Source organism: Acomys minous (genome assembly GCF_964271855.1).
Source record: "Acomys minous genome assembly, chromosome: 18".
NCBI classification, from domain to species: domain Eukaryota; kingdom Metazoa; phylum Chordata; class Mammalia; order Rodentia; family Muridae; genus Acomys; species Acomys minous.
In genome coordinates, this window is record NC_140501.1 from 57,694,998 (window position 1) to 57,838,010 (window position 143,013).

The 143,013-nt window shown below is 44.7% G+C and overlaps 3 protein-coding genes and 1 pseudogene across 6 annotated transcripts; 3 read left to right on the top strand and 1 right to left on the bottom strand.

Moving 5' to 3' along the window:
• Positions 1 to 1,996: 1,996 nt before the first annotated feature.
• Positions 1,997 to 3,135, top strand: LOC311589170 (glyceraldehyde-3-phosphate dehydrogenase-like; annotated as a pseudogene). The gene has a single exon. The product of its transcript is annotated as a glyceraldehyde-3-phosphate dehydrogenase-like (transcript).
• An 11,470-nt stretch (positions 3,136 to 14,605) lies between these two features.
• Positions 14,606 to 78,655, top strand: KPNA3 (karyopherin subunit alpha 3). 2 transcript variants are annotated; one of them, XM_084767467.1, is made up of 17 exons: positions 14,606 to 14,977; positions 46,498 to 46,542; positions 58,131 to 58,220; positions 58,383 to 58,412; positions 58,501 to 58,553; positions 58,678 to 58,773; positions 62,434 to 62,519; positions 64,757 to 64,843; positions 65,196 to 65,365; positions 66,503 to 66,547; positions 70,254 to 70,385; positions 71,385 to 71,513; positions 73,401 to 73,505; positions 73,602 to 73,673; positions 73,832 to 73,994; positions 75,715 to 75,809; positions 76,225 to 78,655. In XM_084767467.1, exons 1-17 carry the CDS (start codon positions 14,909 to 14,911, stop codon positions 76,321 to 76,323), a joined length of 1,566 nt encoding a protein of 521 aa, XP_084623593.1. In that variant the 5' UTR covers positions 14,606 to 14,908; the 3' UTR covers positions 76,324 to 78,655. The 2 variants fall into 2 exon arrangements, with proteins under 2 accessions (XP_084623593.1, XP_084623594.1); XM_084767468.1 differs by lacking the exon at positions 14,606 to 14,977 and adding an exon at positions 24,133 to 24,285.
• A 5,541-nt stretch (positions 78,656 to 84,196) lies between these two features.
• On the top strand, positions 84,197 to 109,232 carry EBPL (EBP like). Its single transcript, XM_084767472.1, has 4 exons — positions 84,197 to 84,427; positions 100,871 to 100,940; positions 106,170 to 106,308; positions 108,621 to 109,232. The coding sequence occupies exons 1-4, from the start codon at positions 84,257 to 84,259 to the stop codon at positions 108,859 to 108,861; spliced, it is 621 nt and encodes a 206-aa protein (XP_084623598.1). The 5' UTR covers positions 84,197 to 84,256; the 3' UTR covers positions 108,862 to 109,232.
• Positions 109,233 to 132,032: 22,800 nt separating this feature from the next.
• On the bottom strand, positions 132,033 to 134,231 carry ARL11 (ARF like GTPase 11). 2 transcript variants are annotated; one of them, XM_084767431.1, is made up of 2 exons: positions 134,093 to 134,231; positions 132,033 to 133,433 (listed from the first exon to the last, which is right to left on the bottom strand). In XM_084767431.1, the coding sequence occupies exon 2, from the start codon at positions 133,335 to 133,337 to the stop codon at positions 132,807 to 132,809; it is 531 nt and encodes a 176-aa protein (XP_084623557.1). In that variant the 5' UTR covers positions 133,338 to 133,433; positions 134,093 to 134,231; the 3' UTR covers positions 132,033 to 132,806. The 2 variants fall into 2 exon arrangements, with proteins under 2 accessions (XP_084623557.1, XP_084623556.1); XM_084767430.1 differs by having other exon boundaries at positions 132,033 to 133,438.
• Positions 134,232 to 143,013: the final 8,782 nt, after the last annotated feature.

Here is a 143,013-nt window from a genome sequence, read left to right on the forward strand (position 1 = left end):
AATCCCAGCACTCGGGAGGCAGAGGCAGGCGGATCGCTGTGAGTTCGAGGCCAGCCTGGTCTACAAAGTGAGTCCAGGATGGCCAAAGCTACACACAGAAACCCTGTCTCGAAAAAAAAAAAAAAAAAAAAAAAAAGAAAGATCAAATTATGAACTTTGTAGGTAAAAGGATAGAACAAGAAAATATTACATTGAGTAAGGTAACCCAGACCCAGAAAGACAACATTGCGTGTTTTTCCTCATCTGAGGCTCCTGGCGCCACACCCTCAGATGTGAGTACTTATCCTGGAGTAACTGCAGAGACCAGGAAAGTAACAAGTGGGGTTGGGCCCCTACGGAGAAGACAATAGCAAGATACAAGTTACCTGATCAGGGGTGTGGGACAAAAAGGGGGGGGGCTTTAATTAAGGATGGGGAGGGGCTAAATACAGGAAGGAAGAGGGTAAAAACAACATTAAAGATATCTGGAAAAGTCATAAGAAACTGTACTATTAACTATCTCTTAAAAGACTAAAATATAAGTAAATCTATGTATAAATTACAAACGTACATAGTTTAAATGAACTGTTCTCACCTGGGCTGACCACGCTCCCTCCAAGAGCCACAGAGCAGCTATCAGAAACCCTAGCATCAGGCATGAGAAGCCTTCTTTTGAGTTGTTGGTCAGAGTTATTCCACCCCCCCCCCCCAAATTACAAGCTATTGGTATTGCCTTTGGTTAAACCAGAGGCAGGAGGTAAGTCCCTGTTGTTGAAGACAGCATGCTCTTCAGATGCAGGACCCAGAGGCCCTTGATCTGGAGCTGGCGTGAAGTCTCTTCCCCCAAGGACTAGCTTCTACGGTACCAGAAGATGCCCCAAAAGCTTCCAAATGAGAGAAGTAACCAACAGCGCTACCCAGCTATGGCGCCTCTGAGCCACAGCAATGACCAGCATGGCTGGTACCCCCTAAGGGTGAGGTAGTGGCACGCATACATTAGAGGTAACCAATTGCTCTCTAACTGAACTTAAGGCCTTCTCAGCAAGAGGGGAAACCATGCCCAGTACTGGAAACCTAGCCAATCAGCTGGGGCTAGTGAGGTCATGGATCTTGGAGGAGAACCTACAACCACCACTTTATTGAGCCAACACAATCCCTAACAACATCCCATAAACATTTGTCCTTATACCCACAGCTAAGTGCAGTCCTCATCCCTCATCAGGGAAATGTCTCTTTGCAACAGAAACCACTATAGAAAAGCACAACTAACCAAAACGCAGAGTTGCAGAGCCCAGTCCCAGTGGATACATCTGCAAAACACTCAGCACGTAAGGCTCGGGGGACACGTGGCAAGAGGGGACAGAAAGATTGAAAGAGCCAGAAGGTGAAGGAGAATTCTAGTAATGTCAGAAGCCATGTGCACACATCCTTATCACATGAGCCAATCAAGGACAACAGACATGCTAATACGGATGCGTGGAAAGGCCACGAGGCTTCGACCCTTCACAAAGAACTAAGGAAGAGCAACCAGTTGGTTGTCCAATTCCCAGTGGTCAGCCCTGCAAACATGCATACATGTAACATCTATACAGACTGAGCGAGCAGGTTGTATTTCGTATTTAGAAATAGATAAGTCTGTACACATACATATGTGTATGTAACAACAATTAATGGAAAAAGAGGCTGTGAATTGGAAAGAGAGAAAAGAGGAGTATATGGGACAGTTTGGAAAGGAAGGGGGAAATGATGTAATTATATTATAATTTCAAAAAGTAAAGGAAATAATTAAAAAATAATGTTTTTTGTTTTTGTTTTTTGAGACAGGGCTTTTCTTGTAGCTCTGGATGTCCTGGAACTCCCTCTGTAGACCAGACTGCCCTCGAACTCACAGAATAAGCCTGCCTCTGCCTCCCAAGTGCTGGGATTAAAGGGGTGCGTCACCACGCTGGCAAAGTAAAGGTTAATTTAAGAAAAGAAATTAGAAGGTTAAATTAAAGTTTATTGGTTCGCTCTGTACCAGAGACAACCATATCTTCTTGTGCAGTGCCAGCCTCGTCCCTTGACACGATGGTGAAGGTTGGAGTAAGCGGATTTGGCAGTATTGGGTGCCTGGTTGCCAGGGCTTGCTTCACATCTGGAGATTGTTGCCATCAATGACCCCTTTGTTGACCTCAACTACATGGTCTACATGTTCCAGTATGATTCAACCCATGGCAAGTTGTGTGGCACGGTCAAGGCTGAGAACGGGAAGCTTGTCATCAACGGGAAGGCCATCACCATCTTCCAGGAGTGAGATCCTGCCAACATCCAATGGGCTGATGCTGGTGCCGAGTATGTTGTGGAGTCAACTGGTGTCTTCACCACCATGGAGAAGGCTGGGGTCCACCTGAAGGGTGGGGTCAAAAGGGTCATCATCTCTGCCCCTTCTGCCGATGGTCCCATGTTTGTGATGGGTGTGAACCACGAGAAGTGTGACAACTCACTCAGGACTGTCAGCAACACTTCCTGCACCACCAACTGCTGAGCACCCCCTGGCCAAGGTCATCCATGACAACTTTGACATCGTGGAAGGACTCATGACCCCAGCCCATGCCATCACTGCTACCCAGAAGACCGTGGATGGCTCCTCTGGAAAACTGTGGTGTGATGGCCGTGGGGCTGCCTCCAACATCATCCCTGCATCCACTGGTGCTGCCAAGGCTGTGGGCAGGGTCATCCCAGAGCTGAACAGGAAGCTCACCCGAGTGGCCTTCTGTGTTCCCACGCCCAATGTGTCCATCTTGGATCTGACATGCAGACTAGAGAAAGCCACCAAGTATGAGAGCATCAAAAAGGTGGTGAAACAGGCATCTGAGGGCCCACGAAAGGGCATCCTGGGCTACACTGAGGACCAGGCTGTCTCCTGTGACTTTAACAGTGATTCCCACGCTTCTGCCTTTGATGCTGGGGCTGGCATTGCTCTCAATGACAACTTTGTAAATCTCGTTTCCTGGTATGACCATGAACATGGCTACAGCAACAAGGTGGTGGACCTCAGAGCCTACATGGCCTCCAAGGAGTGAGAAGCCCTGGACCACCCTAGCAAGGACACGAGAACAAGAGAGAAGCTCCTGGCTGCTGAGGAGTCCTTGTCCCAACTCCACCCCTGACACTGAGCGTCTCACCTCACAGTTTCCATTCTAGATGCCAAAATAGTGGAAGGGGCTCTCTTGATACCATCAATAAAGTTCACTGCACCTAAAAAAGTAAAATAAAATAAAACAAAATAAAATAAAGCCTGCCAAAGAACCAGATAGATTACTTCAATGCAAAATTACTCTTTTTACTGCCCACAGCATGTTCTTCTGGTGTGTTTGACTTTCAGGGTCCCCAGGAACTTTCTCTATGGAGAGCGGGAAGATGCCAGAGAAAGAGAGCCTCAAGCTCACTGTGTCCAGAAGGCTGCTAGTGTGTGTAACTGTGAACAGGGCTCTAGGACCTGGTGTTTCTATCCGGCGATGCTGCCTGGACAGCTCCAAGCGGCCAGTGTGTGGACTCTCTTCCCATCGTTTCCACGGTCCAGTCCAAGTTACAGAGAGTGCAGCCCAGCAAGCAGAGCAGAGTGCTGTACACACCTCCCAATCTGCTTCCTTTACTAATGCGTTATTACAACTCACGTGCTGGGCATTCTGAATTTTGAAAAAAAAAATTAATTTCATTTTCTGTGTGTGAATGTTTTGTCTGAAAATACCCACACATACCATGTGTATGCCTGGTGCCCATAGAGGTCAGAAGAGGGCACAGAACATAATTGATGTAAACTTTACATTAGATTACTCTATTGTAGATTACTCTACAAATTACTCTGTTATCTGAGATAACACACATAAAGCCATGTGCAACCACGGCTTCATAAAAAAGGCTCAAAATAGAAAAAAAAACCCAATACTGAAACTGACATTTAAAACTGTCACTCCCCCCTCCCGCCCCCACCACAAACACTTGAGAGGCAATGTTCCAAGCCCCTCCCGTTCCTAACCCTTACCCGGCCTTCTTTGACGGAGCTTCTGAATTCCTCCTGGCTCTCTCCTTATGACTCAGGTTCTTGTTTTGAACCTGAGTGACTGCACTGTCCACAAACCTAAGATGACCTAATGTGGGGCTTTCCTGATATCTACCCTCTCGTCCTCTGCCCACAGCCTCTGGTCACATGCCCATAATAGCCCTTCAGACACTGAGGCACACATATTCGTTTATCAGATCCCAGGGCCAGGTCCCCAAGTGTCTGCTGCTGCAGTTTGGGTCCCACTTGATGGGCGCGTAACCAGAGCTTGGCATCTTACGCGTCTTCGTTCAGATGGACATGGGCATGTGTCTGCTGCTGAGCGCAGGAGTTGCCGATCTATTTTGGCTTCCCAAGACAGCCAAGGACAGAAACCGAGTTTCCCTGCAGAGCCTAGGATGAGCTTAGTTACCACGAGGCCAGGAAAGTATGCCGTTTCTGGTGGAGTCTCAGCTTATTCTCATTCCTTGTGGCCTCTGATGGGGTTGTTTGGTTTGCTTTGATTGCAGGGTCATTGAAGCCAGGCCGCCTGTGTACAAGTACTCAGCTACAATGTAGTAGGGGTGTGTGTGTGTGTGTGCGCACGTGCGTGTGTATATGTGTGTGTCTGTGTGTATATGTGTCTGCGTGTGTGTGTGTGTGTGTGTGTATGTGTCTCTGTGTGTGCGTGTGTATGTATGTGTGTGTATCTGTGTTATATGTGTCTCTGTGTACTTGTGTATGTGTGTGCCTGTGTCTGTGTGTGTGTATGTGTGTCTCTGTGTGCTTGTGTGTGTGTCTGTGTGTATATGTGTCTCTGTGTGCTTATGTGTGTGTATGTGTCTCTGTGTGTGCGTGTGTGCACACATGCGTGTGTATGTATGTATGTGTCTGTGTGTATATGTGTCTCTGTGTGCTTGTGTGTGTGTGTGTGAGCATGTGTATGTATGTGTGTCTGTGTGTATATGTGTCTCTGTGTGCTTGTGTATGTGCGTGTGTGTGTGAGTGTGTGTGTGTGTGTGTGTTTGCAGATGTGTGTGCATGCACATGTGGAAGCCAAATGTTGACATAAGGTATCTTTCTAAATTATTCTTCACTTTATTTATTTGCTTATGGGTTTTTCGAGGCAGGGTTTCTCTGTGTAATAGCCCTGGCTGTCCTGGAACGTAGACTAGGCTGGCCTCAAACTCACAGAGATCCACCTGCCTCTGCCTTCTGAGTGCTGGAATATAAAGGCATGTGCCACCATGCCCGGCTCTCTCCACTTTATTTTTGAGACATGTTGTTTTAATTGCAAATCGCTGATGGCTCTATTTTTACCAATAAAGACTCAGGAGCCAGATGCTGGGGTGAAAAGCTGCTAGCTCGGAGAGCTAGAGAAAGCACCCAGCTGACCTTCCTACTCAGCTCACATCCCGATGGAGAAGGTTCCTGAAGGCTCACTAGCTCAGCCCAGGAAGAAAAGGCAAAAAAACCCAATGTCAAATGTTTGCTAGCTCAAAGCCCCAAAAGCCAAAGGCCAAGGAGCTGAGGAGATTAAGAACCAGAGAGCAAAAAGAGCTAAAAAGCTCAAGCTAAAATCCCAAACATCCAAGAGCTAAAATCCCTTCCACTTCTACATGCTGTCTTAAACACCCCGCCACTCAAAGTCCCTCCTACTCTTTAATCCCCGTCAGCTGGCAATCTTCTTGTGGCCAGGAGGCACAACTCTAAGGATGAGAACCAACTGGTTGGAGATGGTGTGCTGGTTAGTTTTGTTTGTTTGTTTGTTTTTGTCAACTTGACACAAGTTATAGTCATCTGGGAAGAAGGAATCTCAGCTGAGAAATCACCTTCATCAATCGGACTATAGGCAAGTCTTTCTCCCTGTTTCTGATTTTCTTTCTGTGCTGGTTAGTTTTATGTCAATTTGACATAAGCTGGAGTTTTCTGAAAATGTCTCCATAAGATCCATCTGTAGGGCATTTTCTTAATTAGCGAGTGATGGGGGAGGGCCCAGCCCATTGTGAATGGTGTCATCCCTTCGCTGGGGGTCCCAAACTCTAAAGAAAGCAGACTGAACAAGCCACAAGGAGCAAGCCAGTAAGCAGCACCCCTCCATGGCCTCTGCATCAGCTCCTGCCCCCAGGTTCCTGCCCTGCTTGAGTTCCTGTCCTGACTTTCTTTAATGATGGACAATATATGGAAGTGTAAACTGAATAAACCCTTTCCTCCCTTTGAATAAACCAAAGCTTGCTTTGGTCATGGTGTTTCATCACAGCAATCATAACCCTAACTAAGGGGCTGTGTGTGTGTGTGTGTACACGTCTTGGCCCAGTCTTTGTTTCTATAAGAACACCCTTGACGTTCGGTATGGTGGCACACAGCTTTAATGTCCGCACCAGGAAGGCATTTCTTCAGTTAAGGTATCTTCTTCTAAGGTGACTGTAGGTTGTGGCACACCAACTAGCCTGGTATGTGCCCACTTGCTGCTCTCTTGACCTTTCCTTTCTACCACAAGGATTTTGTGTCCTGGGTTTGGGGAGGAAATCCTCCTGTAGTCATCTCGAATACGAAAACGCACAGACACAGAAGCAGAACCTTGACTCGGGGAATGGCAGGCCACCCAAGTGTGACTTTAGTGGTTCTGTGAACTTTGTATCATGAGCTTTAGGCCGCTCAGCACTCGCTGTTTGTTCCAGGCGGGGCTGTCATGTGGGTTAATAAGAAGGCTGCCCTTCTTTTGGTACTGACTCTTGGCATTTTTTGTTTGTTTGTTTTTGTTTTTTGTTTTTCAAGACAGGGTTTCTCTGTGTAGCCTTGGCTGTCTTAGACTTGCTTTGTAGACCAGGCTGGCCTCAAACTCACAGCAATCCACCTGCCTCTGCCTCCGGAGTGCTGGGATCAAAGGCGTGCGCCACCATGCCCAGCCTGGCTCCTGGCATTCTTAAGTAGAGTGTGCCCTGCTTCTGAAGCTGCTCACTGAGCGCTTGGTCCACACCGCTCTCACCTCGCCCTCTCAGCTCTGGATGCTGCTCTGAAGGGACGGATAGGATAACTTATATGGATTTTATTTCTGAGCTACATGGGGTGGGGCAGGGCAGTAGCATGATGTTTTGCCTCAGTGCTCTGAAAAAATCAAACCTAGACAGCTGACAGATTTCTTTTACTGTTGAGCACAGACATTTGCCAAGCATGTTCCAGAATTAAATGTCAGGAATGATTTGGGAATCAAGAATCTTCCGGGTCAATTAATGGGCTTAAGCTTGGAATCTAAGCTTCTCCGAGACAACTCATTTTTCTCTGATAGAAGAAACAAAAATATGTAGATATTCTATTACCATTCAATTAGTGAACCCATTAGCTGTTTTTTTTCCCCCATTAGTTTTTTTAAAAAGCAGTCTTGCACCACAGCATAGCCTGGCCCCAAGCTCATGACCCTTCTGCCTCCTCCATCACCAGGGTGCTAGGATTGCAGGCGTGTACCACCACGCCCAATCTGTATATTAAATGTAAGTGTGTGTGTGTGTGTGTGTGTGTGTGTGTGTGTGTGTGTGTGTGTATGATGTTGGGGGGTGGTCTGATGTATTTTGATGCTAATTACTGTTTACTGTCTCTGTAACCAACCTTTTGTTTAATAAAAAGCCATCCCACCTAGCAGGGCAGAGGAGATAGGTGGGGCTAGGAGAGAGAGGAATTCTGAAAGGAAGAAAGACTATCACGAGAGAGGAGAAGGAGAGAGACCTGAAGTGAGGCAAGGAAGGCCGCCATGGGTTAGGTGGAGGAGAAGCACATGGCCAGCGGCGTGGATAAAAAAATCCTGCCCAGATAAAAAAACATTAACAAGTATTTGGGATTATGGATGGAAGGTAACTTGATAAAAATTATTAGAAAAGGATGGCATGGGATTGAGGCAGGGATCCCATGCCTGTTGCACTAGATGCAGGCATGGGATTAGAGGATTGATATCTCTCTGCCCTGCCCCAAGTTAACTAAGGCTATTTTAAAATATAACAAATGTCTGTGTCTTGATTGATCGATAGCTGGGCCTACAGATAATACGTGTAATTTAAAAACAATACCAGGGTGCTAGGATTGCAGGCGTGTACCACCACGCCCAATCTGTATATTAAATGTAAGTGTGTGTGTGTGTGTGTGTGTGTGTGTGTGTGTGTGTGTGTGTGTGTATGATGTTGGGGGGTGGTCTGATGTATTTTGATGCTAATTACTGTTTACTGTCTCTGTAACCAACCTTTTGTTTAATAAAAAGCCATCCCACCTAGCAGGGCAGAGGAGATAGGTGGGGCTAGGAGAGAGAGGAATTCTGAAAGGAAGAAAGACTATCACGAGAGAGGAGAAGGAGAGAGACCTGAAGTGAGGCAAGGAAGGCCGCCATGGGTTAGGTGGAGGAGAAGCACATGGCCAGCGGCGTGGATAAAAAAATCCTGCCCAGATAAAAAAACATTAACAAGTATTTGGGATTATGGATGGAAGGTAACTTGATAAAAATTATTAGAAAAGGATGGCATGGGATTGAGGCAGGGATCCCATGCCTGTTGCACTAGATGCAGGCATGGGATTAGAGGATTGATATCTCTCTGCCCTGCCCCAAGTTAACTAAGGCTATTTTAAAATATAACAAATGTCTGTGTCTTGATTGATCGATAGCTGGGCCTACAGATAATACGTGTAATTTAAAAACAATACCAGGGTGCTAGGATTGCAGGCGTGTACCACCATGCCCAATCTGTATATTAAATGTAAGTGTGTATGTGTGTGTGTGTGTGTGTGTGTGTGTGTGTGTGTCTGTCTGTCTGTCTGTCTGTCTGTCCAGCAGTGTTTGCTGAACATTGGGAGTATGAAGATAAAGTTCATGTCTAATTTGAATCTCAACAGTTTTATACAGAATATCTTTTATTTATTCTTTAACAAGTTGGTAGATACAACAATGTATCTTTATCATAGCAACCTCCATTTCTCCCCTCTTAGTCCCTGCAAGCACCCCAACACCTCATCCTGATTTGTGTCTTCTCTTTCTCTTTAAAAAAGAAACAACAACAACAACAACAACAACCCATTTAATCCAATTTTTGCCTCCCTTTGGAGTGTTGGCTTGATCTTGTACAGGCAGCCATAGCTATAGTGCGATCACGGCGTGATGGTCATGCCATGTCCGGAAGGTAGCATCTCACCGCGTCTGCAGCCTCTAGTTGTTACGTATTTCTGCCCCTTTATCTTCAGTGTCCCATTGAGGTAGGAACACTCACACAGTCATTAACTCTTAGCCCTTGGACCAGTTATGAGTCTTTGCATGACTTGCTAATCACGGAAGAGAGAAGCTTCTTTGGCCAAGGCTGAGGATGCCACTAATCTACGTGTATAAGTATAAATACTAGAAGGCAGATTGACACATGTCCATTTAGCAAGACAACAGTAGCATGTTTCCCATTTGGGCCTTTGACCAGATTTATAGTACCAGGCAGAATGCTTTCCTGTAGAGCAGGCCTCAAATCCAGTTCTGGTTGGTTAGCTGCCCCCACTATAACAGCCATGCTGCTCTTGCTCCGATGGGCACATCTTGCTTGGCAGGTTGGGGCTGTAGCATGCAGGGTTCACCACTGGGTAAGATTTCTTTCCTCCCATTTACTCACCTTTTGGCACTGTGAAAGCTAGCAGTGGAATGCAAATGCTCAGGTCAGTCCCAGCTTGATTTTTTTTCTTTTATCTAGTCCTATAAACAGTGTGCTGTGCCTTCAGAAACAGGGTCTAATCATTTAGTTCTGGAGGCAACCATGAACAATAGCAATAGCCTACGTTGTTCTAGAGGCCCCTGGAAGAGTTTGAATTTCTGGCTTTTATTCATTAACAATTTATTAAAGCAATTAAAAATGAGTTGGGGGCTGGGCAGTGGTGGCACACACCTTTAATCCTAGCACTCGGGAGGCAGAGGCAGGTGCATTACTGTACCAGCCTGGTCTACAGAGCGAGTCCAGGACAGCCAAGGCTACACAGAGAAACCCTGTCTCAAAAAACAAAACAAAACAAAAATACTTCTATTTTATAGTTTGATTGAAATTTTGAAAAAGTGTCCATTGTTGAAAAATCTAAGAAAATATGAAGGCGGGGGGACTGAAAAAATAAAGTTCTTTCTGTCCCTATGCCTGCGTTTTTTTCTAGGGCAAGCATAGAACTTCTGTGATAGTATTCAACAGCTCTGCTGCCCAATACAGGGGACAAAACAATACAGAGGCTAGTGAGCTCTTGAGATGAAACTGGTATATTTGAGGAGAAATTTAACTTCTGTTAACTTAAACATACTTAGCCATAGCTGGTAGTAGCTGCCATGGTAGACTACCCATAAAACACCACCGCTGCCTGGTTTACAAGTGATCTGACTGTGAAGAGCTCATGTGAGGCTCATGTGACCAAAGAGAGAAGCTAGGGAGGATGGCCTGGAGAAAAAAAGTAACATTTAAACCCCACAGCTTAAAAGGGGAGAGGCCTCAAATTCAGATGTTGCATTGGCAAAACTTCTTCAGAAAAACCTTCATTGTGGGGGATCCTTTGTTTTATTTCTTCAAATAGTATGAAGGAAAGGAATAGATTTATAGTGAAACTAGTAAAGCAGTCCTTTTTTTTTTTTTTTTAATTTTCATGCTCAAATAAGCTGAGAAAACAAATGCACTGTAAGGAAGTGTCACCAGGAACAGTTTCCGGACAAGAGTGAGGCAGGAGAGCAGGGGACAGTCGTTAGAGCGAGAGGCACCAGGCCTTGGAGGTGGTTGTTTTCCAGTGCTGAAGGACTCAAACCTGGTAACTTTAAGGATGTTGAGAGACATGGGGACAGGGTACCTAACGTGTGGATGCTGAAGCCACCAAGGATAATGACAAAGAGTGAAAAGGAGCAAGTTAAACCCGAGGAAGAAGGGATCCCGCTTTTGAATCTGCTTTTCCATGACATTTCTTGGGTTCTCTCTGGTGGCAACCCTCCCTATGGGCAAAGGGATTCTGTGGCTCTAGAGAAATCTTTGGATTACCAGGGGCCTAGGTTTCCTTGCTCAAGTAGTCAACCCTCTTTGTAGCTCCTGGGCTTCCTGCCTGGGCTCATCTTCCTGAGGACACAGCACAGCGATGCTATGCCCTATGCCTCAGCAGTGCTCAGACCTTGAGGTGGTATGTTAGTTAGTTTGTTTGTTTTTCATCTTGAGAAATACTCAGGAAAACCTTCTTTTGGCTCATGTTTTCAGGGGCCAGTGCCGGCCCGAAAGGCTGGACGCTGTTAGGATATGTGACAGGGCAAAGCATCTTAGGATAGAAAGGGAGCGAGGGATGGAGGAGGAGGAAGAGGAGGTGGAGAGATGCCAAGGATATAGTATGTTACTTTGGCATAACCCATTTCCTCTAAGTGGGCTACACCTTCCGGTACCATCACCTAAACGGTCTATTAAAAATTCAAATTCCTCAATATATTGATTCACTCATGAAGTCAGAGCCACTATAATCCAATCACTTGTCAAGTTCTCCACCTACGACCACTTGCCTTCACCAGGCCAGGGGTGGGGTATCTCACATCCAATCCATAGCAGGGCACGGGGACTGTAGTGAGAGCGTTGGGAGTGAGTGGACAGGACTACGCCATCGTGGATGGGGCTTACACACACACCCTTAAAGCCTGTTCCATTGTAGGATGCATCCAGGATGTGGAAGAAAGGAGAACTCTTCTGGGCCTTATGACCGAAGAACTTAAAGGGAGGGAAAAAAAAATAGTTGGTTCATGATTTCAGAGAGTTTGGTCCTCAGTCACTTGGCACCATGAGCTTGGCGAAAAGAAAACATCCTGGTATCCACAGAGGGTGTGATGAGAAAGAGCTGGGTGGGCCTTTCTTCTTCCTCTTTCCTTCCTGGGACTTGCAGCCAGTGAGATGCTGCCTTCAGTTCAAGGTGGTGTCTTCCTTCTCAGTTAATTCTCTCCGGATAAACCCTCACAAGCACACCCAGAGGTGTGCCTTACCAACGTCCTAGGTGATTCTAAGTCCAGGCTAGCTGACCAGATAAAATGCTCACAGAAAACACTATTCTCTGGCTGCTAACCGGGCAAGCATCCAGGTCTACTGCATTGGCATTCTGAAGCAGAATTTTGGTGTTTTGTTCTTTTTTTTTTTTTTTTTTTTTTTTTCCTGAGACAGGGTTTCTCTGTATAGCCTTGGCTGTCCTGGAACTAACTTTGTAGATCAGGCTGGCCTTGAACTCACAGAGATCCTCCTGCCTCTGCCTCCTTGAGTGCTGGGATTACAAGTGTGTGCCACCACCCCTGGCATCTGAAACAGATTTTTAGAAGCCAGTTAATTTAAATTTAAACTCAGATTTCTAGGTAATTATAAGGAAATACATTTGTCAGTTTCTGGAGTTACATTTTTGTTCAAGTTGGTTAGCTTGTTTCATAGCTTTTAAGCACTCGAACAGGACTTTGATTGCCTTTCTTGCTCGGAGACTCACAAAGGTTAGGACCCCGAGGAATTGTCATGTTAGAAAGGTCTGAGCTGGTGGTGGTAGTGGTGGTGGTAGTGGCCGGTGGTGGGGGTGGGGGTGGTCGTGGTGGCACTTGGGAGGCAGGGGCAAGTGGATCTCTGTGAGTTCAAGGCCAACCTGGCTACACATAGAGACCTTGTATCTGAAAGGAAAAAAAAAAAAAAGGAAAGAAGAAAAGGGAAAAAAACAGGTCATTTTTAGTGAGCCTTGAGCCTCTTTCTCAACGCCTACCATACTTACCTCTTATTACCTGTTTTATCACCTGTCTCTTCTGGCAAAGATGTGGGGTGGAGGCAGTAACCACGCTGTTCTGTTTACCTGCAGATTCTATCATTAGTGCAATGCCTGACACTTAGAAAGCACGGGCTGAACACGTCTTGTGCGATCCTAGGTAAAGAGAGGTGGCAGAGAGCGACAAGCGGTCTCACAAAGGAACACCCCCCAAATGATGAAGGAAGCCGAGCAACAGTGCACATTTTTTTTCTAGTCAGACAATCAAAGGTAGCAAACCGAAAGTTCTAGCACTGAAGACTGAGCCATTATCTTTATGTTAAGTGATAGGCTAGGGTTTTTTTGTTGTTGTTGTTGGCTTGCTTGTTTGTTTGTTTTCATCTCCTTCAAAAGAGTGGTCAGACCATGGTCAAAGGTGACACACTGAGGGCCTGAAGTCCAATGAAAAAATGTGAATTAATTTAAGAAATAGAAAGAAAAAAGGAAAAGGGCAATTGAAGGGGGTGAGGAGTGCAATTAAAATAGTTTTTAAAAAGTAAAAAAAAATAAAATAGAGAAAAGGGAATGCGGCTGTATGTTTTCTATAAGAAAGCACTTCTGGCATTGGTAGACATATTCCAATAGGCCAAAGATGGTCTGAGCCTTTACGTGGGCCTTTATTTACCAGCTGGAAACTCAGGAAACAAGTGTGGGAACAGCTTGGCCATCAAAGGCCTTTCAGCTCCTGCCGTAGGTCTTTAGGTTCTTTTTTTTTTTTTTTTTGAGATCGTCTTAACTGAATTCTTTATGGTATATCTCTACCAATCTCTGACGTAGCTCATTTCGATCATATGTAGTATAACACTGCACATGAACTCATGTCTACTGAAGATCTGGAGGAAGTGTGTCTCGGCTGGTGTAGACTTTGAGATCTTCTATGCTCAAGCTACACCCAGTGTGGCACACAGTGTCCTGCTGCTGAGTTCAAGATGTAGAACTCTCAACTCCTCTAGCCTTGACGATGATAATGGACTAAACCCCTGAGCTGCAAGCCAGCCCCAGTGAACAGCTTTCCCTCCTAAGAGTTGCTTTCACGGAGTCTCCTCACAGCCATAGAAACCCTAAGTTAATTCTGAACTGCAATATTCTCACATATAAACAAAGTACACCTGCTGCAAAAACAAACCCCAACCAACCCAACATAAACAGCAATAACTACAAAAGACAGTTACTGTTCCAACATGACGCTAAAGGGTTTGATTGTGTGTTAAGGTGGACTAAGAGGCGTGGGATCACAGAAAAGTAGGGCTGCCACAGTGAAGGTTACCCAAGGATGCTTGGGAGAAATCAGGAAATGCTAGAATGTTATTTTTTTTTTTTTCCGCCGAGAACCTACTAAGTACTGTTTTGATCTGACAGATTCTTGAGACCAACAAAGTCTTTGCTCTCATTGAGCTTAATAGTGGTGCAGGAGGCATAAATACACACATCACACTCCATGTATCTGTGGAGTGGAAACAAACCTGCTATTTATAAAACCGAAGCAGAGCAAGAGAACAGGGTTTGAGGGTGGCTGCTATTTGAGGAGACCCTAAAGAAACCAAAAGCGCAAAGCGTGGCCATTCTTTTTCTAATTTTCCAAGCTGAAAGGAGCAAGGTGCTCCCTCAGGAGCTCCGCCTCCCGCTCCCGATAGGCCGCAAGGTGCCATCTCCGAGAAGCCCCGCCCATCGCTCCGCCCAGAGGCGGGGCTTCAAGCCCGCGCTCACCGAGCGCCGCGCCGAAAGCAAAGCGCGCGCACAGTCCTCCCGGCATGCTTCTCGTCCTCTCACGGCGTGGCTCACACCCGCGCCCGGCATGCTGGGAACTGTAGTTTCCGCCCTCCGCCCCGCTTTAAAGGTGGCGGTAAAAGCTGCTAGGTCGCGGGCACCATTTCTAGCACATGACTAGCGGCGGTGGGGAGGCTCTACGGAGGGGTGAGGGCAGGGTCACCGCGACAGCCGGCAAGCCAGCGCCTCCGCCTCCCACGGCGCGCGCCGCTCCCCAGCGCCGCCCCCGCGCCGCGGCCACCTCGCGCTCCAGGCGTCACGGAGCGCGCGCTCCTCCCCCTCCGTCCCCTCCCGCTCGACTCGCCGCCGCCGCCGCCGCCGCCGCCGCCGCAGGAGCAGCCGCCGCCGGAGCCGCGCGCAGTCATGGCCGAGAACCCCGGCTTGGAGAACCACCGCATCAAGAGCTTCAAGAACAAGGGCCGAGATGTGGAGGCGAGTGTTCACCGCGGCTGGCCGCGCCGGGCGGCTAGGAGGGGAGGGGCGGGGGCCCGCGGCCGCTGGATCTCGCCGGCTGGCGGTCAGTCGGAGTTGGCCGCCGCCTCCGGGCGCCTGCGGCCCGGGCTGCAGCCGCCCCGTGAGCGGGTTAGCGCGGGCACCGGGGACCGCTGGGGCGCTCGGCCCCGCCGCGCGGGCGCGGCCTGGTGTCGGAAGGGAAGGGAAGGGATGTGGAGCCGAGGCGGGGTCCGTGGGCCGCGAGGGAGGACGCACGGACCGGGATGCTGCCGCCCCGCGTGCTGGCCGCACTGCCGGGGCCCGGCCGCCGCTCGTGTCCGCAGCCGGTGCAGCCTCCCGCGCTGCCGCACATGGAGCCTCGGTCCCAGCGCATACCGTGTGCGAACCGGGCCCAGGCGGGCGGTGGCAGCCCTCGGAGGGGGGTGGGGACCAGCCGGGTAACTGACTTGTTTGAGGGTGGTGGATGGGGGAGGGTAGGATGCGCCAAGACCATTTTCTTATATTCCAGTGGTGTCCTTTGGACCAGTCTTGCCGAGCTGTTGCAGCTCGTACGTACCCCTCTGAGTGTTGGCATTTGGAGCGAGGTGGACAATAGTTTACCATCCATTGTGCTGAAGCTTTGGGAAGGAGGTGGTGCAGACCTCCTGATTTTTTTTATTTTATCATTTTATATATATATATTTTAAAGCTCATCTTAGAGTGCAAGTGTGAATAATAAGGAAAATAATTTATTTGACCCGTTTTGCAGAAATAAATTGGATACCTAGATTCCTACGTCCTTATGTATTCCACATGCCACCAAGCTGGTACATTTTCCAAGTGGTTGCAAAACTGTAAACACTCATTGTGGTCACTCAGTTAGCTGCTACTCAGCATGTTGCCATTGTCTCATTAAGGTGACATTAGCAGTTACTATTTGCAAACTCTGCTTGTTGGGGGAGCGCTAGAGGTCTCTCTGCTCCTGCTAAAACCAATGAAGTGTTACAGCATAAACTTCACTGGGACTCCACCCCTGGATTTGATGGGGCAAATAGTAATAAGCCCAGACCCTCCTCTCTATTCTAATAGTGGGTGATATGATTTGTGTCCTATCATTTTTGATAAGAGGCTAGGAAACATAAGATTTGCTTTGGTAGGAGAAGCAGATGAAGCCGGGCCGTTTCTCAGAGCTGCAAAGTTAAGTAGGAATTGGGAAAAACCTGGGGGAATATCTGTGGAATTCCCATTCGACTGAGACTGACTTCAGGGTCTCTATCTCTGACCGGATCACGTTTAAGTTTTCTTTTTGAGAACTACTTCCAAACAAAAGTGAAACCTAGCAACTACAACAGCCATCAGTCTCTTGTTTTGTTTGTTTGTTTGGTTGGTTTTGGTTTTTCAAGACAGGATTTCTCTTGTGTAGCCTTGACTGTCCTGAACTTGCCTTGTAGTCCACAGGCTTGCCTTGAACTCAGAGATCTGCCTGCCTCTCCCTCCCTGAGCGATAGGATCACAGGCAGAGATCTGCCTGCCTCTGCCCCCATGAGCTGGGATTACAGGCATGCACCACCACGCCCAGCTCAGACTCTAGTTTTTTTTTTTTAAATCATTTTTTTCCGTGTGTGTGTGTGTGTGTGTGTGTGTGTGTGTGTGTGTTCCACCAGTAATCTCTTGCTTTTTGTTTTGTTTTCTTTTTGAGACAGGTTGGTTAAGCACACAGACTAACCCTGGAGCCTCAGGCTCCCAAGTGCTGGGATTACAGACATGAGCCACCACACCCAGTCCCACCAGTCATTTTTACTTGAGGCTGTCTTTTATTATTGTAAGCAAAACTTGAATAGTTTGGATACTCTATTGCTTGTACATTCCTTCGTCTTCTTAGTGTTGGGGTAAATGTGTGCCATGATTCACCTGAGCATTGTGTCCTTCCTGTTTGTTTAATGATTCCTATAGTTGCCAACCCATTCTGTGGAGTTTTGTTCACAACATTGCATTTCCTTGGGTATGGCACTATACCTAGGACGTGAAATAGGCATGCAAATGGTAGTTCTTTGTGGCAGACACTATACTATACCAAGAGCTTGGCACCTCATTTAATCCTCTTGAGTTAGGTGTGCAGTGTCCCTGCTAGAGGAAAAAAAAAAGTACTTTGACACAGAATCTCACATTATGTAATGTGCTGGTCATATACGAGCATTCATTGCTAAACGACTGACTATTCAGTGCCTAGAATGCTTGGCCTTGCTCATTCAGAAAGCCTAAGATTCAATCTGTGCCTTGAGCTTACTACACAGTCTGTAAGAAAACGCTACACTGGTCAGGGAAGTTGGCTTCCACACAGCAATGAAATCTGATTGATTCCTTGTGGATTAATGGGAATGAACTGCTCCAGAAAAGCCAGTAATCCCAGCACTTGGGTTGGGGAAGCGGAAGGTTAGAAGTTCAAGGTCGTCATGGGCTGCATGACACCCAACTCAAAAAGTAATCAGCTGAGTGAAGTGTGGGAGGGGGGCAGAAGGGGGGAGGGGCCGGAGAAGGGGGAGGGGCAGAAGGGGAAGGGGAAGGGAAGAGGCATTTGGAATTTGAGGAGAACTAATTGAAAAGTTCCTAGAAGTGCAATAGGACTGTTTTTACCGAGGGGCTGCGGGTGCTGGGTTGGTGCCATAAATTTAGCTGAAGGGTAACCTGGGATGAGGTCTAGTCTAGGGTCCTTACAGTGGGTTTAGACAGAACTAAGAGGAGATGCCATATCAGATTTAGTTTTTCCCATTAAAAGCTGTGCTGTATTTGAGTCATACTACACTTCCGTTCTGTAACTAGGAAGTTGTGCTTATTAGTGTGTTTGACATTGTTTCTTTCCTACAAATAGGGTAGACAAAAGATAAGCAATTTTCAGTCATGCAGTCAGCTGATAAACCAGGGAAATAAGGAAGCATTCTGTGAGGGCTGGTGAGTGAGTAGGAAGAGTCACAGTGAGACACATCTTGGAGACATTCTGTCAAGAGTGACTTCATAAGAGGGCTTTGGAGAGACAAAATGATCTTACAGGAAATATGTATCAAACTTGACATGGGCAGGTAAAAATTAGTGAATAGTCACAGGTGCAAAGGAGACCGGTCACATTAGGGCGAGAGCCAGAGGCTTCCAGATGACTTCTGTCGGCCTGCCTTGTGTCAGTGTCCCTCGGAAGGCTTTTGCTTAGGAGGGAGATCTCATAAATGGATTCAGACAGAGAGTGAGCTGGTGTCATGGTGCGAGCAGTGGGAAAGGGGAAAGACAGCAGCACGCAGGGTTAGTCCGCTGGACATGCTGTCTGTAAGAAGGGGGTTTCCAAAAGCTGAGACTGGACGGAACAGTTACAACTTGAAATTGGGACTTGATCTTTCTCATCTCTTTTTCTTTTCTTCTTAGACTTCCTCTTCCTCATCCTTTTTTTTGTGTAAAGGTTACAGAAGATAACGTGAGCCTGAGTGCACAGGTGGAGGTAGGTTAGGGGCTAAATTATCATTGATAGTGATTTGAAGGTAAGGGAATCGGATTTTTATAGCTAACTTAGAAAGACAGTTGAAGAGGAAACAGGTCTGAATTTGTGTCTCAGTACTAGACAGATCCTTAAACGCCCCCCTCCCCCCAAGACAGGGTTTCTCTGTGTGATAGACCTGGCTGTCCTGGACTCACTTTGTAGACCAGGCTAGCTTTGAACTCAAAGAGATCCCCCTGCCTCTGCCTGCTGAGTGCTGGGATTAAAGGCGTGCATCACTACACCTGGCTGATTCTTAACCTTTTTAAAAAAGAAAGTTGTTTTCTCTTTTCAGATATAGAAGGGTATACAAAACAAAAATATTCTGCTTAATGAATGATTCTAAAACAGACATTCAGGCAACCCAAACCCAAGTGACCTTGTCTTGTTTATGTGGGTATATATAACCTCAAGAATATGACACTTGTTTTTGTTTTTTCAAGACAGGGCTTCTCTGTGCAGCTTGGCTGTCCTGGAACTAACTGTGTAGACCAGACTGGCCTTGAACTCACTGAGATCTGCTGGGATTGAAGGTGTGCGCTGCCACCATCTGGCTGACTTTTTGTTTACTCATCTATTTTTGTGCATGTGCCACACATAGTATACTTGTGGAAGTCAGAGCACAGTTTGCAGGAGTTGGTTCCTTCCTCCACAGGTAGGGATCAAACTTAGGTTGCCAGGCTTGTGGCAAGTGCCATTACCCACTGAGCTATCTGGATGACCTGGACATGACATTTTTGTCATTTGTGAATAATATGAAACTAAGAAACTGGTGGTTTACCTGGGCATGGTGGTGGATGCCTTTAATCCCAGCACTCAGGAGGCAGAGGCAGGTGGATCGCTGTGAGTTCCAGGACAGCCTGGTCTACAAAGTAAGTCCAGGACAGCCAGGGCCACACAGAGAAACCCTGTCTCAAAAAAACCAAGAAAAGAAAAAAAGCAACGGGTGGTTTGTATGAGACTGGCCTGTGTACCAAGGAAGGCCTTAGAGGTGAGGCCTTACTGGGGTGTGTCAACTGTGTCGCTGAGGTGCAGCGCCCACACCAGACCTTACTGCATTTTCTTTTCTTTTTCTGCAACTTGCGAATTAGATGCAAGCTCTCGCTGCTGTTTCAGGGCCATGCTTGCCTGCCTGCCTGCCTTTGTGCTCTGGGCCGCCATGGTCATGGTCTAACGTCCTGAAATGTAAGGAAGCCCCCAATTAAAAGCTTCCTACTGTAAATTGCTTTGATCATGATCTCATCACAGCAACAGACAACAACTAAGACAGAAACCTTAATACTTAATGAGTTTTATGGTGTTAAATACTTTATATGGATTATTTATTGGCCATGGCCATCCTTTGAAAGTAGGCACTGTTGCAGTTCCTACCTGCTGTGGAGGAAACAGAGGCCTACAGCTCTGCGGTAGCTGTCGGCACAGCGTGGTGAGGGATGAGCCCGGGCGTGTGTCCGAGCACCGGCACTCTACACTAGAGGTCTTGCTCCCTCCGCTCCCTCCGCTGAGGGAAGCTGTGACTTGATGTGAATGAAGCATGGCCGAAGGTTAGTGAGCCAGGGAAGTAGCAAAGAAATGTCCACTACATCACAAAAGTCCTACTTTGGTGCTTTAAAACTTTACTGATAAATTATGTGCAATCTATCATTGAATTTATTTGCCTTTTTTCACTCCTGTAAAGTTTCATTCTTATTAACAGAGAGTTAATTTTACCCCACCCAGCCCCAAAGGTAGCCTATATTCTTGGGTTAACAAACACTGTAACATTTATCCTTTAGGTTTAGTACCAAGAATAAAACAGATTTTTCATTTACAATTCAGTTAGTATTTCCACCACTGTTCTTTCTCTGTAGACATCCTATTGGTAAGTGGGTCTCCGTGACTTCTGCACGCAGTTCTGTTGTATACACACCACTGGCTGGCTTGTCAGTTGGACTCACTCTTGTCAACTCTTCTCAGACTCCTTCAGATACCTCTGTAATCAGTAAGAGTATGCTTCTAATTAAAGCAGACTCTTTAGAAGAACCCCAAAAGGTCTTTGTGACCGACCTGTGTTGTGTACGTCACTTGCTGTTTTCAGGACTTGCCTAAGTGAGTTTCTTTTCTCTTGTTTGGGTAGAGTTGTATGACGTTCAACAACCCACATGTGTATAGCTGTAAAGTATTGACTACCGAGGCGCCACTGGTCGTTTACTGATCGGTTGGGAAAATTTGATGCATACTTTTTGAGAAACGGACTAGATAATGTATTTTTTAAAACTGTGCGTTTAGGGATGAAAGATAAAACATTGTAAGATTTTTTTTTAAAATGTGAGCTTTTAAAAAAGATATAAAAATTTCAAAAAGGTGTGTCTGTGTATGTGCATGCATGTGTGTGTGTGTCTATGTGCAAATAAGTGCGTCAGATGCTTGCTCTGAGAATCCAGAAGAGGGCATTGGATCCCCTGGAGTTAAGAGTTGCAGGTCGTTGTGAACTGCCTCACATGGGTGCTAGAAACTGAATTCTCATCCTCTGCAAAAACAATGCTCTTAACCAGGAGCTAGCTTTCCAGGCTCTTACTGTAAAAAATATTTTTTTGATCAAACCCAATCTGTTTTGCTTTAGTGTACTTTTGTAAGGTGAACAAATTCATGTTTGAATGTGCACTAGAAGAAAGATTAAAAAAAATAAATCATACTAGTCCATGTTTATTTTTACTAGCACATCAACATTGAGCTTTTCTAAATAATAGCAATTGAACACAGTGTTTTTGGCATTCGCCCATTCTTTTTTTAGCTCTGTTCAACAATATTCAGTGCCTTGAAGGTGCTTATTGCTTCAACCTTCCTGATACTTTTTCACTTACTAAATTTGTAGAATGTGATTTTATTTTTTTCAGGAGTCTCTATGTCTTATGTCACGCATTAATGCTCTTGAATTTCCTGATGGAGGCGTGTGCTTCTCCCGGTGCCTCACACTTGAGTCCCTTTGGCTTTGCCAACTCCCCCCTGTCCACTGAGTGTGGGTATATGCTGTGCAGTTCCCTTTAGCTTTAGCACCACTTCTGAGGTGGGGAAGGGGATGGCGAGGCGGGAGGGAGATCTGCTTAGTTACCTGCTGCAGGGGTTCACTCGGACACCCCAGCAGCTTCTCAGCAGCTTCTCGTGCTCGGTGAGTGGTAAAGCCACGCTGTGCTGTTGGTTTCCCACCGCCCTAGCTGTGACTACAGTTGAAGCCTTCTTGGACTCCTTCCTCACCTTCACCTTCAGTCAGATGCCAGTCAGTGTAGTCTCAACCTCCGCAGCGCAGCGGCTGGATTCTAGCCTCGCCTATTTATTCAAACTCTGCTTCCCTGGACCTGAGGGTTATATTGCCTGTCCCCTGGCCGTATAAAAATTAACCTCAAAGTCGTGCCTTCCTTCAGCGCGTTGGGATCTGTCAGCAAGCGGATGCTTTTTTCTCCCTCCTACCCCTCCCCTCTCACCCCCTTAAGCTCTACAAACTGAACGTCTTATATGCTTATCCATAATCTGGCATCCTGCCCTCCTTCTGGCCAGGGCCGGTTCTATTCTCAGGGCGAGCTTGCTGACTGAACTATCCTTCCCTGCCGCCTGCTGATTGACTAATTCCTACCTCTCAAAAAGACTGTAGATCAAGGCGCTTTTCTTTGCTCCTGAGAGGATCTCTGTAGTTGTAGTAGTGCTCAGTTGTGCTTTGTCTGTCTCCCCAGCTTGATTGTGAGGTTTGAGGGCACCAGCTCTAGGTCTTCAGTGTCTGCTCCACAGCATGGCTGAAGTAAAGCACTAAAGCAGTCTAACGAGCACGCCATGCCAGACACCAGCGGCAGCCATTCCCCAGGTGTGTGTACACATGTGCGGTTTTGTTTTTTTGTTTGGTTTTGTTTTTCGAGACAGTTTTTCTGTGTGTATCTTGGACTCTCTTTGTAGACCAGGCTGGCTTCGAACTCACAGCTGTCAGCCTGCCTCTGCCTCCCGAGTGCTGGGATTAAAGGCGTGCGCCACCACACCCAGATATAATTTTTTAAAATTAATTTTATGCATGTGAGTGTTTTTCTTGCGTGTATGTCTGTGTACCAAGTGCATGCCTGCCGCCTGTGGCAGACAGAGAGGGTGGTGGATCCCCTGAAACTGGAGTTACAGACTTGTGGACGATCATGTGGGTGCTGGGAATAAAAGCCAGGGCTTCTGTTCTTAACAGCTGAGCAGTCTCAATTGCCCTGCAAAGTGTGAGTGAGTGTGCGTGCGTGCAAGCGGGTCTTGAGTTTTATTGTTTGTTGTAAATGTACAAAGACTGGCATGATCTTTTACCTTTCTTGAATAATAACTAACAAAGCTTGTGTTTAGCATGTTGATGGAACCAGCCGCTGCAGGAACATATTCGGCCTATATTTCCTGGTGATTTGAGGAGAGAAGCAAGAGTCAGAACCCTAGTGAAGCTCCCACAGGGGATGTGAGAGCTGCTAGGAACCATCTTGCCTTCAGACAAGCAACAAGGGAAAAGGCATAGTACATTTTTGAATGGAGACTGTTAATCCTATACTGCCCTTCCCTTCTACTTTGAAAATAAAATCCATAGTTTATTATGACAGGTAAAGTGTTAGGAGATTGAGGCATGTGTTTAGTGGACTAAAATACACAAGCTGTTTGATATTGGCTTATTTTCACTTTGTATAATGCTTTCAAGGTTCACCATATTGTAGCATGTAGAAAATTTCCCTTCCTTTACTATTCCATTGTATGTTTGTACTGCATTGTGTCTGTTGCAGTGATTCTCAACCTGTGGGTCGTGACTCCTTTTTGGGAGAGTGGTTGAATGACCCTTTCACAGAGGTAGCCCAAGACCATCAGAAGACACAGATATTTATTTACATTATAATTCATAACAGTAACAGTTATGAACTGGCAATGAAATAATTTTATGGTTGGGGATCAGCACACCATGAGGAACTGTGTTATTAGGGAGGCTGAGAGCCACTGGTCTGTTCATTCTCTCAGTGGGTTACTTACTACACTTTGGGTGTTGCCTGTCTACCATTTTATGTATTTTGGCCTTTTTTGTTTTAGGTAGGGTCCTCATGAATCTGCCCAGGTTTACTTTGAACTTGTTATGTAGCCAAGAGTGACCCTGAACTCCTGAGAGTCCTTTATGTACCACTGTGTCCAGTGCTGGGGACCTAACCCAGGGCTTCTAGCATGCTGGGCAAGCACCCCACCAACTGAGCCACAGTCTCAGCCTTACAGTTTCTCTCTCTCTCTCTCTATCCCCCCCCCCCCCCAGTCCCTCTTCTGAGACAAAGATTTGCTGTGTCACCCAGGGTGGCCTAGAACTTTCAGTGACATTCTTGCCTCCTTGTAGTGCTAGTATTAGGAGTAGGTGCACCCTGGTGTTTCCCAGCATTTGTAATTGTTACAAATTTTTTGAAAAAAACAAAAACAAAAAAACAGGTCAGTGTTCTTACATTGCGTTGCACCATGGCGGATGGTCATTTTGTGGTTCAGAACAACAAGTATCAGCAGTCTCATATGGCTGAGCCTAAGAGACGGTCCAGCACAGTCTGTCTCTCCTCATGGTATAGTTTAATTTGTTCCTCATGTTCTGCTCCATCCTTAGGCTCTTCTGTAAACTGAACACTAAACACACAGGGCTGGTCAGCTTCAGATTAAGTTTGCTTGTGACAAGACTTAGAAGTTGGCCTTCAAACTCCCCATGTAGCTAAGGCTGGCCTTGAACTTCTGATCCTACCACCCGTTTCCTGAGTGTAGGATCACAGCTGTTTACCACCATTCCCAGGTCAGTATTTTTTAATCAAAAAAGTTAATGGATGCTATGTGTTTTAGAATATATGCTGATGATATTAGTTGATCAGAGGGTCACAAATAAGAAAGTTACTGGTATTTGCTGAAATAAATTTTAGTTATTTTGGTGAGTTAAGCCACACTGGACAACACTTTAGGGAGAAAAAAGTAACATGAACTTTTGTTATCAAGTAAAGGAGTTGCACAGTGTATTTCTAGAAAGCCTGGCTTTAGAGTCAGTGGTACCATTCCTAAATAAACAAGGAATGGCGGTCACATCCTGGGGGGTAGGAACATTGTAAGGCGGATGGAACTATCCTTTCTATGGTTTTGCCATGGCTTCACCATGTCAGTTATGATACAGAATTAATTATTCTAAAAGAAAGATTAAAGGGATGAAAAGTGATTTCCTCCCTCTCCCCTAATCTAGGGAGTTTCAGTCAGACTGGTGCTGAGCAGGCTTTCAGTGTGCAGCTTGCCAGGCTCTAAGAGTGACCTTTGCCAAGTGCTGTCGGAGCAGAGGAGGGACTGACGACTGTCAGGCTTTCTGAGTTATAGAATTCTTTATCTGCCAGTTTTTCTTTTCTTTAGAACGCCATTTTTAAAAATGTCTTATACTGTCCTCTTTCGTTATAGTTTCATTTTCTTGGTTCTTAAGAATACCCATTATGCATATGGATATTACGGTTTCCTTTTCTAAGTAATGCCTTCAGTTAGAATTTGGGTTTTTATTCTGGGGCCTGTGAAGTTTTTTGTCTGCTAATCTTCTGATATTGTCAGCATGCTTTTCTGTAGTAGCCTTCCCTTCTTTTATTTGATTCACAGATCCTAGTGGTTAGAAAACAGATTTAATAAGATTTAATGCTTCCCTGTGTTCTGGGCAGAGGTTTAGTCATAAAGTTTATAAATATGAGGGACTGGAGAGGTGGCCAGGGTGAGGAGCACGGGCTGCCCTTCAGAGGACCTAGGCATGAGTCCCTGCACGCATGTGGCTGCCAAGTCTTGGTAACTTCAGTTGTAAGGAATCTAGTGCCCTCTTCTGGTCTTTGCAAGCATAAGGTAAAAATGAATTAAAAACAACAACAACAACAACAAAAACCTATGAAATATTTTTCTCTGATGCAGGGAGTTTTAGCCGGAAGATTCTTCCCTAGACTTATGCCTAGTAATTGAGTGTTGTGTGCTGAGTTGTCTAATACCTGTGAACAATTTGCACTGTGCAACTGAGTATAGACAGAGGAGATGCTTGGCCATACCTGAGGAAATAGAGTAGGTGCAGGAAGCTTGTACTTGGAACAGTTCTGGAAGTACAGCCTTCCAGCCCTAGCTTTTGCAAACAGCTGCAACAGTGGCATTACATTTATTACACCTTTTTGGTAACGATCCTTTGGAAGCTACTTCCTGTCGTTGGGTATCTCTCTCTCTCTCTCCCCCACCCCCACCCCCCACCCCCCCACCCCTCCACCCAGGGCCTGGCGCTGGCTAGGCACGTGCTCTACCACTGAGCTAAATCCCCAACCTTGGGTATCTCTTGGTAGGTTGTTTTGTGTTGTCTTTTGAGAAGGGTTTTAGGTAGCGTTGACTGAGCTTAAATTTGTGATCTTCTTGCCTTCATCTCTACATGCTGGGATTATAGGTGTTTACCCCCATAGCCAGCTTTCTTGATGGGATTCTTCAGTCTGGGTGCTCCTGTCTCTTGCATGTAGTTAATGTTCCTCACCTTTTTCTGGCTAACACAAAATAGACCAATCAAGTTCTGTTCCTCATGCTTACATCTTTTTAAGAGAACTGAAACGCTATATTTGGGGTAGAGCATGCTTTTGTGTGTGTTTGTTAGCACATCATATTTTGAAAATACTGCAGTACAAATGCGTCGTGTACTCCTGATGTAGTAAACAAGGCTAGGCAGCAGTAGGGCACATGGAAAGACAATTTTCAGGAGTCTGTCCTCTCTTTTTACCATATAGGTTCCTGGCTCTGATTTTGTGTTACAATGCTTGGTGGCAATTGTTTTTTGTTGTTGTTGTTGTTGTTTTTTTTTTTTTTAACCCACGAAGCCACCTGACTGGCCCTAGGTATTTACATTTTGAGTGGGCCCTCCCTTGGAGGTCTTGCTGAGGAAGCTGTCCTTTAGGTCCCGCCGGCTCCATCCCTGTCTTAGCAGAGAAGTCTTCCGAGTGTCTTAGCTCTGCGGCTTGCTGTCTATCTTACCAGTGTGTTCTCTGCCTCCATTCCTTCCTAAGTTGACTCAGGTCTGTTTGTGGTGTTTGTAACATTCTTCTTAGGTGGTCATCTGTCTTGGTTTGTGTGGAATTGGAGGACATGGGACTGAATGTTAACGTTTCAGTTGAAACACTGGAGTGTAAAGATGGGGTCTGGGATGTAAATGTTCCTATAGGAAGATTAAGTACGCAGGTGAGAATAATGTGTGCTGAGGCGCTTCCTGTAGTTCTTCCACTTAGCACTTAGCTATTTGGATTCTGAGCTGAGTTTGAGGGACAAAACATTCAAGATAACGATTACCAGTAATTGTGGAACACTTAACTAAGCAAAACACTCCATTTATAAGAATACTTTTAATTGCCATAAGTGTTCTGTTACACGGATAAGGAGAATAAGTTAGGTAAACTGCGTAAGAACATGAAACTAGGTAGGGGCAAGACCAGCATTAGTCTCCTTAAGGAATCCTCCTAGTTGGCCTCAGGGTTCTTGCTTGAAGACCAACATTATTAGTACAGGGACTGTGGAAAGCAAAGAAATACTTTAATGGAAGGAAGTGTGTTCTCAGTACAGTGGGCCCTTAGGGAAAGCAACTATCTAAGCTGGCCTGGGGGAGTCAGGGAACGCTGCATGAACATGGTTGTGCTTAAGTGCAAGATGGTAAACACAGGTGTGTCTGGTGGTGGTAAGTGTTGGGTGGGCCGGGAAGAGGCAACGTGCTCTATTTAGGGAACTAAATAAAGGAGTATTTCTTAAATGTGCAGTGGTTAGAAGGTTAAGTAGGATAGGTAGGGCCTAGGTTGTGGAAATCCTCTTCCTGGGTGGTAAGTTTGTGCACACAGAAGTGTTCTTCGGTTGCAGCAGTTCTTTGGTGTGTTGGTGTTGGTGAGAGAACAGGGCAAGTTGGGAGTAATACAGTTAGCAATACCTGCAACAGCCTTGGCATTGGGACGTAAAAGCAGAAAAAGTTATTAGGACTATTTACTTGGTGTATTTTACATTGTAGAACAAGGTTGACAGGCTTATTCTGTAAATAGCCATAGTCTTTGAAACCTGAATAATTTACATTTTGGAGAGCTATATTTCATCTGCCGTGGCTACTCAACTCTGCTTTGAGCACAGAAGGAACAGTTAGATAGTTGGTAAGTAGATGGGTCGTTGCTGTGTTCTGATAAAGCTGTGCTTATAGAATCAGGTGGCTACCAGATTTGGCTTATAGGCGCTGTGATAAGTAGTTAAGCTTCAGAAGTAGTTAAAGCAGTGAGAGAGGGTGATGTGGGGACCAGGGGATTGCCTAGCACAGCGGGTCTCCACCTGTGCGTGGCAGCCACTTGGAGAGTTGCTTATCAGATATTTACATCATGATTCGCAACAGTAGCAGCATTACAGTTAGGAAGCAGCAATGAAATCATTTTATGGGAGAGTCACCACACACAAGGAGTTGTATTAAAGGCTTGCAGCTTTAGGAAGATTGAGAACCACTGTCTTAGCAGTTAAAGGCCTTGTTACCAAGCCGGACAGCCCAAGTTCAGTTACCAGGAACCTCTATGTAAATAAATGAATGAAATTTTTAAAGAAAGAGATAATGTTGATGGGGTCTTTAGCAGTAGTGAAGCAAAGGGGGCCAGGAAAGGAAAGAGCCCCTAGCATATACCATTTTAAAGACTTAGGGGAAATGTAGCCACCTGAAGATTGGGGCTGTTGGAAGCTTAGCTGCAGCTCAGAGATAACAGAACATTAGGGCCAAAGAGTTCCGGGAAGGGAGTAGGTAGTTGGAAGGCCACTGTCTGATGAGCGTTACAAGTATAAGCCAGTTGTTGGGCACTTAGGGACCAGTGAGAGAGGGAGAACTGGGAGAGTGGTGGCTGTGCGCTGTGGCTGTGTGCTGTGCGCTGTGGCTGTGGCTGTGCGCTGTGGCTGTGTGCTATGGCTGTGTGCCCCGGAGCTGAACTAGTTTAGTTTGACCTTGCTTTGAATACTTGGTGGTGAAGGGAAGAAGAGCCACGCCACAGAGAGAGAGTTAGGATTTCCTTCTCGTTTGTCTAGTGTGGTGGGATTTACTGCAGCCTGAGGAAGTAAACACAAAAAGAAGCAAGGGCCTGACTAGAAAAGGAATGAAAGAGCATGTGCTCAGGAGGAAGTGTGCGAGGTGCTTGAAGGGGCGCCGGGTGGAAGGCACCTGGACATGACCACCGCAGGGAGGTGACGACTACTCAGTCACCTTGGCAAAGGTGTTTCTGGAGCAGGGCTTGTAAACTTTTCCCATCCTATGTGTATGGTGTATAATATAGGTATAGAAATAAACATTTACTAATAATCGTAAAGAAATTTATTTTAAATAAGTTCTTTGGTATAATGTAACAAATACCATATGTTGAAGACAAGGCAATTTTGCATATTAATGAAATAGATCATCAAAACTGAGAATGACACTTCACATAAATAATGTAGCATAGAATGGCAGAAGTATGTTTGAAGCTATTCACAAACTGTTGGAAACTATCCTAATCCTAAGCCCCAAATCATTTGAAGGCTTTTTAGGGAACTCAGACCAGCAGTTCACTCAGCAATTTTTAATTTTAAAAAAGTTTATTTATTTTGTGTGTGTCTATGTAGGCCAGAGAACAGCTTCCAGAAGTCAGTCCTATCTTTCCGTCATGTGGGTCCTGGGATTTGACTCGGTGGTCAGGCGTGACAGTAAATGCCCTTACCTAGTGACCTGTCTCACTGGCTCCTCAAATAGCAATTTAATTTTTTTTTCTTTTGGAAATCTGGTGGTTTTGTTTGTTTGTTTGTTTTTGTTTTTTGTTTTGTTTTTTTGTTTTTTGTTGTTTTTTTTTTTGAGCAGCCTTTCTCTATGTAGCCTTGGCTGTCCTAGGCTCACTTTGTAGACCAGGCTGGTTGGCTTGTGTTTTGTTTTTTGAGACAAGTTTTCTTCTCTGTGTACCGTGGGCTGTCCTGTAGACCAGGCTGGCCTTGAACTCAGAGATCTGCCTGCTTCTGCCTCCTAGGTGCTAGGATTAAAGTTATGCACCACCACTGTCTGGCTTGGATTTAATTTTGAATTAAAAAAATTTTTTATGAGTATGAATGTTTTGCCTGCATGTATGTGCAGCATGTGTGTGCCTGTGGAGGTGAGGAGGAGGCTTTGGATCCTGTGACTGGAGTCAGGGTTGTGAGTTGCCATGTGGGTGTTGAATCCTCTACCAGAGCAGCAAGTGCTCTTAACCACTGAGCCGTCTCTTCAGCCCCCTTTATGTTTCTCTAGAACAGCAGAAAACCTTACAGATTGTAACATAATAGTCTAGAATCTGAGTCAGGTGTTTCAGACATTAAATATTAGTTTTTCATGGAGTGCACTGCAAAGTGTGCAGGTGTTCAGAACTAAGGATGGAGTAGAATCATGGTTTGACATGGCTGAGCAAGCCTAGAAATACCTTGGACTTACTGAAACATTTTTGTTAATTTTTATTGTTGGACATTTGAAAGACTTTTATTATTGCTATATTTCTTGTTACCCCGGGGAAATTCAGCTAAAAGACCTCATAGAGGGTCTCAACCCACAATTTCAGAAGCTGGGTTACACAGTAGAGAATGTTCTAAGAGTTGATGTTTCAGGAAAAGATGTTTTGGGGAATGCAACATAGGACCTTTCCAGGAATAAGGGGGTTAAGTTTAGCTGAAGAAAATACAGACTTTGTTTTTTGACTTAGGATATTTCAGTTTTCTAATTTATAGTTTTTCAACTTTCCCATGATTTGAAAATATACTTCAATTTTAAAGTTAATCTTCCTGAGCTGATGATATGTTCCTGCCCTGCCATATTGCCCTGGGCTAGCTGCACTTAATGCCCTTGAACTGAGCTACTGTCATACGTGATGGCTTTGCCAGATAACTGTTCTAGTTTGAAGAACATTTGTACTATTGTGTTATTTTGCTGTGTTGTTAGTTGTGTCAGTTATATTTTATTTCACTTACATAGTTAGAAGTGTTAACCAAATTCCAAGTGTTACTTCATATTTAGTTGAAAAAATTTTTTTAAAAGAACTAGCAGGAACGTTGGTGGTTTAATGGTTCCAACCTTTTTTCTTTTGTCACAGAGGTGAAACTTAGGCCTTTGCGATGTGGTTGTCACCCACTCACCCAGTTGGCAGCTTTGTCCTTAGTTGCCAAAAAGCAGAAGTTGGTTTTGTTTTTAGAAACTTAAAGTAAAGAGATTAACAAGTTGAGCTTCTATGTACACTTAAAAACAATTATGGCTTATAACTATCTTATTTCTAACCCCAGTTCATACACCTTTCCCTGGTGATTTTGAAACACAAACTGTTATGTATTACATATATAATTTGTCTGTGTGTGTTCCCACATTAGTGGAGATCAAAGGTCAACTTTTGGAAGTCACCTTGTAGGATCTAGGGACTGAAATCATCAGACTTGAAGGCACATGTTTTCTACCTGCTGAGCAGTCTTGTGCCTAGACTACCTAAAACATGCAGTGCAACAATACAACATTAAATCAGTTAAAAAGGGACAGGTTTGAATAGGTCATTCCCCAAAGAAGGTATGAAAATGACCAACAAGCACAAGAAAAGATGGTGAACATTATTACTAATTAGCAAATAAAAAAGCAGTGAGGTGAACTGTACAGTAGGATGCTTACAGTTAATAAGCCTTAGGAAGATGCAGAAATTGGAACCTTCATATACTTATAGTAGGATTGTTAATGACTTTGGAAACGCTTCTCCAGGGTGCTGATCAGCGTGCTGACCCAAGATCTTATTGCTGTGTATGTCTAAAAGACAGGAAAGCATACATAGACGTGCATAAGTAGTAGCAGTGTCTGTCAACCTTTTCAGAGGTGTCCCCTGCCTGAAGAATGAGTGTTTGCCTGTGCGTGGGACAGTGCACGTGGAACAGTAGGTGAATGCCATGGATAGCAGTCTAGGGCTGGGGATTGCAGCTGCACAAGCACAAACACCTGAGTTTGGGTACCCAAAACTCATGTAAAAAGCCAGGGTTATGGAGTTGCAGAGACAGGCAGACCCTGATTGGCCCAGCCAACGTGGTAAAAGATCGTTTGAGTGAGAGACCTCGTCTCATAAAACAAATGCAGAGGTCAGTAAGTTGACTCAGTGGATACAGGCACTTTGCATGCAAGTGCTGTATCCTGGAAGCCATGTTCAGCTGGATGGAGAGAATCCGCCACAGAGTTGTCCTCTGACCTCCACGTATATTCTGTAGTGTATGTGTCCCTCATACTCACGTGCACACACAGTAATAACAAATGCTAAAAAATACTAAATTTATTATCTTTTATTGTACTTTAAAAGGCTGAATTTTGTTATGAATTACACATGAATGAAAGCTGTTATTATGAAAAGGAAAAAGATAGTTGGCCTAGTTGTGCATATCTGAGGTCTCAACACTGGAGGGAATCAGGAAGGTGGGGATTTCAAGATCAGCCTGGGCAGCACGGATGTACTGGCTAGTTTTATGTCAGCTTGATACAAGCTTCAGTCATCAGTGGAGAGAGCATCAAATGAGAAACCGTCTCCATAAGATCAGGCTGCAGGCAAGCCTGTAAGGCATTTTCTTAATGAATGATTGATGGGGGGCAGTCCACTGTGGGTGGTGCCACTCCTGGGCTGTGGTCCTGGGTTCTAGAAGAAAGCAGGCTGAGCACGCTAGGGAAACAAGCTAGGAAGCAGCACCCCTCCATAGCCTCTATCAGCTCCTGCCACTGGGTTCGCATCCTGTTTAGTTCCTGCCTTGACTTCCTTCAATGTCAACAATGGACTGCAGTGCAGAAGTGTAAGACGAAGAAACCTTTTCCTCCCCGGCCTGCCTTTTGGTCTTGGTGTTGCAGCAGTAGTAACCCTAACTAAGACAGCACGTAGTTAAGACGGTTCAGTTTATGAAGGCAAAGTAGTGTTTGGAGTTCTGACTCCAAGTGATTATTATTTCCCAAAGGTACCATCCCTCATATAATAAGACCTCGATAAAATATATTTATTTAAAATATTTTAATGCACTGGAGGATTAAAAAGCTTGCTTAACTTTGAGTGGGTCCTAGTCTTAAAAAACAAACTGCTATTTGAAATTATAAGTTGGTGGGGGTTTGTCTAGGGGTTCCTTCTAACCCTGCTGTTTAGGAGAGAGTACCCATATTACTGGATTGAACTATAAAACTAGCGTTCTAGAGACAGAAAAGTAGAAATCCTGGAAAAGAAGAACAAGTGTCAATCTGCAGTACTGTGTGAGCACTGGTGCTGGGTCAGTGGGCGTGTACACAGCATGAATGCCAGAGCCTTTAGGGGTGGAATATTCCAAAATATTAAGTTGCAGATGGTAGTCTCTAATTAGGAAACCTAACATAAAAAGCCAGTATAGGAATTTAGTGACTACTTTAGATTACCTTAAAGAAGACAAACACTGATACAATAGAACATTTAAAAAAAGCACAGCACAATGTCTCTTTAGACTGATTTTTCATAAAAACAGGTTATTAAACTGTGAGAAACATGTAAGACAAGCACTTATTAGTCAGTGCTGGGGCTTGAACTCAGGGCCTTATCATGCAAGGCAAACCACTAACACCTGAGCTCTGTCTCCAGCCTAAGTCGGTGTTTTTGCTTATGTTCTCTTTTTTTGTCTCTTGTGGCATGGTCTCACTGTATAGCCATGGCTGGCTTGGAACTCATTATGTAGACTAGGCTAGTCTCGAACTTGTAGAGATTCACCTGCCTGTGCCTCCTAAATGCTAGGATTAAAGGCGTGCACCACCATCCAAGGCCTCCAGCATTTTCAGTATTAAGATGCAAGAAGTCTGAAGCTAAGACGTATGTGTTGTGGGGATGCTAAGCTAGTGTAAACAAACCTAGCATCCTGTCAGTTGGATGAAGCATAGTATGTTACAGTTACGTAAAATATGTTACTGGTCTGTAACTTTATTTTACTAGTTTGTGTCAAGTTGACATAAAAACTAGCCAGGACACATTGTGGTACCAACTTCAGACTAACTGCCTTGGTGGTAGATGTTAGGGATTTTTTGTTTCCCTTGTATGTTACAGAGTGATCACAAGCTGTTGCTGTATTATTGTGTGTTGCATGATTATATATTCCGAATGTTTTTTTTTAAATTTAAGTTCTATATCATTTGCCTTTTGGTCTGATTACTACTAGAGGCTAAATGTTTAAATTTTTGCATAGTCTCATTAGCATAAGCGAAGAATATAGAGTATACCAAGCTCATAATTCAAAATTAGGAAACACAAGAAATTAAACCTAAGTAATGTGCAGATACTGAAACTGAAATAGACCAGACAGGTTTGCTAAGAATTAAAAATAAAACCAGTAAGATTAAAAGCTTAATGAGCAGAAGAAATGGGCTCTAAAACTGGGTTTCCAAGAGTCAGACTGGAGAACAGACAGGAGACAATAGACATTGATAACAACCTACTTTGTAAAAGTAACAGATGCTCTTAATTAATGTTTAATGCTTCTCAGAAATACCTTTTAGATAGTTTAATATTCCACTTGTGTTACAGATAGGGCAAAATAGATGGGAGGAGAGAAAAGTGATGAGTTCAATTTGGAATATCGTGGGATTTGTGGCCATTTCTGGGTACTTTAGTTAGCTCAGGGGAGAACTATGGGCCTAAATTACTTAAGATTTTGGGTTGGTGGAGTACTCCAAAGTGTGTTAACATAAACAGCAGTTTAGTTAAAGGAAGCTGCACTTGAAGAGATGATTCAGGTCTGTATTACAGAAGATCTGAAATCTGTCCATGTTTACAAATATGTAGAACCCAAAAGTAGATTATTGGTTTATAACATGGGGACTGTTAAAGGACACAAGTTTTATGTAGTGATGGGAATATGCTAAAATTGATTGTGGTGGCAGTCCAACTTAGGAAAATACTAACAGGCACTAAATTTAGGTATTTTAGTGGATGAATTATATGGTGTGTGAATTATATTTCAGAGGAATATTTTGACATTGATTAAACTCTGGAGACAATACTGTCATTTATTAGGAAATTAGCTAGATGTTTCCTAGTAAATGTGTTCTGTTTATAAGCTACCTGGAAATTTTATATATAACTGTGCAACTCGGAAGTCATCAGGAAACCGCCGGATTGTCCGTGGTTATTGGGACGTAGATGTTATTAAAGTATGTATGGTATAACCTGGAATGGATTTTTTAAAAGATTTATTTATTGTGTATACAGTGCTCCGGCTGCATGTACACCTGCCTGCCAGAAGAGGGCACCAAATCACATTATAGATGGTTGTGAGCCACCCTGTGGTTGCTGGGAATTGAACTTTGGAAATGCAGACAGTGCTCTTAACCTCTGAGCCAGCTCTCTAGCCCCATGGAATGGATTTTTAGGGCCTGTGAGCTTTCGATGCCACATAGGAAAGAGCAGTCAGGATGGATGGAGGAGGAAGACCAAAGGGAAGAAAGTCAGATGCGGTTATTATGAAAGTTAAGGAAATAAAACTAATGAGTGAGAGATTTGAACTCAGTTGTTGAAATGTGAATCCCAAGTAAGGATTATAACCTTCAGTCACAAGGTTGCTGATGATCTTGTCAAGAATCCCGTCAGTGGAATTTTGGAAACAGTGAAATGAAGGTAGGGTAGGCATGGTTTTGTAAAGAATTTGACTAAGGAGAACAGTAATCAGAAAATTGGAGAAATACTGTGTTTTAAATGAAAGAAACCTGGGTGTGCTTAGGATGATGGGGGCTGAGGATGACAAAGGAGAAGGGGTAATTGATAAGTGAGGGACAAGAGCGGGTATTGACTTGGAGCACAGGTAATCACCCATGTTTTCTGTTTGGTAGAGGGAAAGAAAATGGGCGTATGGGGAGGAGATCTGGGGTGCCTGATGGAATGTTAGTTGAAGTAGTTGCTACTATATGGCAATTTCTGTTTTCTCAAAAGGAGGCCTTGAGGCTGAAAAGAGGGTTAAGAGCACTTGCTGCCCCTGCAGAGTACCATAGTTTAGTCCCCGGCACCCACATCGGGTGGCGCATAACTGCCTGTCACTTTAGTTCTGGGGCTGTCTGATGCCTTTGGACTCTCCAGGTACCTGCCCTCTTTATGAACATCTCTCCCCCCTCCCACACACCCCACATCTACACACAATTAAAAACAAATCTTAAGAGCCATAAGAGGCCTGGTCTTCTGCTATGGAGGAGGAGGGGGAGGGGGAGGAGATGGGAATGGCAGTTTGAGAAGAGTAGCTTTTGTGCACAAGCAAATCAAGAAAGTCTGCAAAGATTTCCCAGCAGTGAGCTTTAGCAGTTTACCTGAGGCTAAAGACCTAGAATGTAATACTGAATGGAAATTAAGTAATTTCTTTTTTTAAGTTGAGGTGCTTAGCCCAGCTTTTGGAGTGAGAGTAGAAGCAATCTAGGGCTAACTTTTTGCTGTAGCAACAAGATAAAGTAGAGAAGCAGAGGTACTGATGTGTGGAAATTGTAAAAGAGGCAGACAGGACGCACCAGAAGGACTGGGAGGAACTCAGGGTGATAAAGGTAGTCTTCACCCTTGTAGGCCAATTTGCCACATGCTAATTAGCAGGAAATTGTCCAACACCTTAAATTTTATTTAGAGAAGTTCCATGCTGCTTCTAAGGATAGGGGCTCAGGCCAAAGTAAACAGTGTTCAGCAGTGTTTAGTAGAAAATTACCCATTTCATGTCAACTATTGCACACATCACAGTTTGTGAATGAAATGCAAAATAAACAAAATCCGTCATTGGAATGACACATCTTTAAGTGGTTTTTTGTTGTTGTATTTTTAAACAGCATCTCACCGTGGCCTCAAACTTGTAGCAGTTCTCCTGCTGGGGATTACAGTCGGTTGCTTGGGCTTTGAGACAAAGTCTCTAGTTCAGTCTGGCTTTGAGCTTATGATGTTCCTGCCTCAGCCTCCCAGGTGCCAGTAGGTTCCAAGTTTACATTGTCATGCCCTGCTGTAGCTGGTTCTTTTTATCCAGGTGGAGGTGGGTTGACACAGGATCTCTTTATGTAGCCCTGGCTGGCCTTGAACTCACAGATATCTTCCTGCCTCTGCCTCCCCGGGTGCTGGGTTAAAAGCATTGCACCACCATGCCCAGCCTGTAGCTGTTTTTTTGTTTTGTTTGTTTGTTTGTTTGTTTTAAGGAAAAATGTTGCCACAGAATTTTGAGTCATAGTGAAAAAACTTCAAGAGGAAGAGTTGGATGTCTGCATCTGGCTTGCCTCTTGAGCATGCTGTTTGAATAGTTGTTGAAGACTCCAGTAATATAATCAGGACTTTGATTGGAAAAGAAAACTAAGCTGAGCCTCTTGACAAGTCTTTAGTGAATGTAGGGGCCAGTGTCAGAAATGAGAACGAACACAAGATGTCGGTAGATAGTGCCAGAGCGTGTGGAGGTAGAAGAGCCACGGCCGTCACAAGGGCAGTGAGGTGTGGCTACAATGGCTGGAGTTAGTATTTATTGGAAGCTTTCAGTGTGTCATGGGTACTGCTCCTGTTAGCAACCTTTGCTATGACCTGATAGGTCTCAGGAGCCTTATGAGGAACATCCATAGAGAAACAGAGGGGAAGGGGAAGGGGGAGGGGGAAGAAGAAGAGATGGAGGAGGGGAAAGAAAGAAAGACAGACCCCTGTAGCTTTCCCCCAAAAAGAAAGCTTGTACACGTGGGGCATAATGGTTGCAGACCCGGGCTGACATGAGAGCAGATGTGTCACCCTAGGGCAGTGCACTAATGTGTTTGTCTACTACATGCACACTCAGCCTGTTGAATAATTCATTTGTTTTTTGAAGTGGAAAACTGTTCAGTGTGATTTGATGCTGTGTAATTTGGTGATGGCTGTGTCATATATTTTTTTGTGTTAAAGCAGCAGATAAGTGTGTGATTCCTTAATTAGCAATATCAGCATCTTTACTTGATCGGTTTTGTTTTGCTTTTTAAATTTTTATTATTTTTAAATTTCATGGACTTTATGATAAAAAACCTTTCAAGTAAAAACATTGCACATGGAAATTAACCAGACCAAAGACTATACAACTAAATGAACAGTTATAATAAACATTTGCAATGGAATCTGTGGAGCTTGGCCTTAAATTTTATACTTTCAGTATTGAATATATACTTATCTACTTGGTTTGACTTGTTTTGGGTACTGAGATCTTTTAAAAAACATAACGTTTTTACACTGCTCCAGACTTGGTGCTTGAGAAATACTCCGGATTGGAGCTGTTTTAATAAGCCATAGGATTCTGGGCTAGGCTAAAGCTTGAAATGTCCTAACCCAAGCCAGGTGTAGCATAGGAGGATGACACTGGAGAGGCGTTATCAGTGGGGTTCTGTCCTTGTTGCTTGTGGAGCACTGCACTCTGGGTGCCTGTTACCATTACTTTGTATTTTGATAGCTGTAACTTGTTGGTGTTACTGGGCAAACACATCAGTGGGTCATAATTCTTTGTTCATTTGTTTTTGGGGACCTTTTGGGGACTGAGTGTTGAGCCCAGAGCAGTTGCATGTGTTAAGTGAGTGCTCTAACACTGAGCTTTTCCAACCTAGCCCAGAGCACAGTGCTTAACACAAAATGCATGGTGGTGTGTTAGTAGTGCTGTTTTTTCCCTTTATGTGATGTTCATATACCAAAAAAGGCAGCATAGACGATAATCTTTGAGGCGCACACCTTTAATCCCAGTACAGGGAGCAGAGGCAGGCAGATCTCTGCACTTGAGGACAGCCTGGTCTACAGAGCGAGTTCCAGGACAGCCAGAGCTACACAGAGAATCCCTGTCCTAAAAACCTAAATAAATAGAATAAGTTGAATAGATTTCCATGAACCCAACACCTGATTTCAAGACTAGAGGCATTAAGCTGAAAGCCAGCTGTATTTTCCTCTGTGATCCTTTAGCTACTCCCAGAAGTAAGTACCCATAACAAATTTGTCTAAGTCATTACTTTGCTTTTCTAGATTTATCATATATGCTTAGACACAGAAATTATATATAGTATTGATTAGTTTTGCTTTTTTCATAAAACAAATGTTAAGAAAAGCTTCATTAGTTCTTAATATTGAAAAATAACTGGTAATTCATTAATTTTGTTTTTATGTTTTGCTATTACATACAAGTGATACCCTCAAACTGTTCATAGATGTCTTGTGGCATATATATGCAAGAATTTAAGTAGAGAGGACTGTCTTTTAGGGTGATTTTTAATCACTAAAAATCTTTACCAACTTTTACCATCGTTCCTGAAAGTGGTTTTACTGACAGATGTATCAGTTACACCACATTTCCTGAACACTTGGAGATGTTACTCTTACTTGTTGAGCTATAATACACACTGTAATTGTTTATGGAACTTTAGTTCACATGCTGTTCAATGTGCTGCTCAGCAGCTTTTGATGTGTCCAGGAGTCATGAAGCTGTCACAACAGATGTGAAAATCGGTGTTTGCAGAACAAATCTTAACATCCTTTAGCTCTCAGCTGCTATTTCCTGTCCTTCTGCCCACTCCCCTATATGTAAGGATAGTAATCTTTCTGCCTGTGGCTTGCCAGCGCTGCATACTTACAGAGATGGGATTGTAGTGTTTGGCTCAAAGTTCTTGGATGTTACTAGTATGTATTTCTTTTCTTTCTGTTGCTACATAGTTAATGAATACAGTACAATGTATTTGTTGATCAGTTTCGGTTTCTCCAAGTCCTTCTCCTACCTGCTTTTTTCTCTTTGTACTAGACAGCAAACCCAGGGCCTTGCACATGGTAACCAAGTGCTCTACTACTGAGCTGCACTGCTGGGTCTCCCTTTAAAAAATTAGTCATCCTATAGGCAGCATCTGAGGTGAATGTATATTTATTTCTCTGATATATTTACTCGTCATTGTCTTGCTTTTTTGGAGAAATGACTATTTAGCATATCTGCCATACTTTAATGGTGTCACTTACCTTTTTATTACTAAGTGTCAGCTGTAAAGATCCATTGTCTCTTCTAGTTACAAGTCCCTTATTAGATTTATATGATAAACAAACCTCTCAATATAGGGGTGTGAGATGTAACTCTTCTGTGAGGTCTATGTCAGATGCTGTTCCATGATGCTAGCAATCGCCTGGACCCTTGAGTTCACTCAGTTGTGATGGCGTTGGAGCTCTGTTCCTTGTTACAATTCTGCATTTGAAGAGACCATGTTCTTTTAGGAGGCTAATGTCTCATTGCCCTGTGGCTTTCGTTGCTCTTCAGAAGTAGCTTTGTCATGACTATGCCACGGGACATGAGTGCCTGCTTGGTGGCAGTCCTTAGAGGGCATCGACATTGGCACAAGATAACAGAGCACTTGTTTCCTACCTGTGACTCCTGGAGAGGACAGTTTGTGTCCTTACATAGCCTGCTAAGCCAACTTGATCTGGAAATTATTTTGCCTCTCACCTCCCTTTCCTCAAGTAAAATTAAAGCACCCTCATTGCTTGGGGAACAGTTGATAGTCAAGGATAAGTATACTGTAACTGTTCATGTTTACTTATTACCGTACAGTTTTTATTCTATACAACTCATGGATTATAGTATCAGTATGGTTTTTAATTAGCTTTCAGGTGTGTGACCCCTGCTGTGATTTGTATTTTTCTGAACTGGTTTGTTTTCAGTAGATTTTTATGTTGAGTTTGTCAGAGGCTTCTGATGCAACGGAACCACCTGGGAGCCTATGCTGTGTTTTTACTTTAAACTGATACTCTTTTTTTTTAAAACCAGTTTTTGTTGAGGGCAAATATTTTTTAAAAGGTAAAATTGTTAATAAACTAGACAATAAAATGTAAGATAAAATTTATAGAGCCCATTTATAAGCAAATAAATTAACAGCTTTTTGGATATAATTTGTTTTACTCAGACTCCTTTTAGGGTCCTTTCTGCTGATGCACTGCAGCCCCATGTGCACTTGTTTTTGTCTTTGCACTTGGGTTTGTTGACTTCTTCTTTTTTAAATGCTTGTCTTTCTGGTTTGTTTTTGTTTTGTTTGAGACAAGGTTCCTCTGTGTAGTCCTGGCTGTCCTGGAATTCACTCTGTAGACCAGGCTGGCCTCAAACTCACAGGGATCTGCCTGCCACTGTCTTCCAAGTGCTGACATTACAGCCCTGTGCCTCACAGCTGGTGTGTCAGATGCAGAGGTCACTAGACTGTTAACCACATCAATTCCCAAGCTTTTGGGGTGGAAAACGGATTATGCATCTCTCCCTTTGCAGAGGTAGCCCTGCATGCTTAGCACCCTCGGTTCCTCAGCGCTTACTGTGAGCACAGGGACCATGTGCTCTCTACAGGTCTAGGGATTGAACACAGGTGCCAAATGCTTTACCTGTCAAGCCATCTTGTGCCCTTTTTTAAAATTTATTTTAAAGTTCACAAAATCTGTATTAAACCACATCAAATCTACTGTAAAATTAATAACTAAGTTGCTGTTTTTGTGGTTTGTTACTGTTTTTAGCAATTTGCTTCTTCTGTTTTTTCCAAGTTATCAATTATTTCTGATAATTTCTTACACCCTGATATTTTAAATCGCATTTCTCTACTTTAAATATTGGCTGTGGTCACTTTATATTTTATAGCTTAATTCTGGCATTTCATACACAAAAGGGATGAGTGCACACTCTTGTGCTCTTCCATCCATTCTGAGTGTGACCCTGCTTACTGTGCTTCATGTCCCAGCGCCCAGGGACATGACTGATGTTTGGAGTCGGCTTTTTTTGTAGTAAGTGTGCGGTCAGCCTGCCTTTGAAACAGTCTTGTGGGGCCATTTTGAAGTTCTAACTAAACAAGTCTTAGTGTTTAGCTGGGATGGGACTCCTGTTCCCAGCATGCAGTGGGTGGTTATTGTCTTAGCTTCCTTGTTACTTGGTCTTATATTGCTGCTGTGTAGGAGTTCAGCATATTACAGTTTTCTTGTTTCTGTTGTTTGTTTTTAGACACAATGTAGTTATGGAAAAGTAGCCCTCTCAGAACTTTTACCAGCAGTTACTGCTTTTTATTAGTATTATTTTTTTGTTTTTCGAGTCAGGATTTCTCTGTGTAGCCTTGGCTGTCTTGGACTTGCTTTGTAGACCAGGCTGGCCTTGCACTCACAGCGATCCGCCTACCTCTGCTTCCCGAGTGCTGGGATTAAAGGTGTGCGCCACCATGTCCGGCACTGCTTATTATTATTAAGAAGATGATTTTACTTAAAATACAGGGTTTCTTCAAACTCACTGCAGTAGCGGTGCCTCACTTCCCTTTTTCAACAGACACAAACCTCAACCCTGACAGTAACCCTTCAGACGCTCGGCTGCCTGGTGTGCACTCAGGTTTCACTTGGTGAAATTTTTTAAGTTAGGAGAGTTTCCGAATACGGTGATTGCAGTGGGCTGATGGGAGGTCGGAAAACAGCTGGGAGGAGATGCGCTAGGGTCATTGGCTTCACTGAGAAGTTAGAGAGCCAGGGAGGCCGGTACTGTGCCTCAGATGAAGCTGTAGGCCCTCGGGTGAGGCCAGGCGGGTGGAGGGCTGGGAGTGGTGCTGTAGGTCCAGAGCATGGGAAGTGTGCTCGTAGGCAGACAGGGTCTCTCTGGGTAGCCTTGGCTGTCCTGGACTCACTCTGTAGACCAGGCTGGCCTGGAACTCACAGCGATCCGCCTGCCTCTGCCTCCCGAGTGCTGGGATTAAAGGCGTGTCCCTGTGTGCCTGCAGGAACTGTTCCAAGCCCTTTACTGCTGCCTGAACCCATGGGCAGTAATACGCTTTGTTTATAACTTACTTCCCCCATATAGACGTACTGATTTGAGCTTAACTTAACAAAATAGGACAATAAGAGATTAACAATAGCTGGAAAACAGTTATAACAGTATATTGTAATAACTTTCATGTGACTTATCTCTCTCCCAACATACCTTATATCGTACATCCTGAGATGATGGTTTGTGGTGGTTCACTGCCTACACGGTGAGACTAGATGAGGTAAGATGGCGTCAGTGAAGGCTGTTGGGCATTTTGACAGAGCTTTTAAATAAGTGTTACCTGAACACAGCAGTTAATGTGACATCTAACATGGTGTTAAGTAATGACCAGACAGATGGTGACAAAGGGATGACTTGTGTGATGGCCGAGATGGTGGCATTTTATCATGCTGCTCAGGATGGTACAGAAGGGTTTATTTTTATGGTTTTGTGTAATGTATGCTTTTGTGTAAACGTGTGCTTATTGGCAAGTAAGTAGGGGCCAAAGGAGGACGTAACATGTGCTGCTCTACCACTGGCTGTGTACTTACTTGAGTAGACTCTCTCACCCGACCTGAAACTGGTCATTTCAGCTAGGCTGGCTATTAAGTTACTGGGGCCAGCCCATCTCCACGTCCTAACGCTGGAGCATAGCCAGCCTGTGTGTGCGCATGCACGCGCGTGTGCGCATGCATTGGGAGTGAGATCTGGGGTTTTAATTTCAGGTCCTCATACTTGTGCAGCCAACACCCTTACCCACTGACCCATCATCCCAGCCCCACTGACCCATCATCCCAGCCCCACTGACGCATCATCCCAGCCCCACTTGATAGTATTAGACTGCAGTTGACAGTGAGTAGCTAAAGATTTGCAAAGTAAAACTCCTGGAATGGAAGAACTACTCTATTTTGAATATTATTTAAATCTTTTGCTAAGAGTTTTCACATCTATACCCATAGGGAATAATTGGCTGGCAATATTCTTGATACTACCTTGTCTAATTTATTTATTTTTTGGAAAGATGTTATAGGTCGTGTCCGTCTCCCCCGCCCCCCACTCCTCTCCCCTCCCAAGGAGGGAGAAAATTTAAATTACAGATTGAATTTCATTATTAGTTATAGTAGTGTTAATTTTCTCTGTTGGTTAAGACAGTTTTTCAGAAGCTTACTCAGTTTGTCTAAATTAACAAGTTTATGTGCGTCTCTAATTATTCTTTATTCTTGTGATGTAGCTGGCTGTAGTCTTTCTGTCTTTTTGATTTCCAGTATGAGTAGTTTGCATCCTTCTTTGTTTGCACTTTTGGTGTTTATTTTTTTCCTTGTATTTTCAGTTAATTCTGTTTTGTTTCATAGAGAGAACTTTGTTTCATTGTTCTGCCTTCCCCCCCCCCCAGCTTTCTCAATTTTTATTCTTTTTTTCCTGTAATTGTTTTTCATTTATGCACGGGTGTTTTGTCTGTGTGTACAGCACCAACAGATGCCAGAGGGGCAGTGGAAACCCAAGACTGCAGTTGCAGACAGTTGTAAGCCCCAGTGTGGGTGCTGGGAATCACAAGTGCTGCTACCCACTGGGCACCTGCCCTGCCCTGCCAGCTCCGCCTCCTGTTCGTGGTCCCCCTCCCCACCAGAGTCTAGCAGCTCTTGTGTAAGGGGGAAATAGCAAATATTTTAAAGCTCATCTTTATCTTTATATCTGAAGTAGTCATTTGTAGTCTATAACTAAATCATTTTTAAAGTTTTTCCTGGCTTATTTGGAAAGTTAAGTAGTAGCAAACTGACTTTAAAAGCCACACGAGATTGCTGAAGACATTTCATACTCAAACCTTTGCGTACTGCTAGTTGGCTCATCGTAGATTTATGATGAAGTTAACTTTCAGTCTACAGTGACACAACGAACATTTCTATTCCAAAAGGGAGGAATAGAGACAGCATGGAAGTACCAAAAGACTGAGTCCTGATGGTGGAAACCACGCCCAGCAGCTTCTTCATGTTTGGCATCTTGAGACTTTCATGTCACGTGGGCTTCACTCGGCTTTGGGTGGCCCCACTCTACAGCTCTGCTCCCTGCAGTACACGTGGCGCCTCTCTTGGACCAGCTTCCCTTTGTAGACATCCTGTATCCCTGGAGTTGCCATTGTAATTCAGGATTTACCTTGGCTTTATATAGTGGCCTCACAGGTTCTCCCTGCAGTGAATCTGACCTTGGTACACGTTGCCTGCCTTCTTCTGAAATGTTGGCGTAAGTCTTCATGAACTTTGAGCCCCTTGTATTATTTTTTTTTTATGCCTGCATGCAAAATAGGGATTTTTCCAAGTCCCCCTTGGACCATAGCTGTAGTAGCCACATATCTTCACAGTTTAATTCAGGGGGTATATTTCTTTTGGTAGCAGAGAACTCTTACAGATGTATTCTTGTTTCTCAGGCACTCTGTTTTCAAATGAAAGTTTTTCCAACAGGTTTCAGTTTTACAACATGGAGCATTTGATGGATGGGATCTTGCCATTAAGGCTCCGTGGGTGTGGAGGCGTCTTCAGAAACCAGAAGAGGGCTTCTTGGAGCTAGAGTTACAGGTGGCTGTGAACTGCCCAGTGTGTGTACTAGGAACCAAATTCTCATCTGTGAAGACCAGCAAATGCCCTTGACCCATGAGTCAATTCTCAAAACTGAGAAAAAATATTTTTATTGTGTCAGTATACTGAGCAGTTTGATCTTTAATGCCCTAATCTTTTTAACATGTATAGCATTATTGTCATATCTCTGTCACTTTGTTTAACATCCCTTTCCTCTCCAAACTGCACATTTCCCCATTATTTCTGCTATATTTTCTGCTTGTAGTTCTTGTTATAGACCAGGCTAAAGGCAGTGAGCACCATTCATGAAATAGCCTGAATACTAGGATGTCTTGGAAATTGTTTCTCTAAACAACAACAACAACAACATTTTCCCCAGAATGTAACATGAGTAGCCAGCCCTTTGGCCCGGTTCCTGTAGACGCTTTGTTCCCTATGGAACTTCACGACTACAGTGCTTATTGTCCGCATTTCTGCTGGCATTCTGATGTCTAATTTCCTGGGCTCTTTACAGAATGGCTGATAGCTCTCCTAGCACCTACTTTGGGTTCTGTTACATCCCTTCTGGAGACCAGTTCCAACCGTCGTCCGTCTACACCACATGGGTCGTTGCAGTAGCTAGGATCAAGTACCTCAAAGAAGTAACCTAAGTGGACAGGATTTATTTTGATTCATGGGTTGAGGGGATGCAGTCCATCGTGCTAGGGAAGGCATGGCAGCAGAACATGTGGCAGCTGCTCATACATGAGAACGATGTAATCAGAAAGTAAGTTGATTGTTACTTTAAAATATAAGTAGTTAAGAGGCAGAAGTCGCTGGTTATACGTCTCATCTGACTGACTATACTTTACTGGAAGAGTGAGGTGGCCTGTGGATGAGGATGTAGACCTTGTTGATTCTGTGTGCAAACTCTTCTTTGAGAATTTAATGGTGCCTTGTTGCTTAGGATTCAGTTATTACAGGCGATTGTTCTGCTTTGTTTGTTATTTGTCAGGAGACAAGATAGGAGGAAGTGAGATAATTTAGATTTCCTACATAAAATACACAAAAGAGAGGATATAACTAGACAGACAGACAGACAGACAGACAGACAGACACGCATGCCCAGCACCAAAACAAAAACCTAGTGCAAAAGCTAAAAATACTGTCAGCTTTTTAGCTGCTTATAGTTCATTATTGAAAAAGGACTGGTCAGGAGATGCTGTGGCGTGTGCTGTGATCTTACCATGTGGAGGGAGCTGAAGGAGGAGTTTGGATTCCAGACCAGCTTGGGCTGTGTAGTGATACCTTGTCTCAAAGGCAAACAGTAAATAAATAGATGACTCAGTTTTAAATTTTAAATTTAAGACTATATTAGGAGGCTGGAGAGATGGCTCAGTAGTTAAAAGCTTGGATCCGGGGTCAATCCCTAGCATCCACGTGGTGCTCACATCTTTCTGTAACTGTAGGGCTAGGCTGTCCAGTGCCGCCTTCTGACTTTATGGTAACTGAATACATGTTGTACACAGACATATATTCAGGCAAGTGTACATAGAAAATAAAAAAATAAAACCTCAAGACTTTGCTTAAAGAAAAGATTAAGTTGGTTTTAAAAAGAGACACCAGTTTGCATATTAGCAGTATTAATATTTTGATACTAAAGTAATTTTTCTTTTTCTTTTTAGACAATGCGAAGACACAGAAATGAAGTGACAGTTGAACTCCGGAAGGTAAGGGCAGTTTGCATTTAAAGAAAACCACTTAGGATGCTGTGCTGGCTAGGGATGTGGCACCTCGCTCCTGTGACCGCAGCCCTTGGGGGTGGAGGCAGGAAGACTGAGGTCATGGTCATCTAAAGTCACCAGCTGAGAAGTGACAATGCTATTAACTGTTATGTTGTAATATGTTTGTGAATGTTCATGAATAATGCTTTATAAGTTGAGAATCAAATTAAAACTTGTTACTGGTATTTCTCACCTTGGCATCTGGTGGTGGTAGTTGATCAGGCAGGTAATTTAAAAGTGAGAAAAGTTAAGGTCTTACTTTAAGAAACCACTAAAATGCCTCACTTGGCTAATCACATTCAATATTTATTTCAATTAGTTGTTTGACTTCTTAAAATACTTCTTTTAAAATATATTCCACGTTGTGGGCCAGTGAGGTAGTTCAGAAAGTAATGGTACTTACCACAAAGTTTGACCCCTGAGTTTGATCCTCAGAAAACCCCTATGTGGAAAGAGAGAACCACGTCTCAGGTTGTCCTTCTCCCCGACGCGTGTACACATAATACCCTCTGCACACACAAATAGCACACACGTCGAGCTGGGCATGGCAGGTCACACCATGTATTTGGAAGGTTGAGACAGAATTGCCATAAGTTCAAGGCTAACCTGAGATTGTAGGGCACCTGTCTCAGAAAACTCCTGAGCAGGATAAAACAACTGTCTTACTCAGTGTTGAATCGCTGTGAAGAGACACTAAGACTGCGACAACTCTTATTTAAAAAAAAAAAAAAAAGGGCATTTAATTGGGGCTGAGATCAGAGATCATCCTGGGGACATGTGTGTATACAAGTAGATACGATGCTGGGAAGCCGAGAGTTCTACTTCTGGATCTGGAGGCAGCAGGAAGAAGAGCAAGCCAGTGGGCCTCCAAGCCCACCCAGTGACACACTTCCTCCAACAGGGCCACAGGGCCTAATCCTCTCAACCAGTTGCCGCTCCCTAAGCATTCAAATATATGAGCCTGCGGAGGACATTCTTCTTTAGACCACCACGACCTTGCCCAGAACTTTCTCCATAGTAGCAAGGTATACAGAAACATCCTAAGATTGTATCAGTTAGCTTGGGCAAAGCATGTTACAAAATCTAGTGCCCATTCCTGATTAAATGGCCAAAGACATTAGGAGTGAGAGGAATTACCACATTTTGATGAAGAACAACCACAGATTTCATACTTAACAGTGAGAAACTGAAAGCTTTCCCCTAGGATTTGGAGGCAGGTCAAGAGGATCTGTTTTCACTGTCGTTCATTTCTGTACTGTTGGAAGTTCCAGCAATGCTGGAAGAGAAGGCAAAGAGTGCTAGAAGATGTCGACAGTCTGTAGATGACTTTGATAACCATAATATTCAATTCATAAAAGTCAAGATCATAGCATCCTAACAGCATGCAGAAGCAGAATGAAAAGCAGTACCAGTTACAGGTACCCAACGGGAAAAACACCTTGAAAAATGGGAAATAACAAGATGGCCTAGTGGGTAAAGGCATTTGTTGGCAGGTCTGATAGGTCTAATATGTAATCTATTAAATTTTAGCAAGAATTTTTGAAGACAAAGAAAAGCTTATTTTAAATGTACGCTACAATAGCTAACACAGTACTGACAGAAAAGGAAAAGGAAAGTGAAGTTGGTTTGCTCGGTGTAGAACCTAAGCGTATACAGTGAGTAGTGACCTTATGCATCAGGACAAGCACTCACATTCATGGAACCAGAGGTAAAACTGAGAGGTAGATGCAGACTCAGAAGCAGGTCCCTAACAGATTGCTTGCTTGTGTATGTTTTTAATTGTTTTTGTGAATTGAACCTATGCAGAACATGTTAAGCCTCTACTACCAAGCTGTAGCCTTAGTCCCCAGCTGATTTTGGTAATAGTGCAAAACCATTTCATTGGAAGAAGAGGCACCAAGCAATTGAACATCCATACAGTACCTCAGAAGCTAGAGAGATGGCTCAGTGGTTAGGGGCACCAGCTGCTCTTCTAGAAGATGGCGAACAGCCATCTGCAACTGCAGTCCCAGGGAACCTGCTGCCCTCCTCTGGGCTGTGTGGGAACCAAGCACATGACGCAGACGTAGCATTCGAGCAAAACATCAAGAGCAACAACAGAAGGTGTATCTGAACCCCCAAATCACATTATATGCAAGAATATAGACTCAGATAATATATTTAAAAATGAAACACAAAAGCATTAACTTGTACGAAAAAACCGTGAAGGAAATTTTCAGAGTCTAGGGCTGGACATAGCCTTAAGAATGAGCTACAAAAGCAAACTATAAAGAGACAAGCTGTGGGTGAGTATCTCTGGCATTCCTATCCACACCTTCTCCCAACCCAACAGATTAGCCTCTTCCCCCATCCAGTACCCCAGCCTAGACTGGCCACCCATCTGTGCTTGAAAAGACTTCTAGGCTTCCACTGGAACACACACTACCTGCCGCTACCCATAGGTCCCTTCTGTACCACACCCAGCCACTTTACCCAGCCAGCACTCCTATTTCCTTTTCCAGGATCCAGGTGAATCTCCCTGACCGCCACATACAGTGCCCAGGTCTAGCCTGGCCTCACCTGCCTGTGCCACACTGAACTCTGGGAGGACCCTTCTTCCAGGACGCTGCCTCCCTGTTCCTCAGCCCATAGCCTGCTTCTCCGCCCACACTCCAGGAAGCACGTCCTGTACACTAGCCAGGCCCCTCATTCTGTCTAACTTCATTCTACCCAGGCCCAGCCTGCCTACACATCCTCTCTTCCGCCCCAGCCCTTTCTGTTTATATTAGACTCAGAATGAACACAAAAGCCCACATGCCCATTGTAAAACTACCAGTATAATGCGGCAGATCAAGCCACTATCTTCTCTCTAAGACTTACCAGTCCCATACAAATGTCTGCCAATGGGAATTATTACCTAGATGAACCCAGAACAAAGATTTTAAAGAACAATCATAAACTTTATTAAAAAATTCAAGTAGTTAGTGAAGATTTGAAGCTCAGTGAAATTAAGGAAAAACAACTTAATGCCTGAGTGATGCCCAGGGAAACACAAATACAAGCCGGATGGGAGTGGCAGAGGCAGTCCGAGACTGGAGGAGGGACGCTAGAGAAAGAAGTAGGAATGCAGAGACAGCAGTGGAATTGACACTTAACAGCTCAACCAGGAAACTCAAGGAAAACCTTAAAAATAGAACGAGTCGCACGCCTTTAATCCCAGCACTCGGGAGGCAGAGGCAGGTGGATCGCTGTGAGTTCGAGGCCAGCCTGGTCTACAAAGCGAGTCCAGGATGGCCAGCGCTACACAGAGAAACCCTGTCTCGAAAAACCAAAAAAAAAAAAAAAAAAAAAATAGAACGAGTCAAGCAGAAGAAAGAACATCAGAACCTGTAAAAGATAGGATATCAGGAGTGGAAGATAAAATCAAATAAGCAATGAATTTGGAAAAAAAAATTTTAAAGAAAAAAGGAAATATTAGGACATACAGGAAATGTGGGAAACCAAGAAAAAAGTCTGAGTCACAGTTGTAGATGCGGGAGAAGCAGCAATTCAAAGCTTATGACGTGGAGCAGCACTTCAGCAAAGTCACAGAGGAGAACTTGTCCAAACTAAGGAAAGACCACCATACAGACACAAGGAGCACACAGAACCCCAACTAGACAAAATCAGCAGTAAAGATCACTATGGCATATTATATTTAAAACACTTAAGTATTCAGAACAAAGAAAGTATATTGATTCTCAAATGTATTCCTAAAGCCTGTGCTGTCCATCCCAGACTAGCAGAGCCAGCACAGCGACCTGCCATAGTGGAAGGAAAAAGAGGTTTTTTTTTCTTTCATCATATAAACAGCTGAAAAAGATTTGAAAATACAGGAAGCAATTATTTAGGGGTGAAGAGAGGAATGAACATACCAGAGACACTGGAAAGACACGAAACCATATTATTAAAGCACAAAGTGCTACTGAGGACAGAAGCAACACCAAATTTATCAACAACACAGTGAGCACAATTAATATACATACTGTAGTGATAACTTTACATGTCAGTGGCCTTAATTCTCCCATTAAAAGTAACAGGCTGACTGAATGGATAAAGAAACAAAATCCCATCTGTCTGTTGTACACATCTTAGCTGTAAAGGTAGGCATCACCTTAGACTAAAAGGATGCACAAAAGTACCAGTCAGACGGGACCATTTAACAGGCAGATGTCCGTATCCCAATATTTAATAAAATAGACTTGAAATTAAAACTAATCAGAAGAGATGAAGAATACTTCATTCTAATCAAACGTTTAACCAAGAAGACATTACTAACTTTAATATATATGCACCAAACAAACTCTGGTGCATTTAATTTAATTTAATTTTTTTAAAAAGCTACTACTGGATTTACCGGCACAATTTAACAATATCAATTCATTAATAGTAGATGATTTTAGTACCCTACTTTCTCCCATAGACAGGTCATCTGGACAAAAGGAAACAGAAACATCAGAATTAATTGCCATCATACAATAAACGGACTTAATAGGTATTTACAGAAAAAGTCACACAAACAAGAATATCCATTTACTCAGCAGTACATAGATGGTTTTATAGAATAGACCACATCCTGGAACATGAACCATTTTTTTTTTAATAAATCAAGAAGATTGAAAGCACTTCCTAAATCCTATCTGACCACAGTACAGTAAAACTTTAAATACATAGCAAACAAATCTCTAGTAAATGCACAACCTTGTGGAGATTAAACTACTCATTGTTGAATGATGAATGAATGAAAGAAGAAATGAAGAAAGAGATAAATTTTTTGGAGCTAAACAAAAACGTAAATAAACATGAAGTCTCTCAGGGACACATTGAAAGCAATCCTATAAAGACAGTGGTTTTGATCTCAGCCGTTGTGATGGGTGTAAGATGGAATCTCAGAGTCGTTTTGATTTGCATTTCTCTGATGACTAAGGATGTTGAGCATTTCTTCTAAGTGTTACTCAGCCATTCGATATTCCTCTGTTGAGAATTTTCTGTTTAGTTCTGAGCCCCATTTCAGGTTATTTGATTTGGTGGTTTTTAATTTCTTGAGCTCTTTATATATATATATATATATATATATATATATTACAGAAGCGTCTCAGCCTCATGAAGTCCCATTTATTAATTGTTGTTCAAGAGCCTGGGGCTGTTGGAATTCTGTTCAGGAAGTTGTCTCCTATGCCAATGAGTTCCAGACTCTTCCCCACTTTTTCTTCTAACAGATTTAGTGTCTGTGGTTTCAAATGACAGCATATGCTGGTGGGGATGTGGAAAAAAGGGGAACACTGCTTCATTGCTGGTAGGAGTGCAAACTTGTACAACCACTGTGGAAATCAATCTGGTGCTTTCTCAGAAAACTGGGAATAGGGCTTCCTCAAGACCCAGCTATTCCACTCCTTGGAATATACCCAAAAGATGCTCCACCACACAACAAGGACATATGCTCAACCATGTACATAGCAGGCTTATTTGTAAATAGCCAGAACCTGGAAACAACCTAGATGTCCCTCAGTCAAAGAATGGATAAAGAAACTGTTGTGCGTTTACACTATGGAATACTACTCAGCTATTAAAAACAAGGAAATCCTGAAATTTGCAGGCAAATGGATGGAACTAGAAATGACCATACTGAGTGAGTTAACCTGGACCCAGAAAGAGTGAGTGGCATATACTCACTTATAATTGGACACTAGGCCAACAGAGATGTCCGCTGAAAGTCTTCACTTAGCTGGAGATTGGGATAGATACTGGGACTTCCTATTGGGACTCTAGGTGAGAGAGGTAAGGAAGAATGGGGAAATAGAAGGATCCAGAGGGTCCTAGAAACCTACAAGAAGACCATTAAGGCTGGTGGATCTAGACTCAGCCAGGTCAGCTCAAACTACTGTACCAACCAAGGACAGTGCATGCAGTAAACCTAGAAGCCCTATCCAGATCTAGCCAATGGACAGCACATCTCCACAATTGTGTGGAGAGCAGGGACTGACTCAGACATGAACTCTGATGTCCCCTATTAGACCACTTCCCCATAGTGGAGAGACCTGGTGAACTCAGAAGAAGGGTAAGAAGCAGGCTACCAGGAAGAGACCTGACAGGCTGTGATCTTGCAGTGGGGGAGGAGGTCCCCTTCCGTCACAGGCCTAGGGAAGGAGAATAGGATGAAGGAGGGAGGGAGGGGGAACGGGAAGATACAAGTGAGGGGATAACAGATGAGATGTAATCTGAATAACTTAAATAAATTAAAAAAAAAAAACAGTAGTTCTAAGTTCCTACAATAAGAAGTTATTGCCCAGTGTGGTGCCTCACCTGTAATCTCAGCACTAGGGGGAGCAGAGGCAGGTGGATCTCTGCATTTGAGGCCAGTGTGCTCTATAAAGCAAGTCCACGACAGCCAAGGCAAAAAGGAGAAGAAAGATTCAGAAAAAGCATAAATTAATAAATGGCTTAATGATGCAAGTTGTAAATGTGGAAAAACAAGAACAAGCCAAATCTAAAACCAGTCTAAAAATTAGAGCAGTAATTAAGATGTGTAATACAAAGAAAACAAAACAAAGAATCAACAAATCTTAAGAGCTGATTCTTTGAAAAAATAGTAAGATTGACAAACCCTTGGCTTGCGATGGAGCCCATGCCCAACACTGTCAAGGTGGCCAGAAACCTGAAACTAGACAGGCTGTGAGCAGGGGAATACCACACACCACTGCTCTACTAAAGGAGCAGAACAATAAAATGGCTCCTAACGACATTGTGCTGAACCTTTAGTTTAGTGTCTGCCTCAGCCATGATTAGAGAAGCTTGCTCTTGCAGTAGTTGGGAGCCAATTCAGAGATGCACAGCTGGACAGTGTATAGAGTGAGAGATTTGGAGCACTCTGTCCTAAATGGGGCACCTCCATCCAGGGCTCATGGGAGACAAGGCCTTGTAGATACAGCAGGACTGAGACAGAGTGAGCTCAGAGATTGTGGCAGCAAGCACAGGGCCTGCATAGGTGAGAACCAGATGGGGGCCCAGTGGACAGAAACCCCCACCCTAACCCAGAAGCCAGCTCCAGCTGTTAACTAACTTTCTCCAGTGGCGTTCCCTAGGGAGCACAAGCCACACTTAAAGGCAGTCCCCGTGCTCAGCAGTAGATGGCCAACACAAAACAAACTCAGTGGGATTTTTTGGTGGTATTTTGTCTCCTAATGCTTTGCCTAGCCTTCCCCCTACCCCTTAGAGATCTTTTGCTTATATACTGTGTTTTCCTATTTTGTGTTTTAATGGACTATCTGTGCGAGTATGTATGACTCTGCTTCTGTGTTTTCCTTTTCTTTCTTTTCTTTCCTTTTTCTTTATTCCTTTCTCTCTTTCGTGTGTGTGTGTGTGTGTGTGTGTGTGTGTGTGTGTGTGTGTGTGTGTTGAGACAGTCTCTATATGCCTGGGTATCCTAGAACTTATTGGATAGATCAGACTGGCCTGGAACTTGGAGATCTGCCTGCCTTAGTCTCCAGAGTGCCTAGTTAGTACCTCTTGGTTACTGATACCCTGAAAGGATCACATGATCCCTTGGAGAAATGTTCATTCAAGGGTTGTGAAGGTGGAAGTACAGATAAGCTTGAAAACTTAATTTGAGTGTTATACAAGGCCATTTTCTTTAATGTCAGTACAATTAACCTAGACATTAATAAGTTACACTTGGTCGTATATTTTTATAATCCTACTCTTAGAGAACAGGAAGATCACCACAAATTTGAGCCCAGTCTCACTGAGTTCTTGGCTAGTTGGGGCTATGTAGTGAGACTGTCTGAAAGACATCAGCAACAACAAAAAAAGAAAAAGAAAAAAATGCCAGTGAAGAAGAAAGAAAAATGTGATAATTGGTGAAAGTTTTCTTTTAAACCCCCTAAATTACTCGAGTATCAACAAGATCCCAGCCCACATCAGATCCTGTAGAATGCTGTTAGTGGTGCTATATTTTAAAACCTTAAGGCAAGTTAAATTAAATACTAGAATTCTACAATTTTAATTCTCAAATTCAAAATTCTGTAAATTTAAATTCAACATAGATTTAACAAAATGAGTGTTTCAGTTGAAATTAAGTCCTTCAAAACAGTAGTCATTTTATTCCTTGTCTGACCTGAGAGTGGCTGCTTGCATATGGGTTTACTCTATCTGGGGTTAGTAACTAATGATCTGGGGTCATCTGTAGTGTCTGGGTGTTGGCTGCGACCTTGCCTGTTCTCCTCATAGCCTCGTCCTTCTCTCCTCTGCTCTGTGCTCACGTGGTTTCAGAAGGAACAGCCTGAGAGGACAGTGTTTTCGAGCTTTCTTGTTCAATGTTCCATTGCCAAGGCAGTGCACAGCTCTGCCTCTGGTTAGTGCAGGCTGTACCACTGCACACACGGAATTGGGAAGGGAGATGTTGTGACTAAACCACTAACCACTCACACTTAAGTGAAATGGGCAGTGTGAACCATTTCTGGTTCAGGAACATAGGAAAAACCCTGTGAATTCTAAAACCAAATTAATCAGCTAAGAATGTCTATAATTTCTCCCATCTTCTTTTGCAAGGCAAAAGTAGTATTCTGATAGGTGAGCACCAGAATACATTCAAAGAAGCCAGTAAGTCCAGTTTCTTACGTGATTTTAGATTAAGAAAAGAGGACACACTCCTCAGTTCCTTTTATGAAACAAGAAATATATTACCCGAGCCCCAAATGAGATAGTTCCAGAAAAGATGCTTGTCAGCCAGTTCTACACGGGGAAAGAGAGGAAGCAAAATTCTAAATGAAATCTTAATAAACTGAGTCCAATAATGCACACTTTAGAACGGTTTTAGGATGCTCGCTCAAGAACTAAAAGGGTAGTTTAACATTGAAAATCACCACATTTGCAAAGGAAAGTTGATACAAAAGGAACATAATTAATGACACTAAATAGTCATTCATGATTGAAAAGAAATATAATAACTTAGGAAGAGAAAGCTGCTTTCTGCCCAGTGTGCTGTTGTGTACCTTTATCCTGGCCCTGGGAAGGCAGAGGCGGGCTATCTCTGTGAGGCTGGTAGGGATAGCAACTCCTAGGCCAGTCAGGGCCACCTAGTAGTGACACACTGTCGCCCAAAATTCAAACAAACAAACAAACAAAACCATATCAGGAATATTCTTCCCAGGTAAGGGTACACCTACCAAAGCAGACATGTGGTTGTATATGATGACCAAGTGCTGCCTCAAGGTTGGGAAGTGTATGTCTGTACCTCGAAGAGTAGGAGTGATGGAGTGAGGTGCCTGAAAGGCTTTGGAAGCTTAACTTCTCAGGTGCTAAGAAGCTGGAGTAAACCAGGATGAAAATAGGAGGCATCAGGGTAAGACTAGTTCGGGGAGAGGGTGTGTCTCAAGGTTTCTAAACACATGATCAAAGCAACTTGGGGCAAGAAGGCTTATTTCATCTTCCAGCTTGTCGTCAGCCACCCAGGGAAGTGGGCAGGGGCTGAAGCAGAAACCGCGAGGAGTAGCGCTTACTTACTGGTTGCTCAGCACCGGCCTAGGGGCAGCATTGCTAGCCGCGACCTGGGCCTTCTCAAGACTTGCCTCTAGACAGATCTTCAGCAGGAGGTATTTTCTTAACTGAGAGTCCCTCTAGCTTCTGTCAGTGAGCCAGGGTGACAGTTGTGCTGAAAGTTGATTTGTTTAAACTTTTAATGGGAGTAAGTTGTTAACTTTTGGGAAACAATTTCAAATTTGTAGTTTGAAAGTTAAAGTTGCAAGAATAGTACAGAAGCTATTTTACACCTCTGTGGCGCCTAGCTTCACTGGATTGTTAGCATTTTTCCATATTTCCTTTTTAATTTATATATTATACACACATACTTTTTTTTAAAACCAGCAACAGGTAACAGTAGGATTTCTTATTGCCTTTAGTATATCAGCTCATATTTCATAAGAAAGAGACTTTTTATCCAACTGTACATTTATCAAGTTAATGTAGGATTATATCATCTCATTAGTAGTCAACTCAGAATTTGTTAATTGTAAGTGAAGGAGCCCATCCAAGATAGACCTGCATTTGTTGTGGAGCTGTTCTCCAGGCTTTCTCATCTTTAGTGACTGCGTCTTTGAGGCATACAGCCCTCCACCCCTGTGTTAAGTGAGGGTTTGTTTGACTTTTCACAAGTAATTTTACTTCGTTTAATCAGGAGTAATGCCTGAGGGGTGTAGTTCTTTCTCTGCATCAGGTCAGCGAGCACGGTTACTTTGTCCTTTACTGCTGGTAGTACATTTTGGCACTTGGCCAGGAATGCCATCTGAGGGCTGAGGCTGAGACTTAGTGGTGGAGTGCTTGCCTAGCGTGTGCAGAGCCCAGGGTCACACCAAATAAGACAAAACAAAAACCGAAGAGTGCTACCTACCCTGTTCTTTTCACTGTGTGTCAGTACATAAGTATGTATTGTGTGTGGAGCCATTAGAGGCCTATAAATACCTGTGGCTTTGCCATTGTGAGATAGTGTGTGCTATTTGTTAGTTACTACGGAAGAATGATGGTATAAAAGTGGGAACAAGCTAATGACTGTATAGACATCGTGGTGTCTAAAATGTGCTGGCTTGTACACAGAACAAAAGATGATGTCATCCAGTGGGTATGTCATTTTCATTTTCTCTTTGACCTAATTTTGCCAACTTCTTTAATAATATTGTAATCAAATACATCCATAAATATTGGGCCCTAGAAGTATATTCAAATTTTAAGTTGAGAAGTTACTTGCTGTTAAATAATACTTGAAGTGGCATAGTTACTATTCTGCACAATTTAGGTGCCATAGAATGAAGGATTGGAAAAATCCTTGTTTGTAAAATTAAGGTTGCAAGAGTTTAATCTGGGCTGGCAAGATGGTCGGGCAGTAAATGTACTTGTAGCTACTGATGCCACAAGCCCAGCCACCTGGAACCATTAAGTGAAGAAGAAAGAACCAAATCCCCAACGTTTTTCTCTGACCTCTTCCATATCTGAACTGTGGCTCATACCTTCAACAATAATAACTGATGCTAGTAGCTGTTGTACTGTAACAGTGATAGTAGTAGTGGTGGTGCTGGGAGTTGTAGTTGTGGTGGTGGTGGTGGTGGTAAAAGTAGTTGTAGTAGTAATAGTTGTAGTAGTAATAGTTGTAGTAGTTGTAGTCGCAGATAAGTAAAAGTTGAGTCTGAAGTTGCACTAATTTACATGACATTTAATAAATTCCTATTCCTTGTACCCCAGCTTGTGCTTAGGCATTAATATTTATTCTTAAGCTCTTCTTGTTGTCCTCTTAGTAAATTGCTTCAGCAGCCGTTAGCAGTAGGTAGATGGAAGCTACTTGATGCATGCATAGTCTGTAGCGCAGGCAAGCCCTCACAGTGTTGGTCAGGCATTGGTGCTTAATGAGCTGGGCATGGGATGACCACTAGCACTGGAGTTAAACCAGCTCGTTGTTCATTCTGACACAAAGACAGCTTCATTAACAGCAGCCCTCACGAGCTCTTGAGCGTTTATTGCTTCCCTTTCAGAACAAAAGAGACGAGCACTTACTGAAGAAGAGAAATGTTCCCCAAGAAGAAAGCTTAGAAGATTCAGACGTTGATGCTGATTTTAAAGCAGTAAGTTACTATGTTTTCATAATGTGCCTGTAAATATTTCTGTTATAACCAGGAGAACACCACTTTAAACTTAAGAAAAAATTGATAATGATAATTATAAAGTTAGACTAGTAAGTGGCTTTGATACTACTCTCTTCTGAACTATCTTTCTTTCTTTTTAAGCAAAATGTAACACTAGAAGCCATATTGCAGGTATGTTATTGCTTTAATACTATTCATTCTGGAATGTTTTGAAATAGTTTTTATTTTAATTGCCTAAAATGCATACTTACTGTTGCAGAACGCCACAAGTGATAACCCCGTAGTCCAGTTGAGTGCTGTCCAGGCGGCAAGGTGAGAGCTGGGCTGTACGTCCCTCAGGCGCTGGAGCTGACTCTACAGGGGGGTAGTGTAGAGTATTTATGTTCATGGGTTGGGAGCCATAGCAATTAATTTTTTTTTCTTTCCTTTTTTACAGGAAACTATTATCCAGTGACAGAAATCCACCAATTGATGATCTAATAAAATCTGGAATTTTACCAATTCTAGTTAAATGTCTAGAAAGAGATGATAAGTAAGTTTGAACTTGCCTACTTATTTTTTCAGTTAACTTAAAATTTTATATTGATATTTTAGCAAAGAGTTCAGTAGCATTTTATATTTGCTAAGCTTGGGTTTGTTTTGCTTTTGAGGTGCTATAGATCAAACTCAGGCCTTAAGGAGCTAAAGCAGGAGTTCTGCCACTGAGCTATATTCCTAGCCTCGTGCTTTTTAAATTGTCATACATTCCCGTGTAAGTTTCTTACTCTGCGCTGGTATTTAAACGTCACAAATAGTAGTTGAGTCAGTGTTTGCCTGTGGTCTATATATAGAGGAGCCTCATGACTAGTCAGCACGGATGGTTTCCAGAGCCAGGTGACTCCTCCTTTCCCGGGAATAGTCCAGCGAGTCCCTGCTCCTCTGAGGAGTCTGTAGTGCGCTCCAGCCTTGGTTAGTAGGAGAAGGGTAACCTTGGCATCTTGGTGAGCTTCTGTCCCCGTTTCCATTTGTGTATAGACGTTTCTCAGGGCTGTGCATTAAACTCCACCAGTTTGAAGTAACTTTGTTTGAAACTGAAAACTCTTTAAAATGAGTACTATTTTTGCATCTAGAACATAAAGACCAAAACAAGATATTTTGCTAAATGTGTAAGACATTTTTAGTTGATTAAGTAAAAATACTGGTATCTAAGTGTTGCCGCCAAGGGCTTTTTATACTTAAGATCATCTTATACTTCCACAGTAGCTGCAGTCCTCCCTCTGCCTCTAGGCTATAACTGTGTCTGTTAATGCATTCAGGAGAACCTCAGCAAACACTGAAATGCATTGATGGTGCATTAAGGAATGAAAACAAAGCCACTTCTTTTACATTACTTTGACCTAGGGTAATCCCAAAGTTGAATTTTCCATTACTCTGCCCAGGCCTTCCATCTCTACACTGTGGTTACCACCTGTCTGTAATCTGCCTGTTGTGTGTGTCTGATTTGTGCCTGTTGCCTGTTTGGTCTATATGTGTCTGAGTCCACATCCATTGTGTCTGTCCCTGACAAAGTGCTTTCCTCTGTATTGATTAAACAGTGCAGAGCATAGGCATTGGGAAGCAGTGAGGGATTCTCTACAGAAGTCTTTAGCACGTTTGCAAAGGCGGAAGTCACTTTACTGCTCCCAGCTGACCCAGGCAGACAGCGCTGCAAACACATTACCAAGCTGTAGCCACAAGTTGTTTCCAGCATTTATGGTGGATATTTGTTGTATAAGTTTCCTTCCTTCCTGTTAGATATTTTCAGCAAATGATCACCGTAACACGTATGTACGTGCGTTCAGTTCTGGGTCAGGAGCATGGAAGAATATATAACCTAAAACTGAAACTGTGCATTAGATTAGGTTGTAAAAGCTGATTGTATGGAACATCCAAGGCATAGTAAGGCTGGTTACGTTCTCTTAGAGGTAAGTTATATTTAAACAGCCTGAGTACGTATTAGGACAGCAGGCCAAGCACATAGCCCTAAGTGATCTCAAGGGACATTATAAATTTTGTTGTGAGGTCTGGAAAAATCTTAGTCTTTTTGGGACCAAGAGATACTTTCATGAAATGTATCTCTATATACTTAACACCTTAAAAACTGTCATATATTCTCCACAGCAGGGCTTATTTGAGTGAAGATTTTTATTCCAGCTACTTAAAAGATTAAATCCCATCCTACATGTGCCAGTAAGGCTCCTTTTTCTTCCTCCTTCCCAGCTCTGGTCCTCCCACTCCTGCCTCTTCTTTCCAGTCTTTGGCATGGATTTATTTGTGTGGTTGTGTCTGTGAAACAAAAATATAGGAAAAATAGGAACAAGGAATAATTTCAGAACCATCACCCAAGGTGTGGCATAAATAGAAAGTTGCTAGTGCTTTAGATAATGGTTTTGTGATTTCCCATGGAAAGCTGTGTTACAGTGCACAAGCTCATGCTAGACTTCAGAGCCACAGACCCTGGTGTTGACCAGAACCTAACTGATCTTTTTTTAGCACCCAACTGAGTTTTGAGCCTCAAGCATTCCATCTTAAAAACTAGGCAGTTACGAGAAAAAGTACATAATTTACACAAAGTATTCTGTGTTGTTATTCTGCACTCATGGCCCCCATCACTAACAGCTTACTAACACTTCCCACTTCCGGTCTGTCGTATCATTTGTCACTTCTTACCTCCTCATCCTGTTAACATCACCTAACCCCCAGTCAGCCTTTAATACCATCTCATCCCCTGCCTTCTACAGAACTGATCATGTCAGCTCCTTTCCTTCAACTCCATTTCTGTGTGCTCTTTCTGACATATAATGTGTATTTTCCATCTGCACTGCTGCTATAGCTTACCTTTTTCTTCTTCTTCTTCTTCTTCTTCTTCTTCTTCTTCTTCTTCTTCTTCTTCTTCTTCTTCTTCTTCTTCTTCTTCTTCTTCTTCTTCTTCTTCTTCTTCTTCTTCTTCTTCTTCTTCTTCTTCTTCAGTGTTTACATACAGATTTTTCTTATTCCCTAGTCCTGGCTTGTTTTAGTTTTTTCTGGTGATATGTCTTCCCATTCCAGTATTATTTCTGACATTACACTCATCCATTCATCCATCTATCTATCTATCCATCCATCCATCTATCCATCCATCCATCTATCTATCTACCTATCCTAGATCTCCTGTTCCAGCCTGTAACCCTTTTGCCTATTTTATATGCCGTTGCCTCGGACTCCAGCCCCTCCCCTCTACTGGATCCTTACCCAGGGCAGCAGGTAGTCCAGCACTGGACCACATCTCCAGCCATTGTTTTTGCTTTTGAGATGTGGCCTTACTCATTGACCTGGGCAGGCCCCTGGGCCTCTGTGGCCCACGCAGCCCTTCACTTCCTTTGTAACTAAACTTTTAGGCCTGCACCTGGCTTTATTCCCTTTTTATTTTTTCTATTATATTTTTTTTCTTCTGTCTGTCTTTTGTCTCACCCCACAACCCCTCTTTTTTCTGGAGACAGGGTCCTCACTGTATAGCCCTGGCTGGCCTGGAACTCACTATGTAGATCATGGTAGCCTTCAGCTCACAAAGATCCACCTGCTTCTCTCTGCCTCCCAAATGCTGGGGTTAAAGGTGTGTGTTACCATGCCTGGCTTTCCTTCCCTTCTCAGTAGAAGAAATTCTAAGTTCTGAAGCATAGAATTTGAGATAGACTGTGCTCCCACGCTCCAGCATTCATGCCTGGCTTCGTTGTTCTGCCCCTTTAGCTTTAGCTTGCTTCGTCTGCTTCTTACCATTCGTACATGTTAGCATCCCACCTGTGATAGCCTTTTACTGTAGGCTGTCAGTGCCTGCAGTTTAAAATCCAGTTAAGGAAAGTGGATTCACTTTGTACTTTCTTTGTTAGATTTCATGACTGTCTCAAATTTTAATGCTTTATTTTTGGAATTGCGCAGGCTTGAAATAGCTAGTTTGTAATGTAACCCAGATGGCGTAGTGTACTCAGGTGGGTCCCAGTTTTAAGACTACTCTGGAGGCTGCAGCTGAGACTAAAGTGAGGCTGTAGTGACTGGCTTGGCAAACCATTCAGGGGGTGAAGTAGATGCATGCAGCCGCTGATGGAAATAGCAAGGTGGAATGGAAGGGCCAGGCACGGTGGTTGAGACTTAGTGGTAGTTACATGTCTATAACGAGTTCTGTTTGTTTGTTCAACAGTCCTTCGTTACAGTTTGAAGCTGCTTGGGCACTGACTAATATAGCATCAGGAACTTCTGCACAGACGCAAGCTGTTGTGCAGTCTAGTAAGTCAAATCTTTTTTTTTTTTATGATTACAAAGGGTTTTAATGATTACTGAAAACTAAGTTTTATCTTACAATATTTTAAAGTTACAGTATAAATTTTTATGTTACTTTAATGTTTTTTAAAAATCTTTTTTGAATTATTAAACTGTTACAAAATAATTGTAATTTTGGTACCAAAAAGGAAATAGACTTTTATCTTACAGAATAGAGACCCTCTGATAGTAATAGGACTTGAAATGCCTTGGATTTAATACCTAATTATGCTGAGTAGCTCAGGCCTCTCACAGTATAGCATATGCTTGCTGGGGGTGGGGCCTGGTGGGGAGGGCCTTGCGTAACCAGGTCTGGTCTCTGAGGTTTCTGTGAACTTCAGCCTGACCTTAAACTCAGGACACTCCTGCTTTAGCTTCCTTGGTGCTAGATTTGAGGTGTGTGTTACACTTGGCTCACAGTCAGTGGTCACTTTTTTTTTTTTTTAACTTTGAGACAGGCCCTCACTATGTAGCCTTTGCTGACCTGAAACTTGTTCTATAGACCTGATTGGCCTTAAACTCAGAGAGATCAGTCGGCCTCTGCCTCCTGAGTGCTGGGGCTACAGATGTGCATCCCACACCTTGTTTATTTCAAGATAAGTTACTATGATTTGGTGGCTGAAGTTAGCACAGCTCTTAGAAACCTTTCCAATTTGATACAAGTTGTAGCAGTGAACAAGTTTTTAACAGAAACTAAAAGGTAAGGTTAACTGCAGCATTTTATTTTCGTTATTTCCATTGTAAACTGAACTTCTCAGTGGTAGAAATAAAAAATGCTTTGAGTATTAGTTTTGTTTTGTTTTTTAAGATACACTTGAGTTTACCACGTGTCCCCAGTTCTACTTCTAGATGAAACGGGAGAGAAAACGCACATATGGTGGCTGGGCATAGATGCTCCCAGCAGCCTCAGCGCTCACAGTGGCTGGGCACAGATGCTCCCAGCAGCCTCAGAAGCTCACTACTAATGGAAAATAATAGGATCTATAAAATAAAGCATTGAGAGGCATCATAGGTGCACTTAAAAGTCATGAAGTGAAAGAAGCCACACATTAAAAAACAAAAACAAACCTGCAGTATGAGTTCCTTGCTCTGAAATGTCCAGAATAGACAAGCCTGTAAGCAGATGGCCTGGGTTTGGGGTACTGAGTAGCAGGAGAGTAGACTGATAGTGGTTGCTAGAGACAGGAGAGCTCTTTGACGGGCGATGGGTGTGTAAAGCGTGATTGGAGTCGTGACTGTAGTTCTGCAAAAGCCAAAGCGTAGTGTGCTGACTACTTACCAAGCAGGCTGTGAACGTATGAATTGTTGTGATAAAAAGGTCAGGCACAGTATCTAGGTAGTGTACAGGTAAGGCCACATACCCTAGAGCTGGCACAAAGTACAAGTGGAAGAGAACGTGGCCGTGAGCTGCGGTTGGGTATGATGTATAAGGTGTGCTCTGTAAGAAGTGTGGGGCTGCGGAGATGGCGCCTGCTCCTCCAGGGGACCTAGCTCTGTTCCCAGCACCACATGGTAGCTCACAGCCACCTCACTCCAGTTCTCGGAGCTCAGACGACACTTATGCATAGACATACATGTAGGCAAAACACATGTTACATATAAAAAAAGTAGAATACAAAATATGATTACTTTAAATTATTTAGTGAGTCTTATGATTAATTGGGTTTGGTTAATCCTATATTAGGCATTGGAATTACATTGACATTATGTATTACGTTTTAAGGATACATGTTTGGCCAAGTGGTGGCGGTGTACGCCTTGAATCCCAGCACTTGGGAGGTGGAGGCAGGTGGTCTCTGTGAGTTCAAGGCCAGCCTGGTCTACAAAGTGAGTCCAGGACAACCAAGGCTATACAGAGAAAGCCCTGTCCCCCCTTCCCCCCCCCCAAAAAACAAACAAACAAAAGAAAGGAGTAAAAAAAGATACATATTTGGGATAGGATCTTTAAAAAAAAAATTATAGGGAAGATTTTGTACTGCCTTTTGTTTTTGTTTTTTGTTAGGTTAATAACATTTAATAGCATGTTTTTGGTATTGCTCAAGTACTAACAAGTTAAAAGTGCTGAAATTAACTATTTTTATGTATCCATTGCAGTGAACTGTGTTTGTGTAACTGTAGTGTATATCTGACTCTTGAATATTTTATTGACTTACTTGGGTTGAAGTCTGTGAATACATTTGCTAACCCCATTTTCCTTCATTCAGATGCAGTACCACTTTTTCTGCGACTCCTCCATTCCCCACACCAGAATGTGTGTGAACAAGCAGTGTGGGCTTTGGGAAACATCATAGGTAAGCTGAATTTAAGTTTGAAAGGCTTTAGTTGAGAATCTTAAATTAACTTTTCCCCCACATTGGCATAGCCATTACATACTATGTTTCCTCTGAATTTCATGTGAGTTGACTGTATTGATAAACTCTTCTAAGGTGGTACCTTACTGTGAAGAGTAGAAAGGGCTATATAATTGTGTCAGCAGTGGTTAAATGTGTTTCCCAAACCAAATTCGAGGGAAGCAGCACTTGACGTCTGACTAATGGCGAGGAAACATAGAGCACCGGTGTCCCGACATGCGCCATTGCACACATTTCAGACTTTCTCATCCTGAATGTAATTTTTTTTTAAATACAATTTTCATTTCTGTAGGTGATGGTCCTCAATGTAGAGATTATGTCATATCACTGGGAGTTGTCAAACCTCTTCTGTCCTTCATCAATCCCTCCATCCCCATCACCTTCCTTCGGAACGTCACATGGGTCATTGTCAATCTCTGCAGGAATAAAGACCCCCCGCCGCCTATGGAGACAGTTCAGGAGGTAAACTCAGAATTGTAAAGGCGAGATGGTTCGTTTCCCTGCGCGTGCTTAGGTGTTCCGTGCACAGGGAATGTAGTGAGCATATGCTGATTTTGTTAAACGTATGAAGGTCCTTCTGTTTTTAAGTATAACACACCATATGTCAAGGTTGAGTGTTGTTCAGTAGCAAAAAGAATGTCAGTCCAGGCTGGAGAGATGGCTCAAGAGGTTAAGAGCACTGGCTGCTCTTCCGAAGGTCCCGAGTTCTATTCTCAGCACCCACAGGGTGGCTCACAACCACCTGTAATGAGATCTAGTGCCTTCTTGTAGTGGGCAGAATACTGTATAAATAATAAATCTAAAAAAAAGTCAGTCCATTCTAATGCTCATTTTTTAATGACTGTTTTCATGAAGAGAAAACAAATCCAAATAAGAAAGGGAAAAAAAACAATTTTGCTGTACTGCTTTACGGATTTAATGCTAAGAAATATGAAATAATTTGAGTGAATTTGCATTCTACTGATATCTTACAAAATTGATATCTTTAGAAATGTAGTATACTTTAAATTGTAAGAGATTCTATAAAACTTGACTCACTTGACCGTATAGAGTGAGTGACTGTGTCTGTGTAGTCTGTGTCCTTATCCAGTGTCTGACCTTTGTTCTGACCCTGGTACTTCGTGTGAGTCCCATGGTTTGTAAAAGATCTAACAGACCCAGGGTCAACAAACAAAACTTAGACCTTGCAGTAGTTGTAATTTTCTTGACTAAAGCTGTTGATTTATGCAGTCGGCTTATTGAATACAAATTTAGCCGATGATAACTGTGGAAAGTAATTTCTCTGAGCTGTCAGTAATGTATGCCTGTGTGCTAACATCTCCAGGCTGTTCACCTGACATGTGTGTCATAAATTATGTTTCTGCAAGTAATTGACTTTCTGTTGGGAACGTTAGTCTCTGTCATATTTATTTGGATTTTTTAGTTAGACATTTGAAATATGCTTTTTTTGTTTTATTAGATTGAATTTTTAAATTTTTATTCTAATAGATACTTTAAAACTTTCACATTGTGTTTTAATTACTGCTTTTTTTGTGTCACCGTTTGTTTTTGCAAAGATGTCCATCAACTCTAGTGTTACTATTTATCTTCTTTCCTCAGATTTTGCCAGCGTTATGTGTCCTCATATACCATACAGACATAAATGTGAGTAAAGTGGTTCCATGTGGGGTTTGCCCCTTGATGGGGTCAGGAACATTTTTTTTTAAATGAGTGCTGGAGTAGTTTTTCTCTGTTTCTCTTTGTCTGTCTCTGTTCCCGTCCCCCGCAACCCTCCCCGTCCTCCCTCCCTCCCTTCCTCGCCCGCCCCTGGTTTTGGAGAATGAAAATAAGTTTAAATTGGATTGATGTAATTTTTGTTTTTAATCTTTCCGTCAGAAGACATGCTGGTTTCTTGACCTGTGGAGTGATTAAGGGCACCAGTCCTTTTCTGTGATTTTAGTTTCCAAAGTTTCAGTCACCTGTATTCAACTGCACTCTTAAAGTGTTAAATGAAAAATGTCAAAATAAAATAATAGTTTAAATAATTTTATAGTATATGGCTATAATACTCTATTTAATTTATCATTAATTATTGTTTATCTCTCAATCTGCCTAATTTGTATGTTGAGCTATCACAGATAGACATGTATAAGAAAACATTATAGCTGGTGGTAGTGTGCATTTCCTTTATTCTCCACACTCAGAGCCAGAGCCAGGCAGATCTCTGAGTTTGAGGCCAGGTTGGTCTATAGAATGAGTTGTAGGACAGCCATGGTTACACAGAAAAACCCTGTCTTACACCCCCACCCCCGAAATAGAAAACATACATACATACATATGTGTGCGTATATTTTAAACACACACATATATATGCGTGCATGCTGTCTCAGACATCATGTGGGGTCTTAGAACTTGTCCCCACAAGTTTCAGGGGCTGCTATAGTGTTTTTAAAAGTACTAGTATTTAGAGAATGCTAAAATTGTGTAAGCCACTATGGTCATATAATCAATAATTTCTATGACAGAATTGAAGCCAGACCCATGGCCTGTAGGTATACATGATCTTACAAACACAATATGGTGTGAAAGTATAATAGAGAAATAACAAAAATGCTGACTGTGGAAGCACATATAGCCAAAGATACACACAGAAACCATGCCTCAACAACCAAACAATCACCAAGGAAGTGACATCTGAAGTGAACACTGTAAGAGCCAAGTGTGGTGTTATGGCCTATAATCCTAGCACTTGGGAGTCAGGAGAAAGCAAACCCCACAAAACAGTGAAAACTGTAGCTTTATAAGTAGAAGGAAGTTGCAGCAGAAATGGTCATTTGATGTCTTTGGTTTAAATGTATGGAGGAGTTTTACATACTTGCTATATGTCAACTCTCTTAGTTTATAAATAGTCCTATGAGACAGTATTTCTGTCTGGAGTCACAGAGTTGCCTCGCGTAGTTTTCTTGCCAGGCCGAGCATCATTTGAGGAGCACCATGAAAGGTGCTGGGAAACCTTGAAAACGTGGAGGTTTTAGAGAGCGCAAGTAGGCAGCAGCTCAGCAGCTCGATGTGGAGTTCATCTGCAGTCTTGGGGCCTTTGTTAAAAAACTTGGGGTTTTGCCTGGTAATGAGTGAGGCCTATAGAAGGCGTTTGGCTGGGTAAGTGATACATGTATGTGTGTGACATACGAGAACTGGCGTGTGTGACAGACAGCTGGGAAGATGTCTGACTAATGGGGAAGTTTTATGTAGGCGGAGCTACTTTCTCAAGTAGATAAAAGTGTGGACAGTAGTAATAGGAATAGCCAGTGAAAGGAAAGTACTTGAATTTAGAACTTGTTCTGTGACAGTATTTTCCAGCATAGATTCAGGATTTGTAGACTTTGAGGGAGTGTTGAAAATGTGGACGTTGTATACGGTTTCACAGGCGAGGCCTTATTTTAGAAGAGTGCTAACATTCAGCCCTGAGGAATTTCTTATTTGAGCTTTGGAAGCAAGGGAGGCAGAACCAGCTTTAAGGAAGCATCACAGGTTTCAGACCACAGGCCTGCCAGCTGCGTCCCTCTCGGTCACACCCCCGGCTGTCCTCCTTCACTGCACAGGCACCTGCTGCGCCCCCAGCCCCTGCCTGCCACCCCTTCCCTTGCAGCTGCAAGATGAGTCTATGGTTGTGCCTAGTGCCTGCCTGTGTGCCTGCCCCACCAACCGGCTCACATGACAGGAAGTTTACCCACCCCTCTGGCAACCTATAAGAATCAGAAATTCCCTTTGTTTAAGGCTCTTTGTGCTGGGGACCCCCCCCTCCCCCTGCCATACTTTGTGTCTTTGACTCTCCTTAGACTCCTTTGGGAATTAAAGGGGGGCTCTCTCTCTCTGTTGAAGGTCCCATCATGCTGCCTGTGCTCTGTCTCTTCACGGCCCAACCCCCCACCCCCACCCCATTTGTGGTTCTGAGACAGTGCATTCAACCTACATTCAAAAATTCACAACAAAGAATTTTTAATTTTAACCCTATAAGCATGTTACATAATAATTATATGCTGTATTCTGGTATCCACTTGTATACTTTGATCTTTTGAAATAGCTTTGCTTTGCTCCTTACTCATGTGTGCTGGTCAAAGAACTTTTTGCTTCATCTCTATTTTTGCATCTGTAGCTTAAGTCATTTGCACATGTGAGTGCATTTTCTGCCATTATGACCATTTTTCTTCAACTCTGCTTTTTTTTTTTTTAGTAAATAGCTTAAGTATTTTATTTGTTTGTAGCTAAGCTTGTTAACACTATAATGAAAATAACAATAATGTTGCAGTTTTTAGTTGGATTTAGGTTCAAGGAATTCATTAATAAATGTGAACACTCCCAGAAAATGTCCGCAAGCCAGCTGATCTCAACAACTGTCTGAATATCATCATACTTTGGAAAGTATTGACAAACATTTGAGTTGGAAAATCAAGGATTTTCTAAAATAAAGCCATAATTAATAAAAAATATTCTATGTTCAAACTAAAACAGTTTTAGTAAAACTTTCCTTTCCAAAATAATAGTAAACAAGGCATTTTGTAACATGCCCATTCAGAACACACCACACATCCTAGCCCATTCTAACACAGACACTACCCCCTTTAAAAAATCATACCCACAGGGCCGATTGCTGCTGTTTTCTAGCTGAATCGGAAATCAGTCACTTTTCTCCCCCTACAACCCTAATAAGAGGTCTCTCTGTGAAAACAGGTGTTTGGGTGTGGTGATCCAGGGTCTGGGAGGGAGCACTCTGCTATGTGCAGGTTCCTTCACTGAACATACTTTAAAACAGTAAGATGAACACGTCATTATTTATAGGGGTCTTCTGGACTTGAAGCAGCATAATGTTTTGGCCTCATACTGTACATGTACTATAGCGCAGTTACTTTGGTAGCTAAGTTTTGGACCTGGGGAGAATTTTCTGCTTGTTTAACAATTTTTATTCATTACTATTATTACATCTAAGTGTTATGCATATGTCTGGGCCCGGTACCTGTGCGGGGCCAGAGGATGACTTGATCTAGTTGACAGTCTCCTTCCACCTGTGTGTGGCTTTCAGGGATTGAACTCAGCCCCCCAGGCTAGCCTGTAAGCTCTTTGCTTGTGAAGCTGTGTTGCTAGCCCATTATTTTTATTTTTTATCTATCTGGTACATAAAGTCAGAACCAGGAGAAGAAGCACCCCAGGCCTGTGCCTCGTGCTTCTGAAGGGTGGTGACTCAGACAGGCACTGACAGAGAGGCAGGGTTTCTGTCTGTCAGGGTTAGGGCGCCTTGCCCCTAAGTCAGAACAGAAACGGTCTGTCTGCTGCAACTCCTGCAGGGTCTCGTCCCTGTTTTTACTTCCTGCAGATTCTTGTAGACACTGTCTGGGCTCTGTCGTACTTGACGGACGGAGGCAATGAGCAGATACAGATGGTGATCGATTCAGGCGTGGTTCCATTCCTTGTGCCCCTTCTGAGCCACCAGGAAGTGAAGGTGCAAGTAAGTGTTTTCATTTTTTTTCTCATTCTTTTTATGACCAACTTTCTACAATCAACCTTCAGTTAAATTCCACAGCACGCACCTCAGTATTGCCATAGCTCATCTCCTGAATGCACATTTATATATTTGCTTAATTCTTTAGTGTTTCGGTTATATGAGCCATAAAACTGCTGCTCTCCACAGATTGCTTCTCTTCTAGTATCTTGTTAGGAGACAACATGGTGCATGTCTGGTGCCTGCGTTCTCCTCCTCCTCCTGCTGTGCTCCTGGGTCCCTCCCCCATCCTTCTGTTGGATGTGGAGGCTCTTCCTCCGTCCCCTTGTGTTACAGGTCCTTGCTCTGGCCACTCCAGCCTGCCCCCTCCCTGTGTCTGGGATGGCCCGCGTCGCCCGTGCACCCCTTGGCCCTGCTCTGACTAGGGTGGCCATTGTAGTTCGCCTCCTCATGCTTCTCCAGTTTTTTCTACATACAAATAAACGCTGGCCCAGGATGACATTAAGTATATTAAAGGATAAACACATGCATGCTGATTCAGGATGCTAGTAAGGTCTGTGGTACCAGGCTCGTAATGAATAAGAATAACTGTTCTAAAGAGAGGGGGTTACGATTTTTAGTTTTCACTATGTAAAAAACTGATTTCTAGTAAATTTACACTTACGTTTTCTCTAGCAATCCATAATTTTCCACAAGAAATTAGTGCTTAAAAGCCGTTGCTTGGAGCCAAGTGTGGTGTTACACACCTTTAATTCCAGCACTTGGGAGGCAGAGGCCACTGGCTCTCTGAGTTCAAGGCCAGCCAGGTCTACAAAGTGAGGCCAGGGCTACAGAGAAACCCTGTCTTTTGGGTGAGGGGGGTCATTTCTTGGTTTGCTTATGGATGTGTTATAAGGATGAAATAAATGTTAGTCATTTGTTTCTCACATTCTCTCCAAGTTATTAAAACTACAAAAACAACAATTTCATTATAAACATTCATGAAACATGTTATTCTGTCTCTAGACTGCCGCACTCAGAGCAGTAGGGAACATAGTGACTGGCACTGATGAGCAGACCCAGGTGGTTCTCAACTGTGATGTCCTGTCCCACTTCCCAAACCTCTTGTCTCACCCGAAAGAGAAAATAAATAAGGTAAAGAAGGCATTCACTGTTTCTCCTTGGTCTGTGACTGATTACTTGTTGCTAGCCATTACTTGTTTTCTCATCCAGAGTCAAGACACTCAAGATGAAAATGGTTTTAAGTATGAATCTTTTATAATTGCTTTAACTTCTGTTTCCTTTAGTCCTACTCTCATTACAGAATAAAGAATATGCTCGGGACTGTTTTAATAGGTTGAGCAGTTTCAGTAATGATTAAATTAGTAGCCAACATGCAAAAAATACATATAAACTCTCCCAACTGGTATTTGAAAAATAAACAGGTAATTTAATCCCCTACAAACTTAGAATAGACTAGGGTGCCAATATCTCCTTTCAGAGATCATAAAAATTTATTCTTTTGAAACTTAAATATATTTACACATTTACTATTAATTGGATAGTAAATAATTAAATATTTAAGTAGTTTTATGGCTTGTTTCATTTCACATCGAATGTTTTTAAAGTTCATTCATGTAATAGAATATATTACGGCTGTGTGTGTGTGTGAGAGAGAGGGAGAGGAGGGCCAGAGGCATTGTCAGCGCCTTCCTCAGTTGCTCTCTACATTGAAGTTTTACAAATTACTTTACTGTCTTTACTTCTGTGTCTTTCTCTATGTACGGGTGGGTAGTTGTGTGCATGTGAGTGCAGATGCCAGTGGAGACCAGAGGCAGCAGCCCCGCCTGGGCTGGAGGCGCAGGTGCTTGGGAGCCACCCAGTGGGTACTAGGAAAGGAGCCGCCCAGTGGGTACTAGGAGAGGGGCCGCCCTTTTTCTTTACCATGAACCTGAGCAATACAGATCTCATCAGTGCTTCGGGCACAGATAGCGTGCCACCGAGCCTCGCTTGTATGTGGAAGGTGGGGATGTCCTCAGATCTCCTGCCTGTGTGGCAGACCACATTTTTCTCGTTTGCCTGTTGAATGACCCTGGGGTCGTTTTCACCTTAAGGCTATTGTGAATAATGCTACAGAAAACACTGGCATGTCAGTAATCATTTAAAGTCCTGGATTTAATTTCCTTTCTCATGTAGCTAGACGTTGCTGAGTCCTGGTGAGCTGTGTGGTAGCTTTTTGAGGAACCTTTAAACTATTCTTCCTAATGGTTGTACTTGACAGTGTGTTTCACCTTCTCCAGCTGAGTGCTATAGATGCTGTCACCATGTGTCTCACCTGTGTGTTGAGCACCTGAACCCAGGTGCCCGTGCTCATGTGCGAGGCACCTTACCCACTGAGCCTTCTCCCCACCGCATACTTTAAAATAAACTAAGCCTCTTACAGTAGAAGTAGTTTTGACAAATATTGGGACGTTCCATTCTTCAGGCCTGCCTTTCAAAAGGAGCTACTCTAACTCTATGGGTAAAGACTTGGGTCTTTTATTTGCTGCTGTGCCCCCACTTAGAATAATGCCTAGCTTATAGCTTACTTACTACTTACAGACTACTAAATAAATACTAGATTAATAAATAATAATAGACAAGTATTATGAATGCTTGCTCCCTTGCTCTTAAATGGGAAGTCTCTGCTGACTAAATAGCAGGTAACAATGCTTGCCGTATAAACCTGACAAGCCGAGTCGGATCTCTGCACCCACGGTGGAAGGAGAGAAACAACTCCCAAGAGTTAGAAGTCCTCTGACCTGCACGTGCGCACCGCGGAGTGCACGTGCACATCCCTTTCCTTGTATACAAACGCCAGACTCACAGAAAATGGTAGTAAGTGATAAAATGGGAGGTCTTACACAGCAGTCACTTCTGAAATACGGCCACTTTAACATTGCTCAGGAGATTTTGTTATTAAGTGTTTAAAATATTAAAGAGAAAAGTAAAAACATTAAAGGTAGTTTCTCCAATAAACGTGGCCCCTGTTTTGTTCTACAGGAAGCAGTTTGGTTCCTTTCCAATATAACAGCAGGCAATCAGCAGCAAGTCCAAGCTGTCATAGATGCCGGGCTGATCCCTATGATTATTCATCAGCTCGCTAAGGTCAGTCATATTATGAATTCAGTATTATCTTAATTTATTACAACTCAGGCTATTTTGATAAAGAATTTATCTTGTGAATTTATTTTTACTCTTCAGGGAGACTTCGGAACACAAAAGGAAGCTGCCTGGGCAATTAGCAACTTAACGATAAGTGGCAGAAAAGATCAAGTGAGTTTGAAAAAATTTAGCTTGCCACCATTACTGATTTCACCAAGGGCACTTCTTTCTTACTTTAGGAAGTTACTGAATGTTCTCACCTCTGCACTGCTGTCTTCAGAGGGAAGAGAGTCACGTACATAAACACACTTGTCGTCCGTGTTGTGTAGGTTGAGTACCTCGTGCAGCAGAACGTGATACCCCCATTCTGTAACCTGCTGTCGGTGAAAGATTCTCAAGTGGTGCAGGTGGTGCTCGACGGCCTAAAAAACATCCTGATAATGGCTGGTGAGGAAGCAAGCACAATAGCCGAGATAATAGAGGAGTGTGGAGGTAAGCAGCTGCGCATGCAGCGCTGGAGCTCTTCTGAGCTCAGCGTATTAGGAACTTTGTAAAGCACATTGTTATTCTGCAGTCTTGCCACAGAACCATGCTGAGGGTGGTAGGACAGACATTGGTAAATACTGTCATTTCTGAATGAATGAATGAATGAATGAATGAGTGAATGAATGAAAGAAACATGTATTTAAAAGTTCTGTTTTTAAAAGGTTCGGTGTGTACTAAAGTTTCCAGGCATTAAGAAGTTTCTTTACTACAGTTTAATGCTTTGTTTGCATTTTTTGTTAACTATATGGATAGTTTATCCAGCTCATGCTTTAGTGAAAATAAATGCAATAGCCATCACAGATCAGTAAAACAAACAGGTATGCGGGAGTTTTGTCCAAATTTGTATAAATAGTATTGGTAGATGCAAAGCTAACATGGAGATTATCTTACTATTAATTGTGTTAAGATTAAAATTAACTCCATCATCAAGTTCACAACCTTACCTAGAAATTCTTTCTTTTTAGTACTTAAAACTGTATTTGTTTCTATTGGAATAAAAAATTGTAATATAATCTTATAAAGCAATTTGTATTTATTACTGTTAATGCCTATTTTCCCATTTTTCTGATTTGTATATTATGTTTTAAAAATCAACTATTTCAATATGTTTTTTAAAAAGATATCTCCAGATTGAATATTAAGATTTTAAATTTGCAAACTTGTGCATCTAGTACATGAAGTACATGGTACACTGGAAATATAAAAGATATTCCTAGGGCTGGACAGATGGCTCTGAGGTTAAGAGCACTGACTACTCTTCCAGAGGTCCCGAGTTCAATTCACAGCAACCACATGGTGGCTCACAATCATCTATAATGTGATCTGGTGCCCTCTCCTGGCCTACAGGTGTACATGCAAGCAGAACTGTGTACATAATAAATAAATAAATAAATATATATATATATATATATATATATATATGTGTGTGTGTATATATATATATTTTTTTAAAAATATTCTGAATAGAGCCCAAGTGTGACACCTATGTGTAGCACTTAATAGAGCAAGAAGATTGCAAATTTGAGTCCAGACTTGACTGCCCAAGCCTTGTTTCATAACACTAGAACAGAGACCAGTGATTAGTGTTCTGAAAAGTTCCTTTTTCTGTTTCCTATACCTGTAGAACATAATCTGTTCACTTTTTTAAAATCAGTGGGGTTTTTGTGTGTGTATGTGTGTGTGTGTGTGTGTGTGTGTGTGTGTGTAAAGCTTCTATCAATTACTAAGTTATGAAAACTCAAGTTTCACAATCATGTGAAATATTCAGAAAACAGTGGGAGATAGAAGATACTGTGTAAGATGGCATGATAAAATGAAACATTCTGGGAGGTTTTCAGATCTTGTACTAGCACTAACTTGCCATTAGGCCAAAATCTACCACGTCTGTCAGATGGAGTGTTTGGTGATTGGTTGGGGTTTTGTTGTTGTTATTGTTGTTGTTTCATTCGTTTGTGTTTGCTGTTGCCTCAGAGATCAATCTCAAATATTTTTAAAGAGAAAGGAACTAATAATATACTGCTGGTTGGGTTTTTACCTGTTTTCTTTTTTCTTTTTTCTTTTCTTTGGACTGCCATCTTTGGGTGGAGACAGCATCTTCTGAGGAGTTTTTCTATAATTAGACTGTACAGATTCTTATCACTTTAATTATTTTGATATTCTTTGTCAGGTCTGGAGAAAATTGAAGTTTTGCAGCAACATGAGAATGAAGATATATATAAATTAGCATTTGAAATCATAGATCAGTATTTCTCTGGTGATGATGTAAGTAATTATTAAAATATAGATGTCTGTGTGTAGATAGAAACTTTTATATATAATGGCCATTTACTAAGAGTTTGCCTGTTCCTAATATGCATTAAGTTTGTACTATTTTCTGTTAGATACTCCATTAAGGACATTTCTTAAATACTTTATCCAAAACTTCAATATAAGGTAAAGTTATAAAACAGTTCTAGTTACGTTTTCACTCTGATAACTGGGAAGAAATACTAACTGTAGAAATGATGTTCAGAGGGTTAAGTACACATGCAAGTGCAGAAACTTAAAACGGGCAGTTTTTGAATGCACATTCAATTGTACTTGTTTAATTTCTCAATGAAATTGTTACTGACTTACTAACGTGGGTATTTTGATGTAGTTAAAACATTCATTCAGAGTTTCCCCTTTATTTGCATAGATTGATGAAGACCCTAGCCTCATTCCTGAAGCAACGCAAGGAGGAACTTACAACTTTGACCCAACAGCCAACCTTCAAACAAAAGAATTTAATTTCTAAGGTCAATTAAGCGCAGCATCTTTTGTTCAATATGAAACACCACCAGATGGCCACCCAGCGATACGACAGCGAGCAACAGAAGGCTCCCGGCACTCCCGCTCTTCGTTTTGATGCTTCAAAAGCAAGCCATGTCTTAGTCACTTTGCAGTTGCCAAAAGTCACTCTCACATGGACTGTAAATGCATATGCATGATTTCCTAAACTGTTTTAGAATTCTCCTTAACAATCTCAACTACCCTATTTTTTCATGTCCCTGGTGCCACATGCTGACAACTGCAGTCTCCAGTTAGAATTATTCCATAGTGGTGGTGTACCAACTGATACTCCTTTGGGAAAAGATGCGCTGTGGATCAAGACACTTCAGTATGATGCATATTCGTGTTGGAAGACTACAGAGGTGCAGTGTGATCTGAGCCTCCGTCATTGTCCTCCACAAACATATTTTCATATTCTTATGTGGAAGAATTAAAGTACAAGCCAAATGATTTTCATTGGTGAAACTGACACGAAAAAAAGTAACTTAAAAACCAGAAACTTGGTTGTTGATTAAAAAGATAAGTTTTTTAAAACTGTACTACACCTACCATTAATTGATGTGTTTATTATCTGCCTCAGAAGCCAGGGTTGGAGGAAGAGCTTTAGATATCAGTGGTAATGCTTTCGCCATTAGACTTAATTTTTTTGAGAACAGCAAATCCTATTTGACCACTCACTTCAGCCTGTGTGTTCCTGCTGTTTTGAATAATCAAATGCTGTGCATGGTCTCTACCTGAGCTGCAACCTGTTACAGACTTGAACTTCTGTTAAGTTGAAAGCAAGAGTCCCTGACTACAAAAAAATACATAAATAAATAAATACATCAAAACAAGAATTGAAAAGGTCTAAAATACTCATTGGTGATGTTTTAAGACAAAGTCTTGCTTTCAGCTTCCAGGGGTTAATTTTATTTTTTGTTTAATTTGATAATTGGATATGGTTGATTTATATTGGGTTTAAACTGTGGAGCTTTCATGTTTACTGTAATTTAGTCTTAAAACATTTTTTACTTAGAAACCAGTACTTTTGATAATGTGGTGGCAACAAACCAGCAACTATTTAGAAGTGTTGCTTCATTCTTGAGTATTGGGGAGCTCGCTCAGCTCCCACTCAATCATCTGCACATATTAAAGATAAACCAAGGATCTGTGTAGAGGAATGATCTGCAGTTGATTAACTCAGCCTGATTTGCAGTGATCTTTAGCTCTGCAAAAGCTGGTATTACTATGTAAAGTCATTGCTCTTGGCAAATTGTCTGGCCCAGTTATTAATGAATGAATATGGATTTGAAAATTTAAACTAAGTAATTTGTGCTGTCACAGAAATGGTTTTGTTGCTCTTGTTCACTGGGTGTAATTTCCCAATGCGTTGATGTGAAGGGATAGAAATCTAAGCTAGTTTTCAGATGGGGGGTGTATTTCCTGTGATGGAGAGGAGACAGATGCCATCAGAGCTTTGTGAATCAGCTGGGGTGTTTTCACTGATGAACAGCACATAGCGGTGTGCTTCATTACAGTATGTGTATCCGCCAAGGAGGAGCCACTTTAAAGAGTGAGTGTTGTCTTGTATCTACAATGGATACAAGCGTATGTTTAAACTGCAAGATTTTTACTTGCTAGAGAATCTGTTTTAATATAGTGGTTTGGCCTCTGATTATTTATAGGTTTTATAAATTTTAGAATCAATTTCTCTTTAAGGTGGCTCAGATTTTTCAACTCTTGTGCACATAAAATTGAGTTGAAGTTCATTGTGCCTTTTTTCTTTACCCAGATTTTGAGTTAAAGCTTCATATGGTAACTGCATCCTGTTCAAACACTTGTCTAAATTTTGAACTGTGTAGTGTTCACTAAAAGTAGAAATGACGAAGTCAGAATGAATTACGGTCACAAACTTTGGCGAAACCCTTCAAGTGCAAATCTTCCTGATAGTGTGAATTGTCCCCATTCCGGGTTAGTTTCTTCTCGATTCTCCCTGCATAACTGACAGTTACCTTTTAAATTTTGCACACACTGAGATTAAAATTGGGCCTCTACTGTGATGATTCCTATTTCCTCTCGCGTCTTAAGTGCAAACTAACCTTTACGTAACATTAGCGTCAATAGTGCAGACTCACGCACATCTGCTTGATTCAGTTTGCTGTGACCTTACCAGTTTTGAATTGGAATCACACCATTTCGTAGATAAAGGAAACTGAGTGTATTGCTGCACTTTTAAGTTTTCAAAACAGTGTTTTAAAATTGCATTGTTTTTATTTTTATTTTTTAAAGAAAACTCAGTTTAAAAAAAGACTAAAATGTTCTTTCAAAAGAGGCATCTAAACGTGTTCCTAATTTTGTATATGGGCTTAGGTTTTGTAACCAATAAAAAAAAGCTGCTATCAAATATGATAAAACATTGAAAGACTTATTTCTGGAAATAATTGCTTAGGATTGTTTTCTGTGTGGTTAAATTTAAGTTTGGAATTATCTTCAAATACCAGCCACAGCGGTAGAAAAGCGTGAGTGACTGTCACTATATTTTGATGTTTCCTTTCTTCTATAACAAAGAATGACCAGCCTGTAACTACTGTAGAGAGTATTGTGTGACAGATAAGTACCAACATATGTATAATTTCCTAAGCTGTCATAACCCGTGAACTAGAGGCCTCAAACCACAGAAAGTGTGGCACAGTTCTGCCAGTGAGAAGTCGGGTCGAGGTGCTGGCTGCTCCGGGCTCGCTTCCTCCCTCAGCCTGGAAAGGATTCCTTCCTAGCTTCTGGTGATGACTGGCGAGCCTCGGCTCATAGGTTTATCACTCCATTCTCTGTCAGTCTTTGTGTACTGAACACTGTAATTTAGAAAAAAAAAATCTAGTTGCTCGGAAAGACATGTGATTATATTTTGATGGAATGAACCGACCATTCAGACTTTAAGGGCTGCCTCATCTTTGAAATCACGGAATTGTGACAAAAGGTAGCAGTGGAAGTAAACCTGAAAACCTCGGCTTTCAGTGTAGAAGTGTAGCTCTGTATGAAACCTTGGATTAATTAGAAGACCGGAGGAACAGCCGGACTTTTGAGTGTAGAAATATCTTACTTCTGTATATTGCCATTTCACGTTACTTTCAAAAGAAGTCAGTGTAGCCGGGTGTGGTGATGTACGCCTTTGATCTCAGCCGTCAGGAGGCAGAGGCAGTGATCTCTTAGTTTGAGGTCAGCCTGGTCTACAAAGCAAGTTTTAGGACAACCAGAGTGGTTATACAGAGAAACCCTGTCTTACAAAGTCAAAAACATGAAGAAGAAGGGGCAGGAAGATGAGGAAGAAGATAGTAGTCATCGTCATCATCAGGGTAGCAAGGTGGTGTGGCGTGGACCTTTAATTTCAGCACTTGAGAGGCAGAGGCAGGCAAATTTCTGAGTTCAGGGCCAGCCTGGCCTGCATATGAGAAACTGTTTCAAACAAACATACAAAGTCAGCCTTTAAGCCAGTCACTGCGGTTATACAGTCTTGCTGTCATTTCCTTCAGGTGAGCATCTTCAGGGCGCTCCTCGCTGCAAGTAAGCCAGGAGCATCCGGGACTCAACGGCATTGCTTTTTCCATGATACTTGGTTTTTTTTGTTTTTTTTTTTTAACAGTTTCTGACCTATGATTATGTTTTTAACCTTCTGGGAAACTTTTAACTTTTATGTGAGGATAATATAATTTTCTATTTGTTAAGCTGATTCTTTTTCTTTCTTTCTTTTTTTTAAGATGTATTTATTTACTATGTATACAGTGCTCTGCCTGCTTGTACCCCTGCAGGACAGAAAAGGACGTCAGATCACGTTATAGATGGTTGTGAGCCACCATGTGGTTGCTGGGAATTGAACTCAGGACCTCTGGAAGAGCAGTCAGTGCTCTTAACCACTGAGCCATCTCTCCAGCCCGCTAAGCTGATTCTTAAGTTAGCTGAGGCAGACAGTGCTTGTGGCCCTACCTTGAAGCTTAAAGGGAAATTTTTCACATAAGCAAAAGACTGGGACAGGATGACTCAAGTGTACGTAGAGACCAGTCATCAAGAGGGGATGCTGCGGGGGGAGTGGGTGTGGGTATAGTCTGTCCCCACAATCGAACATCAGTTTGGCCTGTCTCTAGGTGTTGGTTAACTGGCTGTTCTGCAGACGGTTTCCTGTGTACTCGTCTTTGAGTTAGCCTCATCTGTGAATTCTGCTCTTCATCCTCTTCCAGTCCAGACCGCTTAACACACCTGTAGGCTGAATGTCTCCTGGAGGCCCAAACTTCCATCCTTGTGCACCGTTAGCCTAAGTCCACTCCCGTAGAAAACGCCCCACTGAGGCACCGCACAACTGCTGTGTCAACAGTAGGCTCTTCTCAGAGCTGTTCAGCCATTTTAGCTGAGTTGTGCTGGCTCCAAAAGTCGGCGTAGTTTGAAAGGGTTTTCATGTTCACTTCCTAAGGCACACAAGAAATTGTTCCCCTCAGAAAGCTCCGGGGGAGAAGTAGAGTGCTTGAGTAACAGGCTTTTGGTCCTGGGTTTAAATCCCAAAACCGTTAAATAAATAAAACTACCATTACTAAGAACTGGTATCAAGAAGTCCTTGCAGGGAGTTTTCTTCTGCAGTGCCTCACCATAAGAGTTACCATCTACTGCTTTCCAGTGGTGATGTCAAAGGCATGAGAGCTTGTGTGTAAAGCTATGTCTTCACGGGATAACAGTCTTGCCAGTTTTCTGTAACTGTAAACGCAGGTGTGTTACATAGCATGTGTTTACATTTATGTGGTAGTTTAAAGATAAAACCAGATCTTTGAAGCAGCCATTTTAAGGGGCAAGACTGAGAAGTGATGAGCCCTCCAAGAGAGCTGTTTCTGCTTTGTTGGCTGCTGATGCTACAGAGTTTCTTCCTATCCCTGGACAAAACTCACTTCTCCCAAATGTCCATCCTTACAAGTTTTGTGACTGGGATTAGTTCTTTAATTTTTCCAGAGAGCAGAAGAGAATGTACTGTTCGTAAAAGACCCCCCCTCCCCCTCCAGCCAGAACACTCATGCTGTGGCCCCTTCCTGCTTGCAGAGGCCTTACTGAACCTGCTTCCTGTCAGCTTGAACAGTGAGGAGTAGTGTGACTAGTATGGGAAGAGAGTTTCAGTTATTTTCTAAACATTTTAAGTGTTCTTTGACCTATCATAGAGGCATCCGCCTGTCTGAAATTTAAATTTCATATTATGTAAGTGCAGTTTTCCTCAGAATATTCTTTTAACTCTCTGTGCCTGTTTTTTTTTTTTAAATTAATAGTTTTGGCTAAGCCTTTAGAAACATTAAAGTATTTATTGAGCATCCTATCCTGTGCCAGGTACTATAGTAGGACATAGGATAAACAAATTTCAGGAATGGGCTTGCTTAGAAAGCTGATGCTGCTAACAAGTGTTTGCTAAGGGTCAGTTGTGCTTAGATAACAGTCCTCTTGACCTGGTGAAGAAGCTAATGTTAGATTACATTTTCTCCAAACCATGAAGCTGATTGTGCTGCAAAAGCAGAGATTGGTAGGGCAGGGTGACTGAAAAACCTGGAGCTGGGAAAAGTACTTATACAGGGGAGTGAAAGGCTACAATCAGAGACCAAAGAATAGGGTAAATAGTGCCTGGGAGAGGCTGAAAGCTAGGGGCGGTCACCACAGCTCGGTAGTCATCCATATAGTTTGGGCATTCTGTGGGCAATAGGGAATTTGTACACAAGAGGGATAATAGAAGATTGATGTTTAGGGCTGAAAGGATGGCTTAACAATTAAGAGCACTTGGGCTTGCAGGAGCCCCCATTTGCTTGCCGGCGCTCCAATGGCAGTTTACAGCTGTCTGTAACTCCATGTCCAATGGATCCAATGCCCTCTTCTGGATACCTAACCCTAACCCACTTACATACACGCCTGCAAGACGTCCATACGCAAAGAGGCTAATGTGTAAAAAGGACAGCTCAGCTAGCTGGTAAGGGGATGGAGTCCTTTGGGGTTAGTGATTTTGAGATTATTGGTCACGTTAGGGTGAAACCCTCAAGTAAAAGATGAAGTGCATGGCAGCTAGGCACACAGGTTTGGTGATGCCGGAGAGGTAGAGGCTGGGCAGAGGGAAGTAATGAGGCTGACTCTAGGTTTCTGGATGATTCTGGATCTGAGGGATTGGAATTAACATGAGATAACAGAAGAGTGGGGCCTAGATAGTGCAGAGTGAACTAAACATTTTTGAAACCTCAGAAGAACTGGAAGTCAGCAGTCAGGGAGAGCTGTTGGAGTGTGGTGGTGAAGGCAGGGCCAGCAGACTGTGAAGACCTAACCTAAGGCTTTGAGCTTATTGTTTTAAAGCTGTGTGTGTGTGTGTGTGTGTGTGTGTGTGCGCGCGCGTGCGCGAGCTTGCTTGCTTGCTTGCTTGGTGTTGGGTCACTTGGAGCAGGAGCTGTGTGTGGTTGAAGTGGGAACTGAGCTCAGAACCTCTGAAAGGGCAGGGGCCATCTCCTCAGCCCCATAATCTAAGCCTTTTCGTCTAGTGGAGGACAAGGCTGGTTCCCAGTTACCAAGGGTGTATTGCTTGTTTTGCCACTGTGGTAAAATCACCGAAAGCAACCTAAGAAGGGGTTTGCTTTGGCTCCCAGTTCGTGAGTACAAAACGTGATAGCCTGGGAGACGTGGTGGCAGGAGATGGTGGACAGTGCAGCCACTGTCGGAAGCAGAGTAAGGCCTGCTGCTGCTTACCTTCTCTGGACCAGCCCAGGACACACCCTATGGGACATCTTAGCTAACCTAATCTAGAGAACGGCTTCCTTGGCATGCTGGGAGATGCTGCCAGATTGACAGCTAACCATCACAAAAAGAGTTGTGAGGAAGCTGATGGGAAACATGTGGTGGAGAAATACACTGACCCCATCAAAGGATAATTAGGTTTCTGTCCCTGGACTGGCAGTTCTTGGATAGGATGGATGGTATATGCCAAGGGTCCCACACCAGACAGGCCAATCACGGCAAGGGACTAGTGATGAGGAGCAAAGAGGTAATTTCTGCAGATGTTACCTGCCATGAATAGATAGTGTAGGAAGTGACGGTGTGTGTGTGTGTGTTTCAGTTTTAATAAGGTTACACATAACAAAATCCATCACCATAGCCAACCATTTTTAAAGCCCATAGCTCAGCAGTGCTCAGTTTGCTCACACTGTTGTGAGGCCAACCTGCAGAAATGTCTTCTGTTGCAGAGTTGGAATTGATTCCATTAAACAACTGCTTTCCCCTTTCCCGGAACCTACCCCCACCCCGAAACCTAGGAATCTAGTGGTTGCTAGGCAAGTGCTGTCCTCCTGAGGCACGCGTCCAGAGGAGGCATACAGCATTTGACTTTTGAAGATTAAATACTAGAAATAAGGTCAGTCAACTGCGTGGGATTTAAAAGCCCTGAGGACTCAGGGCATGGAAACGCCTGCCTGTGGTTGCTGCCCTCAGGAGGCTAAGGCAAGAATTCAACCAGCCTGGCCTGTGTACTGATTTCCATTTTAGCCTGAGCTACATATAGCCAGACTGTCTCAAACGGGAGACAAAGGTTGAAAGATCGGTAATGACCGTAAAGATCTTTGCTTGGGCCTCCTTGGCAAGGCTTGCGAACCTCTGTCTCAAGATGTACCATCTCTGGACAAAATTCTTCCCATCTGGACTTAACTTTGTGGCGCAACCTTTTGAACCTTGTTAGACTTTTTGGAGGCAGCTAAACATGTAAAGTATGAACCGGGACCTGTCGAGACAGAAACAGGGGGCACAGGCTGGCGGTCAGCCTTTGCCCGCCACGCCCCTCGGAGGGCCGCCCACAGGAAGCCCCGCCCACGAAAGCCCCGCCTACAGGAGGCTAGCTCGGCAGCTCCCGGCGTGCCAGGGTGTGCTGCGGAACCATGGGCGAGCAGTGGGTGCTGGGTCCGGCGGCAGGCTCCTCGCTGCTCCTGTGCTCGGCCTTGCTGGCCGTGGGAAGCACGTTGGGTCTGCGCCTGGGCCGTGGGCGGAGCGCGGTAGAGCGTGCGGTGCTCGCCTGGCTCTGCTATGACGCACTGGTGCACTTCGTCCTGGTAAGTACCGTCGCCAACCTCAGGATCCGCCCCGAGAGTGCTGCTGGCTGCCTGCGGGCCGGGAGGGCGCTGGCTTTGGCCTTGGCCCCATTTACCGATGCTTTCTAGGTGCTTCCTCGTCTTTTATCAAACGTATCCCCCTGAGATTTGCTAGAGGAATTCCTCCTCCCTCCCTCTCACCGCCCTCCCTCCTCATCTTGGTTTAACTTTTGTGGGTCAGACATTCCTAGAAATCCATTTCTTGTAGGTTACCTAATTTTGTAGAATATGTTTTTTAAAAGTATGTCCATACAGTATTCTGAATTTCCTTGATGTCTGTTATCTTCTTTTTCTTCTCTGATTTGATTACTTTAGGCCTTCTGTCTTTTGGTTAGTTTGGCAAAGAGTTTGCCAATCGTGTTAATCTTTTCTAAGAATCAGCTTTGTGTTGTGTTGTTTCTGGTTATGTTATTGTTCTTTTCATGTTATTAATTTCTGCCCTGGTTTTAATTGTGTCTCCCAATTTACTGCTTTGAATCTTGGTTTATTCCTTTTCCCCCCATACTCTTGCGGTGCATCATTAAGTTATTTATTGGAGCTCTTTCTGAATTTTTCTTTTTTTAAGTGTAGGCACAGTTCCCTCTTAGGACTCTTCGTTTCATCCCACAAGCTTTGCTATGATGTGTTCCCATTTTCATTTAATTCTGAGAGCTTTCTTTAAATTTTTTTTTCCCTTGATTTACTCAACGGCCTATTTATTATTCAGTAACCTGTTGTTTATTCTTCTCTAGTGTATGCATTTCTGCTCTAAAGCACGCAAGATACAGGCAGACTGCAATCAGATTCGGTGCCAGGCTATTGTGGCCTCCAGTTCTCAGTAGAGGCGGTGTTCCTCTCTGGAATCTCCTGAGCCAGCTTTCCACTATCTTCATTTCTCTCAGCATCCTTATCTCCCAAACTTTTACCAGAATGTCCTGTTAAACTTTTTATTTATTTATTTATTTATTTATTTATTTTTAAAGAACAGTCTAGGGCTTTTCTAACCCAAAGTTTCAAACTGTTCACATTCTTACAATTTAGTTCCAAAGACCCAAGAACCTCATGGTCAGGTTTACCAAGGTTCTGTTTAGTTATTTGTGTTATTGCTGCAAACAAATCCTGACTAGAGTTTCCTGTGGCTCACAGTTAAGGGTCAGGAAAGGTGTAGCAAGCGTGGGAGGCAGCTGCACACACAGGGCCCACAGTCAGGAAGGAGAAAGCAATAGATACTTTCTCCTTCAGTCCCCGGCCTCAGTTAACCTAGTATAGATAATCCCTGATAGCGGATTGTTTCCATGGTGACTCTCAGTCTCATCAAATTGACAGTTGACCGGCAAGATTAACCATAATGTGGCCTTTAAATTCACCTAAAATGCAGTGAGTGATTTTATTTTCTTATTTACTTGGCAGAGGGGTTGGGCGGGCATGCATCTGCCGTAGCATTGCAGATGGACAGCAGTGGACAACTTGCAGAATCAGTTCTGTCCTTCCCACTCTTAGGTTTTGGAGATCAACCTCAGGCCTTGGCAGAAGGGCCATCTTGCTGGTCCCTTACCCTGCTTTAGAAATAGCCAGTGCAACTACACACAGGTAGTTCTGATGTCTACTTCGTCACCCAGCTTTTAAAATTATGATCTTAAATACCCTTTTTTCCCCCCGATAAAACCGGACCTACTCTACATCTGGACAGACCTTGGACTAACGTCCCTTATCCTGAAATAAAGAGAGAACATGGTGTCTGTCCATCATTTAGGTCCGTGAGTATTGCCAGTCCATTGAGGGCCTGCACAAAGATGAGCCTCCTTACTTCCTAATAGTTAACGTGTGGAGGCAGGAGAGCAGTGTTGTTTCCCCGAAAGCCTGTTTAAAGAATTGGTTTTTAAACTACCACTTAAGTACATAACCCCCCAACGAACAAGGGCAGCGAAACAGGTGCAGTGTGCGGATCTGTCACCCCAGCGCTTGGGAGGCAGGGGCAGACAGAGGAGAAAAATCAAAGCCCTCTTTGGTTCCATAGTGAGTTCAAGGCAAACCTGGGCTATCTGAGACGCTGTCTCAAAACAAAACAAACAAAAACAAAGATGCTCAGGTCCCACTTAATGGGAAATATATAGCTATAATATGCCAGAAATGTAAAAGGTATAAAGATTCTCAGAAAATGTATTTGTATGTCCGCCATCCAAGTTTAGGTGGACTTTCCAAACCCAGATACAGATAACATGACACATGGTGCCTTGAGGCCTGGTCTCATGTGTGGGATTGACCTGTTCACCCTACTTCAGACCTGAAGGCCCCTTGTAGAGCCTCTGCTTGCCTGCTGTGAAGGCCTCCTTGGCGGTCACCCTGCCTTAGTCTCTCCCACCCGAGATGTACTTTTCTCCATAGATGGAAGTGACCACTGCCAAGCACCACAAACCCCTTGGTTGATACTTTACTCTCTCAGAAATTGAGGCCCGTCTTACAAACTAAGAAGCCCACAGCAATGGCCACCTTTGCCTTTACTAACAATGCCTTCACCAGTGTCTTTGCATAGCAACCTCCGAGGGTCGGAGGGGAGGACACTTGAATTAGCAGTGGGGCGCCTGTAAGGACCGTAGTTGCTTGTATTAGCTTTGGTTGGTGGTTTGCTGCAAGGGTGTCCAGCTCACCTTGAGTTGACACTTCAGAGTAGAGCCTTGAGGAGAACTGAAGTCCCCACACCCTGGCCACTTGAGCTGCCTTCATTACCTCTCTGAACCTCCCAAGTTTGCTCTCTGCCACCAAACTCAGAGCTTGTCTCTGGGACAGAGATTCAAGCCATTGCGTCCCCACGGGCCGTTCACCTCAGGTGCCCCAATCTGAGCATACTGAGCAGTCTTGATCATCAGCCTCACTGGATCCAGCAGGCTCACCACTCTGGGTGTCTGTGGCGGCATCTCTAGAGGGGTCAACTGGGAAACCCTGAGTAAGGTGGGGACTGGAATCAAGGGGACACAGGCTGGGGACTGGAATCAAGGGGACACACACACAGGAAGAAGCTGGAAAGCAGGCATTCCCAGTCATGTTCTCTGCTTCTCAGCTACCGCACACTGTTGTCTGCTGTGCTCTGCTCAGCCACACCCTCCCCAACATTGGAAACTAAAAAGAAACTCTCCTTAAGTAACCTAAGATTCATGTCACAGCCGTAAAGAGTATAATAGAAGTTGGTCACCTTGGGCTCCAGCACTGAGTTGTCCCAAGGTGGCCAGAATGGAGGACAATGCACAACTGCCTACGTGATTGTGTGCCTTGGTCCTGCCACTGCGGACAATGCGGGTGCAGAGTTGCCTACAGCCCAAGCGCAGCCCTCTAGATATGGCCAGAAGCCCAGGCAGAAAGTGCATGCCTATGTGTGGGGAAAGTCTGACAGAGGTCAGGCGAGGAATCTGGGTGGTCAGGCTGAGAAGGGAGCTGGGGTGACATGTTATCACGGAGTGGGACAGATTTAAAGGAAGAGTGGCATGGCTGATATTATGACATGCCGTGTTTTGAGTTTCAGCCATCCCTTCAGCCTTGTAACTCCCATAGCTGTTTCCTAATGACTGGAGCAATCAGGTGAAAGCATTTGGGCAGTTGCCTTGTTCCCAGAGCAGCTTGGGACCAGCTTCAGGGAAATAGAGGCAAACACGAGTGGCCGGGTGTGGTGGCGCATGCCTTTAATCCCAGCACTCGGGAGGCAGAGGTGAGTGGATCTCTGTGAGTTCGAGGCCAGCCTGGTCTACAAAGCAAGTCCAGGACAGCCAGGGCTACACAGAGAAAGCCTGTCTCGGAATCCCAGCACTGGGCAGCCGGATGCAGGATGATTGCCACTAGTTCAAGGCCAGCCTTGATCAGCCCCTGTGGGTTTTGTCACAGCACTCTGTTTAGACTCATTCTTCAGGATAAAGGACACTTGTCGCTGGGAGCCTGGGTTTCATTTGCAATGTGCATGCTCCTTAAAGTTTGTCTGTGTGTTTAAACGTTACATTTTTCCAGTTACCACCACCCGCTCTCACCTTCTGCTGCTGGAATGTTCGTCTCTGACTCTTGGGATGTAAATTTGTTCCTCTACCCGTTAATAAAAGATTGGCTTCCCTAAGATGCCTTCCTACTCAGGCTGTCACTGGCCTCTGTCTTCCCTGTAATTTTACTTTATTTTATTTTTTTATTTTTTATTTTTTGCCACTACCACCTCTGTTACATTTAGATAGCAAGGTCTAGGTAATGACTGTGCTTGCCTCATGGCATTGGACAAGGCTTTGGCTGTAAAGCCCAGCTGCTAAGTTGCCAGCCCCAAGGAGAGCGCTCACGGTTTGATCTGTTTTTATTATCTACATTGGCAGCCTTTTGACCAGCTAGAATCCAGTTGTCTCTAACATCATGAATAAGACCGTGTTACCCAGCGAGAGAGCAGTGGCTGTCTGCAGCTGTGTGTCAGCATGCTGTCCTTTTACATGCACAAATACCTGAAAGGCTCTTTGGATGCCCCGTGCTGTCCTAGACAGCCACAGTGCATGGCCCGTGGCCTCTCAGAGCTTTATTGAGTAGCAGGGTTTTTGAACAGTGATTAGCAATGCCGCTCCCTGGGTGACACTCTGACAAATCTCTTGCAGGTGTTAAGAGAATCTTAGTTTCTCCCTCCAAAATAGCTCACATTTTCCTCTGGTAGGAAAAAGAAAACAAACAAACAACAACAATAACAACAGGAATATTTCTATTTTCACCCTGGCCCTGGGAAGCTTAGATCCACACTGAAGCTCCCAACAGAAGAAGGTGTCTACATAGATGGTTCTCTAGGACCTCTGGGCTGGACTTCCCCCCATAACTAACATTTAAAAAATTCATTTAAATGTTTTTGCTGTCATTAACCTAAAATCTTTATGTGTGTGTATATATATGTATGTATGTATGTGTGTGTATGTATGTATGTATTTATGTATTTTAAATTTGAGACAGGGTCTCACTATGTAGTCCTGGGTGACTTAAAACTTGCTATGTAGAGCAGCCTGGCCTTGAATTCACAGGGCTCTGCCTGAATCTGCCTCCCGAGTGCTGGGACCAAATGCATACAATATATATATGTTCTTTAGAAATGTTGCTTGTTCTTCTGGGTGTGGTGATGCCTGTAGTCTACATGTGGGACGCAGAAGTAGGAGGGTCAAGGCCACCCTCAGCTACATAGCAAGTTTGAGGCCACTCTGGGCTACATGGAACCCTGCCTCTGCAAAAACAAAAGGGCTAGAGAGATGGCTCAGCAGTTAAGAGCACTTGTTGCTCTTAGAACCCAGGCTTAATTCCCAATAGCCATGTGGCAGCTCACAAGCATTTTTAACTTGCATTTCAAAGGATTTGATGCCCTCTTTTGGCCTGTCTGTGAACCAGGCACATGATGTGCACATAGACATGCAGGCAAAACACCGTAGACATAGAAGAACAAATAACAATAATGTTTTTATCATTTCTTTTGATTTTGAGATTATAATTACATCATTTCCACCTTCCCTTTCCTGCCCTCAAACCATCCCATACAACCCTTCTTACTCTTTTAAATTCATGACTTTTATTTATTTATTTATTTATTTATTTTGGTTTTTCAAGACAGGGTTTCTCTGTGTAGCTTTGGCTGTCCTGGACTCACTTTGTAGTTCAGGCTGGCCTCGAGCTCACAGCGATCTGCCTGCCTCTGCCTCCCAAGTGCTGGAATTAAAGGCGTGAGCCACTAATGCCCGGCTCCTCACGACTTTTTTCATTAACTGCTATCAAATGCATATCTTTTGCATATATATATATGTATATGTATATATATGTGTGTGTATATATATATATATATATATATATATATATATATATATATATATATAAAACTAAATCATTTAGTTGTGGTTATGTTTTCAGGGCTAACCATTTGGTGTTGGACAACCAGTTTGCGTGCCCTTTTCCAGGGAAGATGCTTTTTTGCCCCCTTGGTGCTTCTTAGTTGCCTGCTTTTTTGTGTAAGATTGAGGCCTTGTGGGTTTTCCTCAGCCACGTCAGCTTGTTCTTGTATTTAATCGGCTCATGTCTAGGCAGCCATGCTGGTGAGACTATAGGTGTAGCTTTTGACTTTCCTAGGAGACACACCCTCACAGGAAAAAACCAAAAAGTTAAACATGCAAACAACAAAAGCAAACAACAGAACCCCTGTGGTTTTGCCCTGAGACACGGGCCCTGCCTCTGTAGTCCAGCTGTCTAGCCCAGGCTGGTTTCAAACTCACATTGCTCCTGTCTCAGCCTGTGTGCTGAGATTATAGGCCATCCCACAGCATACCGCTCCAAAAACGTTTAATTCCACAAAATGTTTCTCTTCTATCTTTTGTAATGGAGAAACTATGGGTGAAATAGCTAAGTCCTTCTTTGATTCTTCGTAACACTAAATCAAATATATTTTATTCATTTTATTATTAGGGTGCGTGTGTGTATGTTGTGTATTTGGATCTTGGCCACCTATGACGTCTTTTTTTATTGTTATCACATTTATCTGTTTGTGAGGAGAGCCGTGCGTATGTCACGGTGTGCATGTGGAGGTCAGAGGACAGGTTGCAAGAGTTGGTCTTCTTCTCTTACAGTGGGAATCAATACTCTGGTTTCTCTCCAGATCACATAAATCTTTTGCCTTTTACAGTGGGAATCAAGGGAGCAAACTCTTCAGGCTTGGCGGCAAATGCCTTTAGCCCGCGACTTCGTCCCTGTGTTTTTCAGTCTCTATTGCAGAAGGCGAAAATTCCATTGGCCAGCTAATTCTTACAGGTGGCTCTTCCACCTGACAGCCATCTGGGACGTCCCTCCTCTAGAGTTGGTATGTTCCATCCCGTCTCTCATCTGGTCACCTGTAGCCAAAAGTGTGGCATCATACAGCTGTTGTGGCTGGTTGAATGAAATTGGCCGCCATAGGTGCACATATTTGAATATTTGATCCACGGTAGGCAGACCTGTTTAGGAAGGATTAGGAGGTGTGGCCTTGTTGGAGGTGTGGCCTTGTTGGAGGTATGGCCTTGTTGGAGGTGTGGCCTTGTTGGAGGTGTGGCCTTGTTGAAGGTGTGGCCTTGTTGGAGGTGTGTTACTGGAGGCTTTGAGGTTTCAAGAAACAGCATCCCCAGTTAGCTCTCTGTTTCCCTTGTGATTATGGGTCCAGATGTAATCTCTCAGCTAATGCTCCGGTGCCATGCCTGTCTGCTGCCAGCTCCCCACCGTCACGGACCCTGACCCTCTGGAATCGTGAACCCCCAAATCCAATGCTTTCTTTTATGAGTGGCCTTGGCCATGCTTTGTCATAGCAATAGAAAAGAAACTAAGAAAGCTGTCATACTGTAAGCTGGGTGAGCCCATTGCAGGCACAGCATACACACAGATGTGTCCCAGGGGCACCAGGTGCTGGACAGAAGGTGATAGCAGGGGCTGGTGAGATGGCTTAGCAGGTGAAGTCACTTGCTACCAAGCTTAAAGACCAAGTTTAATCCCCAGGACCCACAAGGTAGAAGGAAATCAACTTCCGCAAATTGCCCTCTGACCTCCACGTGTGTATTGTGGCACGTGCACTGTGGGCCTTGACCTTTTTCTAACTTACTTTATTTGGGGTTCTTTAATTCTTACACCTGCCTTCCAACCCACCTACCCTGGATAGGAGAGAAAAGAGGTTAATGGGAACAAGAGAAGTAGACCTTTTGGACTCAGATCCTAGGAGCGATTCCTCTGGCATAGTTGGCAGGATTTCAGCAGACCAGCAATTCCACCAAAGTTGCTGCTGGAACCCGGAACAGCAGCCGGAATCCAGAGGAGCCCTTTAGCGTTCTCTGGAGCCATTCTCCACTTGAATCCTCAAAGCTGCCCTCTACCCACCAGGAAGCCACGGGCAGGACCCTCCCACAGTTAACCTTTCCTGTAGTGAGGAAGGGTGAAAGGTCCTCAGTCTCCTTATCCCTTGTCCTAGTTCGACTCTGTTGCTGTGATACTCTCTGACAGGAAGCAGAAGGCGAGGAAAGGGCTTATTGCGCCTTCTACCTCCAGGCCACAGGCCATCGCTGGGGGGAGGTCACAGGCGGAAGGCTGCTTTGCTACCTCACGCACCTGCACACGGGTCATACGCCTCCCCCACCTGCCTGGCAGGATGGTGCCTCCTTGCAGTAGAAAGCTGGGCTTCCCCATGTCAGTCATCATCAGTCTCTAAGACAAACCCTTACAGGCGTGGCCACAGGCGAAACTGATGGGGCAGTCCCTCAGTTGAAACCCCATGACTGGGCTTTGGCATGTAGACAGCGGGGTGGGGGTGGGGAGTCAAGCCGCACATCCATGAAGCATGGAAATAACTGTTCTTGTCAGAAGGTGGCCGGGAACCCAGGAACGATGTGCCTGACTGCAACCGGAGGGGTCTGGCATGGAGGCTCAAGCCACAAACCGAAGCCCTGCTTTTAAACAACAGCAACACACTGCCATAAGGATTGCATACCATTTGTGATCTCACACAGCGTTCCTCAAGCCTGACCATGCACACAAATCACCCTGGGCGCGGTTGAGATTCTGTCTGGTGGGCAAGCTCCCAGATGATTCCCAGATCCGGGATTCTTGGACCAGGGCTGGCTTCAAGGACATAGAGTGCCTGGCACTTCCCCAACCTCAAAGATTGCAGTCCCCTCTGCTTGTACCCCTCAACAGCTCCTCTCTGCCCTTTTCATCGTCCCTGCTCTGCGCTAGACAGCCATAAGCTCCACATCAAGTCACAGTGAGCCCCAAGCCCTCCCCCCACCCCCTCGTCCTTAACCTGAGAACAGCTGTCTCAGCAGAAATGAGGATTTCCCTCAAGAGGACACATATGCTCTCAACGTCCTAAATCCAATGCTAAGCTTAGTGTCGTGGGTGCATCAGAGCTACTGTGACTCCACAGGGGCCGTCACTCTCCACTGGTAATGTCTGGTGACGGTGACGTCAGTCCGCTGGGGCTGGGGAAGACTACATCAAAGGCGAGTGGTCATGTCAGTAGAGAGTGGCAGCTGGCAGCGGGCATATCTCAAGTCAGCAAAGCCTGGGGGGAGGGGCTGCGCAGCTGGTCCTCCCATAAATAATGGTGCAGGCTGCAGGCTGTGGTCATCCCGGGGAAGAACCCAGCATGATTAGGTCAGATCAGAAAGTACTAACACGTGTCAACAGAGCTCACGAGTGGGTCCACGCTCACCCCCGACTCATTCGCCACTTCTTAGTACCCGGTGCTACGTTGTTTTCTGAGTCGTTACTCCAATAATTTGAAAGTGAAAACTCCAAAACGCATTTACATCTGGATTAGCCTCTTTTTGCTTTTGTTTTTATAATTTCTGTAAAGCCATTTTCCCCCTGCTGATTGTCTCTTTGAGGACTGAAATAAGTACACACATCATTTCCTATAAAATCATTATTTCATCCTAGATCACAGTAGGTTGGCCGGGAAAACTTTTATAGAAATCTATAAAATCCCTTGTTGAAACTCACAAGTCTGGAATACCTGAAGAGAAAAAGTCTACCAGACACATGATCGTTTTAAAAGTGACTTTGCTAGCTGCTCAGTTAGATGGAGTTAGCTCACTCCTGTTTTAAACTTGCAATAGGAAATATACAATTTCTGAGCTAAATATCTTGATATCCAGAGCCTTGTTTTATTTTTTAATAAGCAAACTTGGAATAAATGTCTTGGTAGCGTTCTAAAGACCTCACTAGACAGCAAGGGAAAACTTGCCCAGCATGTGCCATTTAGAGCCAGAGACAGCAAGATGACCATTTTGATGCCTGGCCATTTACCATACGGGCATGTGTGGGGAGTCGAGGACTCCAGTGCCTCAGACCCATGGAAATGGCGAAGCCCTCCCTGGGCCAGGCTCAAGGAATTAGCACAGCTCCCTGTGGTCCGTGTGTGAATGTTGACAGAGTGTACAGAAAGCATGGTACTCCTAGCTGTGTGTGTCTGTATGTCTGTCCTTCCTTAATTCCCTCACTGCCCCAGTCAGGCATATAGGACTAAGCTGTGCAGGGTGTAGTAGCTGTGGGTAATATGTTCTGTTTTGTTTTCCCCCTTTGGGAATTTCATACACTATATTTTCATAATATTCTTTCCTGCCCCCCAACTCCTCCCATATCCTCCGGCCTGCTCCCTCACCCCCCGCCTACCCACCTGACCTAATGTTCTTTCTCCCTGCTTTCATGGATGGGTAACCCTTCGGAGCGTGCACAGTGCTTTCTAGATCATGGACGTTAACTAGTAGGGGTGAAGCTTCCAGCTGAGCAGCAGCTAAATTTCTTCATGTTCTATGCTGCAGGGATGTGGCATCTCCTGCCAAAAGGCCTTACGGTAAGGTTGCCGATGGTAACCAACAGCACTGGCATCAGCCTGCTGAGATTGGAGGGTCTATTGGTCCCTTTTGGCCAGTGACTCAAAAAGATGCTCTTGCTATTACTGAGGGTTGTTTCTTGGTAGCGTATGGCATCTAGTTTGGGTGTTGTCTTCCCCGTCTTATGCCGAGTCCACTTAAATTCCTTTTATAAGTCCGGGCGATAGTGGTGCACGCCTTTAATCACAGCACTCGGGAGGCAGAGGCAGGCGGATTGCTGTGAGTTCGAGGCCAGCCTGGTCTACAAAACGAGCCCAGGACAGCCAAGGCTAACACAGAGAGACCCTGTCTCAAAAAACAAAAACAAAACCCAAACAAATAAACAAAAAAATTCCTTTTATATATCTCTATGTTTTAGGAAGCTTCCAGAGCAGTAGGTTTTTGTTTGGGTTTTTCATTATTATTACTGTTTTTGTATATGCGTGAGTATGTACCATGGTGCTTGTGTGGAATTCTGAGGACTAACTTTGTGGGCCCGGTTCTCTTTCTATCTCTATGTGGGTTTTGGGGCATAAAACAAGTTACTCGGCTTGTTCAGGAGGTGCCTTGACCTGGTAAGTCATTTTGCCAGCCTGATTTCTGAGACAGGGTCTCATTATGTAGCTCAGGCTAGCCTGGTATTGGAGATCCTCCTGCCTCAGCCTCCCAGGCTCTGAGGTTAAAGTGTATGTGCCACCACCACACCCAGCTATGGTTTTTGTTTTGTTTTAATATTTTATATATGGTTGCCTTTTCTGCATGTACTCCTGCATACCAGAAGAGAGCCTCACATCCCACTATAGATGGTTGCGAACCAACATGTGCTTATAGGGGATTGAACTCAGGACCTCTGGGAGAAGAGCCAGTGCTCTTAACAGCTGACCATCTCTCCAGCCCCTATTTGTAGTCTTCTAGTTACCCCTACTGATGTAATATAGGATCTCAACGTAGTTTGGATCTGCTTATCCCCAATGGCTAAAGGTGCTGAAGATCTCTTCAGGTGGCCCTTGGTGCTTTCTGTGGGAAATGTTCGCTTCATTTGTGTACTTGCTGATTGAGTCATTGACTCTGTGTGTGTGTGTGTGTGTGTGTGTGTGTGTGTGTGTGTGTGTGTGTTAAAATTGTGGCTAATCTTGTGGTGACTTTTAAGTTCTTCATATACTCTGGTTATTAATCTGGAAGGATGGATATGGACCGCGTGTGATGATGAAAGACAAGACTGGAAGCTAGCGGCTTTCTGCTTTGGTTATGAAAAAGTCCATGCACACTTCATGCTTCCGGGCCTAAAGTAGCTTAAAGGGACAAGAAAGATGAACTTTACAGTTCACTAACACACGGTAGATTCAGGCCAGGAACCCTCCAGGTTCCCTCCGACAGACAATGGAGGCCCCTGGCAAATGACACTAGATGGTTTCTGTTGTAGTTCCTGTGTAGTCAGAGCAGACTTGGCCCAGGATCCCCCTCAGGAGTCTTTAGAACCAGGGTCGCTGGTCCCATTCTCTGACCAGATTGTGCCTCCTGCATTTTGCTGAGCTGGTCGTTGGGGACAGTATGCGGACAGGTGTATAACAGGCCAGGCTCAAGTCACAGAACCTCCCAGAGATACCATGTGGAAGAGGGAACATCTAATGGGAGGCTCTTGGGTCACTGGCTGTGGTAGCCCTGGGGGGGGGGGAACCCCCTTGACAGCTCACACAAGAGGATTCTATAAAAGGACCAGGCCTGCTTTGATGGGATGCTTCCTGCACACACACCACAGCGTTCTCCTCCCACCGGAGGCCGAGCCATCTGAAATGGTGAGCTGAACAACTCTCTTTCTTCTCTGATGTGCCGCTGTGGTGATGAAAAGCTGGCTGAGGAGGGGTAAGGGGGTCAGGTGAGTGGTTGCAGGGAAGGGCTGCCAGCCCGTAGAGTTGCTTTAAGGGAAGGGTGGGGGCAGCGCTTACGGCCCTGGCTGTTGGTCTGAGGATCACCCAGCTGCTGACAGTGGGATGCTGTGTGAAGAGAAAAGTCAGATGTCTGCATCGGCTCTTTGCCTCTTTCAGGCCAAATGCGAAGACTCTGGCTGCTTCGTCCTGATTGTCAGTTTGACTAGGTTGACAAGGGCTAGGGATGAGCAGACCAGGCCTCTGGGTGAGGGGTTAACAGACAGACTAGAGAGTGAAGGACCCACCCTGCAGGTAGTAGTAGCTTCATCCGTAGGTGGAGCCTGGGTGAATAAAAAGGGGGTGGAACAAAGGAGGAGAGCTCAGGCACTTTCTCCTGGAACTTCTGGACACTTTGTGAACTGTTTTGTCCCACCACACCTTCCTTCCTTCCTTCCTTCCTTCCTTCCTTCCTTCCTTTCTTCCTTCCTTGCCAGGGTGAACTGGTAACTCGGGAGCCACAAACCCAAGTCAGTCCTTCGTGCTAATGCCTGGTATTTTGTCACGGTAGTGAAAAGTTAGCACAGGCCCGCGTCCCTGTGACGACCCATCTCACCGCCAGGAGAACAGGAGATGCTCTTTAGACAGTGGCACTCCACAGGGGTCCCTCCGGCCTCCCCCGTGTCCGCAGCTCCTTTCACACAAGCGGAGTCTCCATTTAGCCAGTGGTCAGCCCCTGCTGTACCTCCGAAGCCATTCCAAGTCGGCTATGGAGAAACAACAGCCCCAGCCAAACAGAGATAAAGGAGGTCAGCCTGCGGTTGTCTGTGGAGCTCACCGTGTGTGTACAGCGTACAACACGTGTGCTTCTGCCACAAAGTCGCTAGTGAGGCACATGAACAGAGAAACAAGTCACTGTCATACAGCTGTGTGAGTGACAGACTCTGCACAGGTCCAGAGGGGGTCCTGGGGAGGAGGGATGCACGGGGAGGGGGGTACCCATGTCTTGAAGGGGAAGGACACCCTGGGGTGTCCAGGTCTAAGAGGGGGTACGGCGAGGGAAGGATGCATGATAGTTTTAAATACCCAAACCAGGATTCCTGGCCAACAAGGAACTCAAGACTTGAGGAGCAGCCCTCTCCCAGTTTGGACTCTCAGGCTCTTACAGTAATGGCCCCTCCTATACTTTACCAGAGGCTTTCAGTTTGTCAGAACCATTTGTTCATTTTGCCCAGTATGCCCAAGTACTGCTGTGCTTTGAGAACGCCCTCCCTGCGTGTGTACGCCAGGCCTTCATGTTGGCATTGTGGCCTCGTTGTGGCAGTGTGGCCATGACAGGAACTTGAGAAGCAATGTCTAACTCTGTTTAGTCACGCGGCCAGTGCTGAGAAAGGAGCCGATGCTCCCAAGGATGTGGAGGAGTGCTGCTGAGAATAGTTGTTTTAAAAGAGCACCCTGGCTCCGGACCCTCACTTTGGCTTCTTCTGATCTCCCCACTTCACTCATGCTCCGCCACTGTGCCGAGCTGTGGGCGGAAGTCTGTCAGAGCCCAGGTGCTGCTCTTGGACCTCCAGAACCGACTGTGAGCTAAATAACCCCCCTCCACAAAACACCCAGCTTATTTTATTATAGAAACATTACCAGTCATTAAGGAATTACAAATCAAAACCCACAAGATGCCACTTCACACCCACAAAATGACTATTCTGAAGCAGCAGCAGCAGCAATTAAAAGGACAGATGTTACCCGGCAAGTAGAGAAATTACAGTAGAAGCAGCTGTGACAACTACCATTGGTTTTTCCCTTGCCCTCGGTGGCAACTGTGTGAGATGACAGTGTACTATCATAACTCGGTAGGTGCTGATGTTGTCTGCTAATCTTTGGTTATTCAGGACAAGATCTCATGTATCCCAGGCTAGCCTAAAATTCACCATATAGCTGAGGCTGGCCTTTCCATACTGATCCTCTTGCCTCAACCTTCCTAATGCTGTGACCCTTTCGTACAATTCCTCATGTTGTGGTGGGCCCCCACCCCCCAACCATAAAATTATTTTTTGTTGCTACTTTATAACTGTAATGTCGCTGCTGTTATGAATCATAATGTTAATATCTGTGTTCTCTGAAGATCTTGAGTGACCCCTGTGATAGAGTTGTTTGACCCCAAAGAAGTCATAACCCACAGGTTGAGAACCACTGTCCTGATGTATTCACTATCTCACCCAGCTAGGCTACTAATCGTATCTAGGCCTCTCAGTTTTATGTACATATATACGTGTGTGTGTGTTGGGGGGAGGTGTCTGGTCTATAGCTCACAGAATAGCCCACACTGACATTGGACTTGTGTACAAGTATTTGCTGCCATGCCTGGCCTAAAATGCATTTTGGATCAACTCAGACAAAGCACATTTGCAAATTCAGTGACCACGAAAGAATGTCCAAGAAAAGAGCATAAACCAGCTTCCAAGGCCACGTTAACTGAGATTAGAGTGGGGAAAAAAAGCTCAGTGACACTCATGAGATCGCATGAGATCGCATCAGAGATAGACAGTCACAAACTGCAAGATGACCGAAGTCTCTCACTAGTAAGTCCTGGCCCGAATACAAAGCAAACTACCGCAGCACGATTTGAGGCGAGCATGCAGGGCAGGACCTTCCGCCTGTGACTTTGCCATTAGGGGACAGGGGAGTGAGAGACTGGATTAGCAAAGGAACAAGTCTGTGGTCTACTGCGGTGAGCGCTGCCCCTACGAGCACAGGAGGGATGGCTCTTGAGTGGCTTTCCCAGGTGTAGAATCCACTCACAGAAAATAGAAGGCAAATATGCTTGCAGAGCCAGGATGGGGATGTGATCTGTCTGCAGTATCTTCCATGTCAGCAAGCAGAGTGGCCAGAAGTTGTCCACTGGAGGCAGGAGTGTGGGAGTAGGGGGCGGGGCCATGCTCTTAGCAAGGAGCCTGCGCTACACAGGTGAGTGAGTGACAGATACTGTCAGTCAGTCCATCCCTGAACTCACATATTTGGTTATTAACAGGACAATGTCAAACCTGTGTCTCATAAATGATTTTTTTCAACAGCTGGTATTATAAAATCAGAGACATGTATACACACACACACACACACACACACACACACACACACACACACACACACTTCTGCAGAAGAAGAGAGCTTCATAGAGTAAGCCCCAGATTTACTGCTGGGAGGACTGGAAGGGAAAAGTGGTATAAATGAATAATGCTACAGGGCGAACAGTGTCAAGAAGTAGTGACCACCCAGGAGTGGTAAAAACATGGCCCCCGCAGTGAGTAGAGGGAGGCAGAGAGTTTCAGTGTCCTATGACGCTGGTGCAGGCTGATGGTGAGGAAAAGCTATTGGCTGGAAGTGAGCGTTAGTCAAGGGAACCACTGTCACATGAGATACACAAGTGGATCCTGGCTGTTTGACTTTTGGAAGTTGGGCCAAGAAACATTTCCATGATGGGGAGACTACTAAGATAGCCTGCAGACATTTTGGTCACTAACCGCCAAAGGAAGCCTCTAAGTGTTGAGAGCAAAACTTCCTGGATATGCCGCAGAAGGCGGGGCTCGGCTCTGCTACAGACACTTGCTGGCCACATGCGCTTTATTTTTTAAGGTTAAAAGAATAATCTGCTTTGAGATTCTTTCTCCAAGATTTAGGAGCTTTGGAAGAATCTAGAGCTAAGTTTTATTCTGTACAACAACCAGTTACTCTCCTTGTGAAAAAAAAAATTCACTCAGTTTTTTTCTATATAAGAACACACTTCCGACTTTATAATGCCAGTCATTAAAAAGTAACCATTATTTGGGCCGGGCGTGGTGGCGCACGCCTTTAATCCCAGCACTCGGGAGGCAGAGTTGGGCGGATCGCTGTGAGTTCGAGGCCAGCCTGGTCTACAAAGTGAGTCCAGAACAGCCAAGGCTACAAAGAGACCCTGACTCGAAAAACCAAAAAAAAAAAAAAAAAAAAGTAACCATTATTATGAGGTTTGGCCACGCTCGTTTCCCAGTCTGGAGAGCCTTCAGAGATGGTATGGTCCTCCAGGCCACTGGCCAAAATGGGGACAGTTTACAGAGGGGAGGTGGGGGGGGGGGGTACTGCCTTGCAGTGCCATGTGTCTGCTATGCCGCCCTGTGGTGGTGATGCTGAACAGCCTGTCTCCCTTGTCTTCTCTCCAGGAAGGCGTTTTTATCTACTTGTCTTTGGTAGGAAATGTCGCAGAGTCCCAAGGCTTGATTGCATCTTTATGTAAGTAATTAAAAACATTTGCATTTGAAATGCCCGAGGAGATTAATTGCTGGATTGGCTGTCACTTAGCTGAATGTCTGCATCACATATTGTATGATCCCATTTCACATGTCCTGTCCAGAATAGGTGAATCTATAGAGACAGATAACAAATTAGTGGTTGCCTGGGGCTGGGGAAGGGACTGTGGGTGACTGCCAATGGGTGTGGTTTTCTTTTGAGATGTTCTCACTTACGTTGTGTCTATTCAAAGCTGTGAATGTACTAAGATTGGAATTGTATGCCATGTGAATTACATCTCAGCAAAGCTACATATTAAACAGTGTGTACACAGCTGGGGTGTGGCTCCGGGGAGGAGCGCTTGCCTCCCATGTGTGAGCCCCCATGCCGCACTGTAAAACAAAGGAAGGACAGCAAAGGGCCCGCACTATTTGAACTAGGTGCTTTCCTCCCATATATACACATAAAACAAGTAAAGTAATCTTTAAAAAGAATGGATACAGAGGTGGTTTGGGGTTAGTTCTGTTTCTAATGTGTAAGCATTCACAGATTTCTTTCCTTCTAAAGAATTGACACTTTATGTAAATGATTTCCCTAGATTTTTGGATGCTTTAATTGGTTCATTTTACCTCTTGTTTATACGTTTATATTTAGGGAAATTTTTCTTTTCTTTTCAATTGCTACAGTTATTTCTGAACATGGCAGATGGTTTGCCAAAATCTAGTGTTGTGAGTGGCCTTTCTCTCAGGGCAGCCTTTCTTGAGAGACCTTAGTCAGTAGTCTCAAGGGATCCTTTCTCTGGCCACTATGCGATGAAAACTTCCTCTGTCCAGTCAGACGCTGGGAGTCCTTTCTAACCAGCCACACCCTCTCCTGTAACCGGACAGGATGCTTGAAAGGAGAGCGAGGTAGAGATGTCCACTCTTTCACCCTCATCATTTGAGAGTTTGAGATCAGCATGTACTACTTTTATCGGTTAAGTAATCAGGGTGCTCACTTTGGCAGCACACATACTAAAATAGAAAGCGTACAGAGATTAGCCTGGCCACTGCCTAAGGATCACATGCAAATTCATGAAGCATTTTATAAAAGTTAAGGAAATAATTAGGGGTTGGAGGGATGGCTCGGTGGTTAAGAGCATTAAGAGCACTTGCTGCTCTTACAGAGGACCTGAGTTCAGTTCCCGGCACCCGTACTGGGCAGTTCGCTGGCGCCAACAATGGCCTTTAAAGTGGGTGGTCCTTTCTCAAGCTGGGGAAAGACGTCTGGACTCGTGGCACATTCCAGAAGAAAGATTCTGGTCGTGGGTCTGGAAAGATTCTTGGGTACACTGCTTTCCAGTTATTACCTGGAGAAGTTGGGCGGGGGCCCGCTGTTGCTGCTGACACTATTTTGTTCGTCCTGGAGCCCAGGCAGTGTCATCCTAGACACACATCCATTCAGGTGTCTTCAGTTAGCAAAGGTGTCGGGTGCCGTCAGGAGGCAAAGTCAGGAATAGCTCAAGTTCAAGGCTAGCCTGGGTGATATAACAAAATCTTCTCTCTAATGAAACAAAGTAAACATTTTTTAAAAAAAGATTTATTTATTTATTTATTTATTTATTTATTATGTATATAATGTTTTGCTTGCATGTACCCCTGCAGGCCAGAAGAGGGCACCAGATCTCATTGTAGATGGCTGTGAGCCACCATGTGGTTTCTGGGAATTGAACTCAGGACCACTGGAAGAGTAGACAGGTCTCTTAACCGCTGAGCCATCTCTCCAGCCCCCAAAGTAAACATTTAAACTTTTTTTTTTAAATCACAAAATATGGTGTGTTTGTTTTTGAGACGGGGTCTCTCAGAGATCTGCCTTCCTCTGCCTCCTGAGTTCTGGGATTAAAGGTGTGTGCCACTGTGTTCACCCTCAAAATATGTTTTGTTTTTTAAGATTTTAAAAATATTTTTGTGTGCATGAATGTTTTTTTCTGAACGTATGTATGTGTGTCACATGCATACCTGCTACCCAAAGAAGGCAGAAGAGGGCATCAGGCCCCCTGGAACTGGAGTTACAGATGGCTGTGAGCTGCCGTGTCAGTGCTGGGAACTGAACCTGGGTCCTCTGCAAGAGTAGCAAGTGCCCTTAGCCACTGAGCATCTCTCTAGTCCCACAAAATGTACCATATTTTTAAGAAATATTTTCTTAATACTTTTCCACATCTCAATTACACTTAGATAATTTTTGGAGAATTTTTATTTGAAGTAAGGGAGTATAATGCATTAAAAAAGATCATTAATTTTTAAAATTAAACCCGTGCGTGCGCGTGCGCGCATGACAGAGAGAGAGAGAGAGAGAGAGAGAGAGAGAGAGAGAGAGAGGGAACAACCCATGGGAGGTCAGTTTTCTTCTCTACCATGTGGGTCCTCAAGATGGAACACAGATCTGAGGCTTGCCTATTTACCCAATGAGCCATCTTGCCTGCCTTTTCCCCACTTCTTTTTATGCATGTATATCTTATTTTATTTTCCTGTTGCTGTGACAAAATGTCCTGACAGAAGCAACCTAAAGGAGAAAGGGTTAGTCCCAGTTCCTAGTTCAGGGGTCACGGTCCATCGTGGCAGGGGGGTCACTGTGGCAGGACCTGGTCTCATCACAGCCACAGTCAGGAACAGGGAGGAGTGGGTGCATGCAGCTAATGTTTATTTTATTCTCTCAGCTCTCATGCAGTCCAGGATTCCCTGCCTAGGGAATGGTCCCACCCATGGTGGGCAGGTCTTCCCACATCAATTAATGATATAAAAACAGGCACCCCCTGTCTCCCCCAAGATTCCTGGAAGCCCATCTCCCAGGGAACCCTAAGTTGTGTCAAGTAGACAGTTAATACTACTGTCACATGTGAGGGTGTGTGTGTGTGTGTGTGTGTGTGTGTGTGTGTGTGTGTGTGTGTATAGAGGACAACCTCGGGTATCCTCAAGAGTGGCATCCACCTCCTGTCATTTGAGGTCTCTCATTGGCCTGGAGTTCACCAATTAGGCTGATTGTTGGGCCGGCAAGCTTCATGTGTTGCCTGCCTGACATGTTTACATGGGTGCTGGGGATTGAACTCAGGTCCTCATGCTAGCAAGGCCAGAGTTTTACCAAGTGAGCCATCTCCCCAGGCTCTAGAACAATCATTATTAGGTGTTGTATTTGCAAAATTTGACTACATTGAACTAATTTAAAACCCTTCGCCTTGCAATGAAGAGTGCCGAGGGCAGAGTACACATCCATGGATGTGCTTGGAAACTGTGTTTTGCAGCGCTTGAGTCTTGCACTGTGATGGTTGTAGAGAGTGGTCGTCTCCACTAACTGGCGTACTAGTCATGTAGACTAACGCACTGGAGCAGAGGACCCAGAAACAACCCCATGCAACTCTACAGCTCCCAGATGTTTGACAAGGTGATAGAAATATACACTGGGAAAAAAGATGGCGGCCTCTTCAAAGTAGTGTGAGGAGCACTAATAACCACATGAGGAAGAGTGAAACCAGCCTCTCTCCTGCCTCATTAAAAACCAACTCCAAATGCATCAAGGACCTAACGTAAGGCCTGAAATGCTAAAACTGTTAGAGAGAAATGTTGGGAAAATACTTCAAGATACAGGCACAGGCAACGGGTTTCCAAACAGCAATCCAACAATGCAGAAAATAATGGCAAGAATTGGTAAATGGAATTTTCTGAAATTAAAAGTTACCACTCAGTAAAGGAATGAGGAGAGCCCACAGAAGAAAAGACCATCTTTACCAACTATTCCTCAGTGACAGATTAATCTCTAGAATCTATAAAGAACTCATGGCATCCACTGCCATGTCACACAACGTGGGCGGGCAGAAGACACCCAGAGTCCCATCGGCCTCCAGGCATGCCCGCAGTGGGAGCCACTAGGATGTGCAAGGATGTGGTAGAGAGACGGGAGAGAAAGAGAAGGGAACAGTTTGAGCTTCATGAAGAGGAGCTGGAGACCCAGAGGATGAGCAGAAGAGCCTGACATGAGTAGCCTGCCCTGCCGCCTGAGGCCACGGTGGGTTCCAGCCTGTGCTGCTGGTGAGGTGAGAAGGAGACCCATCTCTGGGTCTAGGCCAGCATCCATGGCTCATATCACCGCTAAAGACCATGTGGACGTCCCTGGTCTAGGCTGCTGCCTGAGACTGTCATGTTCAGAGGCTATGCAGAGCTGGCTCCACCCCTCAGTGCCTGTGGGATTCTGGGCAGCTGGCCCTGCAACTCACCTGGGCAGCATAGTAAGGCTGACCCTGATGATGTCGGAGGCCTGGGGAAGCTGGCCCTAGGTGCATGGGAATGGGAGAGCTGGCCCTGCTCCTTTCCAGCTGCAGACACTGCGTGAGGTAGCCCAGACGTGCTGGATGAGCTCGGCCTGGCGGCGTGGTTGTGATTGTGGGAGAGCTGGTGGGCTGACCCACTCAGCTACCACAGCCCAGATCCAGGGCTTTGAGTTGGCCCACCCCAGTATCTACCCCATCTGTAAACTTCTGGAGTGTGTGAAGGGGCGGGCCCTGCAGATCCAAGGCTGCAGGATCTCCATGACACAGGGCGACAACAGGACAACCAGAGGCCTCGAGCCTGACCGATGATGATTCACCGCAGTGAACGTTTACAAGAAAAGATGTGTGGACAAAAGCTTATACTGTAGGATGCGCTGTGACACACTGGAGCTTCTACAACAAGATGGGGCTTGGGTTTTTTGTTTTTTTTTAATGTTTTGTTTCTTTTTTTTTAAATTTTTGTTTTTTTTTTATTTGTGGGGAGGTTACAAGGGCGGAGAGTTGATACAAAGGGGCTGAGAGATGAGTGAGATTCAGGTGTGTATTGTGAAACTCACAAAGAATCAATATACTACTACTACTACTAATATAATATAATAATAATAATAATAATAATAATAATAATAATAATAATAATAATAGAACTAAAAAATAATAAATGCCAGAACCAAATCATTCCATCTATAAATGGGAAAGCACACATTTCTGCAAATCAAGGATTAAAAGCGTGAAACTAAGAAGTTGCTGTTGAGAGGAAAGGTGAGGCCAGCAGGAAGGGGACCAGACAGGGGAATGGGATGGCGAGCGTGACTAGGGTATATTGTGTGGTTGTCTGAGATTGTCACAGTGTAGCCCATTAGTCTGTGCCCTGCCTAGATCGGAGCAGCAAACCCTCCACCAGCTGAGACTGATGACGTGCGCTTTATCCTTAGGGAAGGAATACGGCAAGGCAGACGCAAGGTGGCTGTATTCCGACCCAACCATCGTGTCTTTGGAAGTCCTGACGGTCGTGCTGGATGGGTTTCTGGCTTTGGTCCTCATCTATGCCATAGTCAAGGAGAAGTATTACAGGTAAGTCCATTCCTGCCCAGCGGGAAGGGGTGGACATTAGCTGCCCAAGGGCCCAAGTGACATGTGAGTGATGTTTGGATTCAGTAGCAAGCCCATTTATCCACAGGACAAAAAGCTTTATCTAAGACTTCAAGAGAGGATGTAACGCTTTATCATGAGATCTCAGAGATGAGAGGCCTGCCAGCTTTAACCCCTTTCTCCATCACTTGAAGGATAATTAGCAGTAAATTAAATTTTTTTTTATTCTTTTAACATTATTTGGCTCCATGGCCACAACTGCAGACACGTTACTGTAAAATGAACTTGCTTTACTTGATTCAGTTGTTGTCTTAAGGGCTTCCTCCGTCTGTCTGCTAACCTAGACCTAGGCCTGGAAGCTTCTAGCCTCCCTACAATCTAACCTAGGCCTAGAATGTTTTTAGCCTCTAAGACTTACTTCTTAATCAGCTCACCCTTGCTTGTTCTTACTGAGCTCTGGGCTGGCTGTTCAACTCAGGGCTGTTATGGTTCAAACTCCTCTCCTAGCTGACTTATTCAATCTGGCTTCTCTCTCGGCCTGGAATCGCTCTGCTTGGCCTCAAACTAACTCCAGCAATCTGCTCTAACCTCCTGGCTCCTTCTCATTCTCTGGCTCGCTCTGCCTTCACCTGTGTCTGGCTTGTTCTCTCTTCAACCTCTCTCTGTAAAGCTCTCCGGGTAACACTGCTTCCTCTCTCCCCATTCTCTGTGCTGCTCCCTTAAGTAGCTTCCCTCTTCTCTCTGTTCTCGTGAGAGATGGGTGTGTCCTATTCTGTCAAATCATCTCTGACTTGTCACTTTTTCTGCCACTCAATTAGACATCACTTCCTTTTTAAAAATATATATATTTTATTAATTTATTCATATTACATCTCAATGTTTATCCCATCCCTTGTATCCTCCCATTCTTCCCTCCCTCCCATTTTCCCCTTATTCCCCTCCCCTATGACTGTGACTGAGGGGACCTCCTCCCCCTGTATATGCTCATAGGGTATCAAGTCTCTTCTTGGTAGCCTGCTATCCTTCCTCTGAGTGCCACCAGGTCTCCCCATCCAGGGGACGTGGTCAAATATGGGGCACCAGAGTTCATGTGAAAGTCAGACCCACTCTCCACTCAACTGTGGAGAATGTCCTGTCCATTGGCTAGATCTAGGTAGGGGTTCGAAGTTTACTGCCTGTATTGTCCTTGGCTGGTGCCATTGTTTGAGCACGACCCCTGGGCCCAGATCTGCCCATCATGGTATTCTTCTTGTAGCTTTCTAGGACCCTCTGGATCCTTCAATTTCCCCATTCTCCCATGTTTCTCTTACCTAGAGTCTCAATAGGGTGTCCTCCCCTCTGTCCCACTTTCCTGGTAAGTGAAGACTTTCATGGGACATGCCCCTTGGGCTAGTGTCCAGATATAAGTGAGTATAAACCATTCGACTCTTTCTGATTCTGGGTTAATTCACTCATCATGATCATTTCTAGTTCAATCCATTTGTCCACAAATTTCAGAAATTCCTTGTTTTTAATAGCTGAGTAGTATTCCAAAGTGTAAATGTACCACAGTTTCTTTATCCATTCTTCTACTGAGGGACACTTTAGACATCCCTTTCAAACATGGGTGCTTCCTTCTACAAACTAACTTTACCTTTGTTTGTTTGTCATTAAAGGCATGTACCACCACACCTGGACCTAGGCTTTTCTTTACCTGAAACTTGCTCTATCCCAGGCTGGCCTTGAACTCAGATCCGCTTGCCTCGGTCTCCTGAATAAAAGGCGTGTTTGTATTCCAGCCTGATCACACCGACCCTAGAAGGTCTTTGGATGTGGTCTTTTGCCAGAACAGCCATGTTCTGAATTAAAACTCCTCTCCGTGTTACAAAGCTACATACATATTGTCTCAAACATTGGTAATATTTGCATGATTGACGTGAGTCAGGTACGGGTACCTAGCTCCTCTACTTGCCATAATACCCTTTAAGGAGGGATCATCGCTACCTTTTGCAGCAGATGAAACTGGCTGGTGACAAGATTCAGTCCCAGGTCTCTGTGGGTCCTGCTGAGAATAGTGCAGGGTACCCCCAGCATCCTTATGGAATGCTGTTAGAATGCTGCTAGCAAGAACAGTGTGGCTTCTGCAAGGAAAGATGGCATCTTCCCTATCGAGGCTTACTTGGCCCATCTAAGGAGCCCCGCACAGAAGCCCACACGTTTCTGTGGTAGAGACTGTTGGCGCTGCCCGGAAGAAAAGGTGCCGTGATGTAGAGCGCCAAGCTGCACCTGTTTCACCTGGCCTCTCCTGCCCACAGGCACTTCATACAGATTACCTTGTGCGTGTGTGAACTCTATGGCGGCTGGATGACCTTCTTCCCCGAGTGGCTTGTCGGAAACCCCAACCTCAACACCAAGAGCTGGCTCTACCTTTGGGTCTATTTGGTATTTTTTAACGGCCTGTGGGTTCTGATCCCAGGACTGCTGCTGTGGCAGTCGTGGATAGAGCTGAAGAAGATGCATTACCAAGGGGCCCATTTAGAGAAAAAACACGAATGAGTTCTCTGAACAGCCTGACGTCATGCCTTACAGGTCAGAGCTGACCACACATTCCGGTCTGTACTTCCTTTCTACAGTGCTGTTTTCAAAGAGCTGCTACAGATGGGCTGCGAGGTAGCAAACTTGGCTGGTTTGTCTTGTGACTAAATGATAATATGAAGAGAGAACTTGGGGTGTGGGTCAGTAATGGGGTGCTTGCCCAGCACAAGGCCTTGAGTTGCACCCTCAACACTACAGCGGGTGGTAGGTAAATTCTGTAATAAGATCGTGGCTTGCATAATTGTTATGCCATGTTAATAAATGGGTTTCAAAGGATACTGTAAGGAGCAGTATACATTTTTATTCAATAAAAAAATCTGCTTTAGCTTTTATTCTCTTCAGTGATCTCCTTGGGTTAGTGATGTAGACCTATAAGTAAAAGGAACTGATTCTGTTTTACACTCACAGTTTTTCAAATTTGTGCATCCAACAGAAAACAATAATAGTACTTAGAGTGGTGGCGTACATGTGTACTTGGGAAGGTGAGGCAGATCGTGGGTTTGAGGCCAGTCTGGGTGACAGCGATAAAGCCAAAGAAACAAAGTGCTATAACTATAGCAACACACAAACACGTGGCAAATCTTAACAATATAACTGTAAAAATAAATTCCAAGAGATTTCACGCGGTGTGATTTGTGCCCTAACAGTCTTGGTGACTGAGGAGTGGGGCACGAGTTCGGTGTCTGTGCTGTGCACCAGAACGGGCCAGGACCATGCTGTGTTTCCAACCCACCCGGGTTCCAGCAAATGACCACGGCGTTCTCTCTGACAGGTGGAGAGGCTGTCAGATGGGGTAATCCTTAGCCCATCCTTCTGCCATGGTGTTCCCCGGCCGGGAGAGCATCCCATACCCGGGTCCCATGCTTGCTTAGTGGCCACTGGAGCCCTGGACTCTGTCCCACTCTCCTGCTCTGCTGGCTGTTGCTAGAGTTTGGCGCACTCTTCCCCTCCATCTCTTCCTGCTTTTATTTTTGTTCAAAGGCTTAAAGCCAGGGTCTCCTGAGCAGTAGGCAAGTGCCTTACCATTTGCGACACCCCCCAGTTCTTAGTTTGTTGACACAGGAGTCTCGCTGTGTAGCTCAGGCTAGCCTCAAGCCCACAATCCTCCTGCCTCTGACTTCCAAGTGCTGAGGTTACAGGTGTGTGCACAAACTGTGGTCCTACAGTGTTGATCACCAGCTGGTGTTGCTCCTGGGAGGTGGTGGCAGCCTTAAGTGAGGCCTATTTATTTGAAAGTTGAGTCACTGTAGATATATTCCTGAAGGGGATGTCAGGCCCTGCTCCACCGTTCTTTGACTTTCTAACTGCAATGAGGTAAATAGTTTTTTGGTTTTTTTTCATAGGGGTGTGTGTGCGCGTGCTGTTTTGTTTTGTGTTTTTGAGACAGCCTTATTCAGTGGCCCAGGCTGGTCTGGAACAAATGATAGCCCAGGCTGGCCTCAGACTTGAGGCCATCGTTCTCAAAAAATGCTGGCATCCCCAGAGGCCATGCCTGGCTGAGTGGCCAGTTCTGCTCTATCACTGTGCGTGCCATGACGTCCTGTACCACCACAGGTCTGCCCATAGCAACAGGGCCAAGCTATTGTGAGCAGAAACCACCTGAACCCTGGGCCCAAATAAACCTTTCCTCCTCAATTGCTGCCTCGGGTGTTTATCACAGCAACAGAAAGCTTCCACACACAGAGGCTTCAGGCTCTGGGCCTGCACGCCAAGCTACTTTCATCTCTCAGGGGAGCTTGGCTGGTTTGGGTCATGAAAGAAGCAAGACATTGCGCTCTCTCCCTCTTCCCCTCCCCCCTCATCTCTCTCTCTCTCCCTTTCTCTCTCTCTTCCTCTCTTCCTTTCTCCATCTCTCTCTCCCTCTCTCTTACCCACTCTCTCTCCCTCTCCTCCCTTCTCCCTCTCTCTGTCTCTCTCCCTTTCTCTCTCTCTGTCCCTCTCTCTCCCTCTTTATATATATATAATGGTTTTGTGTGATGTGGCACATACTATGGTCCTTGTGCAGAGGTCAGCGAACTTGCTGGATTCAGTTCTGTCAACCACGTGGGTTCCAGGACTCGAACCTGAGTTTTCAGGCTTGGTGGCAAGTACCTTTACCCTCTGAGCCATTTCACCAAGTCCTCGAGTGTGGCTTTATTGCTCCATGGGCTTCCCTGCTTTGGGAGGCAGTTGTGGAGGGGGCAGCCGGAAGAGAGACTAGATGAGGGTAACTCCAGCGGTGGCCTGTTGATTGCTCCATGCCTCCCTGGGCAGAGTCCGCTCTGTGGTTTGGAAGTCATCCCTAAAAGCTTGTACTCAGAGATACAGGCCTCACAGAATCTCTGATATGGACACTAGAAATGGCAGTTACTTTTCACCACAAATGTTCACCCTACAATGAATACATACAGTACACTACCAAAAATAAAGAAAACATGCCTGTTCCTTGTAACATCATCGAAGGAGGAAAGACCATGCTAAGAGAATGCAGAGTGCATGGTTTTATGCCTAAATGTCACAGACGAGTAACTTGAGGATCCTTGACCAGATGCCCAGGGACAGAACTGTTCCACAGCTGTTTGTGTGTGTGTGTGTGTGTGTGTGTGTGTGTGCGCGCGCGCGCTTCATGGGACTGTACAGTTCGCATCCTAATCTGAAAATCTAGGATGAGCCACCTGTTGGATTAAGGCTTCTCAGACAACCCATGGAAGGTGCTAGGAATCTGGGAAGAGGCTGCGCCACCTGCTATTGTTAGTGCTCTGAGTTTTGCTTGCAAACTCCTTCCTTCTAGAGAGCACCGGGCAGATGCCTCCGCAAGCCATCTGAGAAGAGTGCAGCTGGTACCAGGCCCTTGTATTTCTCTTGGCTCCACTAACCCTGAGTGGCAATAACACGTGGGTTCTAAAGTCAGCCTCCATGCTGAGGTGTGAAAATTATAAAGCCTTGCTGAAAGAGAGAGAGAGAGAGAGAGAGAGAGAGAGAGAGAGAGAAAGACAGAGAGAGAGAGAGAGAGAGAGAGAGAGAGAGAGAGAGAGCAAAGTGCAAACAAAAGGTTTATTATAATTGTCAGCAGCTTGCCACAAATTAAAGTCACCCAAAGAAGTGACCTGATTGATTGCCTTGGTTGACGTGTGAAGACCCACCCCTGAGAAGGGCGGCACTTTCAGCAGTGGGAAAGTCACTGGCCTTTTGGCTTGGCCTTCTGCCTGTGTTGACTGATTTACCTTGCTGCTGCTGCTGCTGCTGCCACCACTGCCTCACTGACACCAGAACCAGCAGTTTCAGGCCTCGTCATCGACTAAACGCCAGTGGCTGTCCAGGAATATTTTAGGTTTTCAGTACCAGGTTGGATCTGCCAAGCCACCTGGCCTCAGGGACTGAGTATTGCTTTGTTAACACTAGCTGATTTGCTGAATTACTTAATTTATATCGACGATAGACTGATTTCTCAGTTGATTCTTTTTCTCTAGAGAGCCCTGACTAGTACAAGGCTTGAAAAATAACCCCGTGTTTTTCTTTATAACCTATAAGTGTGGTGTAGTGGTGCACACCTGTAATCTCAGCCCTCTGGAAGCAGGCAGGAGCCTCTCCAGAAGTTTGGGGTTTAGCCTGTTCCACAGTGTGGAACATAGTTTCAAAAACAACCACAAATTTATCATTAAAATGCACGTGCCCCCTTTGGGTTTGTTATAAAGGCTCTAATTTGGCTCTAACGAGAAATAATTTATAAAGAACTATTGGACAAAGCCTTGAATGAGCAGGTTAACTGCCAAACTTCCCTAATTTTAAATGCCCTAAGGTGTTAATCCCAGCACTTGGGAGGCAGAGGCAGGCAGATCGCTGTGAGTTCAAGGCCAGCCTGGCCTACAAAGCGAGTCCAGGACAGCCAAGGCCACACAGGGAAACCCTGTCTCAAAAACAAAACAAAACAAAACAAAAACAAAAAATAAACGCCCTAAGGCGCTAGGCTGAGCCTGCCTGGCATAAGGTAGACCAGTGCACTAGCCTCTTGTTTGGAGACTGCACCTTCTTCATGAAGCACACCTGGACGTCCCTGCAGATCCCAGACTTGATCCATTTCCCAGAGTCCTCTGCTTCCCTGTAGGAAATGATCACATCTACTAGCTAATCCTTAGAAGTTTCTAGTCGAGCCAGTCTGATATATTCTGCTTCCCCAGATGAATTTCCTTCAAAACTTGCTTTACTGTGAAAGCTTGACTGTGGAGGCGGAGCACTGCCCCAGCGTGCCTGAAACTCTGGGTTCCCACCCTAGCCCCTAACTAACACTGATATATTGACAATGCTGAGAGTGGGAAATTAGAAGAGCAAAAAGAAAAAACAAACAAACACCTTAACAATCTAGGTGTTGGTAACACATGTCTGTGGTTTCAGCAACTCAAGAGGCTGCGGCAGGAGGATCCTTTTAGCCCAGTAATTTGAGACCAGTCGGATGACACAGTCAGACCTTGTCCCAATGAAGAAAGAAGGGGAGGGGGCGGAGCGAGCGTGTGACTCGTTGGGCGAGCAGCGACAGAATCGCTTTCAGGTTCCTAAGGATTTCCCTGCACGTGAATTAACGTCTGAGACGTTACCATTCTCTCTCCTTTGTCATCAGTTTGCCAGTTTGCAAGCCACAGCTCGCCACGATACACACAATGGTACGGTGGGTAGTATGAACATGTGCCCATGGCAGAGGCCGGCCAGTAACGATCGTCCCTGTGCCCACGGCAGAGGTCAGCAGGTAATGATTGACATGTGAAGCCGGTTTCCTCACGTGTTTATGTTATGGCGAGTGAGTAGACTGTACTTTAAAGCATTGAGATGGCCTCTTTCCAGCTCTGCAGGAGAGGCTCCAGGACGCCCATCATGTGGCAAGGTCAGGTCCTGGTTCAATTCCGTCCCTCTCTGAAGCCATACCTTGTCCACTCTACAAGTCTTTGTCTCTGTCACTTAAATGTTGGCGTACTTTTAACCAACTATTTTTATTCTTGGGTTTCTTAAATCTCTTTCTCTCTTTTTCACCCCAATCCCTTCCAACACCCCAAAACCCGGTGGGAGGGAAAGAAGGTTATTGTGGAGTGGGGACATAGTTTTCCTTAGCAACTATTGCTTTTTAGGGTTGTCGGGCTCCTTGGGGTAAGTCCAATCTTTGTTTCAGGATAATTCCAACTTCTTATCATGAGTCAAACTTCATCAACAGCAACCCAGAGCAGCGGGGGAAGGACCAGCAGCCTTCTTTCTCGGAGCCCCCTACTCTCTGTTTGGGATTCCCACTGACAAAGACCACACCCCTGCACAAGGTAGTTCACAATCATGTGTCTTTGTTCAGGAGGCTGTTATCAGCTGTGGACAAACTGGAGCTGCCCCCATATCCCACACCTGGGATTAAAACAAAAACATGTTGACATAAAAACCGAAACTTCCACAGCACTTAAATGACCTTGGGTAGCGCTCAACAGTCATTTTTGCATACCCACCTTTCCAGCTGCCCAGGAGCCTTCCAAGGCTACACATGGAATTCTAGATTTGTGTTGCTTAAAGGGATCTTTAAAAGTTATGTTTACCCACAAGGAAACTGAGGCACACAAGGGTTAGAGTACCAGTGAACTAGGTCAAAGTCCACTTAAAAGTGGTCCTCCTGAGTTGGGCGTGGTGGCGCATGCCTTTAATCCTAGCACTCGGGGAGGCAGAGGCAGGAGTGAGTTCAAGGCCAGCCTGGTCTACAAATTAAGTCCAGGATAGCCAAGGCTACACAAAGGAAAACCCTATCCCTCAAAGAACCAAACCCAAAACCAAACAAAAAGTGTTCCTCCCAGCAAGTTTTGTTAAATGCCCATATAATTAAGACTGAGACAGAAGAAGCTCCAATTCAGAGCCAACTGGGCCACATAACAGGAACAACTACAAAAACAACAACAACAACAACAACAAACGTGATCTTTCTACTCCAACAGCGAGTCTTACACAGAACATTAGATGTGTTCCCAAAAACATAAAAGGTCTGTAAATCGCACTGTTGAAGGAGGGGAGAGTGGGAGCTATGCGCTGAAAAATTAACATGTGTGCCTTGGTTACTTTTCTATTGCTATGACAAAACACCATGACCATGACAACTTATAAAAGAAAGCATGTCACTGGGGGCTCATGGTCGTTGATCATCATGGTGGAGGCACGCACAATGACAGAGCGGCAGCTGCGAGCTTGCATCTTGACCCGCCTGAGGCAGAGAGAAGAAAGAGCACACCAGGAATAACTCCTCCAACAAGGCCACACCTCCTAATCCTTCCCAAATAGTTCCACCAGTGGTGGGGGAAGGTGGCGGGTCCAGGGGGAACCAAGCATTCAAACATCTGAGCCCATCTGACCCCAAGGCTGCCATCTCATTCAAACACAACAAAGTGATCTCTAACCGTGTGGACCTACTCACTACACGTGAATGGCCCTTCATTTCATCCCGTGGCTTGGTGCTTACGGACTGCCCTGCTTTTATGTCTTATTGACTGGAGCATGCAGTTGAGTGACAGCAGTTACTTGTATTTTTATTGTTGCTAGTTTTCGAGACAGGGTTTCTCTGTGTAGCCCTGGCCGTTCTGGAACTTGCTCTGTACACCAGGCTGGCCTTGAAATCAGGGATCTGCCCGCTTCTAATTCTGGAGTGCTGGGATCAGAGGTGTGTACCACAACACCTGGTGTCACAGCGATTACTTGTAATAACATGGCTTTCTAGAAAACTCAGGGATCCCTACATTTTCAAATATAATCTGCACTTGCTTCGTCGTGACCCCAGAAGTGTTTTTGTTGATGAAGCCTTTTGCTGAAAAGTCCAATAAAATTTCTCTTTGTCTCTCATTTCTTGCTTGTGGTCCTGTGTTAACAATGAAAGGGAGGCAGGCATGGTGGCGTGTGCCTTTACTCCCAGCACTCGAGAGGCAAAGGCAGGCGGATTGCTGTGAGTTTGAGGCTACCCTGGTCTACAAAGTGAGTCCAGGTCAGCCAAGAAACCCTGTCTAGAAAAACAAAACAAAACAAAACAAAACAAAAAAACCCAAAAAAAAAACAAACAAAAAGAATTAAAGTGAATTGATCTTTGACATTTATTGGTTGTGTTGTGGTTTAGGGGTGTGTGTGTGTGTGTGTGTGTGTGAGAGAGAGAGAGAGAGAGAGAGAGAGAGAGAGAGAGAGAGAGAGAGAGAGAGGAGAGGGAGGGGGAGGGGGAGGGGGAGAGGTGGGGGGAGGGGGAGGTAGAGAGCCCTTGATTTAATTAGAATTGGAAGCAGTTAGCAAAGTTCTCCCATGTGCCCAAGGCAAGCAAGAGTTGTCTCCATTAATTCACTTCCTGTCCAGGGAATCAAACCATAGATATTTGTGCTCTTTGTTAACAGCGACATCTGGTGGCTGCGGGATGATAAGACAGCACGGAGTGGCACTTCGTGCTTGTGCCAGCGTTATGCTAATCCCGTAAAGCAGCTGTGTCTTGTGGCCTCCTCATCTGCTGCCTTTCCCTGGAACCTTCTTCCCCAGCAACCCTCTCCCTGATTGCCCCACACCCAGTTACACCTTAGCTCTAGAAAGTTCAGTCTGGTCCTGCTGACTCTGGGCATTGCCCTCCCTCCTGTAGCCTCCTAGGCAGTAGGGAAAGCTGCTGGTAGCCGGCTGGCTGGGAAAAAGTGAACTTAACCCTGAGTGTTTGTGCCTGAGGCTACCTTGAGCCTGAGGCCTGGCTTGGGTTCTAGTGCTGGAAGGCTAGTGATTGACTGTCTCCCTGGGCAGCAGGTGGCCAGGGTATTTTTAGCACCTGGGGTTTTTAGGGCAAGGCTGGGGGAGGGTAGGACAGGGAGATCTGAGGACCTTGGTTCTTCTAAGGTCAGAGTTCAACAGTCTCCAGAGGATGGGCCTTTCCCCAACACCCTATGAGCTCTTGGATTTGGACGTAGGGTGCCCATTGTAAAAACCACACACTATTCACCTGCCTTTTCCATTTCCTAGGTAGTTAGCAAATGGGGGAGGGGAAGGGAGTGCCTTTGGGATACCGAGTTAGCCGGCATCCGAGAGAAGACTGCTTTAGTGTCCAGGCACAGATCTATTCCGCTTCAGAGCACTTCTGTTTGCTGTATTGTCCAGTCCTCACGAACCCCACGAACCCCAAGGGCGATTATCTTATTCTACCAAAGAGCTTGGCAATGAGAGCCTGGATGCCTGCCAGATGCTACGGCCACAGGAGGTAGGAAGCCTCGATGCCACAGAGCCAGAGCCTCGCCTCCGTGTGCTCAGCAGGACCCTGTTGGAACTGTTCTGCTAGGGAGCCCCCCACCCCCCCACCCCCACAAGAGGTGTCCTTAACTCTCAGCTTCCTCCAGAGTGGTTGGTACAGTGCTTAGCATAGGCTTCTGTGAGGATGGGCACATTAAAAACCCTCGCTGCGCTGGGCTTTCCTGTTCCGGCTCATGCAGTTATTTGGCCTTCAGTCTCAGCCCACAGAACAGGCCCTGGCTCTATTCCATTATCACTGGCTTTTGTGGGAGAGGGTAAATCTCAGAACAGCCCTAAAGAGGGGAGAGGTCAGTGGCCCTAAGTCTGGAGGAGAGAATTCCTAACTGTGAAAGTTCCCTTCCCCCGGCCCTGGCTCCTCTGAGTTCCCCTAGCTGGGTTCCCCAACATAACCACATCTGAGGGACAACCACAGGTCACATCATCCATGGAAACTGGCAGCAATCAGACCAAGAGGGGGTCCCATCTCCCAGAGACTTTATGGTGCTCTGGCCCACACGTGGCACCCTCGCCATCACTTCTGTGGGCACCAAGAGGCAGTAGCTGTGCCCAGGCAGATGGTTCCCATCCCTGCTGTGCAGCCCTGAAGCACAGACACATACCAGCAAGATTGAGGAACTTCCGGTGCCCTCCCGGGCACTCAAAGCTGCCTGCCAAGAACCCAAACTCCAACACAGATGAGTTAGACATATTTGTCAAATTATATGCCTATATCAAGACTTGAAACCCAGCACTCGGCGACATTTTAGAGGGGTCCCGGAAAGCCCTGAAGGTTTCAGACACCCTCTCTCTCCCTCCCAGAAGAAGCGGATGAGGCCAGTGTTGAAGATGAGGCCATCTACCAAAGTAGCTCCAGAGGACGATCAGTTTATCTCGGCTGACTGCAACCTGTTGCCAAAATGCCAGCAGTATACATAGTGCTTATGAAACCTTGGGCCTTATCCTGCAAGAGTTTGCATTTCCTGTTCAGACATTGGGAGAAAGAAAATGTTGAAGGGTCTCAGTGACTACCTTGACCCTTTGTGTTCGCCACAAAATACCTGGGCGGCTTCTACATTTCTATCCAATAAACACACCCCCAAATGGCCAGTGAGCAAGGATCCTGGACTCTTGCGCTAGGGCAGGAAGTTAAGATGGAGGGAAAAATGTAAGGACGGAGGATAAGACTTTCACTGAGGGATACGGTCAGTAGGACAGCGCCTTTTTAGTAACATGCACTGAAAGCATGCTGTGTTCACAGGCCTAGGACAGATGTTGCTAGAGCCGGCGGCGGAAAGCCAGCACTTCCGGCGGAAAGCCAGCACTTCAAGAGAGGGCCACGTTAGCGAGCAGGAAATGCGAACAGGAAAGTCTGAGTCCGGCGTCGGGGCTGGGAGATGCTTGGCTGTTAGGAGCGCGTGGCACTTCACTTAAACATGGCTGCCTTTCTGTGTGCGTGCTGGGGATCCACACCCACGCTTCTGGGAGAGGTACTTTACCCAGCCTCCTTTGTTTTTGTTTTTTAAAGGAATTATTTATTTGTATATTTTGCCTGCATGAGTGCCTGCAGGCCAGAAGATGGCACCAGATCTCACTAAAGATGGTTGTGAGCCACCATGTGGTTGCTGGGAATTGAACTCAGGACCTTTGGAAGAGCAGCCAGGGCTCTTAACCTCTGAGTCACCTCTCCAGCTCCAGCCTCCTTTGTTAGAGGCAAGTGGGACTTCCTGAGTTGCATACTGGAGTGTCAGTCCCAGAAACCCCACTAGAGGCCCATGGAACTCCAAAACTGAAGGGGAGGCCCCTTTATACTCATTATACCCAGGCCTGTGAAGGGCTCCTGTGGATTTGAGCTTGGTTTTGTGTGGGCCTGTGGAGCACCGTGAGGCCCCTGGATCCCATCTCCCTACTGGATGGCCACAGATTTCACAAGTGCCTCTGTTTGTAAGTTCTATATAATTTCTCGTATTTTGTCTCAAATCTCACATCGTTTGTCTGTTGGCTTTGAAGCCTGAGTTAGACCCAGCAGCTGGAGAAAGCACCGGTGATCGGTGGTGAAGGTACCAAAACACAGGAGCCGGATGTGGGCGTGCAGCTCAATGGCCGGTGAGGCACTTGCTTGGCACCGGAACAAAACAAAACAAAACAACGTTCAGATTTCTTTCCTGCTAATGGCAGCCCATCGAGTCTCATGCTTCATCTAGAAAGGGTGGTCGGTTCTCCGGTTCAGTGTTCTGGTCTCTATGGAGTCCCATGCGCATGCTCAACACTGCATCACCCCGCCTTCCCCTGCCCTCCTCCCCACCCCCTTCCCGTCACCCCGCCAGCCATGTCTTATGGTGGCTATGACCACCCTCATAGCGAAGGTTCTAATATGTCCTGCAGTGGAGAAACCCGCTGTATGTCAGCGAGCCCAGCATCTCCCAAGCTTGCTGGAGCCTGGAGCCTGCTTCCAAGTCACTCACATCGTCTGCACTGCCTTACTGGTTTCAGGGACCCAGGCCACTGCTAGTCTCATGGTGGCGTCAGCTGCTTTGACTTGGGGCCGCACTCTACCCCAGATGGCGTGGAGTCGGAGTGACTCCTGCCGAAGCGGAACTTGAGCCCATCTCTTCCCGAGCCAGCCCAGTCCGCGCCATCTGCTCAGCCTGTGCCCACTGCACACTGGCTGCCGTTCAGTCCCCACCACTTTGCCTTGGCTGCAGGGAATCAGAATCCCTTGGTGATTCACACTTACAACCGTCATCACTGTCACCCCACCTCGAGGTCCAGCCTACCTTCCAGCTGAGGATAACATCCCCATCCCCGACCCCCCGCTGTGACTTGTCACTTCTTACCTGGAAAAATAAGAGTTAACTTTCCTGTAACACAAACTCCCACCTTTCCCTCCTCCCAAAATAGGCATTTGGTGAAATGAGTACTTAGGTTTTACATTCTTATGTCTATGCAAATGTTGTTTACAACTGAGCTAATTTAGGGTACTGGGGTTATATTTCTTTTTAGTGCAGTCCCTTCACGCCAGGTTACAACTCTCTCTCTCTCTCTCTCTCTCTCTCTCTCTCTCTCTCTCTCTCTCTCTCTCTCTCTCTCTCCTGCAGAGTTTTCTACCTACTTAGCAATAATTCAATTCCAAACTCTATCAAACCTGAAACCTTGGGCTGAGGACAAGGCATGTAGAAGACCGTAGGTTCATTCTCAGGATTGGAAAAACAAATCGCCGGAGTGAGTGGATGCCTCATGCTTACAACTCCAGCTCTTAGGTCACTGAGGCAGGAATGCTATAGAATGAGACTCTGTCCCCAAAATCAAACAAAGTACGGCTTGGGAGGTTGGCTCCACAGTTAAGAGCACCGGCTACTCATTTTGCTCAGGACCCAGGTTCAGTTCCTAGTACCCACACGGCAGCTCACAACCAAATGTAACTCCAGTTCCAGGGGGCCTGATGCTCTCTTCTAGCCTCTGTGGGCACAAGCCATGTGGTGGACATGCGCACATGTAAGCAAATACACATCAATTAAATACATTAAAAATAAATAAAATAAAATTTAAAAATGGAAGTGAAAATTTTACTGATATAATAAGCAGAGCCGGGCGTGGTGGTCTACAAGATGAGTCCAGGACAGCCAAGCCTACACAGAGAAACTCTGTCTCCAATAAATAAATAAATAAATAAATAAATAAATAAATAAATAAATGTACGTATTTGATAGATTAGAAGCTTTTAGGAAGCATTGGTTCTCCTGTTCTGCTTGCTCTGGGGTCACCCCATAGCACCATTCTGGAGACACAGTGGCTTTATCTAGTTTTGACTTTACTGTTACCTGCATTGATATCTTCACCTTAGTTTATTTTTTTGAGGAAGAGTGGAGCATGTGACTCCATCCCAGGTGACTTTTCTGGGTGGGATGAGAAAGACCACCAACCCATATCCTCATGCCAAATTAACTAAAGCAAGCAATTAGGAGGAGGGCTGCCTCCCCCTAAGGCTGGGTTCAAGGGGCCAGCATTGAACGTGAGGAAGACAAGGGTTTTACAGCTCAGGCATAGGGGGGCTCCAAGTGGGGGTTGGGGGGGATGGAAAATGGCAGGGTTTCACGAGCAGAACATAAACATAACAAGTTAGTCATAATGACCTCCTAAGACAAAGACAGCATTGCAAGGTGGTCATAAGGTAGTCATAGCAACAAGTAGTCATAACAACCCTTTGAAACAAAGGCAGGGTTGCAAGATGGTTGTAACTTTCTGAAACAAAGACACAGTTGTCATTTCCTGGAACAGGCAGTACGGAGCCATTTGTAGCACAGCCCAGTCCTTGAGAAATAGAGGTTTAATCATAATCCAAATTGAACTTAGTTTCTTTTTACTATTAAAATGGCTTATAAGCCTAAAATGGGGGCAGGCTGGTTTATCAGTGACCTTGCACATCTGGAAACTGTCATTTTTCTGTCATCACAGTGGATTTGTATTTTCACTGGGTAGGGTATAAAGTTGTAGTCTGAAAAAATTTTCCCTAAGGCTGTGTGTGTTCCTATGTGTGCTCCTGTTTGGAAATTATGTTAGACTCACAGAGAAGGAATCAAGCTGTGCAAGAGTTCTACCCTGTGGCTTTACCTAGCTTTGTTGACTTCACACACAGCCACAGCAGGAAGTTAATTTTCATGCACTGTGCTTTCCTACACTATCAACAAGGTTCCACCAGTGTCTCTGAAAATGTCACGCTGTTTTTCCAGGTTTCTACTTCGCATGTAGTTGTAGAGTCCTCTAATCTGGCCCAGGTCCTCAGTCTTTCTCTGTTTCTCACGACCTTGACTTGATGTAAAATGTTGCTGAGGTTGGACGTGTCTGAAGTTTTCCTTGTGATTACAGTGAGTCAGATGGGGGGTAAGGACAAGACCGAGGCAGTGTGCCCTTCTCTGTGCATCAAACCAGGGAGGCTCATAAGACTTGTTACTGGCGTGCATCAATATTCCTGGATATGTGCTGTGTCTACGGAGGCCAATGGACTGGTTAGAACTTCAGGATAAGGAGAGGTTCAATGTTACATGTCTAGAAACCAACGACAGTTTCTTTTGGGGCATCTCTAAGCGACTAAACAGCAGTACCTTACCCTGTTCTGTGTTAGATTTAGCAGCCGGTGACTAACAGAGAAGTCCAGACCTAATATCTTAACAAACAGATAAAAGCCTTTAGAATGTGTTAACAAAGCTCAGTCTCCTGCCAACTGAAGGCCTAAGAGTGTTGTCACATAGTATCTAAGGCCTGTAGCAGTTTTTCCAGCTTGCTATAACCCACCTATTTGATGTATCTACCAATGTATTTGAAAACTGTCTTAACTTAGGGCTTTGTTTGGTTGTCATAAAAGGCTCATAAAATTGCTACCTCATTGGAGCATGGTATTTTTGGGAGACTGAAATGTATGTTTTTGGACCATGGTCATTCTCATATTTGGCTCCAGAATAAACTGTGCCTTTCATTCCTTTGAGGTAAAAGCTGTTTCTTTTAAGCTAGTGATTCTGACCTTAATCACATGGCTAAAATAGTTTCTGCATTTTCCCCATAACATTGTGACAGGGCAAGACAGTGCAAAGGTCCCTTCATCTGTATTCTTGCTGAGGCCACTTTAGGTCTTAATTAGAATTTTATCTCTTCAATGGAGAATCCTGTAGAAAATTACTCAACTCTATCCTAGGAAGCTGAGGTCAAAATAAGTTAGGCCCCAGCTAACTTAGTTTCTTTTTTTCTTTCTTTCTTTTTTGTTTGTTTGATTTTGGTTTTTGGTTTTTCGAGACAGGGTTTCTCTGTGTAGCCTTGACTGTCCTGGACTTGCTTTGTACACCAGGCTGGCCTCGAACTCACAGTGATCCTCTTGCCTCTGCCTCCCAAGTGCTGGGATTAAAGGCCTGCGCCACCACACCTGGCTTTTATTTTAGTTTCTTTTAAACTGCCTGCTTGTGCAGAAACTTCCCCTGCAGTTAACTGTTTCTCTCTTTTTTAAAAAATAAATATTTTATGTGCATTGGTGTTTTTCCTGCATTCATGCCTGTGTGAGGGTGTCCGATTTCCTGGAACTGGAGTGACATGTGGGTACTGGGGATTGAACCCGGGTCCTCTGGAAGAGCAGCAGCCAGTGTTCTTAACTGCTGAGCCACCTATCCAGCCCCCTAACTGCTTCTCTTAACTTCTGTTAAACCTCTTGCTTGAGCAAAACCTTCCTTTGAAGCTCTCCAGGGAGATGCCAGGATGTGGTTTTGTCTTTAAAACAAAACAAAACAAATGTTTACCCTAAACACTCTTCAGCACACTTGGGTTCTGAACACCTGAGTGTAGTCCAGCCAAGCAGAATAAAGACTTTCAATTGGCTATACACGTGTGTGTGTGTGTGTGTGTGTGTGTGTGTGTGTGTGTGTGTGTATTCGTCTCTAGTGCACCCCCATAACAACAGGTTGGGGGTTTTGTCTATTTGTTTGATTGTTTTTTAGACAAGGCCTCATGTAGCTCAAGCTAGCCTCGAACTTGCTATGTAACCAAAGATGATATTGTGAACTCCTCTCTCTCATGCCTCCTCCTCCCAAATGGTGAGACTGAAGTGTGTACCACTATACCTGGCTGAAGTTATTTCTGCAAACAGTAGGTATTGCTGAATAGACTTTGAGGCTGTAGAAATATCCAATTTATCTACAAACTTTCACTATATAATTTAAGCATCCTTTGATGAATTTTTTAAGTTTTTCAAGACTGGGTTTCTCTGTGTAGCCTTGGCTGTCCTGGACTTGTTTTGTAGACCAGGCTGGCCTCGAACTCACAGCGATCCACCTGCCTCTGCCTCCGGAGTGCTGGGATTAAAGGCGTGCACCACCACCGCCTGGCTCCTTTGATGAGTCTTAACTGCAACTATTACTACTGGAATATTCTATGGTGGTTTTCTGTTACCCCGTTTGTTTTACACTTATGAATTGGCATTCTCTTGAAAGATAAAGGCTTTCCCTTCACCTTCATGGGCTTAGCTGTTCAATTACTGACATGCCGGCACAGACTTGGAATCTATATGTATCTTATCATATGGATTATAATACAGGCTTGCTGTTTACATCGTCCCTAGGATTTTGAAGGCCCTTGAAGTTCAGTGTTATTGATATTGAGAACTTTGATGTCATTTTGACGCTCATATATTTTTCTAACTTTTCTGTATAAAAGGAGAATGAAAGTGGGGAAAAAGGACACAACAGTGTGCACTCTGTGGTGGCCAGTGTTGCCCTTCAGCTGGTCAGGATCTCAGTCCTGGTGTGAGGCATATGGGCTTTCACCACACACGAGAGCTAAGTGGGAAAAGGTCCCAGAAGCCTCTGATCAGTTCACAAACTTCCTCTCACTTCTCCAGTGTCCTATGTGCTCCCGCTAAGCACCTCACCTGGGCAAGGGCACCAGAGAAGAAGCCATGAATATCCTTCTCAGCAGCGGAGGGCCAGTTGCTCCTGGGATGAATTGAGAGGATGCTCTGAGGGCCGTTTTCCACCTGCTTCTCACCAGTTGCAGTTTTGACCACACTTTGGTCCTTCCTGGGGCAAGTCCTGAGAGCTCCTAATTTTGGAGCCTAAATTCTGTGTCGTGTGAGAGCGTGGTTTTGGGATAGATGGCTCTGAAACTCAGTTGATGTGTGGGACTCAAGTTGCCAAATGTCTCTGTGCTCTGTCCCCAAAACCAGGCTAGGAACTTCTCACGTTTGGCCACACTAAATAGGCTGACGCTGCCTCTCCTCAGACCGGTGTGCGCCACAGACGAAATCTGCCGAGCTGCACATACGGACACAGTGCACATACCTAGGACATCTGAGTGCTGGTGTTTTGTCCTGTGAGCTGTTTCCACACACCATGAATTCACTTTTCATTTTCCTCTTCTGCTTTTTTTTTTTTCTTGCGGGGGGCTGGGCTCTTATGAAATTTTGTCTCTTTTCTTTTTCTTTCTTCTTTTCTTTTTCCCTTATTGCCTGTCTGATGAGGTTTGGGGAGAGTGTATGCATGCCCCCACTTAGGCTGATAACTCAATTTTCTTTCTTTCTTTCTTTCTTTCTTTCTTTCTTTCTTTCTTTCTTTCTTTCTTTCTCTGTCTTCCCTGAAGACACTTCATCCCCATCCCAAATTAGGTTAGGTATGAACAGCTGTGAGCTTCTCTTCCCAGAAGCATGGCAGCCTCAGAGTCAGATCTGGCCCTCGTTTCTGGTCTGACTTTGATTGCAAAGGGTCATAGGTGGACCTGCAGAAGTGTGTCCTGAGGTCCTGCAAGGCTGCTGAGTCATCCCTGCCTGGCTTACAGGAAACCGGGCTCAAGTCCACACACTTGTGTAAGAGCTTTGTGACCCAGCTGTGGCTGCACAACTCGCAGGGTTCCTTCAGTGGTCATCATCTGACTGCCCTGGAGAATTTGACCCCATCTTGCCTAAGGAGGGGCTTGTGGGGTGCCCACTCTTCTGTCTGGGTCATGGGAGGAGGAAAAAAAAAACACTAGGAGAATGAAGAGGGTCTGAGAAGGCAGATTTCTCAGGCTGCTTGAAAGTTTGTAAAGTTCCACTCAACCAGTAAAGCAAAAATTACTTTCAGAAGCAATGTGTAATTCCCTAAAGAGACCCCAAACAACGTCACTAAAAAACGACAAAGGCTGGCCATGCATCGAATTCGAGGCTAGCGTGAGCTACACGAGACTATGTTTAAAATATAATAAAACAAAACAGAACAGAACACACTCTGCTTATGTGGGGCTAAAATGTTGGTAACCTTGAGTTTCATGGGGTTAACACTTCTCTCTCATCATCAATGCCTGCTCCTCTCCAGCTAACCATCTTTATTCCAAAACAAGTTGAGTTTCTAGAGAGTTCCAAGGCTGAGTGAGGTGATACAGAAGAAAAGATTGGGCTTCTAGCACTCTATGCTTTCTTTTTATTTAAGGACTTATTCATTTTTTTTATCATCATCATCATCACCACCATCATCATCAGTGTGTGTGCATGTGCACGTGTGTGCCTGTGTGCACGTGCACGCCTATGCAAAGACGTGCACATTGTTCTCACCTTCTACCATGGCTTCTGGAGCTCACCTTTTACCTACTGAGCCATATCGCTGGTCCCTTCTTTTTCATTTCTAGTGTGTTTTAATGGCATATAATTGATAGCAGTTGATGATCAAGATCTAGAAGTTCAAAGGGGGAGACTTAATTGTGTCCTCATCCATGTGTCCTTAGTATATCACAGATGCTCATGAAATACAAGTTGGTGAGCTGGAGAGATGGCTCGTGAGTTAAGGCCTGGTGCTGTTCTCGCAGAGGACTTGAATTTGGCTCCTGTAGGCACAGCTCACAGTGGCCTGTAACTCCAGCTCCAGGGGATCAGGTCCCTAGGGACAACTGCACACAGGTGATATATATATATACATACACAGACACATATACACATAAAAATTAAAAGAATACAGATTGACAAGATGAATGTATTATCTCAGTTCTCACAAGAACCTTCTCAGTTACCTCCTGTTAGCTGCCCATGAGGCAGCTGTTGCTGGAACGGGTTAAGCAATCTACCTGGGCAACCCATTGATGGGGAGTGGAGCTGGTATTGATCAACTCTAATGGACTTCAAGCCAGAGCAACACACGTACCTGCATTTAGATAGCACTGACTGAGTAGGAGGCGGGTGGGTTGTAGCTTCCTTTTAGTGGAGAGGCTCTCATAGGAGAATTCTCATGGACCAGGAACAGTGATCCTTAACTTCTTTATAACATTCACACTGGCCCTCTCAGGAATCCCAAGAAAGGACCAGTAAAAATTGCAAAGAGAGGCATTGTCAGGTTAATAAGCAAGAAGCCATTTATAACCACAAAACCTCCTTTTATTTGAACGATCGAAATCGTTTCTATGAGACTTGGTTTGTTTGGGTTTACAATTTCATGCCTGGAATAGCCTGCAAAAATATCTATGTGCCAAGGCTGGGCTCATTAGCAGGATTTAGCTTGAGATCTGAGGCAGAATTTAAAAGAGCGTTTTAATAAGATTTAAAACACTCATATGTGTATGAGTGTTTGTCTGCATGTGTATATGTGGGCCGTATGTGTGCCTTGTGCCTTCAGCCCCACCCCCCAACCCCATGAGATGGGGTTACAGGTGACCGGAGCCCTGCTAATGTGGGTGCAGAGGAGCAAAGTTGGGTCCTCTTGAAGAGCAGTAAGCACTTTTCAGTGCTGAGCACATTTTAGCCTTCAGGGAGAATCTCAACCCCCACAGCCTGTTGCCAGAGCCTCCTAGAGCTGTGGTTCTCTCTGAGCCTTTGCATTTGTGAGCCTTGGAGGATGAGAACCCAGGGCCAGCCCTTACTACCTGTGAACGCCTTGCATGGCTGAGCTCACAGCCAGGCATGGAATTCAGGGTTTGTTGCAGTCTTGCAGACCACACACAGACCATCCTTGGTCTTCTTAATACAGAGCCCTTTAAAACCTTCCTTGGTCCTGTCCCTTCCCCCCACCCCTCCCCCCAGGGACACACTGTGGCCTTCTTTCCCACATGAGTGAAAGGAAAAATTCACAGATCCATGTCTTGGTGCTAGGCAGGGTTGAGGCGGGTGTATTGAGAGTAAGACTCCCATTGAGCAAGGCAATTCTTTAGTTTGAACAAGTGTTGAGCTAGACCTGGGCACACCGCAGGCAGTCCTCCTAGAGTTAGCAATGGTGGGCAAAAAGACACAGTGTCCTCAAGGCAATTGTGGCAGTTCCCAAGCAGAACAGTCTGACGAAATCCATTTGTCACTCACAGTTTACCATGGACTCGCCGAGCAAATGAGGTCACCACCACTGTGAACTGATTGTCTTTACAAAAAAAACACCCAAAACCCTGGAAACTGGGGTTCCTACTTCTTCCTTGATTACATCCCCACAGCCAAAAGCCCCACGGAGGGTTACCTAGACAGCTTTTTCTAAAGATTCATATAAATACAAAAAGGGACCAAATGATAAGCCACGGGCTGGAGAGATGGCTCAGAGGTTAAGAACACTGGCTGCTCTTCCTAAAGGTCCTGAGTTCAGTTCCCAGCAACCACATGGTGGCTCACAACCATCTATAAAAAGAGATCTGGTGCCCTCTTCTGGTGTACATGTAGGCAAAACATTGTATAACTAACTAAATAAATCTTTTTTTTTTTTTTTAAAGATAAGCCACTTCCAATAAATAGTGTACAAAAAATAAAGGTAAGGAGAATGAAGTAGCCGATATGCAACAGGGAGACTCAACTCTCTCCCACCACTCTTCCTCATTTTCCCCTCACCGAGTCAAGGTTTCTCTGTGTAGCCTTGGCTGCCCTGGAATTCACTCTGTATGTAGACCAGGCTGGCCTCAAACTCAGAGATCTGCCTGCCTCTGCCTTCCAAGTGCTGAAATTAAAAGTGTGGGCCACCACCACCTGGCTTCTCTCCCCACATTTAAAACAACAACAACAACACCAGTTTTAGGTACTGAACCCAGGACCCTGTGCCTTGCTCTAAGTGATTCCACGCTGTGTGGGACAACGGCTTCAGGCCATGCCGTGCCCTGGGTGACTCCGTTCACAAGCCGCTGTAGGCTGTATTTTGAGTACAGATGCAGAAGCAAGTACCAACCATAAATTCAAGGGGAAGTGAGATCATATGAGTTGGTGCCTTTAATCTCAGCACTCTCGAGTTCAAGGCTAACCTGATTTACATAGTGGATTCCGTGCCAGTCAGGGCTACATAATGAGACTCTTGTCTCAAACAGACACAATGCAGATTGAGACCATATGAGTACACGGAGAGATTTAAGCCATATCAGAAAAGCCGGGCCCCAGAACGGACTGCACATACCAGACCAAGGACGGGTGAAAGGCACTCACCTGAATGCTACAAAACAGGGCACTGACAGACACCAGCGAAGCAGTCTGGACTTCAGCTTAGTGTGATTCCTCACACTGTTTGGTCCTGTGCCTCACCTTGAACCTTCAAACCTGGGTGCCTTAATATTTTACTGTAACACTTTTTGTCTTATTTGCTATTATGTGCATGTGCGAGTGACACAGTATACCCCCCCCCCCCTCAACTCTGGTGAGTTGATGTCAGTCATTAAGACAAGATAGAAGAGGGGTCTCAGCCATTAAGAGCATTGGTTGCTCTTTTAGAAGACCCAGGTTCAATTCCCAGCAACCACATGGCAGCTTACAATGGTCTGTTAACTCCCAGCTCCAGGAGATTTGACACTCTCACACAGATATACATGCAGGCAAGACACTAGTGCACATTAAAAAAAACTGTATAGAAAAATCTGTGTTTGGGGGGCTGGAGAGATGACTCAGCAGTTAAGAGCACTGTCTGCTCTTCCAGAGGTCCTGAGTTCGATTTCCAACAACCACATGGTGGCTTACAACCATCCATAATGTGATCTGATGCCCTCTTCTGGCCTGCAGGTGTATAGAGCACTCACATATACAAAATAAATAAATAATTCTTTAAAAAAAGAAAAAAGAAAAAAAGAGAAAAATCTGTGTTTGGTAAATTATAGTCAATGAAATAGATGCAGTTATGAACCTCCTCAATAAATCCTAAGATTGCTGAAAAGCACCACTGTGTTTGTTTATGCTTCTGACATTGCTTGTTCTAGGACCAGTTTCACCAGTGCCACCCAGAGCTGTAGGCTGTTAGCAGGGTGAGACAGAAGGCCGGTGCTTCACCCGGTGCTGGCTGCGTGTAAACCCTTGAAAAGGCTCAGACAGCGTTCTGAGGCTGAAAGAATAAGACGGAAGCTTTGGGCATTCTTGTGGAAGTTACACATGCCTTTGAAAGTTTGGTCAAACTCACGGGATCCTCCTCTGTAGAAAAATGATCTGAAACACATTTTGCAAACCAGATGTGGAGCTTCATGGCTCCCTCGCTACAAAGGTCAATGAGTATTAATTCAGAGAGACGAGGAAGCTGTTTAACACCCTGAAAACTGCCTTTCATCTGCCCTCTACCAACAGTCTTTATGGTTGGGGGTGGGGTATGAGGGTGGGTGTAAACAAATGCCATCAGGCGGCCCAGCCTCTCTGGTCTGGCTGTCAGCGGCTCTGAGACATTTCTTATCTCTCACCATTCCTTGTACTCATCCCCCATTCTGTAAGGGGCGCATTGCGCCAGGGAAGCAGCAGGGGGCGCTGCTATCTGTGGCTCTCCACAGGTTTCCTTCATCCTTCTTTCTTTTTTTCCCCCTTTCTCTCTTTTTTCTTTCTTTAAAAAATTATTGATTTATTTATCTTATGTATATTGGTGTTTTGCCTACATTCTGTAGATGTCTGGGCCCACGCACTTCCTAAAATGTGGAGCCTAGTTACTTTCTGTCCGTATCTAACTTGTATCTAACTCCAGGAGAGTCTGTCCTGAGCGAGGGTTAACTCAGAACAAGAAAACATTTCTATCGTGGAGATGCCAAGCCATGAATAACACACACATGCAGATATCTTCTTCGCAGTATGGAGTACAAATGGACCTTTATTTTTTGTTGTTGTTTCTGTTTTTTGAGACAGGGTTTCTCTGTGTAGCCTTGGCTGTCCTGGACTCGCTTTGCAGACCAGGCTGGCTTCGAACTCACAGTGATCCACCTGCCTCTGCCTCCCGAGTGCTGGGATTAAAGGCATGTGCCACCATGCCCAGTTCAAATGTGCCTTTATAATACACATCCCAGCACTGCCCATCTGTCCCTCCTGTCCTGTGCTGTAGTGACAGGGATTTGCTGCCAACACCAGCATCATCACCCGTAACTCCTGGTCCACAGGAACAGGATTTGCTGGTTAGGTTTTGTCTCATGGTTTCCTTCATCCTTCTTTCTTATTTTCGCCCTTTCTCTCTTTTTTCTTTCTTTAAAAAATTATTGATTTATTTATCTTATGTATATTGGCGTTTTGCCTGCATGTACGGCTGTGTGTGAGGGTGTCAGATCCCCCGGAACTGGAGCTACAGACAGTTGTGAGCTACCACGTGGCTGCTGGGGATTGAACGTGGATCCTTTGGAAGAGCAGCCAGTGCCCTTAACCACTGAGCCATCCTTCCTTCTTTCTTTGATTTATTTATCACTCCCTCCCCCTTTCTCTCTCAGGGTCTTCACTATCTGGACCAGGCTGACCTGGAACTCACAGAGTTTCAACTGTCCCCTGCCTGGTGCGGTGTGGCCACCACACCAGGGAACTGTTTGTTTTGGTTTTGTCACAAATTAAGTGTTCTCACTCTCTATGTGTTTTTCAGTAAAATCAACTCATCTGGCCTATTTTACTATTGCTGTTGTTTTAGTCTGAAGCTCCTGCTAGACTTCAACTCAGGGTCCTCCTCAAACATTGGGGTTACAGGCAGGCACCGACAATCTTCACACGTTCTGTACCCTCAGTCCAATGCTAGGGACAGAACTCAAAACTTTGTGCATTTGAGGCACTGAGCTACATTCAGAGCTTGATCTGTTGAAAACATCTTTTAAAATATTTATTCCTGGTCAGGAGTGGTAGCACACACCTTTAATCCCAGTACTTGGGAGGCAGAGGCAGGTGGATTGCTGTGAGTTCAAAGCCAGCCGAGTCTACAAAGAGAGTACAAACCAACCAAGGCTACAAACCCTGTCTTAAACCCCCCCCCCAAAAAAAAATTCCTTTGGGGGTGGGAGACTCAGGTGTGTCATTGAGTACACTCATGTGCACACCCACACGCACCCACACACACACATACATGTGTGTGCCACAACACATGTGGGTGTCAAAGGACAATCTATAGGAATCAGTTCTCTCTGGGGATCAAACTGCTCAGCCGCAAGTGCCATTACCTACTAAGCCATCTTCTCGGCCATGACTTTCTAATCTTTAAGGAAAGACATGTGCTACAAAAGAAGAAAAAAGGGGCACAGACGGAGTTTTAGTTTCTTTTATTTTTCACAGTGTAGGATGTAGGGCAGAGAAGAGTTACTCAGCGCTGGAGGGCAGGGCAAAGTCTGAGGGCTCAAGGGCCCCATGGACTTCTATAGTACTGTGCCAGCAGACCAGCCCCTCTCTGCTGCCAGCCCAGCTAACTGCACAAGAGTGACAGTGCCTCAGGCCCAGAGGCCAGCAGGAAGAATTGCTCCTGATGACAGCGACAGGTGAGGTGACCCTCAGATACAGTTTTGAAACCTCTTTTCATTTGTACATTTGATTCTCGATTATTATGTCACCAACTTTGTTACATTGTCGCTTGGTATTGAACTATTACATGGGTTTTTTTTTTAGTGATAATAATTGCCTTCATCATCATCATCATTATTATTATTACTATTATTATTATTAATTATTATATTCAGATTACATCTACATTTTTATCCCCTTGCTTGTCTCCTATTATTCCTCCCTCTTTCATCCTATTCCTATCCCCTAGGTCTGTGACAGAAGGGGTATTTGAGGTTATTTATACTCCCTTGAAGAACACTTGATTTTCAGCATCATTTCCACTGAGACTAGGTCCTGAGAAGAAAATACACTGTCCGAGAGAAGAACGGTTTCCGGTGTGGTAAGGTGAGCGTCACTTCCCCAAGGATCAGTTGGCCCTTCCTGTTCACAGAAGCAAGGCTGCGCTGTTCTGCCTGCGCAGGGGATCCGGCTGGCACGGCTCCCTGTCCTGCTCCTGCTTGGAGTCACAGGCTACTGCACTTCAGCAGGACTTCAGCAAGTGCAGCAGGCTCTGCAGGGCTTCCGGCAGCCCCTGGCCTGTGAGGGCACTGCAGGCCTGGAGCCCCCACGAATGGTCTTGGAACCTTTCCAGGCCCAGCCTGTTTTTGATTTCAAGCAAGGGTAGAGCATCAGGCACCTCCTGTTTGTTGGCCAGTACCAAGAAAGGGACGCCGGCCATGTTGGGGTCTCCCAGGACTTCCTCAAGCTCGGCCACTGCCTCAGGCAAGCGGGCTTCATCTGCGCTGTCCAGCACGTACACGAGGATGTCGGTCCCTTCCAGGTAGTCCTTCCAGGTTGCCCTGAGCTGAGTCTGTCCCCCAATGTCCCAGAGAATCAGTGACACATGTCCAGGAGCCTCAAGAGGCTCGACATTGAATCCGACAGTCGGCAGGGTCTCCACCAGCGGGTTTCCTTTCAGTTTGTACAGGATCGTGGTCTTGCCGGCAGAGTCGAGGCCCATCATGACCACCTGCGCTTCTGCCTTGTGACCTCTGGAATTTACAGAGCCCATGGCGGGCCCCTGATAAATCCTTCTGCAAAAGGCAGGGGGCGCACATCAGCTACCGTTTTCTGAAGAAACGCAAAGCCATGCACACCCACGGAGCTCCTGCTCTGCAACAAAACAAGTCATTTTAGGGAAGGCTTTCAGACCCAGGCCGGATCATTGAAAGGTCCAGGAAGTGAGGAAGTGTGAGTCCCACCAGCAGCTGACTGATCTCTGACGCTGCGGAAGGATCGATTGGAGCCTCAGTACTCAGGCGCCCTCCCTAAGCAGTTAAAGCAGGGCCAGAGCCGTCAGACCTGGGTCAGTAGAGGCTACAGAAAGGCGTTTTCAATTCTGCACACCCGGTGGCCCCCTGTCCCTCCTGCTTTCCTCCCAGAACATAAACCCAAAAGTAGCAGCGCGTGGCATTCCAGATGACGCGGAGAAGCAAGGTCATCGTGTGCTGACTTTTTGGAATGCCTCTCAGGACCAGGACACTGGCCTCTCCAGGATCCATTGAAAATCGCTGTTGACTCAGGCACATTTGAGTCAGACGCAAGAAGTGTTTTACACCATCTAAAAGACCTCTAGAACACCCCGGAGTGTTTTGTTTTTTTAATTCTAAGCCTAAGAACTGCCCAGAACTTAGGAGAAAGTCGAGGGAGGCAGGAGAAGGAACATAGCATTTCTAAGAGTGTGCATCAAGTAACACTGGAAAAAAGAAAAAGTAAAGAGCTTCATTCACTCCTGCCACGGTGAGAGAAAGCAAGCTTTAAAGTTACCTCTGTTGTGCCCCCGGACTGTGACAGGTGATCCTCCGTCCCTCCCTCAGCCAGGGCACCTCTCCACCATCAAGCTGCTTTTCTGCTGGCTGCCAAGAGTGAGGCTTGAAGTGAGGAAGTGTAGTGGCTCTTGCACTTTGTCCCTCAGTGGCTGGGGCGGACATCCTCCTATGGGGGGGGGGGGGGGAGTGTCTGGAGACAGCTCAGCTCTCCAGCTGTGGGTGGAGCTCAGCACTAATTGCCACTTCAGCAGTTGAGCTCTCCAGGCCACGGGCACACTGTGTGTGAGGGCACACTGTGTGCGCAGCCTCCAGATGCTGTCTAGAGTTCTTCCTTGACTCCTGTGGTCTCCCTGGGAAGTCTGAGACCCGGAGTTTCTGCAACATGTGCATCAGCGTTTTTCTGGTGCCTGGAGGTTCTTTGATTCACAAAACTGTGGAGCTTGTCAGAATCAAAATGGAGTCTCTTGTCAAGCCCCCAAAAAGGAAGAAATAATTAATATTAAATAAATAAATAAAGGAGGTGATCTCGAAATGCATTACTGATGAGAATATTCATAAAGGACTCTGCTAGAACCACACCCTTACACACACACACACACACACACACACACACCATGCACTCACACACTGGTTGTGCAAGGATGACTACCCAACAACTGTCTAATCTTAGAATAGCACCACCCTTGTGATTTTTCTTTGCATCCTAAGATGGTTTTGAAATAGTTATGTAATTTCCTAGTGCGTGCGTGCATGCATGCGTGCGTGGTGTATGAACGTGTTTGTGTGGGCATATTCAGATGTACACATGTGTGCATGCACAGGAGGCCACAGGTCAATGGTAGGTATTTCCTTCAGCGACTCTCCACCTTATTTTCTGAGACAGGGTCTCTCACTGTACCCCAGTGCCTTGTGTATATCTGTATACCTGCACCCCAATCCTTTCCTTGGGATAAGACACGCTGGCGGAGCCCACTGGGTTGGCTAGAACGGCTGAGCAGCAAGGCCCAGGCATCCCCTTGTCTCTGGCTGGGATTACAGATGGAGGGCACCGTGCCCAGCTTTACCGTGGGTGCTCCACTCGGGCCCTCAGGTTGTGCGGCAAACACGTTATTAACCGAGCCATCTCTGCAGCTCATTCCTCCTCAGTTTTTTTCTTCAAAAAATTTTCACTTTCCCCACCCCTCTTCGAGTACACACGCGCCATTTCCTTGGCTGCAGGAATCCCGGGTGCAGGGCTCTGCTGTTCTCGTTGGACTTCAGAGAATCCCTCTGGTTAGCAAGACAGAACTAAAGTGTAGAGTACGATTCTAAAGAAAAAACCCTCCCAATGTGTATGTGCACACACACACACACACACACACACACACATTCATATTCATATATACATTGGGGTAAATCTAATTAACTGTTAATGTACTGAGACCATGGGGGGAAAGACTGTGGTGGGCTGGCTTGATAGCAACCTGCTCTTAATCCAGTCTCCTGAGAACCAGAGCGACAGAAAAAGTAACACTAGCCATGGGTGACGGTGGTGCTGCGGCGGACTCGTCACCTCTCACGGGGCTCCCCCTCTCTATGGTCCACCACTGTCAGGTGCCATTGTGTGTAGACTTGTCTATCACCTTGTCATGTTACTTTTTTCTTTTGTCCTTACGTTGATTACTTTTTCAAGATCACGTGAGTGGGCCGCCCTGTGCAGGATGGGAGTTGTGCTGAGCCCGAGTCAGAAGCTCATGCAGTTGGGCCTGTTGCTTGTTTACTTTTCTTCACAGGAGGAGGAGCAGGAGGAAGGGGCAGGGAGGGTCCAGACATTCTTCCCTTCCCCCCCCCAACAGCTGTATGCAATTCTTCCCTAATTGCTTGTGGCCTTGGGGTCTTGGAGGATGGGTAGAGGATGTAGGTTGGAAAGGATGGAGAGGGCTCCTTTGACACAGCCATGGGGAAGCCACCATCACTCCTGGGTGCGGACCTTGTGGAGAGGGTGGTTAAGGCCGCCTATGCTCCTGCCTGTAAGCCTCTCCCATTGACCTGGAATACTCATTGGTTTTCAGTGAACTCTGGAGGGATTGCTCTGAGGTGTATCACTGGACTCTGGGGGGGAGGGTACATGTTATTTTTGCCTCCCCCAAGGCAGAGATTTTGGCAGTCTTGGCACTATTATTTACAATTTCCATTCCTAGATCTTCAAAATGGTCTTTGTACAACATGGTGCATAAAAATGAGGGGCCTTCCTTCATTTTGGGGCCCAGTTGTAGAGGAGCATAGCTGGGTGGAGGACATCCATGAGCCAGGGGTCTGAAGTGTCAGGAGGGCCGCGTGGTAAAGTGTCATATGGAGTGACCTGTCCTGAGGGAGTGGGCTGCTTCTTCAAGGTAGGACATGGATTTCTTTCTTTCTGCCTGGATCCTGTGGGCCAGGTGGAAACACGGGTCTCAGTGTGAGCTGGGTGGCAGAGAAGTCAGATAATGCAACGATGAAGAAGTGTGGTTCATAACCTGCATGGTAACAGTTACCCAATACTTCAGGGGTAGAGGCAGGAAAATCAGAAGTTCAAGGCCATCCTAGGCAACATAATGAATATGGACTGGGTTCTGGCTAGAGACCTTGTTTCTTTCTTTCTTTCTTTCTTTTTTTCAAGCCAGGGTTTCTCTGTGTAGCCTTGGCTGTCCTAAACTCACTTTGTAAACCAGGCTGGCCTCAAACTCACAGTGATCCACCTGCCTCTGCCTCCCCCCCCCCCCCCCCCAGTGCTGGGATTAAAGGCGTGCCACCACACCCAGCGAGATCTTGTTTCAAAAATAAAGAAAATTAATGTATGAAGATAGAAAGGTCTAAGTGTTATCATTAAGAAAATCTGCTGCAACATATTTAATATTAAGGAAGAAGTTTATTATGAAAGAGGGGAGGGGAGAGAGAGAAGGAATGACCCAGAAAGGAGAGTAACAGAGTCAGAGAGAAAGGGGGGGGGGGAGGAAACCGAGGCAGAGAGAGAGAGAGAGAGAGAGAGAGAGAGAGAGAGAGAGAGAGAGGTAGCAGGTTGGTCCTTTTATATCTGGTGTGCAGCTGAAGTGCACCTGGCACACACCTGGCACACACCTGGCACACACCTGGCACACACCTGGCTGATGATGGCCTCGAACTCACAAAATCTGCCTGCCTCTGCCTCCCTGAGTGCTGAGATTACAGGTGTGTGCCCCTGTGCCCAGCTAACGCCAAAATTTCTTAAATAAAAGCCCCTTCGGGGTAGAAATTGATCTTCTCCCCAGTATTATAAGTGCTGAAAAGCATCTTTGCCCACGCAATGGTAATATAAATCCTCACATTTCTATGCAAGCTGTATGTATTTCAGTGGGAAATGTATCAACCAACACTGAGTAAATTGTGTATAAAAACATTGGCCATGCTAGTATCTGACATTGGCCACAATCTAAATACTTACAGAGTATTTTGTATAATTTTATATTTTGATGACTTTGGAAAAATCATCGGTTACAATGACATGACAGGCTGGAGTTATCACTGACAAACCCCAGATACCAACAGAGGCAACTACTGTCGAGCATGCGCTGTAGGACATTGGAACATGGTGCCCCTAAAATATCCCATTTTTTTCCCCCTTCAGAGGTGGGGGTGGGTCTCTGACTGTCACATAAGCAGGGACTCCAGAGGAGCCCAAGGAGGTCAGTGGCCTGAGGAGACTGAATTCCTAACTACAGGGGTTTGGGGGCTAGAATCTGCAGGAGAAAACATGGACAAGGAAGACCACACAGAGGGAGGATGGTCTGGATTCGTGAGGCTGCCTGTGAACTTCCAGCTCTGGCACAGTCCCGTGCCGTGGGAGACTTACTGACCGAAGGTCTTACAGAGAAAGTAGAACAAACACGGAAAATGACAGTGGACGGTGAATCCCAACCGCTCCCTTTGCTCACAGAGGGCCAGGCATATGAATCTGCAAACATACCACTCATGTGCACACCACACGGAGAGGACAGACCTCCTGGTATGTGACACGGGAAAATGAAAGGGACTCCTAAAGACTAAACCTCAAAGCCACAAACTGACAGCATCCATGAAAAGACAAAAGCCAGTCTAGGAACTTAACTATGGCTCACAGTAAAGCTCAGTGTTTAAAGGAATACAACAGCGGTCAGCCCTCGTTTTCTATTACTGTTTTCTGTTACTATGACGAAGTACCCAAGGCTGATACTTTATAAAGAAAAGTTGTTTATTTAACATATAGTTTTGGAAGGTAAAAGGTTAAATAAATAGCACTGGGTGGTGGTGGCGCACACCTTTAATCCCAGCACTCGGGAGGCAGAGGCAGGTGGATCACTGTGAGTTCGAGGCCGGCTTGGTCTACAAAGTGAGTCCAGGACAGTCAAGGCTACACAGAGAAACCCTGTCTCGAAAAACAAAACAAAACAAAACAAACAAACAAACGGCTAAATAAATAGCACATCACTCACCATATCCGGTCAAGACCCTCTTGGCTGTGTCACATCACAGCGGATGACTTCATGTTGGTGTCAGAAGGAAAGATCACACAGTGAGACAGGAAGAACGAGGGACAGGATCCTTCCTTTACTGAAACTCGTTTTTGTTTGTTTGTTTGCTTTTGTTTTGTTTTGTTTTTGTTGTCTTTTTTCCAAGTCTGGCTTCCAATGTGTTGACACGTAGGGGAGAACCCATATCCAAGCCACAGGGAAGCCATAGCTTACTATAAAGGTCCTGGTGCCCAGCACTCAGGGAGGTCGCTATGCAGTCATAGGTCATGGGTCTCAGAGGAGAAAAATCAGTCAAGAGAAATGACCTGGATGGCAAAGTCATCACAAAAAGGGCATTAAGACTATTTGCATACCACACTTGCTTAAGAAAGCAAAGGAAATATCAACTGGATTATCATATCAAACTTCTAGAGACGCAAAATACCGACAAAACCAGACGCAGCGTGAACACCGTGGAAGCAAAACAAATGAGCTTGAAAATACAGTAATAGGAATCACTTGATGATTGATAGAAAGAAAACACAAGACAATGTGAACTGGGCAAGAGTCAGCTGAAAGACCATAGTCCAGAAAGACAGACTCTGGGTAAATGGGGAAAAAAAATGAGAGGAAATTAAACCAAACATTCCACAAAATCACATCCTAACACTTAGGGAAAGGCCCATTAAACAAACAGGAGCATTTGTGTGTGTGTGCCATGCCTGTATCTTTATCCATCCATGTATCTGTATGTTTTAGCTACTGTCCTATTGCTGGGATAAGACAAAACAAAACAAACAAACAAACAAACAAAAAACCAAAAAAACAAGGCAACTTATAAAAGAGAGTATTTAATTCGAGGATCATGGTTTCAGAGGGTGAGTCCATGACCATCACGGTGGGGAGCATGGCAGCCGGCAGGCAGGCATGGTGCTGGAGCACTAGCTGAGAGCTCACAGTGAGACAGCAATGATGAGGCAGAGAGAGAGAGAGAGAGAGAGAGAGAGAGAGAGAGAGAGAGAGAGAGGGGCATGGACGGTGTGTTTGGAAACATCAAAGCCCCATCCCCAGGGACACGCCTCCTCCAACAAGGCCACACCTCCTAGTCCTTCCTAAACAGTTCCACCACCTGAGGACCAAGCATTCACATGTGGGAGCCACTGGGTCTCGTCCTCATTCAAACCACCATGCTTGTATCTTCCCAATAACGTTTCTCATTAGGAGGCATAGTCAAATACAGTGGTGTGACTTTTTAATAAAAAAGACTTATTTATTTATTGTGTATACAGTGTTCTGCCCGAGGTACACCTGCTGGCCAGAAGACGGCATCAGGTCACATTATAGCCGATTGTGGACCACCATGTGGCCGCTGGGAATTGAACTCAGGACCTCTGGAACAGCAGTCAGTGCTCTTAACCTCTGAGCCATCTCTGCAGCCCAGTGTGACATTCTTAACATACTTTTTATATAGAATCAGTTTAAAAATCTTTACTTGGTAAAACTGTTTTTAGAAACGAAAGTGGAATCAAAGCATTTATATAGCACATGGAGGCTGAGAGCATTCGCTGGAGGCAAGCACTATCAGAGGTCGAAACACACAGGTTTGGGGCGGAGCGCAGAGATGAGATGAAGCCACTTTGGACTTAAAAAAAAAAAAAGATAAAGATAAAGAGCTCTAGTGACTATGTGAGAAACTTTGTGTGTGTGTATATGTGTGTGTGTGTGTGTGTGTGTGTGTGTGTGTGTGTGTGTGTGTGTAGAACTATCTTAGTGTCCTAGTGCTGTGAAGAGACACTAGGACCACAGCAACTCTGATAAAATAAAGTATTTAATTGGGACTGGCTTATAGTTTCCGAGGTTTAGTCTGTTATCATGGTTGGGAGCGTGGTGGCAGGCATAAACTGTAGTGGAGAAGCAGCTGAGAGCTCTACATCTGGATCCACAGGCAACTGGAAGAGAGAATGAACCCCTGGGCCTCAAAGCCCCGCCCCCTCGACACACCTCCTCCAACAAGGCCACACCTCCTAATCTTTCTCAAGCAGGGCCACTTCCTTATGACTAAGCATTTAAATATATGAGCCTATGAGGACCACTCGTATTTAAACCACCACCAGAATCCTTTAAATGATAATTGTGGGGCTCAGCAGTTAAGAATACCTGTTGCTTTTGCAGAGGACCTGGGTTTGGTTCCTCATTTTTTTTTTTTTTTTTTTTTGATACACATCAGAGTTACACCGAAAGTTTGTGAAAGCACATCCATGTAGATCTTATGTCAGATTTTTGTTTTGTTTTGTTTTTCGAGACAGAGTTTCTCTGTATAGCCTTGGCTATCCTAGACTCACTTTGCAGACCAGGCTGGCCTCGAACTCACAGTGATCCGCCTGCCTGTGCCTCCCAAGTGCTAGTATTAAAGACGTGCGCCACCCCAACCCCTGCCCCAACCCTTGGTGCCTTAGTCTTAACGCGGCAGCTGGCAAACATCTAGAATTCTAGTTCCTGAGGATCGAGCGCCCTCTTCTGGCCTCTGTGAGCACTGAACACACAGACGCAGGAAAAAATACACAAATAAAAATAAAAATAAATAAATCTTTTGAAAGTTATAATTGGCCATTAAAGTCAATATATAACATATTGTGTGATTTTGTAATATATATGTGAATTCTATGGTATTGACAGAGGCAGAAAATGCAATTATTAAAAATATTCAAATAATCCAAGGAAGTCAAGAAGAAGAAGAAAAAAAAAAAAAAGAGGGAAAGGAACAAAGATTGTAGGTCAAATACAAGATACCTATATGGTGATGTTTAACCTGATCACAGAAAATTCAATACAGTTAATAAATAGCTCATAAGTCACAGAGGTTACAAGGAGAGATCATTTCAGAAGACTTTAATGCAATTAAAGCACGGGACGACCTTTTCCATCACGATTACCTTTTTTACACAGCAGAAGGACACTTAGACCACACCAGCTAGCTCCTTTCCCATTTCAACTATGGGAGGGACAGGCAGATGTACCTCCGAAGGCCACAGCACAGACACTCAGAGTCTAGGAGAGCAAGAGTTAATCATAGCCTGGGCAGCGGCCCTCACACCTGCCCTACTGAGAGGAGGAGCTCCACAGAACTCTGGGCTTCACAGCCTGCTTCTTAAGTGAAAGCTCATGTCCTCCCGCTTCCTGTCAGCCTCCCTCAGGGGTCAAAAGACAAGGTTTCCTCTGGCATGCAATGTGTGTGTATGTGTGTGTGTGTTGTGTGTGTGTGAGTATGTGAGAATATGTATGTATGTATGTGCTTGTATGAGACTGTGTGTATGAGTGTCGCGTGAGTGTGTGTGGTGTGAGCGAATGTGGTATAAGAGAAAGTGTGTGTGTGTGTGTGTGTGTGTGTGTGGTGTGAGTGTGTGTGTGAGTGTGTGTGGTGTGAGTGAATGTGGTATAAGAGAAAGAGTGTGTGTGTGAGTGTGTGTGTGTGAGTGTGTGAATGTATATTGTGTGGGAGGTATGTGTGTGTGTGTGTGTGCATGCACATGCATGCGCAGAAACCAGAGGATGCTATCCGGTAGCCTGTCCTATGAATCACACCTTATTTTCTCTCTACAGGGTCTCTCACTGACCCTTGACTCAGGCTGGTAGCCAGCAGCCCTGGTGGCCCCCGTGAGGATCCTGTATGGCAGAAGCCAGAGCCTCAGACTAGACCAATGACTCATTTGAACAAACATTTGCAAGTAAAGATGTGTGGACACACTGTGACACACTACAGCTTCCATGACAACATTCTTTTCTGATTTTATTTTCTTTTGGTGGGTTGCGAAGGCAGAGGGCAGATACAGAGGGACAGAGAGACAAGTGGGATTGGGGAGTATGAGGTGAAATTCACAAAGAATCAAAAGTTAAAGAAAGAAATTCAGTATAATGAAAACTTCTACTAATCAGAATGCACTGGGCATTCTGACTTGCAAGGGCTCTCAAAGGGCTGGTATTTGTCATCTTACTTTGGGTGTTCTCGGCTTGGCCTTCTTTGGATACCTTTAGCAAGAGAAGAGCCTGCAGAGCCACACAGGGACACCAGAGGGCAGCAAAGACTCCAAACTGAAAAAGGAAGCGGCTGGTTCGGAGGTGGACTGCTCCAGCCAGAGAAACTGAACGGTCCTAAAAGGCTTCAAAGGACCCAAGCACCGACCCTGTGCTGACCTGAAAAGATCAGTACAAGAACGCCAAAGAAAACTCACAGCCAAAACTTTCTACAGTTACTTTCATAGCTACAGAGAAAGCAACACCTAACATAACAGCGAACAACTTCGCGTGATCTCTTTCTCTCCCCTCCCTCTCTTTTTTCTTTCTTTTCTTCCTCTTTCTTTCTTTCCTTTGGTTTTGTTTTTCTTTTTGGGTTTTTTGAGACAAGGTTTCTCTGTCCTGGACTTGCTTTGTAGACCAG

What these genes read in the sequence shown, in the direction of transcription:
- ARL11 (XM_084767431.1), bottom strand. Translation starts at nt 133,337, where the DNA reads ATGGGCTCTGTAAATTCCAGAGGTCACAAGGCAGAAGCGCAGGTGGTC.
- EBPL (XM_084767472.1), top strand. Translation starts at nt 84,257, where the DNA reads ATGGGCGAGCAGTGGGTGCTGGGTCCGGCGGCAGGCTCCTCGCTGCTC. An exon ending in CACTGGTGCACTTCGTCCTG is followed by an intron (nt 84,428 to 100,870) that starts GTAAGTACCGTC and finishes TCTTCTCTCCAG; the next exon opens with GAAGGCGTTTTTATCTACTT. An exon ending in AGGCTTGATTGCATCTTTAT is followed by an intron (nt 100,941 to 106,169) that starts GTAAGTAATTAA and finishes CTTTATCCTTAG; the next exon opens with GGAAGGAATACGGCAAGGCA.
- KPNA3 (XM_084767467.1), top strand. Translation starts at nt 14,909, where the DNA reads ATGGCCGAGAACCCCGGCTTGGAGAACCACCGCATCAAGAGCTTCAAG. An exon ending in CACTAGAAGCCATATTGCAG is followed by an intron (nt 58,413 to 58,500) that starts GTATGTTATTGC and finishes TTACTGTTGCAG; the next exon opens with AACGCCACAAGTGATAACCC. An exon ending in CTATGGAGACAGTTCAGGAG is followed by an intron (nt 65,366 to 66,502) that starts GTAAACTCAGAA and finishes TTCTTTCCTCAG; the next exon opens with ATTTTGCCAGCGTTATGTGT.